General features: G+C 38.8%; 5 protein-coding genes and 2 pseudogenes across 5 annotated transcripts; 2 read left to right on the top strand and 5 right to left on the bottom strand.

Moving 5' to 3' along the window:
- Positions 1 to 2,086: 2,086 nt before the first annotated feature.
- LOC132132846 (SOSS complex subunit C-like) lies at positions 2,087 to 2,920 on the bottom strand. The gene is made up of 4 exons (XM_059545373.1): positions 2,896 to 2,920; positions 2,546 to 2,642; positions 2,322 to 2,409; positions 2,087 to 2,231 (listed from the first exon to the last, which is right to left on the bottom strand). The coding sequence occupies exons 1-4, from the start codon at positions 2,918 to 2,920 to the stop codon at positions 2,136 to 2,138; spliced, it is 306 nt and encodes a 101-aa protein (XP_059401356.1). The 3' UTR covers positions 2,087 to 2,135.
- A 3,666-nt stretch (positions 2,921 to 6,586) lies between these two features.
- LOC132132171 (protein lin-54 homolog) lies at positions 6,587 to 19,155 on the bottom strand. The gene is made up of 14 exons (XM_059544475.1): positions 18,976 to 19,155; positions 16,290 to 17,004; positions 13,532 to 13,649; positions 13,301 to 13,434; positions 13,027 to 13,182; positions 12,128 to 12,329; positions 11,411 to 11,481; positions 11,054 to 11,251; positions 10,881 to 10,972; positions 10,427 to 10,498; positions 8,850 to 8,952; positions 8,533 to 8,670; positions 8,223 to 8,425; positions 6,587 to 7,886 (listed from the first exon to the last, which is right to left on the bottom strand). Exons 2-14 carry the CDS (start codon positions 16,980 to 16,982, stop codon positions 7,688 to 7,690), a joined length of 2,379 nt encoding a protein of 792 aa, XP_059400458.1. The 5' UTR covers positions 16,983 to 17,004; positions 18,976 to 19,155; the 3' UTR covers positions 6,587 to 7,687.
- A 1,224-nt stretch (positions 19,156 to 20,379) lies between these two features.
- Positions 20,380 to 24,006, top strand: LOC132132149 (COP9 signalosome complex subunit 4). Its single transcript, XM_059544444.1, has 10 exons — positions 20,380 to 20,536; positions 21,259 to 21,338; positions 21,436 to 21,587; positions 21,658 to 21,761; positions 21,871 to 22,024; positions 22,739 to 22,889; positions 23,003 to 23,173; positions 23,255 to 23,370; positions 23,598 to 23,682; positions 23,779 to 24,006. Exons 1-10 carry the CDS (start codon positions 20,463 to 20,465, stop codon positions 23,910 to 23,912), a joined length of 1,221 nt encoding a protein of 406 aa, XP_059400427.1. The 5' UTR covers positions 20,380 to 20,462; the 3' UTR covers positions 23,913 to 24,006.
- Positions 24,007 to 53,503: 29,497 nt separating this feature from the next.
- LOC132132911 (placenta-specific gene 8 protein-like) lies at positions 53,504 to 53,957 on the bottom strand (annotated as a pseudogene).
- Positions 53,958 to 55,805: 1,848 nt separating this feature from the next.
- LOC132132728 (placenta-specific gene 8 protein-like) lies at positions 55,806 to 56,920 on the bottom strand. Its single transcript, XM_059545228.1, has 4 exons — positions 56,666 to 56,920; positions 56,372 to 56,459; positions 56,162 to 56,286; positions 55,806 to 56,040 (listed from the first exon to the last, which is right to left on the bottom strand). Exons 1-4 carry the CDS (start codon positions 56,711 to 56,713, stop codon positions 55,930 to 55,932), a joined length of 372 nt encoding a protein of 123 aa, XP_059401211.1. The 5' UTR covers positions 56,714 to 56,920; the 3' UTR covers positions 55,806 to 55,929.
- A 982-nt stretch (positions 56,921 to 57,902) lies between these two features.
- On the bottom strand, positions 57,903 to 60,874 carry LOC132132727 (protein SREK1IP1-like). The gene is made up of 5 exons (XM_059545227.1): positions 60,724 to 60,874; positions 60,332 to 60,379; positions 59,999 to 60,154; positions 58,682 to 58,757; positions 57,903 to 58,290 (listed from the first exon to the last, which is right to left on the bottom strand). Exons 1-5 carry the CDS (start codon positions 60,734 to 60,736, stop codon positions 58,107 to 58,109), a joined length of 477 nt encoding a protein of 158 aa, XP_059401210.1. The 5' UTR covers positions 60,737 to 60,874; the 3' UTR covers positions 57,903 to 58,106.
- A 2,327-nt stretch (positions 60,875 to 63,201) lies between these two features.
- On the top strand, positions 63,202 to 122,629 carry LOC132132329 (spliceosome-associated protein CWC27 homolog; annotated as a pseudogene).
- The last annotated feature ends 1,118 nt before the right edge of the window (positions 122,630 to 123,747 follow it).

Here is a 123,747-nt window from a genome sequence, read left to right as displayed (position 1 = left end):
TTTATGAGACATGTTTGTTATAACTCAAAATCATAGAGAGAATATTATCAGATATTGGTTGTTATTTAGCATTTTGTTGATGACAATCATCAATTATGGAGTTGTTCAGAGTCAAACATCAGACTAAATAGGTGGTTTATAATTAGTTTGGATGTTTACAATAAAAAACATTCAAAGAGCCAGTGGTTCTGTCATAATCAGTCAAACAGGACTTTTGAATTATCTTGTGCTTATACATCTTTCTTCTATGACAGCAATTAGTCACACACAGACATGAATAATCAGAATATGAACCTCAACAATGGTTACGAAAAAAGATGCTGCAATGCATGCTGGGTACTATTGTAGTACAAAACTCATCCATGGCTCCCAGCATGCATTGCAGCAGTACAACCAATTTATAAAATATAAGTACAACCAATTTATAAAATATAAGTACACTCAACCTAAAAAATATATCTGGATTTAGAAAAATTTATTTCGTGCAACCCCTTGACATAATAAAATTAAGTAAAGTCAACATAACATTTTTTCAGTGTATGCATGAAACTACAACTTTGTTTTTTTGTCTGTATTATATTGTACTACATTTGTCTTATGTGCAATGCAAAATGTTCTTTATCCAGTGCAGTATTAAGTCACCCTAGATGCTTATTTTGTGTTATATAATTTTTTTCTGTGTACAACAGTTACGAGTTTGACAATGAAGCTAATATGTCCAGTTATTCCGTATATGTTGTAAACATATGAATGTAATGGAACTAATCCTGCTATCCTTCGTATATATTCCTGTTTTGGAAATGTTCTGTATTAGTGTAGATGTTCTCTTCAATATTAAACACTTATGTAATCAGATACATTACATTGTTAGATGATGTATGTGTTAGATTTATTACAGATATGTGCCTGTTCAACATATGTGCCTCAGTGCCTGATATTATATAATTTATTTTAGAACATAACAAAACAAGGATTAAGGTTACAAAAACAAATGAAATGGTTAAAAAATAAAGTTTAGAAATAAATATACTATCATAAATAAAGCAACCCTGCAATATGAATACAGTCAGATTTTTTCTCAAGGCTAAGTTTTAGAAATTAAAATATTTGTGGCGCACATAATTCTGCTAACACGAATGATATTTTAAACTATTTTACAGCTCCACTGATTATTCCATTCCACAATTAGTTGCAAATATGAACTGTATTACAACCCTATACAATTGTGATGACATTTTTGTGGGCGGAGCCTATCTAGTGGAAGAAAGTGACAGTTTTAAAGTAGCAGTTTATGGAATCATGGAAAAAAGAATTTTACAATTCTGATAAGAAAAATCAACTCGTCGTTCTCTCCTTTCCCCTCAGCTCAGAATCATGATCTCAGATCTCAGAATTGACAAACTCAAAAGTTATTTAGTCTGAACTCTGAGATATAAATGCATTTGTGAGTTGAATTGTGAGATAAAATAGGCAGTGTTATATGTTTAAATAGTAACTGTAAGTCTAATACAATACATTCACTATGAACTGCATATGTGAATATTATGTAGACCTATTGTTTAAATCAAATGTATGCTTTAAAAGTAGAGTAATCATAGCAGGCGTCATCCATAGTCTGTCCATTTAAATGTCTGCGTTTAGCTTCAAATGGCATATTTGACGACAGTATTCTACAAAATTGATTTGCATTCCCATCTAACGACACAACAATACATTTGATCTTATTCCATGGATTTGATGCGTTTCCCTCCACTTGTTATCAGTCTACTCCAAACTGGTCTATTTTGCTGTGTAGTTGAATTTTGCCCTTGGAATTGAGAAACATATTTGTTTATTGTAAACTACTGTGGTCATTAGATGGTACTAACCCTGACTCGTCTTGCCCAACAAAATAATAAAAACAACAGTGTAATTATATTAATATATCAATCACATATATTTGAAAACAATAATTGACAGCACAATAATAGTTAGGTTTTCTCCAGATTATGTAAAATCATGAAAAAAAAAAAGACTAGCAAACAGCAATCTAAAAAACAAAAACCTTTACTTAAGTAATCTAGCATATCAACAATTAGAGCTTGAGTAGCAAGTTTTTACAAAACAGTGAGTGAGTCCTTCTAGCTAATGTTGATTTACTCCGGGTCGAGTCTGGGCAACACAGGCAGTATTAGGTTACCAAAGGAGGAGTCCTGAATGATGAAGAAGCCAGATGAGTGTGCATGTGCATGCTGAAACCAAACCAGAGAAAAATGCACATTTGATGGACATTATCAAGAATAAACAAATACTAAAAACTCCCTATATAAGGCTTATGGCACCTGTAAAGCTGCTTTCTGCTGTGCTGCGATGTGCTGCTGCTCGGCCTGATCCCTGAACTCCTTCACTGCTGGTCGACAGAGGGGGATGCTGGGAAAGAAAGGACAAAACACTGTACTGCATATGATGTGACTTCTTTAAGAGTATGCAAAACGAAAGAGAGAGAGAACCAGTGAAAACCTCAAATCAGATATGTTTCTAGTGATAGGTGTTGATATAACAGTACCTGGCTCCTGGGTTATTCATAGACACACTCTGTATCAGCCGTCTCTTCTCCTTATCCAGCTCAGCTAGAATAGCAACCCTGTTCTTGTTTTGCAAACCTACCGAGGTCAAATTTACAGTTTAAATGATTCAAATGTGAAATTGAAAATGGGCAAATCTAATAGAAACAGAGCGAGAGTAACACAACGACTGATTAAAGCTTCACTCGTCAATGTGTGTGATGGGTATGCTTTGTTATTTTTAGGGATTTAACGTTACTTCGAAAATGATTAAAAAAAAAAGGGCTTTTTTAATTATTATAAAAAATGATAGTCCAGCTGTTTCTGGCATCTGATATGTTACAGTATTTACCTTGTCCGGGCGGATTCGCAGCCATTTGACATACTCTAAATATGAAACAGGAGAAACTACTTTAAAATTTACGCCAAACGGATGAATGTTGTCCTCTCCTCTGATAAATGAAGCAGATCCTCACAGATATTTATTAGTAAACAAGGTGAAAGAAGTATCTTTCAGAATAAATCACAGATATTACCCTGCTAATCATTACTTGATTAAATTTAAAAGGGACATCAATACAAACTGTTCTTTTTGTGAAGACCACCCTGAAAGTGTTTTGTACCTCTTTTGGTATTGCCCACACACCAGAACATTTTGGCAAAACCTCAGCAGATTCATCATTGACCATATTTATAAAGACTTTGCCTTATTGTGGAAGGATGTTATTTTTGCTTTTATAAAAGTCAAAGTAAAGAAAAAACGTACTTCATTATAAATGTATTAATACTTTTGGCAAAATTTCACATACATAAATGTAAATTAAGCTCTAAAAAACCTTGTTTTGTACTTTTTATCCACGAAGTTGAACTTTATATTAATCTGATTTCTGGCTCAAACAACAAAAAGGCTGTTAAAACTATCAACATATGGTCCTCTTTCACTTTGTAATGACTTGTAAGCTTCCCCTGGCTATTTTATTTTTTTGTATGTTATGTTTATTATGGCTAATCACACTTGATTTGTTCCCTTTTTGCAAAAAAAAAAAGGGTGTCTCGAAGCAGCTCTCTCTCGCGCGCACGCGCGCGCCGCCTGGAGAACTGGAGCGAGTCTGAACCTTTGGAACGCTCGCGAGTTCTTCTTTCTTAATGTTCTAATAATTAATTATCTTTATTTTGCTATATATCTTTTCTTTGTTATGCTGCTATTTGGACTTCAAATATCACCATAACATATAAATTTACAAAACATACATTTTATGTTTCAAACGTTAGCAAAAGGCAAATCAATTTTATGTTTGATTATTATTAACATATTTTATTGAAATTAAATTCATTTGAACTTATTTTATTAGAATCACAGGGTTCAGCAGCTTCTATATTATTGGGTAGCATAATCAGCTCTATGCAACATAAATTAAAGATAATTAAAAAAATGTATTCATATGTTTACCTGACATATGGAAATCAATGAAATACTGAAATGAAGAAATAAGTGCTTATTATGAAGTGTTAAATTAATTTTCTTCATCACTCTTTTAATGACTCTGAAAATAAATTTTCATTGTAGCTCAGAGGGATTTTAATTCTGATACATGGTATACATTTAAACAGAAAGAATGGACAAACAGAAAAAAACAAAAGCAATGGACAAACTCAAACACTACTATCATATGAAACTATTTTTACATTAGTGAAAGGTTTCATTTGTGAAAAAACATGACAATTTTCCGAAAGGTACAAAGGAGCACTAATATTCATTTACATTTATACATGATACGATTGACTGGCTAAATACATTGTTCATTATCTTCTTTTTCGACAAAAGAACAACCTGAAAATCATTTGTATGTGTCAGAAATTGAATGGAGGAAAGGGTCTGGAATATGAACAGCGTTTATCACCATAAAATATGAAAAAGTAAATATGAACATGTTGGATGGCACAGAGGAACAGTGCATTATCACGTCTTCTCTATAATAGGCAAAAATACTGCAGGCAGATGCATCATTTGAAAGATGTGGTTATGACAATATTAAAAATAGAAGACAGCTCCAAAACAGCTGATGAAAGACAAGAATGCAATTATGTGAGTCGTCTAGCAGATTGCTTGCAGTCGTGCAGCTAAATAATGCTTGCAGTCGTGCAGCTAAATAATGGGAAGTCGTGGCCTAATGGTTAGAGAGTCGGACTCCCAATCGAAAGGTTGTGAGTTCGAGTCCTGGGCCGGCAGGAATTGTGGGTGGGGGGAGTGCATGTACAGTTCTCTCTCCACCTTCAATACCACGACTTAGGTGCCCTTGAGCAAGGCACTGAACCCCCAACTGCTCCCTGGGCGCCGCAGCATAAATGGCTGCCCACTGCTCCGGGTGTGTGCTCACAGTGTGTGTGTGTGTTCACTGCTCTGTGTGTGTGCACTTTGGATGGGTTAAATGCAGAGCACAAATTCTGAGTATGGGTCACCATACTTGGCTGAATGTCACTTCACTTCACTTTATCTTTACTATCAGTTATGAGGACATTTTCATAAAAAAGCCCTGAGTATAGAGACGGTTATTAAGGCATAACAAGGTGCATAAGCAGTTTATTTCATAAAGGAAATATGAGGAAACATCACCCTATTCCACATTTTTCCTAAACGGTTTGAACACTTAACCAGCTGTTTGATATGAAATATATCATGTGAAATGTAGGGCTGATCAGAAACCTTCAGTTATAAAATGTCAAAAATATAATGACAGTGTGATGGTCTGTTTAGTGGTGAATAAAAGCTGCATTCAACAAGCATGTTTGAGTCTGGGCAAGATAAGAGTATTAAGTTCCTTCAAAGTTTTAGTAACTGTCTGATATATGAAATAAAACGGAATAAAATCATACTATTTTGGCAGATTACATGCAGCAGTTTTTATTTTGAATCAATTGTTAACGTTTAATCTGTGTTTAAGAAAGCAGACTTCCACAGAGCACAGTGAGGAATCGTTTGAGCTGTTATGTGAGAAGGCACTATGTAAAATGAAGTCAGCCGGTCCTCTAGTGCTCTAAAATAATGCTTAAAAGTCCATGTTAAGCACCTGTGCCAACCAAATCATGGCTTCAGCCAAACCTACAGACCACCTCCAGTTGATGAATTTGTTTCTTATAGCACTTCTACCATAGAAACATTTAATATCCCATTTAATATTACTTGCCTTCAAGAAGGAAACACATGCCAGTGAATCACAAACAGAACACGTAATATTTCACCCCAAAACCTCAAAAAAAAAAAAAAGTAATTTAATAAACATAATCCTATTTTCTGTACCAAAAAAATTACCTTTATATATTATTTAATAACAATAAAATCTAATTTTTTAAAGAGTGATCCAAACTGTAATAACATTTTATTTAAACGATCATACGGTTTATTTTTTTCTTGCATTATGCATACTGATCATCTTATTATATTTATAAATTCTATATAAATGTATTTTTTATTCTCATTACTGTAATGTTTTGCAACTAAAAAGAAACCAAAGTTCTTAAAAATCAAAAATTATAAGTACTGTAATGAGAATGACATTTTCCTTGCATTACATGTAATTTGATTACTTTATGCAAGATTATCCTTAATTTATGAAAAACATTTAATATAAAACAAAAACAAAAAAAATCTCATGTAAAAAATCTAACTGCAATACTTATTTTAACCCAATTACAGTAATGAGTTTTCCCCTTTTATCATACACATATTAGATATGGTTTATGAAAATTCTGTATAAACCAAAACTCATTTTGATTCTAATTACTGAAAAATAATTTTATACCACTAAAGTAAAAAACAAACTGTAATCCAGGTCATTTTAAGTAAAAAGAACATTTACAGTAATGATAATGACATTTTTCCTGCATTATGCATAATGATTGCAGTTTCATAATGATAATGGAATTAAGGCAGTTCACCCAAAAATTAACATTTTGTCATTTATCCACCCTCCTGTTGTACAAAGAGAGTTTCGGTTACTATTATCTTTAACATTGAGAGAGACAAAAGAAAACAAACACGGACACATTTCTTAAAATCTCTTCTTTTATATTCACCAGAAGAAGGAAGTCATACAGGTTTGAAACAACACAAGGGTGAGTAAATGACAGAACTTTCATTTTTGGGTAAAATAACTTTTTAATAGCTCCTAAAATAAACTTGTTTTTCTTTAAGCAAAAAAAACAAAAAAAAATGTTGGGATGTAGTATGAACTGGACATTGACAGGTTTCAGGAGACTGACTCAAAGTGTTTTAGTGACTACAGACGTGTAGACTCATCAGACTCGGAGTATGGAAAGGTTTGGTTTAATTCAGCCCTGACAAAGCGGATCAACCAATAACTGCAAAGAAAACCCAAAACAAACGAACTTCGTGAATAGAATCAGTGAGCAGGTTCTCAACTGATGTGTGGACTGAGATGAAGGAGCATAGACTCACTACAGGATTACAAAGCTTATTTAGCTGCTCTTTTCACCAGTAAAGAGTAATCTTATCAGATTTTTGGAGTACAGGAAATCTGTACCGCCGTGCTCTGCTACAATCTCGTGTGACTCTTAGACCGGGTCGGCTGAATGTCTGCATGCTTGAACATGAACTGAACCCGATACTGATTAAGGAGCAAGATCTGCAGTGAGCACTTAAATAGAATGAAGCTACAGCAGAGGCTACTTACTGTATACAAGTCATGATCAGACGACTAATTACATGTGCAGGGAAGTTCCTTCCGCATCCCAACTGTCCCGAGGTTATTAGGAAGAAAAAAAAAAAGTGGAGCTTTCTGACAACGGTGAATGAGAAGACGAAAATCCAGATTTAAAAGACAACCAAATATCATGATTATGCAGATTTAAAAGTGGAAAACTTTGCCAAACAAAACAAAAACTAGCTTAAAATTGCATCCACTGCTATAAAATAAACCCCTTCCTGTAAAGCAACCAGTGTGAGACCATCGCAGGGGCTACAATGAAGTACTGTAGTCCTCCACAACACATCTCACTGGCCAATGGGAAGTTCTGGTTTGTGTCTTTTTATTAGAAGGCCCATGAATCCATATGAGGGCCGGTAAGAGTGCCCTCAGTGGAGCCCGAGTCTAGGTTCAGCAACACCCTGGGTCTGAGTCACGGCTCTAGCAGCTGATGGGACAGTCCGTCTTGGCTTTGCCAGCAAAACTAACGATTCTCCTGAGGCAGCGACCAAACTCCTCCAGAATGAGGCGCTCTGCCACGGCCTGAGGCTGGTTGTTGAGTTCGGCCTGCTCGGCCTGCTCCAGCAGACAGTCACACGTCGCCTCGGCCACTTCCTTTGTTACGAATGTGTATGGCAACCTGGAAAGAGATTTACACTTGAACCATTACAAGAAGATGATTTTCGAAAACTAAAAGGACACAAAGTGTGTAGGTTTTCCATTAGAACACACAGGAAATAACCTAGTAACCACTTTAAATATATATTGCTATGGTATTAGAAGTAGTTTTTACTCATTAATTGCTGTGTGGTTCACCAAGAAGCTGCTAGGTGGTTGCTTGGCAAATTGATAGGAAGTTGTCAAAGTGCTATGGGTTGTTGCTAGGGAGCGGATTATGAGGTTCATGGGTAATTGGTGGATATATTGTGATGTACTGATGATAATGCAGAGCTGATAAAGTGAAGGTGGGACGTACTTTCCGCCTCCGCTGGTGACGGCCGGTGTGGTTCTGGTGAGCAGGTCTGAGATCTGTGAGGACAGTTTGGTTTTGGCTGCGGTTTGCTGCTGAACTCGCACCTCTGCAGCGTCTGCCAGGTGCATCAGCGTCTTCCTCTCCGGACTCTCCTCGAAGTTCTTGCAGCCCATGCATTTGCAGATGGACGAACACATGATCTTTGCCTGAAGTGAAGAGATGATAGAATGATATCTGTTCCCAAACATCAGAGAAGACTGACCAGATCTTCTATAGGACACTTCCACATTCTGTGCAGAGTGCTAACATTCACCTCATAACACTCGCAGTAGTTTTTCAGACAGCCAGACTTCTTACAGTTGCAGCCTTTGCTGTGTCTCCTGTCCGACTCCCCTTGTTTGCCTTTGCCAATCTTGGGCTTGAAAGCCACAGGGTTTCTGTCTAAGCATGACTGGGAGAAAGTACATTACATTCGATGCCTATAGATATTCAAAGCATTACAGCAGAACTGTCCTGTACAGCAAAACAAACGAGATGTCAAGGGCGTTGGCTTGCTATTGCTAGGTGGTTGTTAACTGGCAAATAGAAATAAAGGCACATTTGAAGTATTATGTTTGGCAGGTTCATTACCTTAATGGCCTTCAGTCTTTCACTCTCATGATCAAGGTTGTTAAAGCAATTAACACAGTTGCAGTTATTACAGAACTCCCCGTTGGCAAAGCAATCACAATACCTGTGAGATGAGAGATTAAACTCTTAGTGTAAATGCAAGGTACTATTCATCAAAGAACTGCAGTTGCTGTAAAGGTGATGATACACGAGGCAACGTTTTGAGGAATGTTGCAGAGCAATGTTGCTTGGCCAGTTACCCAATGAGAATGGCCAACAATCTGGACACTTTAGACCGATTGAGGGCCCTGTGTCTCACTTGTTTTCCCGCTGACGGCAACATTGCTCAAAAAGTTGCCCAATGTATCATCTCCTTAAGAGTAACATAAATGTTCAAAAGTGGTAAGATTTTTAATGTTAAAATTTCTTACGCTCACTAAGACTGCGTTCATTTGACCTAAAATACAGAAAGATATTGTACATTATTTTTAATATAATTTAAAATAACTGTTGTGTATTTTAATGTTTTAAATTTTTTTCCTGTGATCAAAGCTGAATTTTCTGTTTACTATTTTCCTAATGGGAAAATTCATTTTCAAGATTGGCTGATGAATATAAATTTCAAAAGAACAGCAGTTATTTGAAAGTAATCTTTTGTATCGTTCTTAAATTCAAAATGCAAAACATTTTGGAATTTTGAAATGATCAAATTTAAATCAATTCAATGCATCCATCTTGAAGTATAAAAAAAAAAAAATCTTACTGACCCCAAACATTTGACTTGAATTACATGTAATGCTTCCGAAGAAAAAAAAAAAAAAACATCCACTGCCATCCTCTGCACAGATCCAACCTTTTGACCCGTCGGTTTACATTCACTTTTAGACACGACTGGTTAACCGATACCATGCACACAGTAGACCCTTGGGTTTTGAATGGCCATGCCCTTAAAAATATTTATATAATTCACGTCAAATGGCCATTATTATTAGCCAGCATGGACAACAGCTGTCATGAATGTTTTGCAGCACAAAATCTGACTGAAAGGATAAATAACTGAAAACAATGGTAATTTTCATTTGTTATTCTATTCTATCTACAGCTCTTTAGAGGTGGAATTCTTTAGTGAAATAAAGTAGCGCGTAGGTTGGATGTCCAGATATCGGATATGTATCCAATTAAAATCCACATTTGGAAGTGGCTCAGATTGGATGCGAAAAAAAGGCCTTTTGGGTTTATATGTGTGCAACAAATTCCAATAAGATGTGAGCAAAAAAAATCCGATTTTTTTGTGCCAGTGTAACTGCAGTAAATGCTTGACAAGGAGTGCTTGTGAGCAATACAATTTGAAATTAAAGTTGTACCTGTGTTAATCTGCTTCCCGTCTGTATGAATTATCTGTTCTTACTGGTGAATTTGACAGTATGTGAACTGAACTGCAGATTGTTAAAAGGAAGGAAATTGTTGTAATATTCTACAACTGGATCTGGAAACTATGAAAGCACTTGCCAAATGCAGCAGCGGGAACAGGTTACACCCTTTATATTATGGGCCATTTTCAACTTTAAAAGAATTGAAACAAATGCTGGGTAACATACAATTTCAGACACTGTGACCGTGTGCAGTTGCAGGGTTTTCTCGGCCTTGAAGTTGCTTCAGACGTTGATAAACTGTAATAAAACACAGGCAGAATGCAACCTTAGGGTTAATTTGTAAATATGTGCCCTGTGCTGGCAAAATGAGTCACAATGAATACATATTAAGGTAATAAAGGTAGTAACCAAATAAAGGTAATTAAACATCTAAAATTATTATTTGCAGCATTGGGATCGCTAGACGAAGGCTTTGTAAAAACATGAGTGACATTTTTCACTTTTTTTGCCTGTAGCTCAAAATCAGCCCATGCACATTCCAACACATTTTGCCAGAATGGGTGCACGCACGCACGCGCGCGCACGCACACACACACACACACACACACACACACACACACACACACACACACACACACACACACACACGTAACAGTGAGGCATGTGGCACTCGGCTCACCCATTGAGTGTAAGCCTGGCTTGAGTCTGTATGGGGGTGGCTGTTGAGAAGGTGGAGCTGCTGGTCAAAGTAACAAACGTAGGCTGAGCGATCTATGGGAACAAGAAAATGGGAGAATCCCTTTAAACAACCAGACAAACTCATACATCCTGCTCCATCGCTGACATACGGACCTGTGTAACGTAAGGGGCCGGTAACACAGCATAGCCCATGTTCCCCGAGCCGTGGGCGGGGGTGAGCACAGTGCCCGGCGGCAGGCTGGTGAGGTTGGGCTGGATTTGTGGTAGATGTGTGGCTGGCATGATGAGACGCTGGGGCGTCTGACTCGTGGTCACCACCTGAGCTGCTGATGTCAAGGGTTTGGGTACCACCTGGGTTCAAGATGTTCAAGCATGTGTGAACTGTTTCTGATGAATAACAGATTATGTACACAAAGCCATACAGCAAAAACACCTAAAGCTGCAAGATCATCCATAACAATGGTGTCACTGTTCAACTGTATGTGATGAACGAGTTGTTTGACTGTGTACCTGTTTGATGCTCTGTGCTGGGACGATGGGTACAGACATCCGTACTGCAGCATTCATCATTACAGGCTTGGCTTTGTAACAACACAACAATAAATACGTTATTGAATTTCCTTAAATGATTACAAGTCAATTCATTTTCAATCCTATCATTAAAGTCATTCTTAAAAACCGAATTCTGCAATGCACCCATTAGAAAAACAATACTGCGTGACAAGAGGGGTGAATATTTATGGACCATTGCCCAAAACAGGAATTATGGGATCTGAAAACCAGTTCCAGGTATACAGAAAAAAAATCTTTAAAGTGTAGTTTGATCGCAAAATAAAAGACTCCTGTGGTTCTTTTGATTTCTTTTTACTCCTCTGGTTCTTTTGACTATATCAGGCACATTCAGGGAAACAATTTAATGCCCGAAAAGTTAACCCTTATGAGCTGATTCACTTGAACCATAAACATACAGCTTACAACTAACTGAGACTGAAATCAGTGTGGTTATTGATACAGTTCATGACAAAGTGTACTACATATGATGGATATATGCACTTTATTTTGCTTCAAAATCTCAAGCCCCATTCACTGCCATTACAAAGCTTGAAAGAAGAAAGTCATATACACCTAGGATTGCTTGAGGGCGAGTAAATCATGGGGTAATTTGAGTTTTTTGGTGAACTATCCCTTTAAAATTCTTCTCACATGGGTTGACTGTGATATACTGACCTTGTTGGATGGAAGGGTTGGTGTTTGTGCTGCCGCCCGACTGTGGCGTGGTGCTGCCAGTGGTGGCCGTTACCAGTCGCACATAATGGAAGCGGCTGCCCGGCACCTGGATCTGCTGCACGTTGTGAGGGGTGGTGAGGGGGATGATGGTCTTAAACTGGGATGTTCCCACTCCTCCCATCGTCTGCACTGGCTTTACAGTCTGTACACAGAAATCAGCATTAAATGTAGTCAACATGTAAAATTACACATTCATAGTTTCCAGACATGTGACTGGCTCAAAGGCCTGGCGGGAAAAACATCCACAGAACTGCAGCACAAGCCCTTCAGTTTTCCATCTGTTTCCTATACACAAATATTTCGATCATCTCTCAAAAGGACAAAAGAAAGATATGTGAACAAAATGCAAGTTTTGGCCATTTGCATTACATTTAAAACACCCGCTGAAATATTTCAGTTAAAAACTGCAAGACATGCTAAAATGTTTCATGTGAAAACACTTAAAAGTACCTTTAAAACAATGATATTACAAGATCAAATTCAATACAAATGTGTGCTTTTTGCAGGCGAGCAGATGAGCTTGGAACATGAACGCAATGCAATAAACGGTTAAGTGTTTTCTTTAAAACTGTTTTCTATGGGAAAACATTTAATGTAAAACTTTATGCATTGCGTTTATATTCTGGGTTCATCTGCTTGCCTGTGCCAAGTCAGCATCATCAAACCGCATAAAAATAACTGGAGGTCAGCACTGGATAGCCTTATTTTGCCCTCCATGTGGGCGTTCCTGTAAGGGTGTGACGTCACGTGAAAGCTCTGAATACAGGCTGTTATTACAGGATGGGGCAGTTTAAAATCTATATTTGACTTCATAGCAAACTGGTTCTAGTTGGGCGTACCTGTGCGGTGGGCTGGCTGGTTCCTGCTTTAGCTGGAGAAGTGGCAGCAGACTGTTGAACTGTGAGGATCTGCTGGCCCAGAGCCACATTAAGCGGCAGCGTCACAGACTTCTGGGGTGAGTTTGGAGACTGACTGGCCACGGAAACTACAGTCAGCTACAGACAGGAGAAACATGAGGAAGAGGGTGACATCAGAAACCATAGTGTGGCCATCATTGAGAAAGAAAAGGCATGTGATTGCGATGCCAGTTTTTAGATTTAAAAGACTCAAGACCTTGCTGGGAGACTTGAGAGGTGAGATGGCGACTTTGCTGTTGCCAGATGTATTCTGTGGTACAGTGCTGACGGTCTCACCAATGGTGACGGTGCGTGGAGGTGTCAATGGAGTACTCTGGGTAACAACTCGCCCTGTGGACAAAAGAAAGGAAGTCAAATTTAGATATCATAGCTGTGCTGTTATATAAAAAATATCACTCTTGCTCATGTTGTATTTTATAAAGAGTACCAGTCACTACAGGAGCCACGGAAGCTGGGCTGGACAGTCCTTTACTGTTCAGGGCTTTTGTGATGATCAGCTTTGTTATCATCGGTCCAGCTGTAGATACTGTCGGCTTCTTAGTGATCTGTGAAGAGAAATGTGATACTTGGCAATTATTTCAGATGCCCTTGATAGACACTGAACAGGAAAGAAGATTGCACTTTAAGCTCTTTAACTAAACTACATTTACCATAATAACGCATGCCATTTTTCCATACAGAAGAATTATGGTGCAGAAACGGCTACAAAATAATTATAATTTTTATTATTATAAACAATAACAACTGAATATAAGTGATTTAAAAATACAGTTAAACATAAATTGTATTTTTTATAAATATGACTAAATATATAATAACAATGATTCTATTTAAATAGTAATTAAATAGTTATTAAAGGGATAGTTCACCCAAAAATGAACATGACCCCATAATTTATTCACCCTCATGCCATCCTAGGTGTACATGACTTTCTTCTTTCAGACAAATCCAATCGGAGCTATTGTTTATTTTGTTATTAAAGTCTTTATTGGATTGTCCGCTGGTTCCCGCCTCCTTCTTCCCGATGATTATGAAGGTTTAATTCGTTACAGTGGTGCCAAAGCCCGGGACGCTCTGCTGAAGATCCCTCGCCGCTGTGGTGAATCCGCGGTGCGGATATATATATATGTATACATGTATATATATATGTATACATATATACATATATATATACATATATATACATATATATATACATATATACATATATATACATATATATATACATATATACATATATATATACATATATATACACATATATATATATATATATATACATATATACATATATATATACATATATATATGTGTGTGTGTAAACCATCCCGACTCTTCCACGATTCATAATGGTCGTGAATGAGTGCTATTTTTTAATATTCCAAAAGGTGTCAAATAAAGTGCCTCCATCCATAATAAAAAGTTTGGGGGGGGGGGGGGGGGTGTAATAAAGACTCCCTGCAGCAGATCAATGTGTTTTTATAAAAAAAATATCCATATTTAAAACTTTATAAACCATTATCTCTAACTTCCGCCAAAGTCCTTTTAGGCAAGTCGTGCCACTCTGCCGCCATCTTGGCAACGCCTCCGGGCAGCTATTTCAGACTAACGAAACCAGGCTCCTATCTAAATAAATGGGCATAGAGTCAGAACTGCACTTTCACTGGTCACCGGGACATAAAAACTGCATGTATAGAAACAGCAGTAAAATATGATAAAAATGTCTGAAAAATGTTGCCCCAAAATAAGGTTTAAAACGCCTTTTTCCCCACAGGTTACACTTTTACTATGTATGCGCAAGGGTTCCTCAACTGTGCGCATACGTCAGTGGAACCAAACTATAGGCTTAAATGTTTACCAGCTTGACTGTTGAAAGCAGATAATTGGCTTTCCAGCGTGAGGGGCGGGACATGTGAATACAACCGCCATCTTTGCCGTTACGGGTTTTCCTTATATAGTTGTATTGAGGATTGAGGAAGTGGCATGTCTCTTATAAATTGTCTCTGCTTCCGCTAACTGTTGTATGTGCATTCATTACAGCGGATGACGTAGGACGATGCGTAAGGTCCAGTGAAAAGTAACGAATGCGGAAGCCCAGCAGAGAGAGCAAAACACTGGTCATGAATTAGAAGTCCAAAATGGCAAAAATGGCAGAGGATTTTGATATAAGCCAAGAGGGGACTGGTTTTCCTTTACAACAGTATGGAAACTTTGCTTCCTTTGCTCCTGTAAACAAATGTTGGTTCTCGCGAGACTAGCATATTCTTGCCGGACCTTACTCTTACGTCCTACATCATCCACTGGAATGAGGTTCTTTTGTGAACGCTGTACAATAGTTTGCAGAAGCTATATATTGATTTTTTTCGTACAAAAACGCATTGATTCACCACAGGAGCCGTGTGGAGCACTTTTTATGATGGATGGATGTGCTTTATTGGACTTCTTTTGGATTATTTAAAAATAACACTCACTAACTACCATTATAAAACTTGAAAGAGCCAGGATGTTTTTAAATTTAACTCCAACTGGATTCGTCTGAAAGAAGAAAGTCACATGCGCCTAGGATGGCTTGAGGGTGAGTAAATCATGGGGTAATTTTCATTTGTGGGTGAATAATCCCTTTAATAAAACTAAAATTATATATTTTAAATGTTACTATAAATATTATATTATTATAAATAAAGATAATAGCTCATTTTAAAAATAAAGCAATTAAGCCTGTTTCCTTTTTTTGAAATTACTATAAAGATCATTAAAATTAATAAATCATTTTAAAATACAATAATAAAAAGGCATTTTCCTTACAAGTAAAAACAATGTTATTTATTACAAATAAATGGCTTTATATAGTTATAATAAATAAAAATACAGTATAAATATATTTTTACTTGCTAAAAAAAACAAATATGAAAGTTTTTCTATTCTTTCCATGCTTGAAAGTGTACAAGTGACTAACAACTTGTCTGCTGCAGCAATTACAAATTCTTACATTAGTTAACCTTGGCAAAAAAAAAACACAAAAAAAAAAGATAAGAAAAAAACACTGGATAATTATGAGAAACTGTGGCCAAGAAAAGACCCTTGCAATTAAAGTGTCTCTTTAGGGTCTTAAAATAAAATGGTAATATATGCTTAATTTCTGCAATGTCTGCATGAGTGTTTAACGAAATGTTGTAAACACCAACCTGGAGTGTCTTGAGCTGATGGGCCTGCAGTGTGGTGGAGCTGCCCATCAGCTGACTGGCTGAGCTCACCGCTATCACAGGCTTCCCTACGGTAGTCAACATTTTGATCTGCGTCGGCTGGGCCTTGGCATCTCCTGTGCCCTGGGTAGTGGCGGGCTTGTTCCAAGTGTGGGGCAGAGCCAACATAATGGGCTGTCCTGTTTTACTGAGGCCAGCAACCAAGAGTTTTTGGCCCTCTGGCTTGAGCACAGCAGTTCCTGGAGACTTGCCATCTGCAGAGGGGGCACTGGCCACTTTGTTGATGATGAGCTGGTGATTGGCTGGGACAGTAACACTGGAGATTTTGGGGAGGTTCTGAGTCACCGCAGGACCGGTGGTTTTGGTTGAGGTGGTGGTGGTCATGGTGGTGCCGGTTATGAGGCCAGAGGGGGCGAGGAGGAGTTGAGTTCCTGAACTGGTGCTGCACTGAGCATCAGTGGAGGTGGAGCTCATCTGCATAGATGTGGTGGCTGGACACAAGCTGACAATTTCAGGCACCTCTGTCTCCATTGGGACCTGCAGCGGCTCAGGTTCAGATTGGGGAGGAGCGGAGAGGTGCTCGGTGGGGAGCTCCTCATCCATCGCGATGGCTTCTGTATCCATAATCTCATCAGGGAGGAGGCTGTTGAGCTCAGGTGAAACCACATCCATCATGTACAAAGTTACTGAAAACACACTGTGGGGAATAAGACACATCTTAAATGAGAAGCTAGAGATGAGAATATATTGCTGAAAAGCAAGAAGAATTCATTATATGCTGATTTGCTGCTGAAGAAAGATTTCATTTTATTATTATTATTAATGTTGAAAATAGTGCTACTTAATGATTTTGTTGAAACAGTGATACATTTTTTTCAGGATTCTTTGATAAATAGAAAGTTTATTTGAGCAGCATTTATTTGAAATACAAATAACAATGTAAACTACTAAAATGTATCTGCAGAGTAAAACCATTCATTTCTTAACTTAACCTAAACTTTTGAGTATTTTACTTTATTTTACGTTTATTTTACGTAGAAGTATTTTACTACTTCAAAAAGGAAAAGGTGAAACAAACAAACACACTCACACACTCACACACACACACATGCATACATGCATACCACGCATATAAACATTATAGAGTAACTTAGTTCTCCAAATATTTCCCATCAAATATTTCCATGATATTAGCCTTGCAGTAATTCTAATGACTTTTCTGGGTAAAGAAAACAAGTTAAATATTTAAATATACTAAAGGGTTTGTGGGCACAATGTTTTCTTTTTCAACATGTATAGACAGCATTTTTGTATATTATATATACTTGACAGTTTGGAGTGAAACTACTAGTCCAACCCCTCATATCAGCACAGCTGCATAATTATGTCACATAATAATCTGCTACAATCATACTGGCGGGCCATTCAAATTCCCATTTTAACTAAACGCTCCACACACTGCGAGCGACGCGATGCGCCCGGACCGCTCCCATTCATTCCGCGTCGCGTACAGCTGTTTAAGCTCAGCTGCTACGCGACTAACTAGCACAGGAGCTAACCAGCAGTTAACACAATTATATTTCAAGCGCAGCTAACACGAACTAGCTGGACAGTTATGTGCGCCACAGAAAAGTGGCTTAAACAACCTTTAATGCACGCATTTAGTATCTTAAACGTAACATGTAACATTTTCACAGCAGTTAAAACAACAGCAGGCCTCTGTGGACGTGCCTGACAATAACAATCCGTGTTTAATCCTTTACCTCAACACTTCACTGAAAGCGATCAAGAGCGTCTGTCAGTTTCACATCAGGCGGAGTCTGTTGATATTCCACGCGCCCGCTCTCCTGACAATTCTGTTGCCATGGAAATAACTCAATTCACAAGCGCACTCATGAGTTACTGCGCGAGGACCAATCCTTCACTGAAACAAAACATGTTGATCTTCAAGAGTTATCATTCACTATCACTGCGCACTACATGATTGGAGACGGATTCTGTCAGCCAGAGAAGAAAATAAAGCCACACACACAGGCTTTGACCAACAAAATAGAAACAACATTTTCACTGCAACTGTCCCTTCACTGATATCATTTCAATTAGGATCAATCAAGTCTATATCTAAAAAACGTAATATTTTTAAATAATGCATGTTAAAGAGTTTGTCCTTCAAACGAAAGCCACATAACTCTCTTTAAAGGTAACTGTCAACGAGATTCGTATTCCATATATATACATAAAACTAGACTAAGTTTATAAAACTGAAATAAAAGGCAGTGAATACTTAATATTTATAATAATTACAATTAGCTGAATCAGTGCATATTGTACATACAACATAACACATCATAAAATGAACAACCTGAGCGAAAAAGTCGAACTTGTACACTGTTTATAACCAAAATACTGCGTAATTAACAAAAACAACAACAGAAGGGGAACACGTCACTCTGCCTCAACATTACGTCTCATATATAAGTTATGTGTATAATAACACCTCACAGGTTCTCCGTGAAACTAATAGCGCAGTGAAGCGAGGATGAAGCAGAGTCAGCTGTGAGGTGTCTGACTGTCAGGATGAGCCTAAGCTAACTCTCACTGTTAGCAGCTCGGCTAGCGTAACGAGCTCGGATCATGAACGCGCTCCCGAGCTCAAAGCTTTTCTTACGCTCGCTCGAGACGCTCTCCTAAAGTCCTCGAGGTTTCCACTCGATCAGTCTCTGTGAAGCCCGACTCGGCGCCGCATCGCGTCGATCATCCGCTCGCAGACTAAGACGATTGTTTAAAATACCGCGCCGAGCGCCATTTCACCTCTAACATCCCATAATCAAACCACGCCTTCATCGGAAACAACAAATGACGTCACGCAGTAACTTCCGTGCAGCAGAAATAGACCAGAGGTTTCTGTTTTATAATAAAGCATCATTCTATTTCCAAAGAAAAAAAATATTGACCAGAGGTTCAATTTTATTATTTCTATTTTATGATTTATATATATATATATATATATATATATATATATATATATATATACAACAGAAATATTGATGTAGCCATTTGGATCATATTTTAAAAATAATGCCAATGACAAATAATCAGAAAGTGAATCACTTTACCTATATTCACTTTATATATTAAAATGTATTCGATTTAATTGATATTAATTATTATTATATCATATTAGTAACTTTATTGTATATAAAAATAGCTAATGTTGAAGTATAATATAGGCTTTTTTATTTTTATTTATTATTATTATTATTTTTTTTTTACTTTGAATTACTTTTGTGTATATGATAAAAAATATATAGTAGCACCTAACTGCAGTACATATTCATACTGTTTATTTACTGGACCATTTATAAATATAACTCATATAGCTTACTGTATATATTATATTTTATTATATTAAAATACAGTAGCACACATTGTTGAAGTAAAATTCAGAATGTTTATTTTTAAGATCTTATTGTCATTTCTTTTAGTTCTTATATCATATTATATTACATTGTTATATTATATTATATTATATAGCACGTTATTGCTGTTTACTTAGGATATTTCATAAATACACTTCATCTAGCTCTAATATTCTATTCTATTCTATTCTATTCTATTCTATTCTATTCTAGTAGCCCAGGAAAAATGCAGGCTGTTTATTTATAGGAGCTTTTATAAATGCACTCCCTTTAGCTGTAAAGTCGCAGGAAACATTAGGTCAATGCATGGATGCACAGGTGTCTGCTACCCTGCACTGCTCTTTGTGTTTGTTGCTATTTATGTAATGTATGACTTATTAATGAAATTATGATTTATCACATATCATTAAGAAACCATATTTTTGATTCTATATTATCCTTGGAATTAATTAGATTGGAATAATTTAATAATTATAGAAATATAGAAATACACTGAATTAATTACTGGGATTTAGAGTTATTATACAGGGGCAGAGAATGTCTAATATATAATATATATATATCCGTAGACGGGCTCTGGCTCTGACAGGGGTCAGTCTGTGAGGGGAATTAGTCTATAAAGGTTGAAAACCGTCTCTCCGCGCTCTCTGGCGGCCGGCGGGTGAAGTGCAGCGGCTCTCGGCTCTCAGCGCCCTCTGGCGGCCTGCGCCTGCTGTTGTTTTGAGCGCGGAGGAAGATGGCGTCGGGCGTGAGGCAGGAGCTCGCACAGCTGATGAACTCTAGCGGGTCTCACAAAGATCTAGCTGGGAAGTATGTCATTTCAAATCATTTGCTAATATTGTTACTTACTTTACGTCTACTGCATGAAGTAACGGTTGTGTAGGTATTTCCATATGAGAGACGTGCTGCTCTGCAGATGAGATGAGTACAGGCTAACAGTAGCTAGTGTGAGATGATCTACCTGTCAACGACGCCTAGATTAGCTTTATAACTATCCGTAGAAGTTACACGTACAAAGATGTTATTAATAATGGTTGACAGCTATGAGAATAATTAATAAATATTCGTACGGTGATGTATTTTGCATTTAATGGTACATGTGCAAGGGCATGAGTAAAGGCGGTAAGTTTAGCTCCTATTTACTGAATTAAAGACCCCATGAAATTAAAACTGGAAGATTTTAGACCATGTCTCTTAGGTTTGAGGTCATTTATATGCTAGTGTGCACCTTAAAGTTGACAAAATGGCCATCAGTTATTTTAGTCTTTTCTGGTAAAAAACAAACAAAAAAAAACATGACCAGAATTACTCTTGCATAATAGCGGCGTATTTAAAATGTTGTCCAATCAAATGTTTTAGAATTAGCATGCCCCGCCCACAACTCCACTTGCTTCTGACTAGCAAGTAACAAATCGAAAAAAATGTTTATTTAGCCAACCAAAATTCTGTATTAAATATGGTTGTGGTTTCTTGCAAACATTTTTTATTATTCTTATTCTTAAGAAATGTGTTTTTGTGTACTGTTTTGACAGATATCGTCAAATATTAGAAAAGGCTCTTCAGTTTACAGATGCAGAACAACTTGAGGCACTGAAAGCATTTGTTGAAGCGAGTAAGTACACTAGTTTGGTGACAGAATCAGCGTAATAAGAAAACAGACACATTCCTCTCATTACATCGTCTGAATGTCTCTCACTTGTCTCACGCAGTGGTCAATGAGAACGTCAGCCTGGTCATATCCAGACAGCTGCTGACAGACTTTTGCACGCACCTTCTAAACCTACCAGACAGCACTGCGAAAGCTGTGTGTCACTTCACCCTGGAGAAGATCCAGCCCAGAGTCATCTCGTTTGAAGAACAGGTACGTGTGGTGAAAAACACTCTCAGATCAATGCTGGAATCATGTGTGAGCCGATCTCATGCTCTTCCAGGTGGCTTCGATCAGACAGCATCTAGCCACGATCTACGAGAAAGAGGAGGACTGGAGGAACGCAGCGCTGGTTCTTGTGGGGATCCCGCTGGAGACGGGTCAGAAGTACGATCACACACAAACTGAAGCTTCTTATTTGCGTCTGCATGTCACCTTAAACCACTGATGATTAGATTATGTAGTTCACATCATCCGTTTTTAATTTATTTTACAGACAGTACAATGTGGACTATAAATTGGACACTTATCTGAAAATCGCCCGTCTGTATTTGGAGGATGATGACCCAGTTCAGGCTGAGGCCTACATTAACCGAGCGTCTTTACTTCAGAATGAATCCACCAATGAACAGCTGCAGATTCACTACAAGGTGCACCATCAGTTTAAACATGTCATTTTATAATATACTACTATTTATAAAAAGCACAGTATCCAGTCGGGCTGGGTGGTGTTTCAAATAAATGATTTGTGATGCGATGATGATTTCGGTGGGATTTTAAAGAATCGTCAGAATTTAATTGAACAATTGTTTTATTTGTCCAAAAAGCTTTCTAATTAACTTTTATTAACTGTCTAATAAGCGGTTTATTAATAAATATTTATTAATAAACAGCTTATAACATTTCTCTTTTTTTTTATATTTATTTCAAATGTTATTGATATACTTAAAAATTAAGTTAATATCTATAATAACATAACAGTTGAAATATGCATGTATGAATGTATTAATATATTAATAATATAAATAATTATATTTGTAATTAAATTAATAAAGTAAAATATATAATAAAAAATATATATATATATATATACGTATATAGTATATATAAAAAAATAACTTTAAATATAAATGCATTATATTTATCCATTTCTGTAGTTACTTCGCAGTAATTGCTATTTGGTTGAAATGGTTGAAAAAAAAAAATATGGGGCAAGTTTTTTATGGTCCAAATATCCCAATATAAACCCAGTCCATCCAAATACTTATGTCTGTTAGATTACTAACTGTAAAGTGTGTGATTTTGTCATGTCTGTCTGCTTTGTGATTATTGTGAACTGTAATATATTCCGTCATGTTTTGCAGGTCTGTTACGCCAGAGTTCTGGACTATCGGAGGAAGTTCATTGAGGCAGCTCAGCGCTACAATGAGCTTTCTTACAAATCCATCGTCCATGAGACTGAGCGCCTGGAGGCCCTGAAGCATGCGCTTCACTGCACTATACTGGCGTCCGCAGGTACTCTTCATCTATTACATCACTAACAGTCAAACTGCTGGAACTGGTTAAACAGTTTCAGCCTCATTTGAAGCTGGTCATGTGATATAATCAGTTCTTAATGTGTCCAAAAGGTCAGCAGCGCTCTCGTATGTTGGCTACGCTCTTCAAGGATGAACGCTGTCAGCAACTCGCCGCTTACGGCATCCTGGAAAAGATGTACCTGGATCGAATCATTCGGGGAAACCAGCTGCAGGAGTTTGCTGCCATGCTGATGCCACATCAGAAAGCCACCACAGCCGACGGTATTACATGTTATGCTTTAGTACTGTCATTCATTCATGTTCTTTGCTAGGAAAGACTAATGACTAACACTTGTCTTTCAGGTTCAAGCATCTTAGACCGAGCAGTCATTGAGCACAACCTGCTGTCTGCTAGCAAACTCTACAATAACATTACGTTTGAAGAGCTAGGCGCTCTTCTGGAGATTCCTCCTGCAAAGGTACAGCTGTGCAGAAAACATCTGCTGTAAATGAGTCTCTTCTGCTCACCAAGGCTGCATTTATTTGATCAAAAATGTTAATATTTAAAATGTTTAAAATCACTTGTTGTAATATATTTTAGAATGTAATTTATTCCTGTGCTTTAAAGCTGGATTTTCAGCAATCTTCAGTGTCACATGATCCTTCAGAAATCCTTTTGTATACGAATATCTTTGTTTTCCCGCAGGCAGAAAAGATAGCGTCACAAATGATCACAGAGGGCCGCATGAATGGATTCATTGACCAGATAGACAGCATTGTCCATTTTGAAAGTAAGTTTGGTTTTTGACTAAATTTGTTGGATAGAAACTTAAAAATTAAATTTAAGAAACTTAAAAAAATATGTTATTTATGTATATTTCCATTAGCACGAGAGCCGTTGCCCACCTGGGACAAGCAGATTCAGTCCCTGTGCTTCCAGGTGAATAACCTCCTGGAGAAGATCAGTCAGACAGCACCGGAGTGGACGGCACAAGCCATCGAGGCCCAGATGACCCAATAAACCCTCTTCATGCTCTTCTGTCATCAACACTTTGCTTTCTCTCTTCTCATTGGTCAAAAAAAGAGAAAAGACTCCCACTGAATTTATGAAATTTAACCCAGCACATATATGTTAATATTCTCTTAAGCCTGACCTTTTTGCGAGTGAGTTTTCATAGTTGTGGTCTGTGTATACGATACGCCTATTAAATGGCGTGAAAAGTTCCTTGTGTCTTGGAAATGTTGTCTCTGATTTGCTTCACTGCTAGAAACAATCATTAATCAAAATGTATCGTTTTAAAGTCCGCGTGAACCGAAAGTTGCGAACGACTTTTCTCCAGTGTTGTGACGTATTTTCAGAGAGAAACGGAATACTAAATAAGGAAAAATAGTGGGCGTGACTTTATTTTCCAACAAGCACATGATTGGATCTAGAAAAGTAGGTGTTTAATGACAAATATCTCTTCTCTCAAACCCCATTTCGTGTTCTGTCCAATTTATTAAGCATTCGCAGGTGAAGTGCTTTGAACACATCCGTGACCTCTTTCTTATCCCTCCTTTCTCGAAATGTAAAAATTCAAGCCATCTGGACCGTAACGAGGGAATTTTAGGGAATGGGAAATGTGTTTCGTGAGTGCTACAACCAAAAATGCACCTCCTAGCCATCTTTCCTTTCATGCGCTGTCAATGCTCACAAACACCATAGACAGTAAAAGAAAACACACAGGCAGCTTGTCAGTTGGAGGGGCGGATTGACTTCCATGGATGAATTGTTGACCACAAAACGATCAATTTAGGCAAACAAAGTAAATATGCTCAATTTTGATTTCAGTTGGACTTTAATGTTTGATTTCAGTGACAAAAAATCGAATCATGGAATAGTGAAGTACTACAAACCTTGTGAACATGGTAGCAATTCATTCCACATAAAAGTCACTTGACACAGGCCTTTTTTTTGTCATTACTTACCCCCACGTCGTTCCAAACCCATAGAAGCTTCGTTTTCAGAACACAATTTAAGATATTTTGGATGAAAACAGGGAGGCTTGAGACTGTCCCATAGACTGCCAAGTAACACTGTCAAGAAAAGTAAGCATTACCAGAATAGTCCATCTGCCATCATGGGTTCAACCGTAATGTTATGAAGCAACGAAAATACTATTTGTGAGAAAAAATAAAAATAATGACATTATTCAACAATTCGTCTCTGTGTCTCTCCACTCCACATTAGCGCCATTTTGGAGAATATCTGCTGAACGCAAGCAGTTTATGCACTTCTGTGTGGCCAACTTCCATTTGAAAAGTTAGAATTGCTTGCCATCCAATACAGGTTTGGACAGCTGTCCCGAATGTGTTAGGTTAAAAAAAATAACAGAAGGAGGCTACTTGTTCGAATTCGCTCGCAGGCCATCTGGATTCAGAGTGTTATTCAAAATTCGGTATGGGACAACGGTGATCATGTTCTCCGCTCCAAAGTACAAACACTGCTTGCAAAAGCGGACGAGGAAACCTTTCCTCTAGTCAGGCTTTACAGCCACAACTTCCTCGTTCCCAATGTAGCAAATAAGCTCTAAAGGGAAATGTATATAAACAATAACATTTAATTATTATTAATTGCAATTATTTATATAAACTGCCAGTAGTAACTGTAGCAGAATTAATAATACAATCAACTAATCTGTTCGTACAGCAAACATTCAGTGTAATTTCATATAAATTCTAAGATTATATTTTCGTGGCCACAAAAAAAAAATATCTTTTTTTTTCTTTACAGTACTAGAGCATTAAAGCATATAACAAGATCAGATTGATAAAGGGACATTATCCACAAGCAGTGAAAGAATCAGAAATGGGGCCTTTTATTTGAGCCACTCCAGCTGGCCAATTTGCTGTGCCTCTGTAACTTAAGACCTTTCTCCTTTTGGCTCTAGCGTTCGGAGTTTAGACCTAATGACTGTAAAGTAGTCCTCAAACCAAGACATGGCTGTGTGCTGAAAGTGCTCTCCAATCCATTTAGAGCACAAGTCATTACCATTCTTGCGTTCCCCATTCAGATGGTGAGTAGGGTCCCAATCCAGTCTGCCTAGTTCTGGGTCTTAGGGTGTGTATTGAGTGCTCTGTCCTGTTTAGGCTCTCAGAGCAGATCTCTGTGTGCTTCGGAAGCCTCTCTAAAGGACTGCAGGTTACAAACCAGAGATCTCACTGGATAGTGGATGCTATACCCTCTGAACAAGTAACTGTAGTTGTCACATAAATCGAATTTCATATTAAGAAATTATTTCAACCCAAAAAGCAAACTATGCTCCTGTAAGGGAAACGGGTCAATTTAGCTCAAAGGGAATGATTTAAGATTTTTAAGGGAATTTGAACAGAATCACTGTTTCACGGCTGAGCACTGAGATGCCCTGCGATTCACTGAATGAGCCGTTTAACATCAAATCTGCACTGGATATTAATATCCAAACTATAGTGAAAACACTATTAATTAGCACAGTAACAAGATTGGCAGTTAAAGACATTAACTTGTAAGCACAAAACACAAGATACTTCTCTTTTCAATATGAATAATGCTTTATTAGATAAATCTAAGACATATAAGCTAATCTAACACATAAGTACATGCACTCACACATTCACAAAGGTTCCAGGAAGATGCTTGTGTGGCTGGTTGAAGTTGAACAGGCACTCAAGGTCAGACTCGGAGACACAGCGTTACAAAACTTAACTCATAACACGAAACGCTCAACGGAAAAGAAAAGAAACTAAAGTAAAAGAACAGAAGTAAAGTTTGACGAGACTAAGTGGTGTTTCTTCTCATCGTGGCTACATTGCAGCAGGCCTGCAGGCCGAAGCACGCTGTAACCACGCTCAGAGAACGTTAAAAGTCATGACTAAAAGCAGCAGCTGAAAAGCAAACGCTAAAAGCAGAATTTGATGGTGTCTTGAGTATTTAAACTGGCCATTTGGCCACACCTCAAATGTTGTCTTGACCGATAAGATATTGTCTTTGCTCGGGGTATCATAAATCATGTTATCTTATCAAGCACGCGGTCCGAATTTTCCCACTCTTGCAGGGTATAATTTTGGTCATGATTTCTATAACAAGAATATGATACATTTGACAAATAACTGATGGTCAGAAACATTTCAAGCAAGCAGATTGAAACGCATACATATTTAACATGATTATGAATCGTTAAAATATTCAATAGTTATTAAAAAGGCATACTCAATAAGTGATTAGAAACATGATAGTCAAATGTGTGGGTTTCATAAATGAGATGGAGTTAAGCAATGGACTGATATTCCTTTAGAAGTCCTTTTGAGTTCACTATAAAAGACAGTTCCTGTTCCATTCTTGACAACATAAGGATGTTCTGTGGAGACCAAAGGTTAAAAGGTCCACTTAGGAATTTCAATCTGGGTCTGCTAGGTGGGGGGTAAGTCAATCCAAGGATCTTGTTTATTACTCTCATGGGTTTACATGTGATGGCCAGCATTGCATCTTGATTACTTGCCCGAAATTTGACAATCTCTTCTCCGAATTGAAATTGTCAATAAATGTTCTAGTGGTGTTAATGTTGAAAGCTGTTCTGTGAAAAAGTTGGTTGGTTGGTTGGTTATCTTGCTTTTGACTTGTGGCACTGGGAATGATTTACAACATCCTGTTGCCTTTCTGAGGAATTCGGCTCATGTTTCAACCATGGTCCTGATCGACTCTTTTAATTTGTCTGGTTCGGGTCTGATACGCTACATCCCCCTTTTCGATCGGCGAGGTGTTTAGCTGAAGACATTGTCAATCGCTGGAGAAACAAAGGCAGAAGAAGCAGACAAACACAGCAAACAACAAGACAACACCTCCATGAAAGTTACTGTACTGGTGCAGGCATCAGGTTATTTAGGTACACATGGTTAAGTTCAATTAGTCAATGTAGTTTAGAACATTGAGGATAGTTTAGATCATTTTGGAAATCGTTGTTTTATTTTGATATGCCAATCAAATTTGTTTGGTACTTCTAGGTTGTCTTAATTTAAACGTTTACAGTTAATTTTTTAGTAACATAATTTACAATGAAATTAATTGACCTATCATGCATGGAGCTCTCTGGCTTCCATTCAGTTTAGAGTGGCTGGCAGATATTAAGTGTGGCGAGTCAATCATAAAATTAGACCTTCGACCCTTGCAGGGTGTCTAGGCGTTTCACCTACTCAGGAAAGAGGGGAAGGAGAAGGATAGATAAAAGAAGAACAAAACAAAACAAAGCTGCTGTGGGTTTTCCTTACATGGCTTACAACTACTGTTGAGCTAGGATGTCATGTGCAGCTAGTGTGTCATGTACCTTAACTTAGTGTCAGGTGTTCTACCTATTGTGAGGATGGCTGCACGTGTCTTCATGGTGGGTATATGTAACTTTGTACCTGTGGGAAGAATATGTTTGTTGAATGTGTTATCAGTAGATGGGACGGGAACAGGATTCCTCAAAAGCATGTACGCTCCACGGTCCGCTCAGAATACTGGGGATGTGCGCCGCTCTTATGGAGATAAAGTGTCAGTCCGCCCACAACAGGAGACTCACTGCCTGTTTCAATAGAGCTCTGGAACGCACGTCGGCCTGGCGATTTATGTACGAGCGAACATTTTGACCGAAAGGCTTGTTGGGCTAAGGGCACCGCTTCCAATTCCATACGTGTTCCCACCTTCTCTGTGACTCCGACCACAGGCCTGAGGCAGGTACGCCCAAGCACACTGCTCCCAAGCCTGAAGTTGATGCGTCCGTCGAGACCACGGTGCACTGTGTCACTATACGCAAAGGAACTCCTGTGTTGAACTTATCCGGGCTGCTCCACGGTCTGAGTGCTGATGCAACTGTGAGTGACCATAATGCGTTTGTGGCCTGAAGACCACGCTCTCGGCGTAACTCGAGTCTTCAGCCAAATCTGCAGCAGCCTTATATGCAGCAGGCCCAGATGGCACACCGAAGAAGCCGCCGCCATCAGTCCCAGAAGCCTCTGAAATTCCCTCAGTGACACCGACCTGCCGTTCTGAAACGGCGCAGGGTCGATGAAATTGCCTCTATGCGCTCTTGAGAGATACGGGCTCGCATCAACATTGAGTCCAAGCATATTCCCAGATATGTTGTAGTCCGACTCGGTATAAACATGCTCTTCTGCATATTCACACACAGTCCCAGCGTATCTAAATGGCAAAGCAGTGTTTCCACGTGACTGATTAGCACATCTCTTGAGTGAGCTAAAATCAGCCAATCGTCCAGATAATTCAAGATGCGCATTCTGCTCGATCTGAAAGGAGAAAGCGCTGCATCCACACACTTTGAAAATTGCACTGAATACTGATAAGCCGTGCCTTCTAAAGCAAACCTCAGGAAGCGCCTGTGGCGCGTCGCTATTTGAATATGGAAGTATGCGTCTTTTAGATCCACTGAGACGAACCAGTCCCTGAGCCGTATCTGGCCAAGATCTGTTTCAGCGTTGTCATTCTGAATGCGCACTTGTGAAGTGCTCGTTTGATGGGTTTCAGGTCCATAAATGGACGGAGTCCACCATCCTTCTTTGGCACCACAAAATAGTGGCTGTAAAACCCGCTTTCCTGCTCGCTCAAGGGACACGCTCTATCGCTCCTTTCTCGAGCAGACGGAGAACTTCCTGTCTCAGAACGGAAAGATTTTGGGGCAAAGTCAGTGACGGGACAACGCCATTGAAGCAGGGAGGTCTGCGTTTGAACTGAAGAGAATATCAGTGCTGAATTATTCCCAGTATCCACTGTGAAATGCCAGGATAGCCCTCCACGCGTCCAGGAAGTGACACAGCGGACTCGTTAACTCTATGGCTGCCGTAGCCACTGACGGCATGTTTTGACTGGAGTCCCGCCCCCGCGAGGCTTGAAGTACTGATGGGAGGGCGGCTCGCGGTGGGCATTGTGTGGTGTTGGCACTCTCGTGCCCTCGAGAGGCTATTATAATCATGGGCTGTGGCTCTGCGCTGCTCTGAGACAGGGCGGGTGACACAGTGTTGGGTGCAAAGGAAGAAAAAGCTCTTTTTGTGAATGGACGCATGTTTTTATTGCGTAACTCACACAAACAGCATTTAAACTCACATGGCAATCGTCGCCTACAGGAACATGGGGGACATGATGCCTTTGAACATGGCGCTTGGGGGCGGGGGCTGTCTGGAAGACGGCTTGGTAGCCGAGGATGGCGTGTTGGGTCTCTCGCGGCGCGGGCTCCTCCTCTGACCCTGACGTTTCCTACGTTTCTGTTATCAAAACACAATTTGGCCACAACTGCGCCCCATCAAGCGCTGCTTACTTAAACCCAGCAAGCGAACACAGAGGTGAGAGATGTCTCCACAAGACTCGGCTAACCCTTTCTTTCGTTGTGCCTACAGAGAGCAGCGTGTGACCGCCAGCCCCAACGCCCACGGGAGAGCACGGACCCACACTGCACCAGCACACCACTACAAGGACGCCGAGCACCAAGCCGCCTCACAGCAACGCCACTTCACCACCCTTCCTTTCAATAAAATCCACCCTTCAGGGAATTTACCTTCATCCTCGAGTCGTGTCCTTCTTCACCCCGCCACAGTACCTATATAGGTAAATGTATGTACACATATATGTACATATATAAAATTGGCAGTTTTCCTATATTATATGTCACATATATTAAAAACCTATATCAAAACCTATATTAAAACATATGTTTATATAGATTATTTCCATGTGGGTTACATGATTAGGAAGTTTGCATTGTAAGAATGTGCAAGGGAGACTTCAGATATAAGGTTGACTTCTTTTAGAGATAATGTTTAACCCTACTGTTTATTCAGTATGCAGTTTACTATGGTGTCTGTCACTGTATGCTTAATTTTAAAATGATAATTAGCAAAATATAAATCTACAAGAAATTTAAATCTGGGTTATCTTACACTAAATGTTCCAGTCTAGTAGTGGTTGGTGTTATGCCCCGTCTAGGGGTAAAGGACGCAAAATTAAACGAGAGACTGGAAGCAAGGGATCACTTTTCTTTTCCCTGCAATTTAATGATATTAATAAAAGGAAAATCCAGTAGACAAATATAGGAATATCTCTTTGGGGACTGACAAGGCAAAAGAACAAACAAAACCACATTTTCAAATACCCTCTTTTCTAAACCTTTACAAAAGAACATGAAAATAAAAATACAATATACTTTTTCACTATGTATACACACTAAAAAATGTTGGGTTAAAAATAACCCAACCTGTAACCCAACTATGGGTTGGTATAGCACCTTCCCATCTGTGGGTTATTTCCAGAGATGGGACCAAGTCACACATGTGCAAGTCTCAAGTAAGTCTCAAGTCTTAACCTTCAAGTCTCAAGTAAGTCCCAAGTATTTTTTTCTTGGGCAAGTCAAGTCACAAGTTATGTCAAGTCAAGTCAAGTCCTGTAGTAAGTCAAGTCAAGTCCAAGTCAAGTCACCTTATTATTGTAATTTTACCTGCAGAATCTGATCTTAATAAAGTTAAAAGACAAGATATAAGTAACAGTAAATTAAAATAATTTGGATTTGCATTGCAAATACTCATGTTCAGTAAAATACATCATGGAATCAAACAAAATTGTAACTTCATAAAATTATTTATTTTTCACTTCTGCCAACAGAAATGTTTTACATTTTCAACATTGAGTCCATAAAACAAATAACAGCTAAACATCCAACAGACTCCTCTCTGAACACCCCCCCCCTCCTCTCTCTCTCTCTCTCTCTCACACACACACAAAGGACGTGACGTGACATGACATGACATTTAGCCAAGTATGGTGACCCATACTCAGAATTCGTGCTCTGCATTTAACCCATCCGAAGTGCACACACACAGTGCAGTGAACACACACACACACTGTGAACACACACCCAGAGCAGTGGGCAGCCATTTATGCTGCGGCGCCCGGGGAGCAGTTGGGGGTTCGATGCCTTGCTCAAGGGCACCTAAGTCATGGTATTGAAGGTGGAGAGAGAACTGTACATACACTCCCCCCACCCACAATTCCTGCCGGCCCGAGACTCGAACTCACAACCCTTCGATTGCAAGTCCGACTCTCTAACCATTAGGCCACAACTTCCCCTCAAACACAGTTTACATTTTTTGTAATGCCAAATTTAGCATTTAGATACAGAATAAAATATGATTACAATAAAATACAATAAAAATAGCAGCAGCAGATAATATTTCTAATATTAATAATAGTAATTATATAGAATTAAGAATATAAAATAAAACAGTTGAATACAATAAATTATCCCTTTCGTATGGTGTGTATGGTGTATAAATATTTAGCAGCTATTGTGACTGCCGTCTCATTCTCTCCAAGTATATAGAGTAGTTTCTGAGTCATTTAGAGACAAGAATGAAGGATTCAAAGCTTCAAACTGTGGGAAGAATGTTTCTCTTGTAGTGCTGTATTTGGGACAGACAAGAAGGAAGTGTTTCTCATCCTCTGTTTGATTCAGCTCACAGTGTTTGCCTCTCTTCTCTCGGTAGCCAGGATCTTTTATGTCTACCAATCTCTATTTCCAAATCATGATCACTGAGTCGATATTTTGAAAGGATTTGTCTTTCTTTTAATTGCTTGAGTGAAAAGTAATTTGCCAGTTTTGTGGTTCTGTTTAGGGCCGAATAACACTGGAGTTTGGTTTGGAGCTCAAATTCATTTTTTTTAATTTTTCATCATAATTATACTTCAGATTTTTGTCAATTAGTTTCTGAATGTTGGGGTTGTGATTGGAGTCAGACTCAGTTTGGGTTTCCTTCATCAGGTGAAGCACGAGTGTGTTTCTCTCTCACTCACTCTCTCTCTCTCTCTCACACACACACACACACTAGTGATGGGATTTATGGCTCTTTGAGGGGATCCGGATCTTCGCGATCCGTTCCTTTCAAAGAGCCGTTCAAAAGAACGGCTCTTTTGGCTCTTTTAAATATTTAGTCAGTTTTAAGAAGCCAGCTTGGAGCCATCTCAGTTTATCCTGGAAATAATCACTGGGAAGAATGATGAGGTGAGATTTGTAGTCAAATAATTAAAACTCAGATATCACACACCAATATCTGAGTTTGAATTATTCTGAAATATTGATTATTACCTCATTTGTCATGTGTGGACTATATTCCATAGGGTTGCACAAATCCCTCTGCTTAGACAGTGACATCACTATTTTGGATTTACCTTTAGTACAAAGTGTGTGTGTGTAAAGCTACGTTGACTTATGTTATTCATACAATACCTACTCGCGAATAAACATCAAAAAGAAAGCCGGCTGCAATGAATTTATGTGCAAAACAGCTTTTACTACAAACACTTCCACACAAGAACATTGTTATCACACAAGAACATTTTGATAGAAAACAAAAAATATTTAAAGTTAGAATAAATAAAATGGAAATGTCTACATACTACATACAATTACTACTGTAAACTTTGCAAACATCAGCCCCTTCAAGTCAATGAACAATAACAAAGTGGGTTGCAATGAATGTCTGTGCAAAACAGCTTTTTTTTTCAACGCTCCTACCCAAATGACAGAGGCACGCAGGATGTGAAGGATGCGTGCACAACTCATAACTAATATCATCACGCTATAAAGGGTTGGCCTGCGCTGGGTGCGCCCCTCCCCCTACAACTGTTCTGTCTCGCGGAGGAGCTCATTTGTGTGCATCTGTGTGAACCACGCATAGGATAAAAGAACGACAGAAAGAACGGCTCCCCTCCAGCCGCGACTCGGCTCCCATCGTTCATGTTTATGAGCCGTTCAAAAGAATCGGTTCGTTCGCGAACGTCACAACTCTAACACACACACAATCTCTCTCTCAGAGTCATTAAAGTCATTACCTCTATTACAAGGTATTGCACTTGCAAAATATAAGATTCGAGAGTTTGTCTGCAAGCCGAGCACGATGTGGCCTATCCCACCATGTATGCGCCACCGGTATGCGCGCTCATAATGGAAGCAACGCGGTCGCGACGCGCACGCGGTGCGACACGCTCGACGCCTCAGGGGCGCAACTGCCCGAGCGCTTTGGAAACGATGAGAAAGCGGCGCGACTAGCGATTTCCACGCGTTTTTAGGCGCGAATTATTGACGACAAAAGCGATGACCCTCAGTACCCCTCAAGCTGAGATGTTGATGTGATATCTGATCTAAGTGGGCGTGGTCTGCGTAAGGTAGAGAGGGCATGACTGATGATGTCATGACAACGCGATTCTCAGCCTGCGCTCCAGCTGAGTAATCAATTTTATTTTTTAAAAATAATTTATATATTTTATATTCAAACTGAAAACATAATGTGATTAACACTCAAGTCATTCAAGTCATCCTGTCTCAAGTCAAGTCAAGTCCCGAGTCTTTAACTTCCAAGTCCGAGTCAAGTCTCAAGTATTTTATTTTTTGTCAAGTCAAGTCACAAGTCATAAAATTAGCGACTCGAGTCCAAGTCACCAAGTCACAAGTCCCCATGTCTGGTTATTTCAACCCAACCCATTGGGTTAAAAGTTACCCAACAGTTGAGTAAATTATTTATATTAATTAACATCAGTATTTTTATTTTAAAAAATTACTTTATACAACCATATTTTGAAACTACTTTGTTGTAAATTACAGATTTTATTTTAATATGCAAATAACACATTTACAAATATATTTTAAAATATTTTATTTAAATGTACAAGAATGTGTAAAAATACAACTGACATTTTCAAGATGTACAAATCTGTCAATTTATATTCATATCAAAACACACAAATGTGCAAATACAGTTCACAGCTGTGGCCTAATGGTTGGACCTGTAACCTGAAGGTCGCAGGAGTTGAAGGTGGAGGGAGTGAATGAACAGTGCTCTCTTCCACCCTCAATACCCATAGCTAAAGTGCCCTTGAGCAAGGCACTGAACCCCCAGTTGCTCCCTGGGCGCTGGATATAGCTGCTCACTGCTCTGGGTGCGTGTTCAAGGTGTGTTCACTTCTCACTGCTGTGAGACCAATTCCGAATATGGGTTACCATACTTGGCAAATGTTACGACTTCCAAATAAAATGAACATAACATATAATAATAATAAAAAAATATACAAGCTGCTGGACCTACTGATGATCAATAAAATAAAAAAAGTTTTTTACTGATTACAAAATACAACGTTTTAAGACTGTGTGCAGAAGAAACTATTAAAGACTGTGTTCCAAAAACTCTCAAATGGGAGCAGAGGGCTTTTGGTAGTAAATGTCATATACAAAGAAATGTTTGAAACACAGATTGACTGCTTGTAGTATCGTCTTCTGTTCCATCGGCTCCCCGTTTAAAATAAAAACTTGCGAGGAGTTTTCCTTCTCACCAAGCACCAGGACATGTGGATTCTGGCTTGTCTCGTGATTCAATTACAGCACTAATTAAAAAATTTGTGGCAATATTTGCAGCTAATGTGAGTAAATTTTACCACCCTTTACCATTTAACTGATTTGGACTTGTAGGGAGGAACAAAAGTACACTGTAAATGAAAGGAAGCTTTGTTGGACGGAATGTGGCATAACACACATTTCACCTCATTTGTCTTTTTTCATAATTTTTGGAAGTCATAGGTCTAAGTAAAATTGAAAACGTATGTATCATTCATTTAAATAGGTTACTTACCTTGAAATGTTTCAATTATCAGGCAGAAATTCAATTCAAAGAATTGCAATTTTTCCTTCACGAAAATGTCAATTGTCTAAAACATAAGTATATAAACATTTAGCAAAACATTTAAAAAACATGTCAATCAATCTAGCTTCATAAGAGAAAATGCTGTAATTATAGGGTATTCTAATAGACGCATAACAATATTCAATATGAATAAACCATTAAAACACTTTTACTGTACAATTAATTAGTGCTGGTGCACTAAGATGAATTTGACTTCTGTTTTACGCTCCTCTCTTAAAGGTTGGTTGTAGGAGTAACGTTATGTAAATTTAGGGCACTGGTATAGATTTTCGCTGAAAGAGCGGATTGCCTCACGACTGCGCGTTTTTCTTTCGTCTGGGTTTTGAACTTTTATAACAGAAAATTGCAGGTTCATTCAAACGATTCTTCACGGAGTGTGTGAGCTCGGCTGGCTAGAGCAGCTTCTTTCACTGGTCCGATCAGATAAATGGTCCGTGCGGCTTTTAGCTTTATTCAAAGGATTTCAGATGCTGGCGAACAAACAGGAATAGCATTCATTTACAATCGATCTGATTCTCTGGGGCAGGGGCGTAGCCATCTTTTCAGAAGTGAGGGGGACAGAAATTACACAGACATATATACACACATTATATATATATATATATATATATTCACACACACACACATAAAAACCTTACGATAAAACATTTCTGTAATCTATAGTCTACTAGTCAACAGTTTTTTTAATAGTAAGATTTTTAAAGAATTCTCTTTTATTTAGCAAGGATTCTTTAAATTGATCAAAAGTGATGATAAAGAAATCATTTTACAAGAGAGTTCTATTTCAGAAAAATGCTGTTCTTCTGAACTGTCTATTCATCAAAGAAACCTGAAAACTTCTACTCATTTTCTTTTTATTTTTTTATTAAGCAGCAAATCATTTCATACAGGCGGTTGGTCTGGGAATGCCCCCGGGAACGCCCCGTCACGTGATGTGAATTTAGCCCGTGGGGGAAAACATTGCGTTGGCGCCAATTGAAATACACGGGACAATCATGCCTAAGAGTTGTGTCGTTTTCTGTACCTCCAATAAACTAACAAATTATGAAATAAAGTTCTACATCCATCCTAATAAACATACAGAACCGGAAAGGATGACAAAATGGCTACAAGCAATAAGTTGTGAGGATGATCAAGGGAAGTTGTGGAAATCCCAAGACTAAGCATGTGTATGTGTGCAGTCGGCATTTCATCACAGGCAGGCTCCGTTAACATTGTGTTCATTATTAACGCTATCAAAACGGTGTAAGGTTGTTTCAGAAAGTGGCATGTATATATAATTAGCCTTATCATTCTACCTTAAAGGTGCCATGTGCAAAAATTGAGGTAAAAATATTTAAAAAATGACCTACACGCATCAAAAGTATGAGAAGAAATAAGGGCGATGATGTCATTAAAAAAAATGTCAAGTTATAGTGCTGCAGAGATATCAACCTTAATTAGCAGTAGCATTACTAGCCCCGGCCCGACAGGTGTCGTAATACCAGTTTCGGCCATGGGAGGCGGTATGCGGGCAACAACCACCAGCCAACCTGCAATACACGAATAACTCTCACGGCTTGTGGGCGTACTTGTACCTGATGTCAATCATGTGGAAAGTACAGCCCACTACTTCAGTTCAGGGAAGAGAGCGGAAGGATGACTTAAGCCCTTGGCAAGAGACCACCACCCGCTACAGGGAAACAACCGCACTCGGAATCACAAATCAAATCCGATAAGAAAAGGAGCCGAACCAGAGTAAACATCGGCACTGCTTTCAATCGCTGGAGACAACTGATGGACCTGAAAGAAATGAGGTTCGACACCGAACTTGCACCATTTATTTTGGATTGGTAAGTTAGATGCTGTTAGTATTTCGCTAGAAGTTTGTTTTATATGTTTGTGTATTTTTTTTCGGGAAGTTATAACATAGAAATGTATCGAAGGCTGTTCTATAAACGTGCTAATGTTAGCGATGGCTATCCGTAGCTGCGTTTGATAATTAGCTAGCTATAACTTACCCATTTTTTTATATCATAAGTAACCTGCTCCGTCTAGTCTGTTGGTCTCCGTGTCCTCTTTGCTTCGTGGTTTTTCTGTACGTGAGAAAATTGATGTGTGGCGTGAAAGCGTGTGAAAAGAGTCAATTGCGTGTGTCTCACGGTGAATGCTTGAGAGTTGGCAGCTCTGGTTACTGTTGGTTGGCGCTAGCTTGGTCAACATCAGCTGTCTGATGTTGACCAATGATGTTGACAGAATGCGGTCTGTTAAATTAATTTAATTCAAATAATGTGTATATACAACTCAATGTAATATGAACAAAACGAATATGAACATATTCACTGGTAAAGGTGAAGGGGAGTAGCTTGAAGATGTCATGTTTCAAAATCACTTGACATCACCCAACGTTCCTCTGGAGGCAAAACGTCCTCTTATAGCAGCGGTTCTCAATTCCAGTCCTCGCGCTCCACTGCTCTGCATATTTTGCACGTTTCTCTTTGTTAACACACCTGATTCAGATAATCAGCTCGTTAGAAATGAACTCCGTTCATGAACTGTTTTTAAAAATGTTCATTGCTCCCTACTCTCGGAGCAGGGGAAATCTGTTGAAGTTTACCTCACATCGAAACATTCGTTCACTGATTTGTGCTGTGCAGCGTCTTTAAACATGGACAGCTGTGACATCATATACCTCTGTAAATCAATACAATTTAAATTCACGTCTTGCACACTTCAATGCACTTTGATTGGAACATATAGCTACGTTCGCTTCGAACTGGAATCATGGCTGAATATCCTGTGATGTCCACTTCGCAGGGCACTTATGTTCGAATAGAACAAATGTCTAAAGCGCTAAGAGAAACGTTCAAAATGTGCAGAGCCGTGGGGCGCGAGGACTGCAATTGAGAACCGCTGTCTTATAGGCTTCAGCTATGCTCTAGGGTTGTTGTGAAGGTAGGGGCGGAGCATAGAGACTATGCCGTTTCTCGTTTGTTACTCTAGAGTAGACCAATTCACTTTGAGGCATACTGCCCCCATCTGGTATGGAATGTGGAGTATGACTTGATTTTTTTGCCAGATATGACAGATGGCACCTTTAAGCAAAACTATGTAACGTTAGCCTAGTGTCGAACATAAACCCGTTTACCCACTTAAAAAAAGCAGGTGGACACGTAACAACTTAGTTTTGTGTCAGAACTTTTACACTTTCATTCATAAATCCCCCCCCGTCTGTGTTTGCGAATCGATTGAATCGCGGAATTCAGTCAAAAATAGAACTTGCTGTATAAAACAGAACGTCACTGAATTTGGCTATTTTTGAATGAATACATCTATATTAGGGCTGTAAAATGAATCAAATATCGATATGGACTTGTGTATATGAATATTAAAGTTAAAAGAGACTAAAATTGTTCTACGCGTCTCTGGGAATGAGCGCTCAATATGTGCATTTTTGTCATTCAGATACACACGATGTTCGCAGTGTTTTCCCCCACGCCGATCCCGCCCTCGCCACGCCCCCAGCTATGACTAGATGCCGACTGTATGTATATCAGAATTATTTCTGAAGGATTGTGTGACTGGAATAATGATGCAAAAAATCTGCTTTGAAATCTCAAATTACAATTTGAAATATATTCAAATAGAAAACAGCTATTTTAAATAGGCTAGTAAAAATTTAAAAATTTCACTGATTTGCAGAACTTGGATCAAATAAATGCAGGCGAGATTTCTTTAAAAACATTAAGCTTACTGTTCAAAAACTTTTGACTGGTAGTGGATACAATAGGCAATTTTATTTTTTATTTTTTCTCCAACTTCTAGCTTTTAATTGGCTTAGAAATCTATAACTGCTGGACAATAACAAATAATAATGATTTGTTATATACTACAAACCCCTTTTATCACATAATAAGGCAGAATAGTTTCTATACTGTAATAAATGCTATGTCAATTAGCACTGCATTGTTCATATACTTTATCACCTGCTGGAGATGTTTTTGGACTTGAAAAAAACAAAACCGAAAACAACTATTTTCTTACAGCGATAGCTGGACGCTGTTGTCCATATTAGGAGTTTCCTGTTATGACTTTCTGCGCGAGAGCGCCCTCCGGCTTCGAGTATGAATGAAACACACACAGGAGTGATTAGCGCTCTGTGATGTTAATTTGGCTTCTTGGTCCGAAACAAACATCAGGTCATGTGCAGACTACCCTGTCTCTTTGAGTTTAAATCTATATTTATTCAAACCAGCTCATGAAAACCTCTATACGAACACACTTGACCGAGAAAGTGGGGGGGACGAAGTTCCGTGATTATAAAAGTGGTCCCCCGCGTCCCCCACGTAATCTACGCCCCTGCTGGGGGAAACAAACGGACTAAAGGGAATACAAACTTTTTTAACGTATAAAAAATTAAAATTAACGTATCAGACAAATTACTTAATGTTATAACAGTTACATACGTCATACGATTATATTAACAGTTAAGTTACTTACCTTTCATAATCATGCAGGCTGCCGCTGATGTCCGCGCGAGTTTCTGACTGGACCGTTAAAATTTGAACCGGAGTGAAGCGGGAAACATATTTAACCCAACAGTTAACTAAAAATAACCCAACAAATTTTAAGATAACCCAACACATTGACCCAATGGGTCTCATTCATGAAACATTCGTAAATATACAAGTAAATATGTGAGTGATTTGCGCGTAAAGAGACCTTCCCGAAAACTCTTCTCCTGATTCACAAATACTTCGTAAACGTCAGATGTGATAGTGAAATGTGTGTGTGTTAATGAATTCCAATCAGTCGTAAATGGGACGCGCGTGCACGCTCATTCTCAATTACCATAAATCCCGCCCATTAAATCCGACTGACAACTATATAGGTATCATATTATGACACCAAACGAAGGATTTCAACATGTCTTCTCAAAAGCGACTGAAAAAGAAAAATTTCTCAGCTGCAGAAATTTAAGTTTTATTATCAGAAGTTAATTCAAAACGCCACATTTTATTTTCAAGAGTACATACCCAGATAGCACAGGTACGTCGCGGAGACGTCTTTGAAAGATCGTAGCATCTGGTGAACATCGCATTCGATCGAATGTTTTTAGCTGTTAATGAGCCGTCTTCTTTACGTCTATACGACGTCTATACGATGAATCTTCAACATTTGAAATTACGTGCTGCCACGCAGCGCCGATCGGAGCAAGCAGATAAATGAGGAAAACTAGAGTTTTTGAAGCACTACCATGTCACACAGACGCGACCGTTGTTGCAAAGAGCTATGCCAGAAATATAACGAGGAATCATTTTCCTGACGGGGATTTGTCAATTCGCCCGCTTGTGTGTAGGCGATATCAGTGATTATCTTATTGCGTTGCATCGCGCCGCTCGCGTCCAACTAGACACATGTATTTATAATCAAATACAAATACAACCATACCTATAAACACACGAACTATCTTTTGCAGCCGATCATGCACAACCTTTGTTTGCTTGATCCCTCCGTAGACAAAAATACATGCAAAAAATGTCAGCCCAGTTTCTTATTTAAAGTGACTCGTTTCAAGCTAACTGTAATTTTACTTGCGATATCATTGGTTAATATTACTTATCTGTCATCTTGTAGAAAGCACAAATTAAACCTTGTAGCCTACCACACTTGACTGCTGTTTAGAATTTCTAGACAGCAGTCAAGTGTATTTTTAACATTACAAGCTTGATAATTTGAGTAACACTTTAATTTATACCATGTCTGTATGAAGGTCAAAGGTTTGTGTGGTTCTTTGATTCCATGCAATACATTGAAATCCAAAGCCATTTTCATATTCTTATTTTCTTCCAAATAATGATGCTCACAATTTCCAATGAGAAAGTTAAAGGTGACAAAGGCAAAGAAAACCCTTGATGTTTAACTGAATGAGGAAGCCTTCGGATGAAAACCCTATACAAATGTTAATTTGATTCATATTGCCTCAGAATTAATGATACTGACAAAAGTCTCATACTTGATTATGACAGGTAATACAACGCTTTATTTTCTAGTGAAAAAAATAAATAAACTGAGCCTGTAATAAACTTTAAAACAATCTTTAAATAATAAAACATTAAGGACACACTTTAATGTATTAACTGCTGAAAGCATCGGGGGGGGGGGGGGTTGACTTTATTCACAACATAACAGAGTACATAATAACATTCTCAAAAAAATAATAGAAAGATCTCTATTAGAATAATCCATAACATTTGCAATGGACAAGGTGTAGACCGTGAACTGGTTATGGACTGCACTTCATGAAACTGTTGCAAGATGGATGTGGGAATGATGGAGGGCTATAGGTAGATCTGTGCTAAGGATGTTGTCCTAGGGTGTCTGGTGGAGAAAAGAAGAGGAAAAAAAATGTTAAAGCATTTTATAAGGAAATAATGTTACTGAAAACTTTGTAAACAATAATACAATACTGGGCAGTGAACATCATGTACAATGCGCACAATACTGTCAGCAACCTCTTTACTAGATACTACACAGCTGTGCCACTGAAATCAGATTCATGAACATGATTGCCACAATATTTATTTGAATAATGTTTTTGGGTGAACCATCCCTTTAAGGTCCATGTTTGATAGTGATAATTGCTCATTTAGCAGTATTGCTGTGAAAGCTGACAGTAATGAATAAAACTGAACAAAGTTCTGACTACCATACATTAAATAGCAAAGAGCAACAAACCCAAAGCTGAACTGAATATGTGTGCCCAAACTGACGATCCTGGCGCTTGCTGGACTTTCTTGGATGCCCTGAATCCTTCTTTACAAGAATTGAACCTCTTTCCTTGAAGGTCTTGATGATCCTATAAATTGTTGATTAAGGTGCAATCTTACTAGCCACAATATCCTTGCCTGTGAAGCCATTTTTATGCAACGCAATGATGGCTGCACGCGTTTCTTTGCAGGTCACCATGGTTAACAATGGAAGAACAATGATTTCAAGCATCACCCTCCTTTTAACATGTCAAGTCTGCCATTCTAACCCAATCAGCCTGACATAATGATCTCCAGCCTTGTGCTCGTCAACATTCTCACCTGAGTGAACAAGACGATTACTGAAATGATCTCAGCAGGTCCTTTAATGACAGCAATGAAATGCAGTGGAAAGGTTTTTTTGGGATTAAGTTAATTTTCATGGCAAAGAAGGACTATGCAATTCATCTGATCACTCTTCATAACATTCTGGAGTATAAGCAAATTGCTATTATAAAAACTTAAGCAGCAACCTTTCCAATTTCCAATATTTATGTAATTCTCAAAACATTTGGCCATGACTGTATGTGATGCAAAATTTTATTTAACTTACAAACAGAGAAATAAAGCATGTGCTTATTATGACATTATTATAATTTAGATGTCCCTATCAGAACACTATTACAATATTTAATTTAATGTAATATTCTTTTTTTATTTTCAAAATGAATAAAAATACTTACACGTGAGAAACTTTTTTGGACTCTGATTTCTGCAACTTCAGCAGGGGCTTGGCTCTTTTTGCAAAAGATTTGCTCATAAGGAGGCAAGTCATAGTTTGTTGTTTTAAGACACACATACCAGTCCCCATCAATCAATAATGTAATTATCCACAGGCTCGCTACAGATAGTCCTTTAATTACTGACATAAAAAAAAACAATGCACTTGTATTTTGTTCCTGTTCCATTGTTGCAGAAAACACTCCTTGTGCTCTTTTCAGTAATGATCACTATAATACAAAGAGAGATGGCAGGTAGACTCATGTAAATTGCGCAGACTTGAGAATTTTCCTTAGGGTCACAAGGACATTCAAAATCCACTTTAAACACAAACTGGAAAATAATCAAAAACAAAAAGGCAACAAATACACTTCCGGCTGTTTCAAAAATCTTCTTCAGGTAATCAGTTGCCAGGTAAGGTGCCATTGTAAGTAAAAATGATCCTTCAATAACACAAAAACACACAAAATCTTTGTGAAGAGCAAGTATCAAGAAAATTCTGAACTCTTTATACCATTCTGAAAGAGCATCAGAGATGAATTGATTTTTTACACATGGTGATTTCTTTCACATGGTGAAGACACCTCCCCTTTCATAGCTGTTTTGGGAGTGAGCTGCTCAACAGTTTATCAGTGACTATATTTTTATTTATTTTCAATAAATGTATAGAAGTTGGACTGAAGGGATAATTGCCATAATGAAAATTTGTTGTTAATGTACTCAAGCCATTTAAGATTTTTTCTTCAGTAGAACAGTTAAGAAGATTTTTAGCTAAAACCGTGGGCCTATAGGTTATTTATAAAATGCAAGTTAGCAGCTACCATCAGACAAAAAAAAAAAGAAAAAGCATATCAGGGAACACAAGATTAATAACTGTGGCTCCCGATGATATATTGAGGTCTTAGGAAGCGAATCGATCAGTCTGTGCAAGAAAACGAACATTAATTTCAGCATTATTACTTACTGTATAATCCAGAGACTTGGGCATGGATTGGTCTGGATTGATGTCTGGTTCATGAAATAATCATTCTTTTGAACTGGTTGTTTTTAGTGAACTGTATACAGTGGCGGATTTAGGCAAGGGTGTCATGGACAACTGCCCAGGGGTGTGTTTTCCATACAATGACTGATCCTATACTCGCTGATTAACCACCATAGTACGATGCATTGTTGTTGTAACTAACTAGCTAGTTACAGCTGTTTCCCAAACTCGGTCACATAACCGTTGTTTGAACCACATTAGTTCAACAACATAGGGCCATTGTTAATGACGTCACACACATGTTGTAGAGGAATAACTTTTGCTATTTAACCAATTAGAAATCTCTATGATGCTACTGTATTGAACATGGCACCTGATGACTAATTTACTATTTTTCCCCCTTTCTTTTTGCTTTATTTGATGTTTGATTCATCACGGGTTCCCTATTATGTCATATTTTCCGAGGCTCTCTTAGGTATCTGTGCACATGCGCACAAACCGTGCTTTTAGAGGACACGAAAACATACATAGTGTCACGGAGCGCGCGCCTGTCACTGAGCGCGCGCCTTCACCTCTCTCCGGTCTCATGCGCTCCTTGTCACCTGAGTTCTAGGACTGCAATTCCCATCCTTCCCTTCTGCTATCATTAGTTTCCAGCCCTGTCTGGTTTTCTCATCAGCATCATCATATCCACCTGTTAATCATTATCCCCCCTTTATCTGGACTGCCTGGTTCTGTGTTTCTCTGTGAAGTGTTGTTTTACCACGCTGCATGTTGCTTCGTGCTACCTTAGTGTTTTATGCTCTGTGCATCCTTGGTTTGATACCTGCTTCAATAAAGTCCTGCAGATGGATCCGACTGCCTCTACTTCGTCATTACAGAACACTTCACCACCACAGGATCCAGCAGACTTCCTGAGTCTTGCTTCCGAGGTTCATTCCCAGGCATCTGTGTTACTCACACACCAACAGCAGCTGACCAAGTTAACGAATCTCACCGAAGAACTTGTGAGGTCTGTTCATACTCTCACTCTGCAGAGCGCGGTCGCTAATTCAGCTCAAGCTCCCGCTGCACCTGTGCCCGTCACATCAAGCGTGAGTACGGCTGCATGCAATCCCAAATTATCTCTACCAGAGAAGTTTAATGGCTCACCAGCTGCCTGTAGAGGATTTCTGTTGCAGTGTGAATTATTCGTCAGCCAGCAACCCCAGCTGTATCCCAATGACGCGTCCCGCGTTTCATTCATCTGCTCACTACTCACCGGGAGGGCGTTGGAGTGGGCGACTGCTCTCTGGTCTGGGGGTCATCATACCTTTCCCTCCTTTAATGTGTTTATGTCTCAATTCAGAGAGGTATTTGAACATCCCGCTGGCGGCAAGGAACCAGGGGAACAACTCCTCACATTAAGTCAAGGGAATTCCACCGCGGCGGATTACACGCTTTCCTTCCGCACCCTGGCAGCGCAGACGGGGTGGACAGAGTCACCGCTTAAACTGCTGTATCGTAGGGGGCTGCAAACGCATCTGCAAGGGGAATTGGCGTGTCGCGATGATGGGATGTCCCTCGGAGAACTTATGGAGCTTGCCATTCGCCTCGACAATCTCATCCGCTCTCGACGCACGCCTCTCACATCCAGCTTTTTCACTCCTCCCCCTTCCGGCACGGATTACGAGCCTATGCAGGTCGGCTTCACACATCTCACCACAGAGGAACGTGAGAGAAGGATGCGGAGTAAATTATGCCTGTACTGTGGCCAAGCCGGTCATCAGAGAGTTTCATGTCCTGTAAGACCCAGATCCAGTGATACCTCTGCGGTGAGTCCTTTGATTAATTCTCCACGTTCTCTCACCCTCGAAGTTTCATTGTATTTTAATGGGAGTAGTTGTGAAACAAGAGCTTTAATTGACTCTGGTGCCGCTGGTAATTTTGTCGATTTGGAGTTTGCCTTGTCTAAAAATATCTCTCTCATTCCTTGTGAGTCTCATGTGGCTGTGGCCGCTCTGGATGGACGCCCCCTGGGGACAGGGGAGGTACAATACATCTCGCAGCCTCTGACGCTCAACTTCGGGTCTCGTCACACGTAGAGAATTCAGTTGTACTCAATAAACTCACCCCTTCATCCTGTGATTCTGCGATTGCCATGGCTGGAGAGACACAACCCTCTCATTTCCTGGGTCGACAGGAGAATCAATCAATGGTCCCCTTTCTGTCACGCCCACTGCTTGCCTGCTCTCCATGGTCCTGAATCTAGCCACAGTTCCCCCGAGAGAGTGAATCTGCAAGGAGTTCCTGCTGTATATCATGATCTGGCTCAGGCTTTCAGCGAGAGAGAGGCTTCACTTTTACCCCCGCACCGGTCCAGTGACTGCGCCATTGAACTTCTACCTGGAGCCGTTCCCATCCCCGGCGTCCGCGGGGTTTTTCTTCATCAAGAAGAAGGACGGGAGTCTTCGGCCCTGCATCGATTTCCGTGGTCTCAATGAGGTAACTGTGAAATATCGATACCCTCTGCCTTTAGTCCCTGCAGCACTGGAGATGCTTCGCTCAGCCCGGTACTTCACCAAATTGGATTTGAGGAACGCTTACCACCTCATTCGCATACGGAGAGGTGACGAGTGGAAGACGGCCTTTTCTAAGACTACTGGCCACTATGAATATCGGGTAATGCCCTTCGGGCTGTCCAATAGTCCTTCTGTGTTCCAGTCTTTCGTTAATGAGGTCTTCCGGGACATGCTGAATCAGAGGGTTATTGTTTATATTGATGATATCTTGATTTTTTCAGAGACTCTCGAAGCTCATGTACGGGACGTGCGTGCAGTTCTCAAACGTTTGATTAAGAATCAGCTCTACGCCAAAACTCAGAAGTGCGAGTTTCATCAGACGCGCATCACCTTCCTGGGATATGTCATCAGCGCTGAGGGGGTTCTCATGGATGACAGCAAGGTCAAGGCCGTGGTGGACTGGCCTCAACCTTCTTCTGTGAAGGAGTTACAGCGATTTCTGGGGTTCGCCAACTTTTATCGTAGGTTCATTCGTAACAGTCTCATTGTGGCTCCTCTCACATCTCTTCTCCAGAGCGGGAAGCGCTCCCGATGGTCTTCTGAGTGTACTGCAGCGTTTAATCAGCTGAAAGAGAGATTCACTGCCGCACCCATCCTCCATCATCCAGACCCGGAGAGGGAGTTCGTCGTGGAGGTTGACGCCTCGAACACTGGAGTGGGTGCGATCCTGTCCCAACGTCACGGTAACCCTGCAAGAATGTTTCCCTGTGCCTTTTACTCCCGCAAGTTAAGCTCGGCAGAGCGCAATTATGATGTGGGTGACCGGGAGCTTCTAGCCATGAAGGCTGCCCTGGAGGAATGGAGGCACTGGCTGGAGGGGGCACGTCAACCTTTCACCGTCCTCACAGACCACCGAAACCTTGAATACATCAGGTCTGCCAAGCGTTTGAATGCTCGCCAGGCTCGCTGGTCACTGTTTTTCTCCCGTTTCAATTTCAGGATCACGTACAGACCTGGGTCCAAGAACGGGAAGGCTGATGCTCTGTCTCGTCAGTTCGAGGATTTCAACGAAATCACCAAGCCAGAACCCATCCTACCTCCCACTCTGATCATGGCACCTGTGCAGTGGGATATTATCTCTGAGGTCACTGAGGCTCAACAAGCTCTTCCTGTACCGGCCGAGTGTCCTGTGGACCGCCTTTTCGTGCCTCTCGAGCTCCGTGAGTGGGTGCTTCAATGGGTTCACTGCACACCCAGCGCGGGACACCCAGGTATCACTGCTACTGTACAGTTAGTCTCCAACCGCTTCTGGTGGTCCACACTCCGGGCTGATGTTATCAAATTCATCCATCAATGTTCCACCTGTAACACTGTCAAATCTTCCCACCTTAAACCTGCCGGTCTCTTACAGCCACTTCCAGTTCCTCAGCGCCCGTGGTCCCACATCGCTGTGGATTTCGTAACGGATTTACCTCCGTCTCAGGGATTCACCACAGTGCTGTCAGTCGTGGATCGCTTCTCCAAGTCCTGTCGTTTCATTCCCCTTAAGGGTCTACCCACTGCCATGCAGACTGCGGAGGAACTTCTCAATCACGTATTTCGTCTGTTTGGTCTCCCCGAGGACATTGTCTCCGACCGTGGCCCTCAGTTCACTTCCCTTGTATGGAGGGGACTTTGCTCCAAACTCAATATCAACATCAGCCTCACCTCTGGATACCACCCGCAGTCTAACGGTCAGGCTGAACGGGCGAACCAGGACCTCATTCGGTTTCTACGGACATACTGTTATAAGAACCAACAGGACTGGAGCCGATTCTTGGTTTGGGCGGAGTACGCCCAAAATTCCCTGATAAAGCCTGCCACTGGTCTAACGCCCTTCCAATGTGTCTTAGGTTTCCAACCCCCTCTCTTCCCGTGGTCAGGAGAGCCGTCAGACCTCCCTGCAGTGGATACGTGGTTGCAACGCAGCGAGGCCACTTGGAATACCGCTCATGTCCATCTGCGACGTGCCATCCCCCACTTTCAACTTCATGCGGATTGTAGGCGACGTGAGGGTCCGCGGTATAGGCCTGGACAGTGGGTGTGGCTCTCCACCCGTGATCTGCGTTTAAGGCTCCCAAGCAAGAAGTTGTCCCCTCGCTTCATTGGGCCCTTCAAGATTCTTCGACAGATCACTCCGGTCTCATTTCGTTTGGCTCTCCCAGCACATTATAGAATCTCACCCACCTTTCATATGTGTCTTTTCAGACCCGCTGCCGCTCCCAGGAGAGAGGAGGCTCAGGAGGGGATCGGTTCCGTGCAGGCTCCCCCAATGGAGCTCGTTTTTTATGTGTTGTTAACTGTGGTGTCAGTGACAAGTGATGTCAAAGAGCGGAGGGGTTCATGCAGTCTCAGAAACTTAGAAATGCTTAGATAAAGTTAGATAAATGTAAAAAAAAAACAAACAAAAAAACATCAAAAACCACAACAGTAAATCAACTTCATTTTAATTATTATTATTTTATTTTTTTGAAATGCTAAAAAAAGTTCCTTAATATATTTATAGTTTTGGTTTAAAGGGGTCATATGACATTGCTATAGGAACATTATTTTGTGTATTTGGTGTAATGAAAAGTGTTTATGTAGTTTAAGTAAAAAAAACCCACATTGCGGCCTTCTTTCTTTGTGTGAACTTGTGGGCGGTGTTATGCAAATCTTCCCACATCTTGATGTAGACAAGTGGGGGCATGTTATAATGAGCCATTTTAGGGGGGGCGGGGGGTGCCTTAACTTTTATAAAAAATATCTCTTTGGATTTGAGATTTTAATCTTTGCAACATTATATACCTTTAATGGATCAAGAGCTTGTAACACTTCAAAGAGATAGGAACAATTTAAAGAAAACATTTAAATTGCATCATATGATCCTTTTAAGCAGAACTGCAGACCTGCTCAATACTAGTGGTTACACAGCCATCTTGGTAATTATAGATCACTTTTCTAAGTCCTGCAGAGTGGGTCATTAAAGGGTCTGCCCACAGCTATGGAAACCTCTCTAGAACTCTTTCATGTATTCAGAGTTTATAGAATTCCAGAGGACGTAGTGTCTAACTGTGGCCCTCAGTTTACCCACAAAGTATGGGAGGCTTTCTGCAAACAACCTGACATCAACGTAAGTCTCACTTCTGGGTATCATCATGAGTTTTATTGCAAAGTGAAGAGACTAAACCAAGAAATCGGGCTGAATATGCTCAAAACTCCCTCACCCATCTGTCTACTGGTCTTACCCTGTTCCAGTGTGTTCTGCGATACCAGCCTCCCACATTTCCTTGGTCAGGTGAACCCTCCACAGTGCAGCCGGTGGATGACTGGATCAGATGTGTGGGACAGTGCTCATGTGAGGTTTCAGAGAGCTGCTGCGGACTGACTGGAGTGACTGGAGCTGGAGGACTGAACTTACAGAGAAATGCAACATGGAGAACATTGTCCTGGGCCTTGTGCTGAAGGGGTAGCAATTATGTTACAAAAAGGATTCAGAACTGTAATTTAAAATGTTTTGAATTATAATTGTATTTTTCCCCCCAGCACGGAGAAACATGGAGCTCATGTTAAATCATACACACTGAAAAAGTCACTTGTAGGATTTACTTTATAAATTCTTCGTAGCAATTTGCACGGACACATTTTAAGTTTTACTGCTACTGCTCCCTGCAATTTAACTGGTAATTGTTATGTAAATATAATTATATTTAATTTCACATACTGATTAAGCAAAATCTTAATTCATCTTAATTCTTTCCCCGGGCTATGTATAGCTAGCTGCCCACTTCTCCGGGTGTGTGTTCACGGTTTGTTCACTTCTCACTGCTGTGTGTGTGCACTTGGATGGGTTAAATGCAGAGCACCAATTCTGAGTATGGGTAACCACACTTGGCAAATGTCACGACTTTCACTTTCACTTTCAAATCTACTTAACTAAGTTAAGAAAATACATAACTTTAGCTTAAGTAAATTTTTACTTAAAGTTTACTTGGCAATACTTTGATTTTATTCAATATAGCCTTTATTTTCATTGCATCGATATACAACAAATGTCAGAAACCCCTCAGGTAAAATAAAATGCAATTTAAAAGTTTTAGCCAGTTATAGCACAGTCCACAGTGAAGTATCATATAATAAATAATAGAGTGAATAATTCAAATGAATAATTGTATTTGTTTTAAAGATTTAATGGCACACTCACATATATTCTCATATAATTTTCACATCTATAGTTTCCGATAACTATTTTGAAAATTTATAGTTTTTAAAATTATTTTGTCACACCAAAATAATTCTTCACCAAAATAACTGCAAAAAACAAACAAAAAACAACAACCTAAAATAAATTTTACAGCACCTGCCACACCTACAGCATACTCGATACATACTTTTTTTTTTTTTATAAAAAAATGTCAATTTGCAGTAAAACAGTGCCACCTTCTGTGGACTTTTAGATTCGAGATTAGATACCTGAACTTTGCAATATGGAAAATATTATCCCGGGCCAATGTTTTAGGATGGAGAAATGGAGCTCATGCTAAATCATACGTCTTCAGAAAGACAAGAGGCAATTTCTTTCTTTATTTCTGTATTTTATTTGTTGCATTGGAAGGCTTTATGACACACCTTGAGGAACTTTATTATAAGGCTTTCACAGATCCTGTTGTCTAATGTATGACAATAACATCATACATATTTAAAATGAAATGCTTTTTCTTATAATTTAGTGTCTACAAAAAATGTATGTAGATGTAACTAGAATAAGAATATACATTACAGCAAATCTAACTGTATTAAAAGAACATGTTGCAAATGATACAGATTAATAATAAAATAAAAAATTTAACTATATTCTCCTAAAGATGGACTCTTAACTTAAAGGCACAAATAGTTTCACAACACAACCAACATGCATAATCTGACAATATAATCAGAGCGATTTCATCTCTGTTGGACCTCTATAATAAAATTAATCTGGAAGCATGACATTAAGCAACACTCGTTTTGAGTAACACGATGGCTGTGGTACAAACTCTGTTATCAATCCAGTGCTCATAACAGCCTGCACTTTCATGAAGTCATGAAGTTGATTAGTATTTGCGTATATAACTATATAATTAAATATATTTTACAGGTTTCCAAATGGCAATAATTATTTGTCTAGATGGTAGTTTACTGTAGATTGGCCTTTAAAAACACACAGAATAATTACAACCCGAATTCCGGAAAAGTTGGGACGTTTTTTAAATTTTAATAAAATGAAAACTAAAAGACTTTCAAATAACATGAGCCAATATTTTATTCACAATAGAACATAGATAACATAGCAAATGTTTAAACTGAGAAAGTTTACAATTTTATGCACAAAATGAGCTCATTTCAATTTTGATTTCTGCTACAGGTCTCAAAATAGTTGGGACGGGGCATGTTTACCATGGTGTAGCATCTCCTTTTCTTTTCAAAACAGTTTGAAGACGTCTGGGCATTGAGGCTATGAGTTGCTGGAGTTTTGCTGTTGGAATTTGGTCCCATTCTTGCCTTATATAGATTTCCAGCTGCTGAAAAGTTCGTGGTCGTCTTTGACGTATTTTTCGTTTAATGATGCGCCAAATGTTCTCTATAGGTGAAAGATCTGGACTGCAGGCAGGCCAGGTTAGCACCCGGACTCTTCTACGACGAAGCCATGCTGTTGTTATAGCTGCAGTATGTGGTTTTGCATTGTCCTGCTGAAATAAACAAGGCCTTCCCTGAAATAGACGTTGTTTGGAGGGAAGCATATGTTGCTCTAAAACCTTTATATACCTTTCAGCATTCACAGAGCCTTCCAAAACATGCAAGCTGCCCATACCGTATGCACTTATGCACCCCCATACCATCAGAGATGCTGGCTTTTGAACTGAACGCTGATAACATGCTGGAAGGTTTCCCTCCTCTTTAGCCCGGAGGACACGGCGTCCGTGATTTCCAACAAGAATGTCAAATTTGGACTCGTCTGACCATAAAACACTATTCCACTTTGAAATAGTCCATTTTAAATGAGCCTTGGCCCACAGGACACGACGGCGCTTCTGGACCATGTTCACATATGGCTTCCTTTTTGCATGATAGAGCTTTAGTTGGCATCTGCTGATGGCACGGCGGATTGTGTTTACCGACAGTGGTTTCTGAAAGTATTCCTGGGCCCATTTAGTAATGTCATTGACACAATCATGCCGATGAGTGATGCAGTGTCGTCTGAGAGCCCGAAGACCACGGGCATCCAATAAAGGTCTCCGGCCTTGTCCCTTACGCACAGAGATTTCTCCAGTTTCTCTGAATCTTTTGATGATGTTATGCACTGTAGATGATGAGATTTGCAAAGCCTTTGCAATTTGACGTTGAGGAACATTGTTTTTAAAGTTTTCCACAATTTTTTTACGCAGTCTTTCACAGATTGGAGAGCCTCTGCCCATCTTTACTTCTGAGAGACTCTGCTTCTCTAAGACAAAGCTTTTATAGCTAATCATGTTACAGACCTGATATCAATTAACTTAATTAATCACTAGATGTTCTCCCAGCTGAATCTTTTCAAAACTGCTTGCTTTTTTAGCCATTTGTTGCCCCCGTGCCAACTTTTTTGAGACCTGTAGCAGGCATTAAATTTTAAATTAGCTAATTAAGTGGATAAAAGTGTAAAATTTCTCAGTTTAAACATTTGCTACGTTATCTATGTTCTATTGTGAATAAAATATTGGCTCATGTGATTTGAAATTCCTTTAGTTTTCATTTTATTAAAATTTAAAAAACGTCCCAACTTTTCCGGAATTCGGGTTGTATGTTCAGGGCTTTTGTTCCTGCAGATAGCTTTTCTTCAGAATTCTCCAGTACGCTTTCTGATGTCAATGTCTCTCTTCAATTGGCAGGCCGCACAAGGCATGCAGAAGTAACTGGCCAAGAAGTCTTACAAAGGGATCCCTGCAGAAATAAGACAAAATAGATAGATAGATACTGACTGGTGTATTTAGTTCTGTAAACACTTCGGATCGGCATGCCTAAACCGCAGCAGCAGCACTCATTCATGTCACTAGCAATGGAACAGCCCAAACAAGCGAGGCAGAAACAGCCATAACAACCTAATAGAAATATATGACTGATGTTAAAGTCACGTTATGACTACTTCGACTTTATAGATTACAATGTAGTAACAATGTATTTGTTTAGTGCCATTGGAATCACTTACATATGCTTGTGTCTTAACAGCAGCTCATCAAGCCCGTGTGAAAGTCTCTGGGTGCAAACGCAGCCGGCTGAGATGTGACCTCCATGATCTGGAAGTAAAGAAATGTGAGGCGTCAGGAATATTTATCCTGAAACACCTTTTTTTTTAATTGCAAAAGTTTTTAAAAACAAGTTTAGTTTGTGTGAAATTTAAGCAGAGGATAGATTACAAAAACAAGTTCCTAAAAAAATGTGTATATTTAAATGTACGTACCTTTGCCTGAGTCAAATAATTCCTCTACCCACTGAAACTGGCACAGCATGTGTTTATATAGAGTTTGGAAGACACATATTCAGACACACCCTTCAAATCTAGAGTAAATGTCATAAAAACCTCATATTGACAGTTGTATTGTGGAAATATATATTGCACTTCCTTTAGATCCAAAGTTCGAAATGGTTAAAAGCCACATATTATGTTTTCTGTCACACCTGTAATGAAATGTGCTGCCACGTCAGTCATCATTGTGAACCATTGCTTTTTCAAAGACAATGACACAACATATCATTATAGCTGAACATGCTGTAAAATATTATTAGAATATAAAATAACTGTGTTCTATTTGAATATATTTGAAAATGTAATTTATCCCTGCGGTGAATATTAAACATCATCACTCCAGTCTTCAGTGCCACACACACAGTCACGTTTGATCAATTTAATATGTCCTTGTTGTATAAAAGTATTAATTTCTTCCTCCTTCTTTAAAAAAAAAAAAGAAGAACAATCCAACTATATTCAAAGGTGAATTTTAAATTAGACCTAAAGCAAAATGTTGTTGAAAAACAAATGAGGGATTTTAAGAAAGAGTCTTTAATGATGGAGGACAATCAATGACAATCAAATTCAGTTCAATTCAATTTTAAAGTAGGGTTTTGGAAAATTAGCTTACATTCAAATAATTTCTTGGCATAACTTATAATTATCATTGAATATGATATCAGCAATAAGGAAAAACACATTTGATTACACAATAATGGAAATATCCAGTATACACGTCACTGTCAGACATCCCCTGTGATGCCTGATTACTGGATTCAACTCGGCTCAGACTTTACTGAGCAATAAACGTTTATAGCTTTACTGACTTACGGACAAATGAAGGCACAACAGACCAATTACAACACAGCTTCAGGATTATTCTGTCTAAAGTTAATATGTATGCATATGAATTTTTCTAAATATTTAATACAAAAAATAATTGTATAGCATATTTAAGAAAATTGTCAAACCTGCTTGCGGACTGATACAGAATATTCAGGCTTGAAGATCAGTTAAGTAGTATTTAATAATATAAAAAAATAAAAATAAAATAAACTCCAGTAAACAAATGAAAACAAGCCAACATTAAGACAAGACACTGAACAGAACAAAATACAGGGCTTAAATACCCAGGGCAAACAAAATAATCTAATGGCATGTGAATGGGGTCAGTCAATCAAACTCATTGGGAAAGCAGGTCAAACATGCAAAGAGCAACAGAACATAACCCTGTCATTACTCCCTCCTCCAGGAAGATGCGACCTCATGCCACAAAACAGGGAGGATGTAACGGGCAGGTGACCAGGATGGTGCGGAAATAGATATAAAGAAAATCAATATCACTGCAACTTTACCAAGAATTCACTTAACAGTAATTGTAACTGTAATAAACGAACACTGTTACAAATAGTAGAATTTCGTCTACTGTAGTATTGCATTGAAGTTCCACATATATCCATAATTATGCTTCTCTTTAACTGCATACACATGAACAAATATGTTTCACAACACTACCAACAGGCCACACATAATCAGTAATGTGTTGACTACACAGCTGAAGCTACATTACTGGATAACATGAATGTGGAAGGATGAGTATTTTGCCTATTTGGGGTGAAATAAACCCTTTTTTCTAATTAAACTTCTGATAGCAAAGACATTTTTATACATTTCAAATTATTAACCGCAACTTTCTTTAATATTTAATTTCTGAGAACAATAGGTAAGGACTTGCTCTAGTGTAGATATATCACTTCTCATGGTTTCAGTGTTCCATTACTCTTCCTTATGTTGATGTCTCTCTTCATCTGGCAGGCTGCACAACCCAAGCAGCAGTATGCAACCATCCAGTCATTACACATAGATCCCTGCAGACGTAATTACACAAAACTGTCAATAAATTGGCTCTATTTATGTATTTATAGATAGATAGATAGATAGATAGATAGATAGATAGATAGATAGATAGATAGATAGATAGATACTGACTGGTATGTTGTATTTAGTTCTGTAAACACTTCGGATCGGCATGCCTAAACCGCAGCAGCAGCACTCATTCATGTCACTAGCAATGGAACAGCCCAAACAAGCGAGACAGAAGAAGCCACAACAGCCTAAAAATATATATATTTAAATATATTTCAAAGTAAATCACATCAGCAGGATAGATTTACTTGCAATAGGTCAAGTATCACTTACATACACCCATGTCATCACAGCAGCTCATCAAGCCTGTGTGAAAGTCTCGGGGTTCAAATGCAGCAGGTTGAGATGTGACCTCCATGATCTATGACAGGTAAAGACATTTATGGCATCAAGAATATTTATGCTGTTAGTTGGAAAAGTTTTTTCCTCCAAAGCATTTTTCTAACCTATAACCACCCATAGAAGCTTAAAGATTTTGTTAGTTAACTCGACTTTTAAATGTAGTGCTTACTTATACAGAAAACGTACCATAAAATAAGGTAATATTTCATTGCAGCTTGATTTTACCTGTTCTTTCTCAGTTGAGTCAGGATATTCCACTGTGCACTGAAACATATGCACAATGTGCCAAGAATATATAGGGTTCGAAACGTCACATGTTTAGACACACCCTTGGAAATAAATAGTAAAATGTAATTACGAACTTGTTTTATTGTCAAAATATTTATTGCTCTTCATATAGGTTAAAAGTCCAGGTACACTATCTATAGCTAATGATTATACATTGCCACAAATGACTTTATCTTTGCAGCTGGTTTGCTATTTGCTTTCACACCTCTCATGTCTGCCAAACTATTTGACAAAAAAACAAAATATATTTTATTATTATAGACAAAAATTCCTAATAAGACTGGCAGATAAGGCAATGAAACATGGATACCGACATTTCTCAAAAAAAAAAAAAAAAGGAATAAAAAAAAGAACAGTGGGCTTATGCTGTATGTGACATCTAACATTGTGTTTGCTCAATAGTTTGAAGATCAAAATTGTTTTATTACTAGCTAAGTTAAACACTGTTGTTTTGAATATAGTAACTACCTTCAGTTTAAATGACTTTAAAGATTCAGAATACATATAACCATACAGGACACACTGTTATTGGGTGCCTATGTATACCTGACTGCAGTGATGACATTAAAGACAATAATGTAAACGATTCAAATTATATAAATAATAAATTAAAACGGACCTTATATGTGATCTATTTATATACACAAACACACATGTGACTTATAAAACATAATATATGCTCTATAATTTCAGAAATCCATATGTGAACAAATTTTCTCTAGTCCTCTATAAAATCAGCAAACTCATTCCAGAAATGAATGAGTCTGTATAGGAAAGATCTTTGTCATGCGTGTGTGGGTCATTTCTTTCCTCTCTCTGTTAAAGTCTAAGTGACTGGACTCCACCCTCAGAGTCAGGACAATAAAACATTTAAACGTAAAAGAAAATAAGAATTTGAGCAATCTAGATGACTTTAGCATCTCTGCCCTTCTACTGTTAGGCATACATCACTTTAAGATAAGAGCAGAAAAACTTAAATCACATACTGTAAGATAACCAGAGGAAAATATGAGATTGCATTTTATTATTCATTGGTTTTTGTCCCATTGTATAATGATTGCTAAATAAAGCTGCCAGGTCACCGCTCACGGAGGTATGAGTAATTTGGCCATGACCCTTTTTTTTTTTATTAGTTCTAGTAAAACGTTATAAAAACACAAACTTTGTTAAAAGGTTGTTTTCATTTCATTTATATACAAAATACAGTTTCAATAGAAACATCACAAAATAACCATCACTCCAACTCCCAGAGATAACTATAAAAGAAAAGACGTATTTCTAAAGTATAAAGGTGTCTTATGTACAAATGGCTCTGGCAGAAGGTATTTTAAAGCTATTTTCCAGTGGTTTTTCTCTTTGCTGTTATTCTGTCAAATCTTCAGTCTGTGTCGGATGTTCCAGTAGAGCTGTCAGATGAAGAGGATTCAGTCTCATTCTTTTTATGTTTTTTCTTGTGTTTCTTCTCTTTCTCCCTTTTTTCTTTTTTCCCTTTCTTCTTGTGACTCTTGTGCTTTTTCTTCTTCTTGCTTACTTCCTCCTCATCATCACTTGATGAATAAGACCTGAGAGTATAAAACCATTAAGAATATTATTATCAAACAACAGTCAAGACATATAATCTACAAACATCTCATATCAATATTCTAAAGGTGCACATGGCAAGATTTTTGTTATTTATTAAAATAGTGTATTAGTTTAAATAAATTATGTAGGTGCATATTTATGAAAGACAAGGAGTCACCATCTATCCAATAATCTCTTTAATAGATTTTTATTCATCAAATAAAATATGCACAGATGTCAAGCCCATAATTATCAATTTAAGAAAATAGATATTAAAAATGTAATTTTTAAATGCAACATTAAAACATGTTTTTATAAAGCATTTACACATTGCTCTTTTTAATACTTATGTTAAGCAAATTAAAGTGCTATCATTTATCTAACGTGTACCTCTTTTTGGTCTTAGGATGGGATCTGTCCTTGCTTTTCTTTTTACTTTTTTCTTTTCGGGAATCTTCATGAGAGCCTGTGAACAAAGCATGTATTTATATATAAAAAAAAAAAGTTCCCAATCACAAAAACCATTCAGTAACAAATGATCATTACTAACAATAATCTGAGTATTCAGATAAATGTATCAGTGAAATGTCTAATGTACAGGTGCATCTCAATAAATTAGAATGTCATTGAAAAGTTAACTTATTTCAGTAATTCAACTCAAATTGTGAAACTCGTGTATTAAATTAATTCAATGCACACAGACTGAAGTAGTTTAAGTCTTTGGTTCTTTTAATTGTGATGATTTTGGCTCACATTTAACAAAACCCCACCAGTTCACTATCTCAACAAATTAAAACACTTCATAAGACCAATAAAACAAAAACATTTTTAGTGAATTGTTGGCCTTCTGGAAAGTATGTTCAGTCACTGCACATGTACTCAATACTTGGTAAGGGCTCCTTTTGCTTTAATTACTGGCTCAATTCGGCGTGGCATGGAGGTGATCAGTTTGTGGCACTGCTGAGGTGGTATGGAAGCCCAGGTTTCTTTGACAGTGGCCTTCAGCTCATCTGCATTGTTTGGTCTCTTGTTTCTCATTTTCCTCTTGACAATAACACATAGATTCTCTATTGGGTTCAGGTCTGGTGAGATTGCTGGCCAGTCAAGCACACTAACACCATGGTCATTTAACCAACTTTTGGTGTTTTTGGCAGTGTGGGCAGGTGCCAAATCTTCTTCCACAGTTTTTCCCTTCCGCTCAACTTTCAGTTAACATGCTTGGATACAGCACTCTGTGAACAGCCAGCTTCTTTGGCAATGAATGTTTGTGGCTTACCCTCCTTGTGAAGTTTGTCAATGATTGTCTTCTGGACAACTGTCAGATCAGCAGTCTTCCCCATGATTGTGTATCCTAGTGAACCAAACTGAGGGACCGTTTTGAAGACTCAGGAAACCTTTGCAGGTGTTTTCAGTTGATTAGCTGATTGGCATGTCACCATATTCTAATTTTTTTAGATAGTGAATCAGTGGGTTTTTATTAAATGGGAGCCAAAATCATCACAATTAAAATAACCAAAGACTTAAACTACTTCAGTGTGTGTGCATTGAATTTATTTAATACACGAATTTAACAATTTGAGTTGAATTACTGAAATAAATAAACTTTTCCACAACATTCTAATTTATCTCAATAAGATCTCAAGCACCTGCAGGAAGACCTGAGACAGAAGTGGAAACATAAAACATTGTGTGAAACAGTGAAATGACCTTTTGAATGACTACTGTCGCAGTTTTTCTCTTTACTGACAGCTTCCTGCTCCTCTTCTTCACTCTCCTCACTGCTGGTGCTGCTCACATCCAAAACGATGTCCTTCCTCGGATCCACGCGAACAAAATTACGACATTCAAAAGTCAAATGACCAGCTGAAGAAAAAGAGAAGAACCATTATCATATGGATGAACAGCATTAATAGCCAGATATATAGAAATAAGTCAGACACACAGACATATAGATATACAGAGAAACATGGTTAGGCAGATAGAAAAAAACCTGACAGACAAACAGAAAGATATAGAGACAGAGAGAATCGTCACACTCACGATATCCACATCGTTTGCAGCCTGCTCTGTTGTTGTCTTTGTTTGGGCCTGTCAGCAAAACAAGTTCACATTAGGACGTGAATTCATCACCACGCATTACAAAACCAACAACGAACTGGAAGAAACCCTGTTTTAGTAGGACATTTCAACTAAATCTACAAAGATTTCAGAATTTACCTCACTATAAAACATCGAACAGCTTGCATTATACCAAACATTGTTTTGACAGAATATCTTACACCAGTTAAGTTACCCCCACCTAAGATTCTAATATGAAGTCTGAAGTGAAGATATTAATGAAGTGAAGGACACTTTCTAGAACATTCCAGAAGCGGCATATCAACAACATTCAGCGAAACTAACGGACGATCTCTGCAGACGCATAACGTTACCTGGGACAGCCATGATATACTCGAGTGTTTACCGAACTTAATTATAAAACAGCAAAACAACTCGTCAGTCTTTACTCCGCCGCTTTTCAAAACGTGAAATATATCCGTTTGGAAAAAAACTCCGACTGGAAACGTCGACTAACGTTACACTGTGGTTCCACTTAACGTCACAGACCTCCCCAAGCAGAGAGATGACAACTAAGATCATGATTTTGTAATGAGGACAGAGTTGTAAGTGCACTTTATAACTGATATATAAATGAAAACCTGCCCTGATTATTATTTTATATAAACTTATTAACTTTAACCCTGTAATCAACACTATAATCATAAGCGTCTGTGATTGGTCCATCTTCACCAGCGCGGAGAAAAGTAACTTATACCACCTGACAACACAATCAACGGAGAGGCTTAATTACACATGTATATCGAACTTTTATATATTTAAAATTGCATATCGAAGAAAGGTCAGCGTTAACTATCGGAGAGGTTTGGCTGCTATGGCAAACGCAGGACCTCTTGATAATGGGAGCCAGTTCCTCTTTACTCTTGGACAGGGGATGAACTCAACAACAAACACACAATTTTTGCAAACGTGAAAATGTTCAAGGTTTATGACCTATTTAAGAGAGTAGTTTCCCTCCAAATTTTTTATAGTTTTTTTTTCTGCAAGGATGCATTAAACTGACCGATTTGAGTACATTAAATTAAGTTGCATTACATTTATTAAATTGAGTGACAGTAAAGAGATTTATAATGTTACAAAATATTTCTATTTTAAATGAATGCTCTTCAATTTTTTTGTTCATCAAAAAATCCTGGAAAATAAAATGCATCACAGTTTTCAGAAATAAATAAAAGCAGCACGACTGTTTTCAATGCTAATAATATTAATGATAATAATTATCTGAAGTGAATGATTTATCATGTGACCCTGGAGACTGGAGTAATGATGCTGAAAATTAACAGAAATAAATTAAATTTTACAGTATATTACAATAGAAAACCATTCTTTTATATTTTAATTATATTTCACAATATTGCTGTATGTTTGTTCAAATACTTGCAGCTTTGGTGAACACGAGACTTTTTTTGACTAAATTTGGGTGAACTGTTCCTATAAGTCTTACTCTTTTATCCAGTGATGTTTATGAATATATGTTACTGATTTGATTGAATAATGAAGTGAATTTAGCCTCAATTTATTTTATGAATCCAGAAGTTTCAAGAACTGTATTTCCTTCAATAAAAAGAATATAATTATTGAGATGGAAAAAAGAAAAGTGCTTCTTAAAATCAATATTACATTCAGTGTTTTATTATTATTTTTAGACTATTGTAGTATGTATTAAAATGATAAATTTGCTTTAATTTAAAATTTAGTTTTAGCAATTTTAGTACTTCGATTTATTTTATATCAGTTAGTTGCTAAGGTGACATTTCTCATTTTCTTTTTAAGTTTAAGATTATATTTTTGTCTAAAATTAAAATTTTGTTTCAGCTATATTTCAGTTAATAAAAGCAATTTTGATAGTTTAAATGTTAGTTTTAGTTAACAGTAACAATGATTAATTTAGGTTAGTTAATGAGTTAGGTTATTTTGATATATTTTGCCATATTATTACTTTTAAATCATCCTGAGGTCCCGTTTGAGAACTGCTGATGTATTCTTTGTTGTAATCATAGACTTTATAAAAACAAAGACGCAGTGTCCGTGACGTCACCCGAAGGTTTCTGAAGAGGATTTTTAAAGACTAAAGTGGGTGGAGCCATCCGTCGCCATCTTGGCAGAGCGTCACTCTCGGATCATCGAAAATGGGCAAAGAGGCTGGAGCTGGCTGCTGAAGCCACGCCCACTTAGCACAACAGCAGTGTCGACCTCGGCGATCCACCTGTCACTCAAGTGGCCACGCCCTTAATTATGCAGATCTTTAAGGCTTAATATAATTTAAAATAATGAGTTATCTAAAAAATTCACCCCCTCACAGTTTTAAAAATTCGCTACATAGACCAAAACCACTTTTTTGTACCAGACTGTAAAAAAAAAAGTCTTCTGTAAAGTTGGGCATTTTAACATTGGGAGTCTATGGGACTGACTCCTTTTTGGAGGCGGCCAGTCGATGATTTACATCTTTAGTCACTTCCTTGTTGGTTTCACAAGAGAGAATGAAAGGTTTCCGGTTGGTTGTAACTAAAAATATTGATATTTGATTTTTTGTTTCTTAAATGTTTAATTTTGTATTTTGATGCTGTACAATGTTTCCATAATGTAATGTTAACCAAGATAATTTTACTATAGGAATTTCAGTTTGTTGTCGTTTGGAGAGGAGGCCGAGGAAGATGAGGAGATGGTGAGTCAAGTCAGCCAGGTAGCTTTTTGTCCAATGAGAAGACTCCTCCATGGCAGTGATTATTCATTTGTGTGAAGATGAGCAGTAGGTGCTTGCAACGTCCTTTATTCATCCGTTCCTGCAGACAATGAAAGGGAAAAGCAAAAGCAGTCATGACCTGCTGAAGGATGATCCCAAGCTGAGCTCTGTTCCAGTCGTTGACAGGTCAGGAGAAAGACCTTTCCCTGAATAATTCCTCTTTCTATTGTAGTGTCTTTGTTACATAAATGCAGATGTTATGTCAAATCTATTTTTGGTTTCTGCATTTTAAAGAACCAATGAGATGGTTTTGAGGGGCATTCTCTTTGATTTATGTTCAGTTCAGTGATTTCTGAGGATATCATACTGTGATGTACAGTAAGTATGTGTCTGTTATCTGCTGCAGGACTACATCGATCGTGAATCAGAGAGAGAGAGAGGATCTGAGAGAACATCTCACAGAAACTAAAGAGAGACAAGACGGATGAGAAGAAGACCAGTCGAGAGCAGGTATTGGCACTGAGTTCCTATGATGATGTAATTTCCTCTTATTGCAGAATTGACATTCAGTATTGAAAAATTCTAAGTCCACTCAATTGGAATCCTTCATTTTCCGTGAGAGTTGGCAAGTTGGGTTGACATGAATGATTGCACATTATCTATAACAGGGGTTTTCAAACTGTGGGTCGCGACCCACTTGTGGGTCACAGAATGGAACAAGGTGGGTCACACAAAGTCACTTGGCTGCAGCTAAATTTGCGTTTCAATAAAAACACACACACACACTCACACAGTTCAGTCTAGGGCTGCACGAATGTGACGAGTGGGGCGGGGCCGAGAGCCGTGGAGTGATTGGGAAATGAGCGACACCTGCAACACTCACCGGTCTCGAGAACCCCGGAGGAGATAGGAAGTATACAAAAGAGGAGCGACGACAGTGAAGGACGAGAGAGGCCACTGGGTGGCGTCTGTACTTCCCGGTCAGAGAGCACCTGTCCATCAAAAGCTCACTATCCAATCAGAGTAGATCACTGTTAACACCACCCCCATGAGATGTTTGTGTCAAAACACCAAACGAAAAACTGCGAAACGTAAGCGAAATCTGTAGCAATGAATTCAGAATCCACGATTAGCGAAAACGAATCTTTGAAAAACATTAACAAAGAATGAAGCATATTTGAAGAGCCTGTTAAATTTGTGCGACTGAGTTAATTTTTTTTCATTTTCATAGTGTTTTTCTTCTTTTGTAATGGCATATTTTTGATAGTTTCTGAAAAAGTTACGTTCAGTTTTATAAAGTTTCGTTCATTATTATTGAAACAAATGTAATTCCATAAGCAGGGCACAAATGCAGGATTAATTGTAACACTACAAGATTTAAACATTTCCACGTAACAAAATGTACAAAAGTTTGCAATATTTCCTTGATGTATCATCTCTGTTTAGAAAAAAATTTGCCAAAGTTCAGAAGTCTTTTGAAGATATTGCTGAACATTTATTTAACCATCACAAAAATAAATATATTTTTTTTATTATTATTTAAAATGAGACACATCTGTTTATTATAATTTTTTACCAATTTCACAATTATTTTAATCTCAAAACTGTGTTAGATAGCTCTGCTTTGCTTCTCATGCTTTTCTAAATAAGTGTTGGATTGTGCTCCGTTCTCGCCGACACAAACGGAAGATCATGAATGTATTTTCTGCAACAAAACACAGCAGCGCAGATTACAGTTCACTAGAGTGAGCCTGCTTCACGTTTTTATGGACACTACATATTTTAACGTCTGTAAACAAAAATTAAAACTGAAATATTAGTAGTGAAAATTTTTTATTTTTATTAAATACTTAATTTCTGTCATCAAACTTTTAAGATTAGGCTTAAAGTAATGTCAATCGTTTTCTTATTTTTTTTTATATATATATATTTTGGTGGGTCGTGAAATAGATTACACTTGTCTAGGTGGGTCGTAGAATGGAAAAGTTTGGGAACCACTGATCTATAACATGTCGTTGTGGGAGTTAAAGTGGTGTCCAGCAGGAAGCACTGTTGCTCTGTAAAGTTCAGACACACTTTCTCTTCAGGGATGGGGATGAGTTCCTTTGGCAATAGTGTCACAAACTGTTTTATGTGTTCTTTGTGTTTTCCTGAAGTGTGCTCCAACCTTATATTTTTTTCCTGTTCCAGGTTAATATGACAGCTTTAAGTAATCTAGCACTTTTTGTTATCTCTGCTTTTTTAATGACTTAAATTCATATTGATATTTTATAAGGTTATTGTTTCTATATGGCCAGTTAATAAGAACCTGATTGATTGATACAATGCGGTCCTTTAAAACACTCATTTTCAATCCATGCTCTGAAATTATCTTTTTCTGGTCAGCTTTGTGTCTTGCAACCTGAAGGAGAGACATCTGCTGTAATTAATTGTGAATTAATTGAGAAAAAAATAGACAGTTTGATACTTTAGTGATATTATGAATGATCCCAGTGGTGTGTTTTTCTAGATACAGATTTTCACACTTTTTTTTTTTGTACCAAATGTACTTCATTTATAAAAAAAATGTATACTTTATTTTTTACTAAACTAGTCCATAATCCCTAACCCAAAAGTCCATAATCCATAATTTTGCTTCCTCCAGTGAAAAGGTTGTCTCATCTCAATCAGGAGAGAAATATGCACAGACCAAGCACTGTTTAGAAAGCCTTATTATAGATTTTGTCCATACTAAGTGGTTTAATGTTAAAGACCATTTTTAAGGTTATGTATCTTTGACTTGACACAACTCCAAGCACTGAATAAAAAGACATGAGCAGTGCTGTAAAAGTTGACCTTGAACTTCAAAAAACAATGCAAACTATTACAATCAGCTTGCTTAGTTGACTCACCAACTGACAGCTTCAAAGCTTTTGTTCTTCTAACGAGTAACAAGCAGTCTGTTGAACTTTAGAAATATTGTCTGTTGCAATGCAAGGAGCTACAAACCTCATTCTTTCACTTTTACGAATGATTTGCCTCTTAAAACTAGAAAGACAAATATATGAAATCCAGCAGTTTCAGTGAGATGCACATATACCTCAACACACAAATAACAAAGAGGGTGATGATCAACAAATTTTAATTCAGTAAATTTATGAACTCTGAAAATATGAAAACTATAATCATTCTCTCATCATTTGTTTTAGTAAATAGAACACAGAAGTTGCTTTATTGTTTTAAAGAAAATGAATTAAAAGATGAAACTTCTTGTAGCAGGTTTAATCTGTGTAAATGGACTAGTACTGACATTTCCATGGTAAATCATGGCTTAAAAACCAAGGGGAACATGCCGAGGAAAAAGGCCACAATAACAGTAAAACAGACAGTTTCTGATCTCTGCGGGTTGTCTGGTGGACCTGACCTCTGGTTGCTGATGTTGCTAAAGAGCAGTGGCAGCTTCAGTCAAGCAGAACTGTGGCACAGTTGCTCCTCATCCTCACTGGAGCCGCTTCAGTGGACACAGCCAGCTCCCTCAAGGTGAAGCACATATCTGGCTCACAAATCAAATTACTCTGCCACGGCAGGGGAAACAGCTCCCTCCTGCCAACCTGGCAACCCCAGCACTACTCCTCCTGAGACACGAGACCGTAGCATTTTCTGTCTTACATCAGAGAAATTAATTGTCAACATGCTTCTGGAATATTTTCTAATCTGAAAACTGACTGTCTCTGACACTGCAGCATTTCTTAGAGAGCCGTTGTTGACTTTACTCTGTGCCCAAATATGCTTAATGTCCTTGCATTTATTTTGTTAATTACAAAAACAGAGATGCTGCTCAAGGTTGCTTGGAAAATTTTGAAACCAACGGGTTTGATGAATCCCTGAAAAATAACAGCATAGTGTTATGTGCCAGAACAATGACTTAAGGGTATAAGCTCTTTAATTCAGTCAAGAGTCAGTTCTGTTTAGATTTAATAGAACAAATAATTTTTTTATGGTAAAAGTAAAACTGACTGAGGTATATTTGTAATGTTTGCCTTTTCTTAACTTCCACAGTCATGGTGTTGTGAATAGTCGTTTGCTATTGTTAGTGTTTTTAGTTAACTTAAGTGAACATTAGATAATGATAAGCATAATCGAAATTTAAAAATAAGTATGACCGTTCAAAAGTTCAGGGTCTGTAAGATTTATTTGTATTTTTATTTTAAATGAAATAAAAATTTTTATTAAGTAAGGATGCCTTAAATTGATAAAGAAATGTACAGTGTAGGCATTTATAATGTTACAAAATGGGTCACACTTTATTTGAAGGTCCATTTTTCAACAAACCATTAAATATGATTTTTGCTTCAATAAATTCCTAATTTGCTACTTATTAATAGTTAGTAAGGTAATTGTTAAATTTAGGTTTTGGGTAGGATTAGGGATGTAGAATAAAGCACATATTTTTCATGACCGTATAAGTACTAATAAACAGCCAATAAGTTAATAATAGGCATGCTAATAAGCAACTACTTAATAGTGAAAATTGGTCTCTATACTAAAGTTTTACCAAAAAAATTTCATTTTTGAGTATGAAAATATGAAGCAGCACAACTGTTTTCAACATTGACAATAATAAGAAATGTTTCTTGAGCAGTAAATCAGTATATCATAATGATTTCTGAAGGATCATGTGACACTGAAGACTGGAGTAATGATGCTGAAAAATCAGCTTCACATCACTGGAATAAATTAGATTTTAGATAATGTTCAAATAGAAATTAGTTATTTTAAACTGCCATAATATTTCACAATGTTTGTTCACAGTAATTGCTTTTACTGTGTTTTTGATCAAATGAATGCAAATAAATAAAAAATTAAAAATCACCCCCAAACTTTTGATCGTTAATGTACAATTTCATGTTTCATAATAATATCTAACACTAATAAATAATAAAAAATAAATAAATAAATAAATGTGATATTAGCCACTAACCAATATGGTACTGATATGTTGAATATCTTATTGTTATATAGTTATGTGAAAAAGCTTAATAAGTTTAGTAAAATAAAAGACTTTTGAAAAGGAGTAAACTCTTCCCAAATCTTTTGTTGTTGACAACGAAGGCACATTCGAAACTGACCATAATTTGGTGCTTTTCACTTAGTAATACAGCTAATGCTAAAACAATGTTTGTCCCTGCTAAATAATGTGTCAGTATCAAAGTCACATGCCAAAATGTACTACTTTAGATAAAGGGTTTGTTTAAATCCCTCACCGTGACCAAATCGTAAAGTATCAATGCCACTCAAACTCTCTGAAATGGCTTATTTTTATGGGAAATGATAGATTTACAAGCTTTTGTGAATAAAGCAAAAACTAAACAAAACTGCTTGAGCAAAGATTGTATTGTCTCATCTGTAAAACCCATTTTTCAAACCCTCTCTCACATCAGACTAATTGTCACAGTCACACCTCTTTCTCTTTCATGTGTTCCTTGAAATCAGCATGTGACCTTTGAAAACGGGGGGATTAATAAAGGATTCATAACCTCACCACTGACTGAGGCGCTAAAGGAGGAGAACTCCTCCCCGCAAACCCCCTTCTCTGGAAGAACACCTGCCTTATCTCACCATCGGCCGTTATGTGTCTGGATAATTTTCTGATCATAATAAACATGCCCTTTTCTTTTTCTATATAATGAAGTTATGGCCAAACCCACCGAGTCTTACCGCTTTGATTGACAGGAAGCCAAATGCAAAACGACTGTAGTATATTAAACACAAGCATGGTGTTTGGCTACAAGAACTGTAACCCAACACAGTGGTTTGTCTTGGCTCACAATCAAAGAGTCGGCTGGTAGGTAAAGTGTTGGTGCAAGACAAAGAGAGCATTGTTGCAGCCCAGATCTGTTTCTCACTCAGGCTTACAGGAGTTTGAAGGTGAAGGGAGAAGCTTTGGTTTCCAGTCACCTGGAAGGAAGCACAGCCTGTAGGATGGATCTGATGTTGCTTGGAATATGTCTACGAGGCTCGAGCTGAAATCTAGCTCTTCTGGATCCATGTCTCCTGCTTAAGATTGTATTTCATATACTGGTTGGATTTCTGAGCTTTTCCGTTAAGTTCAGTGGGGTTTAAGTATTCCAGTATTCTTGTTTTTGAACGTGTTTTTGGAGGTGCTACAATCAAACTGTATTCTTTATAAGAAAATGTATCTGTCATCTTTGTTGTTGTCATCTTTGTTGATGTCCGTATCATTAGCTTAGAGGTGGTATTAATGAATAAAACAGCATGCTAAAGGAAGTCTCGGCATCACCACACAAACCTGACAGGGCATAACTAAGAATACAAAGTGCTTCCATATGGCTTTTGGATATAACCATACGCTCTTAATATTTTCATTTAAACCTGAGTGATTTACCACAGCCACAAAACTATAAATCCTTGGGCAAAAGAATAGGCTAACAGGTACCTGACACTTTAACGTTATCTAGATGACATGTAATAAAGTAATACTTGCATATATTTCCATAAAAACAGTATTATTATTATTTTTACTTAAATGTTTAATAAAAAAATGAATTGCATATAATTCAATAAACGTAACTATAATTTTTTATTTATAATAATAATTAAATGTTTAATAAAATATAAATGACATTTATTTGAATAAATGTCTCTTTCTGTCTCTTTAATATGCAGTTAAATATATTTGTACTGTGTAACAACAGTATGTAAAAAATAAAATATATACCAACAATGATTATATGAATAAAATTAAAATATCAAAATAAATGTATGAAATTTAAAAAATATATTAAAATTTTTTTACACTTTAGATTAGGGAACACATATTCACTATTAACAAAGAATTTTCTCTAAATAAAATATTGCTGCTTATTAATAGTTAGTAAGATACAGTAGTTGTTAAGATTAGGTATGGGGTGGATTAAAGGATCTAAAATATGATCATACAGAATAAGGCATTAATATGTGCTTTATAAGTACTAATAAACAGCCAACATTCAAGTAATATGCATGATAATAAGCATCTAGCTAATAGTGAGAATAGATCCAAATAAAGTGTTACCAAATGAAATGAAAAAATATAATATGTAGTAAATATTCATAATATTTATAAAATGTATAATAAAATATAATCTATGCTTTATTAAACACACACACACACACACACACACACACACACACACACACACACACACACACACACATAGAGTTGATTTTTTTAATAGTTACGTCAAGTGACCTATATTTCTACAGTTCTTTATACAATACAGGTTTACAGTGTTAAAGGAAAATAATTTTTCAATAATGCAAACACAATTCTGCTGTAAAAAAAAAATGCTAGTTTTTATATATTGTGTAATGCCAAGCATGTAAAAAAAGTATATTAATAATTATAAGTTATGTTAAATAATTGTTGTATTTTATATAAAGAATATATTGTATTTTATGTTTTATGGTTGTATTCTACTATACATTTTATTTTGACATAAATGTTCTTCAGGTGACTACCTCTTGAAGCTCATCAAGAGAATGCCAAGAGTGTGCAAAGCAGTAATCAAAGCAAAAGGTGGCTACTTTGAGGAACCTACAATATGACATATTTTCAGTTGTTTCACACTTTTTTGTTATGTATATAATTCCATATATAATTCCACATGTGTTAATTCATAGTTTTGATGCCTTCAGTGTGAATCTACAATTTTCATACTCATGAAAATAAAGAAAACTCTTTGAATGAGAAGGTGTGTCCAAACTTTTGGTCTGTACTATATATATATATATATATATATATATATATATATATATATATATATATATATATATATATATATATATATATATATATATATATATTTATATATACAGGTCCTTCTCAAAAAATTAGCATATTGTGATAAAGTTCATTATTTTCCATAATGTAATGATAAAAATTAAACTTTCATATATTTTAGATTCATTGCACACCAACTGAAATATTTCAGGTCTTTTATTTAGGGCTGCAACTAACGATTATTTTGATAATCGATTAATCTGTCGATTATTTTTACGATTAATCGATTTATGTACTTATATTTTAGTTTTGCCCATTTTTCCCCCAAGTAAATTATTAATAAAGGGTCTTTATCATTCAGCATAGATTTTTAAGAGATTTTAATAATTTTGCATTGTCATATCCTCATCACAAATATACCTGGAGTTGTTTTATTGTGTTAGTAATCCTTTGTCGAACTCTTCTGCAATCAGAACACTGACCCATACTCTAGCAAATTTCACAAGGAGATTTCAAATAATGTTTTCACCGTGGCAGTCCTTAGAGCTCCTAAAGTAGTTTAACATCCCAAACAAAGCTTAAGGAATCTTTCAGAACATATTTTCACGAAGAAGAAGGATGAAACAGAATAAAATTGCAGTACATTGCATTTTATTATTTACTGGGAAACAGCTTTATAGCTTTTGCTGTGAAATTCTATACAATCCTTCGAATAAAGTGCCAATGGCATGAAACCTGAATGGAACTCACAATTTAAAGTAAAATCCATCAGAAGGTTGTCCAGAAAAAAAAATTGGACACACAAAAAACTGCTGTGTGAAAAAGAGAAGTGCATTTCAAATATCTTTAAACATTTACCTCTCTCATTCAGTCATAATTAGGCTGCAAGAATTATGAACTGATAATAAAGCCACAGGGTCTAATAACCTTAACAAATGAACTTTAAAAGTACAATAAAAAAAAAAAGAAAAACTAAATATTGCACAACAAGCTTTGCTTTTTTTATATAATAATTTAAAATGAATACGTTTTAAAATAAATAACACTTTTGTGCCAAAATAAAAACTTTATATCAAAGAGGATAACTATTCCCCAAATAATTTTAAACCATTTAAATAAAAATAAATGAAAAATTAAGAGATACTAAAGCTACGGAGCCTTATAACAATAACAAATTACCTTTAAAATCACAACAACAACAAAAATATTGCACAACAAGCTAGTCTTTTTCTAAATAAATAAAAATAAATAAGCTTTAAAATAAATAACACACTGTGGCTATATTTTTAGGACTTGCTTTAAGGCATGTTTGCATTAAAAAAAAAAAACAAGCTCCCTGACCTTGGATGGGCTGAGTCTGTTTCTTCTATCTGAGATAATCTGCCCAGTTTTAGAAAAAATTCTTTCAGATGGCACAGATGTGGCCACAATGCAAAGTCTTGTCTTTGTGACTTCAGAAAGGCTTTTGTATACTGGTGAGCATCTCCTCCACCAGGCCAGAGGGTCTGATGTGCGGGGTAAGAGTGGCTCTGCAAGGTAGGCCTGCACCTTTTTTTTCCCTTCTCCCAAAACAGCTTATACTACTTTTCCAGCTATTAAAAATAGTTAAATTTGTTATGTAATGGCAAAGTGATTATATTTTGTTTAACTTTATTAAGTTAATTTTGAAAAACGTTAGGAGCATTTATTATTAAAATGTGTGCACTTTGCAGGATATTGAGGCCCAGCGCAATCACTTGCATTTTTTTCAGTGAATATGGCGTAATTTTTGCTCATAAAGGTAAGAGTAATACATCATTCGTAACTGTAAAGGGTCTACTTTTATTTGTGTGCACTCACAATATCATCAAAATGTTTTGCTTTTATAAAATAAAGAAAACAACTGTCTCATTTAAACCGGCGCGCTTTACAAAAATGAACCGAAACTCAGCAAATAGATGCCTCACAGATATGATAAATATATCTATAGAAAGCTTTAAATTACTACTTAACATAATAAAGATGCACTTCTTTAAAGGCGTGTCTAACCAAGAGGTGTCGAGTGGGATTGCAACTTCATCCTTGCGACGCCATCTCAGAAAACACTATTTATTAGTAAATAATTCAAATATCAACTTCCTCCTTTCCCCTGACACATTTACGGTAATTACTTTTGCCGATGCTTTGTTGCAAGCCTATTGCATGCATTTGAATGCAGGACTGCACTGAACGGCACACTCTATGCTGCGGGACAATGAACACCTTCGAGCCACTCTTGACAGTTGTGGTAGCACGGTCTCGCCTTGTTTCCACCAGCACAGCATTTTTCATCACTAATTAATGGCTGTCTAAAATATAAAAATAAGGAGAAAACTAAAACAGATCCGAGCCCCGGCCCGCGTCTGAACTATGACGTGAAAAACCCGTTGGGCCCAGGCTAAAATGCAGGGCTCTAATCTCGATATCCTAATGAAATTATCTGAAATAAAATTTATTTAAACTAAGCTGGAAAACAATGAATTCTGGACAACATATGAATATATCAACACATGACCGTACACATTTGCACATCAGTTACTTCAGAAACTTGCCATTGTTTCTGAGCACCAGAAGAACTAAGAAATAATGTGCTGAAAAGTTTGCCAGATATCATGCACCGACCGCTATGCATTTATTTTTAAAGAGTCCAAATGAATCTGCCAGTTTTCTGATCATTTCAGTCTGATCTCACCACTTTGGATGCCACATTTCAGAATTATTTTATGAATTTGTCACATTATAATGTAGGTTTTGCAAAGAAGAAATTTTTTTGTAAGTCTTTTTTATGATTAAATCAGTTGTGAGATGCAGTTAAAATGGCACGTTTTATTCAAACAAGAAATTGCTGTTGTTACGGCCTAAGCCTTCTGAGTGTTGTATCTGTATTTGTTTGTGATCTAATTAGTCTCTTCTCTTCTGAGTGTTGAGCTCCGCCCCTGCACACCTGTGTCCTGTGGCTCTGATGGCTCAACATGAGTATATAAGAGAAGTGTGAACCAGAATGAGGGCATGCAGCAGTGAATTCCATGCAGCAGTGAATTCTGTGCGCATCATGATGTCCAGCCAGCCTTTGAAGAAAGCTGTGTTCTTTTTGATGTTTATTTGGTTTGATCTATTTGTCAGTGTCTGTTAAGTATATTCTTTGTCTTTGGTATAGTTTAATTGTTATTGTTACATGTGGAGAGTTGAGATGAATGAAAGATGTGAGATTGAGTAATCATTTATTGGTCCAATAATAAATGGTTAAATTGCTGTTGGCCTCACGTCTCCTTTTATGTTGTGGACCCCTTTCTCAACGAGCATCTTATAACAGGGGTTCGTAACATAAATGGGGGCTCGTCCTGGATCTTGTCCTGATTTTTCTTTTAAGGTTGATTTGATCCTGAATTGGATTCTGTGGAGCAGATTGGGGGTGATCCTATGTATTCTCTGGTTAGAAAGAGTGAGCCAGCAGGGCTGTGTCTAGCGCCAGTCCTGATGACGGTTTGCCGTTTATTGTTTTCTTTATTATTTTAGTTTGTTCATCAAGGTGGATGCTGCACACTGGTGGTGGATGAGGAGATACACCCAGACTATGTAAAGCGCTTTGAATGCCTAGAAAAGCGCTATATAAATGTAATGAATTATTATTATGTGACGAGTGGGGCGGGGCCGAGGGACATGGGAGCGAGGCCGGGGGAGTGATTGGAGATGAACTACACCTGTTCGTCCCACCGGTCTCGAGGCCCATGGAGGAGATGGAAGGATATAAAACTGGAGCGACGACAGTGAAGGACGAGAGAGGACCAGGCCTGGGCTTTTAGTTGTGTTTTGGTTTTTATTTTATGCGCACCAGTCGTCCGTGAGGGGCTGGTGCGCTGTTTTGTGTTTATTTTGTTATTAAAATGTTTTTGATTGTCCGCCGGTTCCCGCCTCCTTCTTCCGGATGAATATGAAGGTTGATATCGTTACAGTGGTGCCGAAGCCCGGGAGAAGGAGGGACGCGCTGCTGAAGATCCCTCGCCGCTGTGGTGAATCCGCGGTGCCATCGAGCTGGCGAGGAGTGTGCCGCCATGGACGCTCGAGGCGGTGGACTGGAGCGAGTTGCCGGGGACGGGCGAGCTCGCTACCGGCCGCCCACGATGTGGAGAGACGGCTGCCGTCCGTGAGGGAGCGGAGGAGTCGGCGCCGTTCGCCAGGTGGCCGGAGCCTGCTGCCTCCGCCGGAACGGGGAGGAGCAGGGAACGGGGGACTCCTGCCGGCTGCCCAAAACCGGAGGAGCCGCCGCCGTCCACCGGGCGGCGGAGGAGTGTCGTGCCGTCCGCCGAGGGCCGTCCAGTGCCACCGCCAGGCACCGCGGAGGAGATCACCCAGCTGGTGGAGGGCCGAGCAGCGGTGCGTCTGGGAACCGGAATTTTTTTTTTTTTTTTTTTCCTCTCTCCCCTCTCTCGTCTCTGTCGCTCCTCCTTCCATCTCCTTTTCTCTCGCCTCGCCTGTCCTACCCCCAGGTTCCCGCAGGTCCCCGGGAGCGGCCCCCCCGGAGGGAGGGGGGGGGGGGAGTAGAGCGCAGTCTCGGGAGTACCCCCCGGCCTGCGAGGGGCGATGGGGGTATGTGACGAGTGGGGCGGGGCCGAGGGACATGGGAGCGAGGCCGGGGGAGTGATTGGAGATGAACTACACCTGTTCGTCCCACCGGTCTCGAGGCCCATGGAGGAGATGGAAGGATATAAAACTGGAGCGACGACAGTGAAGGACGAGAGAGGACCAGGCCTGGGCTTTTAGTTGTGTTTTGGTTTTTATTTTATGCGCACCAGTCGTCCGTGAGGGGCTGGTGCGCTGTTTTGTGTTTATTTTGTTATTAAAATGTTTTTGATTGTCCGCCGGTTCCCGCCTCCTTCTTCCGGATGAATATGAAGGTTGATATCGTTACATATTATTATTATTATTATTGTCGTTTTTGGAGGTATTCCGGGGGAGAGAGTAATCTCTCAATTGGTACCCTCTGAAGACTAGTTAGGTTATAGTTAGCTTGATGGTTAGGTAAGTAGGACCCGAGTGCGTTGGTTTATTCCTTATTGCTAATATGTTGGGTTTTCTTTTGTCTTTTCTCGTAAAGATGGCAACGTTTGAGTTAAGTCAATTTATAGATCAACCTAGTGTTGAAGTATTAGAGACATGTCGGAAAAATGATTTGTTTCTCATTGCTCAACATTATGAGATTTCTATCTCTAGAACACTGCGTAAAGAAGCGTTAAAAGCTTGTTTAGTGGCTGGTTTGACTAATAAGGGGGTATTTCCTTCTATGGAAGCTGTTCCTGTTGCAGCAGCGGAGTTGGCGGCAACGGCTGCAGGAAGTCCTCCCTTACGTGTGTTGACTGGTGATCCAGTCACTCCACTGATTTAATTCGAGTATTAATTCTGTCTCGACTGATAATGCATCGGAATCTGTAGTAGCGCCGTTTTCAACACATTTTGATGTTGTTAAAAATATCTCTATTGTTCCACCCTTCCGTGAGAAGGAAGTTGAAGCGTATTTTCAAGCTTTTGAACGAGTTGCTATTGCTTTAAGATGGCCAGAAGAAGTTTGGGCACTAATGTTACAATGTAAACCATTGGGTAAGGCGCAAGAGGTGTGTGCATCTCTCTCGTTAGAGGAAAGTGTGCAGTACGATGCTGTGAAAACTGCAATTCTACGGGCATATGAATTGGTGCCTGGGCATTATCGACAGCGATTTCGTACCACAAAGAAGGCCGTGTCTCAAACTTATGGCGAGTTTGTTCGTGAAAAGGGCATTTTATTTGATCGGTGGATCAAAGCGTGCAAGGTAACTGACTATAATTCTCTGAAGAATTTAAAAACTGCGTTCCAGAACGTACTGCGTTGTACTTAAATGAACAAAAAGTCTGCACCGTACAACAGGCTGCTGTGTTAGCTGACGAGTACGCATTAATGCACAAAACTGTGTTGTTTTTTTAAGCGTTCGTCTGATTCTGGGGGTCCCTCACCAAAAGAAAATGAAAATCTTTCTGATTCAAGAAATCGATGGGTTCCTACCAGTCCGAAGTCTAATAGAGAGTGCGGTTATTGTCACAAAATGGGACTCATGATAGCCGAGTGTCGTATCTTAAAATGGAAACAAGAGCGACAAGATTTATGTTCGATGGCTTTGTGTCGTTAACTGATAAGGTCGAAAGTCAAAAACCTGTAAGAATCCTCCGGGATACAGGAGGGTCTCAGTCCTTTATATTATCAGATATTTTGGATTTTTGTGCTGACTCTGCATGTAATATCAGCGCGATTGTGCAGGGTATTGAAATGGGTTTGGTGCCCATTCCTCTTCATTGCGTATACGTCTCTTCTGATTTGGCATCTGGGTGTTTTGAGGTTGCAGTTCGTCCGTCTTTACCTGTGAAAGGTGTTGATTTTATCATGGGCAACGACATAGCTGGAGGTAAGGTAATGCCGGTAGTGCAAGTGACTGTTCCGTGTAATGATTCGCAGGCTGATGTACTTGCTAAAAAATTGCCAGATGTGTTTAGTGCTGTTGTGACGCGAGCACAAGTGAAGCAAGATTTTCAAGAAGTTAATATTCTATGCGATTCTGTCTTAAAGATTTTGAGAGACGATATTATTTCTGAGTCTTCAGATGCGTCTAAAATGACTTTGAATTCATCCTTCTGCTTTGGTCTGGCTACTGATTTGCCTGACTCGTGGGAAACTCTGATTGAAGCTCAGAGAAATGATTCCTTATTAAACAAATGTCGTGCGAGTGTTGAAAATGAGACCATGGCGTTGCTTAACCAACAGTTTTACTGGAACGATAATGTGCTCATGCGTAAATGCAGTCCTGGGATAACTAAGACCTATAACCGGGTGCTCCAACATTATTCTGGCCAGGGTTGAAATCTGATGTTGCAAAGCACTGTAAGACATGCCATATGTGTCAGGTCAATGGAAAACCTAATCAGGTAGTACCGCTTGCTCCTCTTCATCCTATTCCTGCAGTCGGCGAACCATTCGAGCGGGTTTTAGTGGATTGTGTGGGCCCACTTCCTCGTGCGAAGTCTGGTTGTCAATATTTATTGACAATCATGTGCGTAGCTACACGTTTTCCAGAACCCATTCCGTTACGGAACATAACGGCTAAGACTGTAACTAAAGCTTTAACGAAGTTTTTTACAACTTTTGGGTTGCCTAAAACCGTTCAAACTGATCAGGGTTCAAATTTCGTGTCTCGCGTGTTTCGTAACTCGTTAAAAGCTCTTGGAGTGTCTCACGTCGTGTCGAGTGCCTATCACCCTGAGTCGCAAGGGGCTTTGGAGAGATGGCTTCAAACATTAAAATCGGCACAAAAGAAAATGAAGAAATGTTTTGATCGAAAGGCAGTTGTGCATAACTTTCTGCCAGGAGAGAAATTTTTAGTGCTGTTCCCCATTCCTGGGTCCACACTCTCTGCGTGTTTTTCTGGCCCCTATGTGATCAAAAGTAAGTTGAGTGAAACTGATTACATCTTATACACTCCAGAGAGGAGGCGAAAAAAATTGCTTATGTCACGTCAATATGTTGAAACCATATTTATGTCGTGTTGAACCAAAAGAGAGCACCGCTGAGGGTTTGGCATGTGAACCGGTGACTGAGTTAACCACTGAGCATGTTTCATTGCTAACCTATACCTTGCCTACCGACACTGAGGACGATGGGTTGAATGTACCTATGGAAGTTTTAAAAGGAGGATGTTTTGACAACTCAGAAGTTCTATCTTTGCTTTCCTCTCAGCTCTCCTATTTAACGATCGAACAGCGAGGAGACATAATGAAGCTGATTGACAGATTTCCGAGTTTATTCAATGATGTTCCTCCTGGTACTAATATCATCCAGCATGACATTGAGGTCGGTAGTGCATTACCACTCAAGCAACATGCTTATCATTGTCCAATAGGTAAGCGAGAAGCGATTAAGAATGAGTGAGATATTTATTGCAGAATGGTTTTGCTGTTCCGAGCCATAGTCCATGGAGCTCGCCGTGCGTTCTGGTACCAAAGGCTGATGGGTCTTTTCGCTTTTGTACTGACTTTAGGAAGGTCAATTCGGTCACTGTGGCTGATGCTTTTCCGTTACCGCATATTGATGATTGTATTGACAATCTTGGGGGCGCAAAATATATCACAAAGTTAGACCTGCTGAAAGGCTATTTGCACCTCTCACTAAACGCGCTTCTGAGGTCTCCGCGTTTGTCACCCCTGACGCTTTCCTGCAATATACGCGAATGGCATTCGGCCTGCGAAACGCACCAGCAACGTTTCAGCGTTTGATGTCAACTGTCTTAGGTTGGGTTCCTAATTGCAATATTTATTTGGATGATGTAGTCATTTATTCATCTACATGGGATGAACACCTGTTGACCTTATATGACGTGTTTCGGCGTTTAGCAGCTGCTTCCTTAACGTTAAACCTCAAGAAATGTGAATTTGTTAAAGGGTTAGTTCACCCAGATAGCAAAATTATGTAATTAATAACTTACCCTCATGTTTTTTCAAACCCGTAAGACCTCCGTTTATCTTTGTAACACAGTTTAAGATATTTTAGATTTAGTCCGAGAGCTCTCAGTCCCTCCATTGAAGCTGTGTGTACGGTCTACTGTCCATGTCCAGAAAGGTAAGAAAAACATCATCTAAGTAGTCCATGTGACATCAGAGGGTCAGTTAGAATTTTTTGAAGCATCGAAAATACATTTTGGTCCAAAAATAGCAAAAATGACGACTTTATTCTGCATTGTCTTCTCTTCCGTGTCTGTTGTGTGAGAGAGTTCAAAACAAAGCAGTTTGGATATCCGGTTCGCGAACGAATCATTCAGTTCACCAAATCGAACTAAATCATTTTAAATGGTTCGCATCTCTAATACGCATTAATCCACAAATGACTTAAGCTGTTAACCTTTTCTAATGTGGCTGACACTCCCTCTGAGTTCAAACAAACCAATATCCCGGAGTAATGCATGCACTCAAACAGTACACTGACTGAACTGCTGTGAAGAGAGAACTGAAGATGAACACCGAGCCGAGCCAGATAACGAACAACAGACTGACTCATTCACGAGTCAAGAACCGGTTGCATCGGTTTTCGGATCACCAGTAGTTTTTTCGGACAGTTCGATTCAATAAACCGGTTGAAGAAAACGGTTCACCGGTTCTTTTGTGCTCGACGTAATGGCGTCATTTGTGATGATTGCCCTTGATTCAAGCCTTCGGTTTACCCGCGCTCATAACATTAGCACAGAATCAGTTCAGAATCAATCACCAAAAGAATCAGTTCGGTTCATGCGCTCTGTGTGTTAGTCTGCTTCACGCTGAATCACACATGCACAGTATCATCAGCTCCCTGGTTCTTCTTATCTGGCTCGGCTCGGTGTTCATCTTCAGTTCTCTCTTCACAGCAGTTCAGTCAATGTACTGTTTTAGTGCATGCATTTCTCCGGGATATTGGTTTGTTTGAACCCAGAGGGAGTGTCAGCCACATTAAAAAAAGTTAACAGCTCAAGTCATTTGTGGATTAATGCGTATTAGAGATGCGAACCGTTTAAAACGATTCAGTTCGATTTGGTGAACTGAATGATTCGTTCGCGAACCGGATATCCAGACTGCTTTGTTTTGAACTCTCTCACACAACAGACACGGAAGAAAAGACAATGCTGAATAAAGTCGTCGTTTTTGCTATTTTTGGACCAAAATGTATTTTCGATGCTTCAAAAAATTCTAACTGACCCTTTGATGTCACATGGACTACTTTGATGTTTTTCTTACCTTTCTGGACATGGACAGTATACTGTACACACAGCTTCAATGGAGGGACTGAGAACTCTCGGACTAAATCTAAAATATCTTAAACTGTGTTACAAAGATAAACGGAGGTCTTACGGGTTTGAAAAAACATGAGGGTAAGTTATTAATTACATAATTTTGCTATCTCGGTGAACTTACCATTTAAGGCTTCTGTCACCCATTTAGGGAAGCAGGTGGGGAATGGTCAGGTCCGGCCATTGGATGGAAAAGTGGCCGCTGTCCTTCGTTATCCAGTAACTACTACGAGGAGAGAGTTGCGTAGATTCCTGGGGATGGTTGGATACTACCGGTGTTTTTGCAAAAATTTCTCAAGTGTCGTTGCCCCCTTAACGCAACTGTGTAGTCCTAAAGTTTGTTTCAGTAGGACTGATGAGTGCCAGCAGGCCTTTCTCTCTGCGAAATCTCTTCTTGGCAGTGCACCTGTGCTGTCTGCCACAGATATGACTCGTCTGTTCCAGCTTGAGGTGGACTCTAGTGCGGTTGGAATAGGAGCCCTCCTGCTACAGGAGGGTGCTGATGGAATCAGCCACCCAGTGTCATACTTTTCATCTAAGTTTAATCGTCATCAGTTGAATTACTCAACCATTGAAAAGGAAACTTTAGCTATGTTGTTGGCATTGCAACATTTGGACATTTATGTGGGGTCCAGCTCTTGTCCAGTCGTTGTTTATACGGATCATAATCCATTGGTATTTGAGTAAAATGTATAACCATAACCAACGACTGATGCATTGGGCTTTGGTAGTTCAGCCGTATAATTTAGAGATCCATCACAAACGAGGATCTGACAACGTGGTGGCAGACGCTTTGTCTCGTGGATTGGTTTAGGTTTTGGTATGGTTTTATTCAGAATCAGTTTTTCCTTGTCCTTTTAAGGAAGGAAAGGGGAAAAAAAGTCTGATTCTTCCTTTAGGGGGAGAAGTGTTACGGCCTAAGCCTTCTGAGTGTTGTATCTGTATTTGTTTGTGATCTAATTAGTCTCTTCTCTTCTGAGTGTTAGGCTCCGCCCCTGCACACCTGTGTCCTGTTGCTCTGATGGCTCAACATGAGTATATAAGAGAAGTGTGAACCAGAATGAGGGCATGCAGCAGTGAATTCCATGCAGCGGTGAATTCTGTGCGCATCATGATGTCCAGCCAGCCTTTGAAGAAAGCTGTGTTCTTTTTTATGTTTATTTGGTTTGATCAGTGTCTGTTAAGTATATTCTTTGTCTTTGGTATAGTTTAATTGTTATTGTTACATGTGGAGAGTTGAGATGAATGAGATGTGAGATTGAGTAATCATTTATTGGTCCAATAATAAATGGTTAAATTGCTGTTGGCCTCACGTCTCCTTTTATGTTGTGGACCCCTTTCTCAACAAGCATCTTATAACAGGGGTTCGTAACACTGTACTTAAGTAATTTTCTGATCATCTGCAGAAAGAATTTAGCACCTTCAAAAATACACCTAATGGAATTTAGAGACATTTTTTTAGTCTGGAGCCTAAGTAATCATTAATGTATTATAGTTCACTCCTCAAAAGGTATGCAATTGCCTTGTAGGAGATTATAGAGTTCACTAACAAAAATACTAAACCGTCTTTTCTCTCGTATTATTAACAAAACGATCCGTTTATGCAGCATTGTGAGTTTTATTCTAATTAAGTGTGTTTTGGCTTCTCAGGTGTCTACTAATGAACCGTAATTTCTCTTCCAGCAAGTACTCAACCTGTTTGCTAACTTGTGATTATGCGCACATTCTTGGGGTTTGGAGCTTTAGTTGTGATAAAATTTGTTCATTTGTGAGCAAGCGAGTGGTTGAAGGATTGCAGTTATGTGTGTTATACTCTTGTGTTATGGTTACAATTTCTGCGCTCTGCCGCTTATGTCGTGTTTGGCCTCCATCATTAATATTTATTACTGAACTCTCAATTATTTAAATATTCGGTCTCCTTAATATAGGTAGACTTTGCATTTGAGTCAGAAGGAGACCTGGAAAAATAATATTCTTAACCATCCTCCTTGAAATATGATATCGTATGATTATTATACACTGACTTAAAGCCCCCTGTCTGAGCCCCCTGGCTGATGAGGCCGCAAGACAGTGGGCACTCTTTGGCTCCTCTTCAAAGCGCTCACTCATTAATAAACTCTCATCCCCTCCTCCTTTTATCACAAGGACACTTTATCACACTGTTCTTTTCTTTTCGAGTTAACAAATGCCTTTTTATCTGCCGCTGCTGTCTATCAGGGGGATATGTCACAGCTCTGCTATTTTAAACAGCCCATCACACTTCAGCACGGTGCTGCTGTTTATTAATAGCTTTGCTATTTCAGACAAATTGCCATGTCAGGATCAAAATTACTTTAATCTGTTTATAGAATTTTAGTTTCTACAGATGGTTTGGCTGCCGTTTTGTGTATTTTAGGGTGCTTTCACACTTGGTTCACTTGCCTGGTCTGAACCAGAGTTCGATTGCTCCTCCCTCCCCCTGCCCCGCTGGACTGCGTTATTGCATATGATTTTATTTGGGTCCAAACCACGGTTTCTTTGCGTCATCAAGCCAGCAGATTTTTACCCCGTTGCTTAGTAATAGTGGCACAGGAGAAGGTGGCAAATGCATAACATTGCTTTCTTCACTTTTATATATTTACGTTTTTGAACCGTTCGTTTACAAATGTTCGGTACATAACGGCACTTACGTCTGTCTCACAAATGTACTGCAAATGATCTAAAGAATGCTGAAGGCGAAATTAGTTGTACTGCTCTCTGTTTGCAGCACATCAGTCACGCTCATCAGGAAAGTGAGTGAAACACACGATAATAATACGTCATTAAGCACGGTTCACTTCCGTTCACAGCAGCAGCGAACTGTACTCCAGACAACCATTTTTAAGCGGACTCGGGTACGGTTCACTGTTGCGTACCCGAGTCCAGAAGACAGCATTCACGTCATCCAAACAAACCAAACTTTGATGTCAACCGAACCCGGGTGAACACCAAAAGTCCTAGTGTGAAAGCACCCTTACTCGATTCTGTACTTTGGGACTAGATTTTTTATTTTTTTTTACCAGTAGGTTGAAGACCGTTTGTTAATGCACAAATAAAATATTTTCGGTATCCCTGGTAGTTTCCTTGACCATTAATTCAGGTTACTGACTTAGACCTGAAAGATACTTACACAAGTATGTGAACTTAAGCGTAAGCTCATTTTTTTTACCATGGCAGAACAACAGTTTTAAAGGCTATAGTTCACCCAGAAATGAAAATTATGTAATTAATTATTCACTCATGTTGTTCCAAACAAAAATTGTTGAATAAAGTTTTTATTTTTGTTTTATTTGAACACAAAGTATTCCTGTATCCTTATAAAATTCAGGATGAACCACTGATGTCATATGGACTATTTTAGATTGGTAAAATTAAAGTATAAATAATACAAACATAAAACCTGGCCGAGAAGTGCAAAACAAATCACAATTACAAAAACAAAATAACAAATCCAAAAACACAACGACAATTCAGAAAACAAAATAACAAATCCAAAAACACAACGACAATTCAGAAAACAAAATAACAATTCAAAAAACACAACGACAATTCAGAAAACAAAATAACAATTCAAAAAACACAACGACAATTCAGAAAACAAAATGAACCGTAATTTCTCTTCCAGCAAGTACTCAACCTGTTTGCTAACTTGTGATTATGCGCACATTCTTGGGGTTTGGAGCTTTAGTTGTGATAAAATTTGTTCATTTGTGAGCAAGCGAGTGGTTGAAGGATTGCAGTTATGTGTGTTATACTCTTGTGTTATGGTTACAATTTCTGCGCTCTGCCGCTTATGTCGTGTTTGGCCTCCATCATTAATATTTATTACTGAACTCTCAATTATTTAAATATTCGGTCTCCTTAATATAGGTAGACTTTGCATTTGAGTCAGAAGGAGACCTGGAAAAATAATATTCTTAACCATCCTCCTTGAAATATGATATCGTATGATTATTATACACTGACTTAAAGCCCCCTGTCTGAGCCCCCTGGCTGATGAGGCCGCAAGACAGTGGGCACTCTTTGGCTCCTCTTCAAAGCGCTCACTCATTAATAAACTCTCATCCCCTCCTCCTTTTATCACAAGGACACTTTATCACACTGTTCTTTTCTTTTCGAGTTAACAAATGCCTTTTTATCTGCCGCTGCTGTCTATCAGGGGGATATGTCACAGCTCTGCTATTTTAAACAGCCCATCACACTTCAGCACGGTGCTGCTGTTTATTAATAGCTTTGCTATTTCAGACAAATTGCCATGTCAGGATCAAAATTACTTTGATCTGTTTATAGAATTTTAGTTTCTACAGATGGTTTGGCTGCCGTTTTGTGTATTTTAGGGTGCTTTCACACTTGGTTCACTTGCCTGGTCTGAACCAGAGTTCGATTGCTCCTCCCTCCCCCTGCCCCGCTGGACTGCGTTATTGCATATGATTTTATTTGGGTCCAAACCACGGTTTCTTTGCGTCATCAAGCCAGCAGATTTTTACCCCGTTGCTTAGTAATAGTGGCACAGGAGAAGGTGGCAAATGCATAACATTGCTTTCTTCACTTTTATATATTTACGTTTTTGAACCGTTCGTTTACAAATGTTCGGTACATAACGGCACTTACGTCTGTCTCACAAATGTACTGCAAATGATCTAAAGAATGCTGAAGGCGAAATTAGTTGTACTGCTCTCTGTTTGCAGCACATCAGTCACGCTCATCAGGAAAGTGAGTGAAACACACGATAATAATACGTCATTAAGCACGGTTCACTTCCGTTCACAGCAGCAGCGAACTGTACTCCAGACAACCATTTTTAAGCGGACTCGGGTACGGTTCACTGTTGCGTACCCGAGTCCAGAAGACAGCATTCACGTCATCCAAACAAACCAAACTTTGATGTCAACCGAACCCGGGTGAACACCAAAAGTCCTAGTGTGAAAGCACCCTTACTCGATTCTGTACTTTGGGACTAGATTTTTTATTTTTTCTTACCAGTAGGTTGAAGACCGTTTGTTAATGCACAAATAAAATATTTTCGGTATCCCTGGTAGTTTCCTTGACCATTAATTCAGGTTACTGACTTAGACCTGAAAGATACTTACACAAGTATGTGAACTTAAGCGTAAGCTCATTTTTTTTTACCATGGCAGAACAACAGTTTTAAAGGCTATAGTTCACCCAGAAATGAAAATTATGTAATTAATTATTCACTCATGTTGTTCCAAACAAAAATTGTTGAATAAAGTTTTTATTTTTGTTTTATTTGAACACAAAGTATTCCTGTATCCTTATAAAATTCAGGATGAACCACTGATGTCATATGGACTATTTTAGATTGGTAAAATTAAAGTATAAATAATACAAACATAAAACCTGGCCGAGAAGTGCAAAACAAATCACAATTACAAAAACAAAATAACAAATCCAAAAACACAACGACAATTCAGAAAACAAAATAACAAATCCAAAAACACAACGACAATTCAGAAAACAAAATAACAATTCAAAAAACACAACGACAATTCAGAAAACAAAATAACAATTCAAAAAACACAACGACAATTCAGAAAACAAAATAACAATTCAGAAAACACAACGACAATTCAGAAAACACAACGACAATTCATACAAAACGGAAAAGGTAGGTATATTTTGAGAACGACATACTTATCGCTGATTGGATGAGACACCTGTCAATCAAGCCAGAACCAGAATCACGCGATACTGGAAGCGTCATAGAGCGTAGACTGGAAAGCACGAGGGTAGAACAGCTTTATTCGGGTTTTTTCTTAATGTGTGAACATGTAGGCCTATTGTCCTTACTGCCAGCATGTCCACAATCACGGCATATGAATGTCCTTCTTCAAAGTAGCGTTTTATGTGTTCCATTTTAGCAAAATTCAACATTAGATTTCAACAAAGTTGATCACAATTTATTTTTGATTGACAGGTGTCTCATCCAATCAGCGATAAGTATGTCGTTCTCAAAATATACCTACCTTTTCCGTTTTGTATGAATTGTTGTTGTGTTTTCTGAATTGTCGTTGTGTTTTCTGAATTATTTTGTTTTCTGAATTGTCGTTGTGTTTTTTGAATTGTTATTGTTTTCTGAATTGTCGTTGTGTTTTTGGATTTGTTATTTTGTTTTTGTAATTGTGATTTGTTTTGCACTTCTCGGCCACCGTACAGAACCCCTCATAAGTACACTTTGAAACCAAAACTGAATGTTTAAAGTCTGTATCTTGAAAGTATAGTGGGATGATAATGAAACATATCGTCACAAACATGGTTTATGACACATTAAGTGAATGTGGTGGAGAATGGACTTCTCCTGAAGAACAAAAGGATACTCTGAGGAATTTGTTGAACCTTGAGAAGTAAATTAGCAGTTGAGATGGTCCTCTTTCTTTGCATTTTTCTCAGCTTTCTCCACTCTTACTGACACTCTGGCTGAGGGCCCCATTGTGTTTCTGTTGTCTAGGATATGCTTCTCTTCTTTGGTAAATGGTAGCATGCCCAGGCAAGCAAAATTATCACTTAGTTGTAGGTGTTTCCCCATATGACCTGCTCATTTCCGACCAAGGGTCAATGTAGGCCTCTAATATATAACTCTTCATGCTTGTGGAATTGTCACGTATTCTCTTGTTTCTTGCTGAAATGTTTATTTGCTTATTTCAATACAATGCATCTTAAAGTAATAGATAACACTAAAATAATTTTTTCTCTCTCTCTGTACAATTAAAATGCATTTGAACAGCATGGCTTGCAAATATACAAATTGCAAACTAGCTGTCTAGCTGAAGCTTAGTCAATACAGACTTCACACATTGTGGTAAATCTAATCGACTAGTCGTGCTAGTTAACAGGGACTGTCAGGTTAAAAAGGACAGAACCCCACCATAAAAACACCTTAACAGTGATCCATAATGGAGATGTGCCCTGTGTTCCAAATCTTGTGAAGAGCTTTGTGTGAGAAACAAACCAAAATCAAAGTTGCCCTCCACCCTAGCCAGGTTTGAGACCAGTAAGCACCTCAAACCAGCCGAGATGACCTGACCCTAACTCTGTCTAACCTTAATGGTCTTTCTATAAACCAACAAGCCATGTGCAGGAAATGAGATTGTCAGCTTTAACTAAGACAGAAGGTGCTGTAATTATGTATCTACCAAGATCCCCGCAGTGAAATTCTGTTGAGTTGTTTCGCTGAAGGTGATGCACTCTTTTCAGGACTTGAGACCCATAAAGGAGAACAAAAAATACCAGTTTCAATCTAGTGCCCCATTAGTGCTCAAACAGTGTGGATTCCAAGAAGAGGTCCTCTGCAAGGTCAGACTTTAAATCATCCACGATGCCCTTCTTTCGCCCCCTGAGAACCTGAAAACTAGGAAACTAGAGGTTGGGGATCCAAGGTTCAACAGGAGTAACAGAAGAGAGCTGCCTGAGAGAATGTGTGTCAGCTGAGAGGAGCAGATGGATGAAACAAAGGCAGTCTATGTTTTACGGGTTTGAATGGCTCACGTGTTTCTGGGCTGGAGGCTCAGACTCTGCAGCTTACCTGTGTTTTGTAGCTATGTAAGAACCTGGCATCAAAACCTAGCTGTCAAGTCCTATGAAAATATTATTATATGTGGGTGGGGGCACATGGAAGCAGCTTCCTCTCATGGACTCTCTTGACAGTTTATCTACGAGGACCTCACACCTTGGAAGTGTGTGTCTGCTTGGGCCTGTCCTTATCAGCTGTCCTGTGACATCTGCTTTTATTGTCTGAACAAGAGCACTGACTGTAACATCCAGTTTTGTGGGGTTTAGATTAGGTCTGATGTAAGACCAGTTAAACAGATTTGATTGTCACTTGCGTAGCTCGACAGCAGTGATGGTACCTTTTCTACAAGCCAGCATGGAGCAGGAGCCAGAAGGATGATCTTATGATTCAAACCAACAATCAAGGAGCAGCTTGAGGTAAAATGCCTTGCTCAATGGCAAAATGGTAGTTCATTGGTCGTTCCCCCATGTGATTTAAACATGCAAATTTTTATTTATCTACTGATGTCTTTTAAAAGCAATCGTTTACTCAGCCTCATGACATTTCAGACACGTATGAAGTTCTTTCATGCAACATAAAAGGAGATGTTTAGCAGAATGTTAATGCTGTGATATGCAGGAATATTGCAAAGGTTAGTTTAAACCCTAGTTTGATTCTAGCACCTTCACATGTAGGGGCCAAATTCATTAGATATTCTTAAGACTAAATTCTATATTCTTCTTAACTCCAATTTTGTCTTATTTTCTAATTTAAAAACAATGTTAAGGATATTTTTGTATTCCCAAAAGCATATCTTAAAGGGATACTCCACCCCAAAATGAAACTTTTGTCATTAATCACTTACCCCCATGTCATTCCAAACCCGTAAAAGCTTTGTTCGTCTTCGGAACACAATTTAAGATGTTTCGGCTTATGAAGGTCCAGAAATGTATGAAAAGCATTGTCAGAATAGTCCATCTGCCATCAGTGTTTCTACCTTAACGTTATAAAGCGACAAGAATACTTTTTGTAAGCGAAGAAAACAAAAGTAATGACTTTATTCAACAATTCCTTGTCAACAGTCTCCTCGGTGTCTCTCCACATCACTCAAACTGCCTTCACTCTTCTGTGTCAGCCACATCACAAGGTTACGCTGTTTCTACATGTATTTATGCTTTGATTTGAAAGAAAACAGCGCATCCTTGTGTTTGCAAGCATCAGTACAGTGTAGATTGTTGGACATATGGACAAACAGAGAATCATAGCTAAAACAGAAAATTAATAAATACAGTAATATTCCCTCTTCCCTTCGGAAACTATGGGCTTTCACACAGGCCAGTGCACATTAACACATCGCCCACATTTCTTTGACAGTGGGAAGAGCAACACAACGCCAGCACTGGTCACTCATACTTTATCAAATAAACAACAAACGGTTAATTTTGCTGTAATACGTAATTCATTGGACAGTTTTGACGCTCTATTATTGATTGTTTATGTTTGGTAAGGGTTTTGCGCAGTGATACACAGAACCGTTGGATGAAGAGGATATAGCAATGCTTTATCGCGAATAAAACACAGTTGCTGGCCTATCAGAATCAAGGAATGGAACTGTTTTATTAGAATTGATATTCACCAGTTTTGAAGTGGACTTGTGTGTCGTATTTTATTGAAGTAGATGTCTGTTTCCAGTTTGATCAGGTCCACAGCCATGCTCAAGATCATAATAAGACCTCACTGTTGGAGCTCAGTGGGGTTGAGTTGTATCGGGTCAGCCACAACATCCCTTCTTGAGGTGCCAGAACCCTGAGACGTCTGTGACCGTTGAAGTGGAGTTGCTTGGCTTGTAGTCATTGATGACTTGGATGCCCTGCCACATGCTCCTGTTGGCCACACTTTGATGGTCCTCACTGATGGCTTCACACGGTTGATGAGGGTTGAATACTTAGGGGTGAGAAACAAAGAAAGGTGATCAGACAGTCCCAGGTGGGGGAGGAGGGCCGCGATATAAGCTCCATCAATGTTTGTGTAAATATGATCCAGAGTTTTGTCTCTTCTAGTGTGTCAGGAAACATGTTGCTGGAATTTGGGGAGCACTGTCTTTAAGATGGAGTGATTAAAATCACCTGCAACAATAAAAGAAGCTTCCGGGTAAGCAGTCTGTTGTTTACTAATGCAGTTCGTTCAAAGCAAGCTTGGCATTAGCATCCGGTTGAATATATATAATATCCGGTGGCATTAGCATTCGATGGAATAAGATGGAGTGATTAAAATTATCCGCAACAAATAAAGAAGCCTCCGGGTGAGCAGTCTGTTGTTTACTAATGCAGTTCGTTCATAGCAAGCTTGCCATTAGCATTCGGTGGAATATGCAGTTATAATGGTGGAAGTGAACTCCCATGGCAGATAAAAGGTCTACACTAAACCATGAGAAACTCAAGGATAGCTGAGCAGTGTCTCCGAACAATGACAGAGTTCGTACACCAAGCTTTGTTAACATAAATGCACAATCCACTGCCTTTGGTCTTGCCAGAGTCAACTGCTGTCCTATCTGCCTGGAGCGTGTAGCATCCGGCTAGCTCAATATTGGGTACATCGCTGTGAAGCCTATTTTTTGTGAAAACCATTACATTACAAAACAAAAGTCTCTTACTGTGGGTGATGCAAAGTTGTAACTCGTCCATTTGTTCACCAATGACTGCACATTAGCGAGGAAAATGCTGGGTAAAGAGAGCCGGAATAGTGTTAGCTTTAGCTTAGCTCTTAGACCACTGTCTTTATTTACAATCTTAACGCCGCCAGCGAGCACTTCCGCCCAGCCGGGTGCACACCAATATCCAAAAGCTCCTGTCGGGTGTAAGATTTTTAGGCAAAGCTGTTCAGTAGGAAAAGACCCGAGATGAGCAGGAAAAATACTTGCAAAATTGCAAAAACTGGAGAGACGCTGAGCCTTGGAATGTGTACGCACCGCCATCTTGATCTTGGTAATATTGGTTTAATATAACTCTGATTGAATTCAACTAAAAGAAGGAAGTCATATACACATAGGATGCCTTGAGGGTGAGTAATTCATGGACTAAGTTTCATTTTTGGGTGAACTAACCATTTAAAACATTTCTAATTCTAATTTGATGAATACTTTCAGTCTTTTGAGTATATTTAATATTTGGTAATTTTCCATCCATGTCACTTTAACTTGTTAAAAATGTTTTATTCATTACTTGAATGATTTATCTCTGATAGCAGTAAAATATCTTCAATTTGGTTTGTGTAAAAAGTGTGCTACATGTTTTTCCTTCCATAACATGTTTTTCCCTTCTACATTTTGCAAGACTTGTTGAGAAATTGATCCTTCCAAGCCTGGAAATTAATTCCAGCTCTCGGTTGAATGTCTTTTCACAGTGATGAATTGAGAAAAGAGGCTTGCCAGCTGAAGAAATTACTTGCAATCAAGCAGCGAAAAGAAGATGGTGTGAAGAAAGAAGAGGATGTCAGTGAGGGTGAGTGTCTGTGCCACAAAATCACAGCTATTTGTCATTTTATTGACAGAATTTGAAAAAGCTCTGTAAAATTACTAGTATTCTTTGAAATGTCATGTTTTGTACTATTTTAACAGTGAAGGCATCATTTATTTCTCACACATGGTGAAATGAAAGTATTTCAACCTTTCCCAAAATCAAGTCAACATGTACTGAGATCCTCCAAACAACTGAATTGTTCTCTTTTTTTTTTGGAGTTTTGTTTTTCTACATCAGCCCTTGCTTTTTATGTCAAAAATATCTGAAGCTGCTTTGTGTGTATGCATGTTTTGAAATCCTGAATGTTGGCTGTGAGTGAGCGTGCAAATAACATTAAACGTTTGGCATTGGGATAGCTGTTATTTTGTTGATTCTTTTAGACATGCCTCGTTAGTTGCTTACCTTTTGTGAACATTTTGAAGAGCAGTGAAACTTATTCGGTCTTTATTCAGTAATCATTTACTCAACCCCGTGTCATTCCAAACCTGTGGAATCTTGGGTATACAAAAGGAAAAATTTAGCTGGATGTCCTAAAATAGGCCTATTTTCTTTTTTTCATTTGTCATTTCATATGTTGATTGAACTTCTGTTCATTTGGAATTGCACACTTTGCCAGAGTGTTTCCGCTATTTGATCAGTAAAATGCATTAAATTAGATAATTTTTCATTACCCCCAGTGAAAACAGCAGTTACCAGAGTCTGTCAGTCTCTAAAATTGGCAGAAGCCCAATAAAATGGTCCATATGACATTATATGTCTGCTTCTCTTTTGAAGCCATACAATACCTTTGTCTAAGGAACAGACAAGATTTAAGTTGTTATCCATTAAAATTGGATGAGTTTGCATTTTATTTCTTATTTTAAAACCCATTTTTTTTCCCAAAATCGGACAAAGAACATATCTGTGTCTTAATTTCTCCTTGAAAAAAATTTTATTATATTTCCGATGTGCAGCGTTTGGCTGCTGGAAAATAATTATCCTACATAAAAAAAAAAATTGATTGATAACACTTTCGAGTCCATGAGTTCACCTACCAATGGTAAGAGAGGAGAAGCTTTCACTCTCAACCAACCTAACATTCAGTGTTGTAATGTAACGAAGTAAAAATACATTTTGTATTTACTTGTACTTTTACTTTCAATACTTATAAGTACGTTTAAGATTTAAAAAATACTTTTCGTACTTAAGTACAATAAATATCACATACTTTAAGTAGTATTCCAAAGGGTGACTTCTATCAAAGAAATGTTTTGGTAATATATCTGTTCTTTTCATTGAGTATGACTTTCAGGTACTTTATACACCACTGCTAACATTACTAGCCAATCAGAATGTTTTGCTCTTATAAACATGAGACGCGCATAGTGTCCAATTGCAGAGTCGCAGCCCTGATGAATGGATAAGCATGACAAAAAGCTGCGAGGCGATGTTGTCAGAGATGTCCATCTAGTGCATATTTACAAAGAAAAGCTAATTATAAAGTAGTGGAGCTTTGTAAACAGCTCAGGGTAATCACGCCATCCCCATAAGAACGATATGTTTGCCAGAAGAAATTTACCGGGATTTTTGTTAATGGTGTTCCTGTGGCTCAGTGGTAGAGCATTGTGTCAGCAGTGCTAAAGGTTGTGGGCTCAATTCTCAGGCAAACATACTGACAATAATAAAAAACATTTATAGCCTGAATGCACTTTAAATTTCTTTTGATAAAAGCGTCTTCCAAATGCTTAAATATAATGGTAATTTACCGGTAATATACCAGTAAAGACTATGTGTGAAAGGGGCTAAACTCTTTCTCTGTAAATGCTGTGAATTTGAATTAATGTTCATCTGGAAAAACAGTCTGCATTATCTCACTAGATTTGTAATGTAAATCATTTATAAACCTTTGCCAACAGCGAAGAATACATCAACCTATGTGTAAATATGCCATATATTGTACATCACTATTTCAAAACAGTTTCTGCATGTGGCCAAATATTAAAATGTAATGGATTTAAACATTGTTTAATCACTCTGTAAAGTGAAACGTCACCAGGCCGTTGGCGTCCTCTGCAGGTATTTGTTTTAATACATAATGTGCTTAGTTTGGTTGTGTTCATATTATGTGGTTTTGGTTGTGTTTTTTTTATATTTTATTTGAACCAATTGTTATTACTTCATCGTTAGTTTATATATAAATAGTCATACTAAAGCCTGGTTTTCACTTAGGTCTGTTTGTATTACTAAAATTATCAGATTACTCAGTTGTCAAAATAATCAGTAGATTACTTAATTACCAAAATAAGCATTAGTTACAGCTCTAGATTGGTTAAAATATATCTAAATACAACTGCATTGTTTTACTTTTTGTAATTAAAAGACAAATATTTTGTCATTGACAATTTCTTAAAAATAATATTAAAATATTGTCTTGTAGTGAACCAAGTATCTATATTTTGTCTCATCTAGTGAGCTAAGTGTATTTTCACACCTGTAGTGTCGATAAGCAGTGATATAGCTCATAATTTTCCAAGTTTATGATATAGCTTTCATTCTTCAGGTCAACCATATATTAATGAAAAAGAAAATCAGTTTGAATAATGAAAGCAATAACTTTGCCATAGTATCCTTTCAAATGTTACCGTTTCCATAGTCATTGCATGCTTTGCATGGGCTGCTTTAACCCCTGATTTTTGTATGTCTTTAATTTAAAGTGATTACAGATATTAATAGATAATCAGAATACACAAATGTATTGCTATGACAAAGTATAAACTGTTGGGTTGTGGTAGAGAATATGAAATGAATTATTTGTGGTAATGAAACTTTGGGGAGAAGTATACTTATATAAATATACCATTACAATGAAAAAATGAATGGAAATGTATTTTGATCATACGAAATCTAGTTGGTTAGTTGTGAGGCAGTCGGGTGTAAAATGATTAGCACAAACATATAGGACTTTTTGGGGGGGGGGGGGGGGGGGTTCCCTACGATGTCATCAGTGTAGGTAGGGAGAAATCCTCAACCACTCGCTTGGAGAGACTGCTTATGATTTATTGGGATTTTTACCATTATAGGCTGATTGTTTTCAACCTCTTACCTTATAAAAGTGATTTTTGCATAAAAGGTCACCTTTAATTATGAAACCAATCCACCAGTAGGTGGCGGCAAGTCACTGTTTTAATAAGTGAGTCATTGATTCAACTGATTTGTTCCAACAGCTGATTCATTCAATATATTTATGAATGGCTTACTGAATCATTGACTCTGTGCTGAATTATTCAGTAGAGAAACACTGTTGTGTGTTGCTCAGAGATAAGTGACTGTTCTGCTGTTGCTTTGCTTAGAACTATTTTATTTATTTTTTGTGATTTGGGAGCAAATATGGTCAATATGCAATGTCACATTTGCAATCGTGCTGATAGACGGGAAAACGACACTTTTGGTCATGTGCTTACCTATATAATATATATTTTATAGAATATCTCTGCAGTATGCTTGTTCATGCTGTTGGACTTATTAGTTCTGATATCTCCATGAGTTAGACAGGCTGCGCTGCTACCTTGATTCTGTCAGTACATCATCCGTTATCAGTAACCATTTACACTGAAAGTAATAAAATCAGAATCATTCTCACCAAAGTTTTTACTTTACTTCCTGTGAGGATTTCTGCATGCTTGAGATTTGCAGAGACAAACCTTTGACCTCTTCAGTGCTTTCCAGTGGCCCTGTTGTATATCACTCTTCACATTGTGGGCGGGAGGGCGGTAATAAAATCTAGTGCGATATGGGACCAGGGTCTCGAAGGGACCGGCAGCGGTTGAAGTAACCCATCAGGGGGTCGATTGGAAGTCTTACCAGTGGCGCAAACCGAGCAAGCCAAAACAAGACTGTGAATGTCGCGAGCCATAAGTGGCCACCAGAATCGTTGCTTGACCAAAAATTTAGTATGGTTAACTCCTGGATGACAAGCCACATTAGAGCAATGCCCCAACTGAATGATGTTGGACCGTAATCCCTCCGGCACAAATAATCGATTCGGTGGGCACCCGGGCGGAGGCGTTACCCCTTCTAAGGCTGTCTTGACCTTCGATTCGACCTCCCATGTGAGTGCGGAGACCACTAATGTCTCAGGTAAAATACACTCGGGAGTAGACGGGCATTCGGAACGGTCAAAAATGCGCGACAAAGAATCGGGTTTGATGTTCTTGGAACCCAGGCGGTACGAGAGAGTAAAATCAAAACATCCGAAAAAAAGTGCCCACTGAGCCTGCCTGGAGTTCAACCTTTTGGCAGTACTAATGTATTCTAAATTATTGTGGTCGGTCCATACTATAAAAGGAACCCCCGAGCCTTCTAACCAGTGTCGCCATTCCTCCAATGCCATCTTGACTGCCAACAATTCTCGGTTACCAATATCATAATTGCGTTCGGCAAGGGATAATTGATATGAAAAAAACGCGCACGGGTGCATCTTGTCATCTGAGGGAGAACGTTGGGATAACACCGCACCGACCCCCACTTCCGACGCGTCGACCTCTACCACAAACTGACGTGATGGATCAGGGGTGATTAGGATAGGGGCTGAAACGAAGCAGCTCTTCAGTTTGACAATCACAGCCTCAGCTGTGTCTGAGCACCTGAACGTAGTTTTGGGGGAGGTCAAGGCGGTCAGAGGTGCGGCTAGTTGACTGAAGTTGCGAATAAAACACCGGTAGAAGTTGGCGAACCCCAGAAATCTCTGTAGGGCCTTACGGGAATCTGGACTTGGCCACTCTACCACAGCCTTAACCTTCTCGGGATCCATGCATATTCCCTCAGTCGACACAATATACCCAAGAAACGGAACAGACTGTGCATGAAAAGCGCATTTCTCCGCCTTGACAAAAAGCCCATTCTCTAGCAACCTCTGAAGCACTCGTCGAACGTGCTGCACGTGTTCCTGGAGAGAAGAGGAAAAAATCAATATGTCGTCCAGGTAGACATATATGAATTGATCGATCATATCTCGCAGCATGTCGTTGACGAATGCCTGGAAGACCGCTGGGGAGTTGGACAGCCCCAAGGGCATGACCAAGTATTCAAAGTGCCCCCTGGGGGTGTTAAAAGCGGTCTTCCATTCATCCCCCTCCCTGATACGGACCAAATGATAAGCATTATGTAAGTCCAATTTCGTGAAGATCGACGCTCCCTGCGACCTCTCGAAGGCTGAAGACATCAACGGCAAAGGGTAAGTATTCTTTACCGTGATGTTGTTCAGTCCCTGGTAATCAATACAAGGTCGCAGCGATCCGTCCTTCTTCCCCACAAAAATGAACCCCGCCCCCGCTGGAGAAGAGGAAGGGCGGATGAACTTCGAAGCTAGAGGATCAGGAATATATTTCTCCATAGCCTCCCTTTCTAGGACAGAATGTGAATATAATTTGCCTTTAGGTGGAGACTTACCTGACAGTAAATCTATGGCACAGTCATAGGGACGATGTGGAGGGAGAGAATCAGCACGAGACTTACTGAACACTTCCTTCAGGTGGAGGTACTCCACGGGCACGTTAGACAAATCCATTGCTTCCTCCTGAAACACAGACATAGAAACAGATGGAAAGACACTAGACAAGACTCATGACACTTGTTACTCCAGGCCAGGATGGAATGCAATTGCCAGTCTATTTTGGGGTTGTGACGGAGGAGCCAGGGATGACCAAGTACTATGGGTGCAAGCGGAGAGTCAAGGATGTAGAATGAGATGATTTCTGAGTGGTTGCCTGATGTGATGAGGGTAATGTTTTCATCTCACACTTTGCTCATCAGTGTGAGATGACCGGCAGTCTCTGTCCATTGAGGTCATGAACCGTGATCTGGTGAGTAAGGGGTCTGACGGGAATTTGAAGTCTGCGTGCGAGTGCATAGTCCATGAAATTACCTTCAGCCCTGGAGTCCAGAAGTGCTTGACAGTCGTGAAGTTGTGCTGACCATCTTAGTCTTACCGGGAGGAGCGTAGATGATGATGAGGTCTTCTCGGGGGAGATCCCACCCGATAGTAGCCTCATACTTACTACCGGGCTTGGCCTTTTACCGGACAGATGTAGGTGTGATGACCGGTCCCCCAGCAGTAGAGGCACAGACCCAGGGACCTCCGCCTCTCCTTCTCCTCCCGGGAAAGCCGAGATCGCCCTACCTGCATAGGCTCGTGAAACTGATCTCTCTCCTTGACGTAATTCGGCTAGCTTTCTAGCCGCCTCTCTCCCGGTGATGGTTCGATCAAAGACCCGCTTCATCTCAGCGGAGAGTGTCTGGAACGAGGCGCAGCATAGATCTTGATTCTCCCACACCACCATTCCACATAATGCCGCCCTCCCAGTGAGCAGTGTCAACACGAACGCCACCTCGGCTTGTTCGTTGGAGAAGGTCCTGGGTTGAAGAGAGAAGTGCATATTGCATCGTGTTAAGAAAGCTCTACAGAAATTCGGCTTACCCTAGTAGGTTTCTGGAATAGGAAGGCGTGGTTCCGGCTGGGAGGGGGTCTCCGATGGTGTGGGAGGAACGGGCGGTGTGAGCGGCGCAGTGGTGGCTTGCAGAAGCTGTAATTGCTGGGTGAGCTCGGACACCTGCACCACCAAAACCTGAACAGCGCGACCATTGTCGTTAAGATTCCGTTCCTGGGAGTCCATCCTTCGAGCACTGGCGCTGAGGAACTCTTCCAATGGCGGTGATGGGTTACTCGCTGCTTCCATGGGTGGTCAGATCGTTCTGTCACATTCGAATTAAGGACAGGAAGCAGTTGCAAGTAAATGATGTTTATTAGAGAAGTATTGCCAGCCTGGGTTGATGGTGGGTGACGCAGGGACCTCGATGGCAGCACAGACTGGTGAGGAGGTGATTGAATGCGCAGGTGGGTGATGGTGAGGGATCGGTATGATGACTGGTAATTCCAATAGCGACCGAACAGGAACAAGACACAAACGTAGCTGAGCAGATGGAACACAAACAAGAATCACGGAGGACCTCAAACAACGATCTGACAAACAAGAGACGAAAGACAGGGCATTAAGTAGTCTGGTGGAATGAGCTGCGGTAACGCCCACATGAAACAATCAACATGACGTAACATGAGACGAGCAGGAAACGGTGCATTCATGAACCGTGACAGTCAGTCAAACATGTTGAAGTGCAAGAGAAATTGTGAGAGTGTAATCTTATGAACAAAGACAAAATAGCAATTTATTTCTTATCAGAGTATTTAGTGCATTTGTGTACTTGCAGTAAATTTGCCACCAATAAATATCAACATAATATTTTTCATTTTTTAAAGTGAAACTCTTAGTTGGTAGCTGTGAATTTGATAAGTTCACTAAAATACAATAAAGCAGTAATACTGTTAAATATTACAATTTTAAATAACTGTTTTCTATTAGAACATATTTTAAAATCTAATGTATTCCTCTGATCAAAGCTGTATTTCCAGCATCATTACTCCAGTCTTCAGTGTCACATGATCTTCAGAAATCATTCTATCATTTTGATTTGCTGCTCATTTATTATCAAGTATCATTGGTGCACAGTTATAAATAATGATTTTTATTATTAATTAATGTTGAAAATCCTTTTTGTTGCATAATATTTTGTAGAAATTGTTTTTCAGGATTCTTTGCTGTATGTAAGATGCAAAATAACAGAATTTATTTGAAATAGAAATGTTTTGTAACATTTCTTTACTGTAACTTTTGATCCATTTAATGCATTCTTGTTGAATAAAAGTATTAACTGAAATGTTAAAGATCTTTCATTAGACGTATGAATGGTAGTTTATCAAAGCAAATCAATATATTAGAATGATTTCTGAAGGATCATGTGACACTGAAGACTGGAGGAATGATGCTGAAAATACAGCACTTTGAAATCTATTAAAATAGACATCAGTTCTTTTCAAATATTACACTATTTCACAATATTACTTTTTTTTACTGTATTTTTGATCAAATAAATGCAGCCTTAGTGAGAATAAGATACTTATTTCAAAGAAAAAATATATATTCTATAATACCCTGTATGTAAACAATTTATTCTATTATACAGTACAGACCAAAAGGTTGGAAACATTACTATTTTTAATGTTTTTAAAAGAAGTTTCTTCTGTTCATCAAGCCTGCATTTATTTGATCAAAAATACAGAAAAAACAGTAATATTGTGAAATATTATTACAACTTAAAATAATAGTTTTCTATTTGAATATACTTAAAAAAAATAATTTATTCCTGTGATGCAAAGCTGAATTTTCAGCATCATTACTCCAGCCTTCAGTGTCACATATAACATCCAGTCTATCACATGATCAATTAAAAAAAATTACTGACCCCAAATTACTGACCAGTAGTGTATATTGTTATTACAAAATATTTATATTTTAAAAACATAGCTTCCTTTTTTTTTTACTTTTTATTCATCAAAGTACCCTAAAAAAGTATCACATGTTCTGAAAAAATATTAAGCAGCAGAACTGTTTCCAACTTTGATAATGAATCATCATATTAGAATAATTTCTAAAGGATCATGTGATAATGATCCTAAAAATTCAGCTTTGCATCACAGAAATAAATGATAATTTAAAGTATAATAAATTTAAAAACAATTATTTTAATTGGAATAATTTATCACAATATTAATTTTTTTCTTTATTTTTGATCAAATGAATGCAGGCTTGATGAGCAGAAGAAACTTCTTTCAAAAACATTAAAAATAGTAATGTTTCCAAACTTTTGGTCTGTACTGTATGTATGATATTTTGGGTTCAGTTCTAGTTAAGCTCGGTCAACAAAATTTAGGGCATAATGCTGTTTTGTGACAACATTAATATCCAGTTATCTCTATTTTTCTTAAAAAAAATTTTTTTTAATAAAAAATAAAAAAGGTAACACTTTATTTTAAGGACAAATTCTTAGTACACAACAACTACCTTACTATTTATAAGAAACAAATTAGGAGTTTGTTCAGGGAAAACTTAATAGTGAATATGTCTTCCATATTCTAAATTATTACAAATTCAAAATAAACTTTAAATAATGAATACCTGACCTTAATAGACAAGGAAAACACTATTTCTTAAAGATCAGCTAGAGAGCAAAGCACACCCTAACTTACACACAAAACAAACCAACAAAAACATGAGGGAAATGAGCACAATAAATAGGAAGGACACAAACACAAGATGAGAACAATCCATTGTAAGGGAAACAGGTCAATTTAGCTCAAAGGGAATCATTTAAGATTTTAAAGGGAATTTGAACAGAATCACTGTTTCACGGCTGATCACTGAGATGCCCTGCGATTCAGTGAACGAGCCGTTTAACATCAAATCTGCGCCGGATATTAATATCCAAACTATAGTGAAAACACTATCAATTAGCACAGTAACAAGCGGCAGTTTAAGACATTAACTTGTAAGCACAAAACACAAGATACTTCTCTTTTCAATATGAAAAGGGCTTTATTAGATAAATCTAAGACATATAAACTAATCTAACACACAAACGCACGCACGCACACATTCACACAAGTTGCAGGAAGATCGAAAGTTAGGGAAAGATGAGTTTAAGAGAATGGAGATGTGGAATCCCAAGTTTACAGCAATACGTTAAATTGCATAGACATGAACAGCCATCAATCACTTAATTAACCCTCGCATTGAGTTCCTCAATGAGGTTAAAATTATATTAGATACACCAGCACAAATGCCTGAAGGTACATTGCCTGTGTAAAGTTGCCGCTGATTGGCTGGAAGTTCAGTAGTCGTTGAAGTGACGTCTTGGGAAGGCCCATGGTGGGGCGTTGGCTGAAGATGGAGTTGTGTGGCTGGTTGAAGTTGAACGGGCACCCGAGGTCAGGCGTCGGAGACTCGACGTTACAAAACTTAACTCAGAACATGAAACTCTCAAACGGAAAAGAAAAGAAGTAAAGTTTGACGAGACTATAGGTGGTGTTTCTTCTCATCGTGGCTAAGTAGCAGCAGGCATGCAGGCTAAAGCACGCTGGAACCGCGCTCAAAGAACAATGATGACAAACAGCATGGCTAAAAGCTAAAGCTAAGAAGCAAAGCTAAAAGCTGGCATGACTAATAGCAGAAGCATAGCTAGAAACTAAAAGCAGACATGACTAATAGCAGAAGCATAGCTAGAGACTAAAAGCTGACATGACTGATAGCAGAAGCATACCTAGAGACTAAAAGCCGACATGACTAATAGCAGAAGCAAAGCTAGAGACTAAAAGCAGGATTTTATGGTGTCCTGAGTATTTAAACTGGCCTGTTGGCCACACCTCAAATGTTGTCTTGACCCATCAGATATTGTCTTGGCTCGGGGGTATCATAAATCATATGTTTATCTTACCAAGCATGTGGTCCGAATTTTCCCATTCTTGTAGGGTATAATTTTGGACATGATTCCTATAACACGAATATGATACATTTGACCAATATTTGATTGTCAGGACTATTTCAAGCAAGCAGTTTCCATCACAAACATACCAAACATGATTATGAATCCTTAAGGTATCCCATAGTTATTAAAATACATACACAATAAGTGATTATGACATGATAGTCAAATGTGTGGGTTACATATAAATGAATATAGAGTTAAGCGATGGACTGATATTCATTCAGAAGTCATTTTGGAGTTCATTTTGGTCCATATACATGTAGAAAAGACAGGTTCTTTGCCATTCTCTTGGCAAAGATTTCTGTGGAGACCAGAGGATCAAAGCCCCTTCCCCCTTAGGAATTTCAGTCTGTGTCTGCTAGGTGGGGGAAGTCAATGGAAGTGTTTAACTCTCATGGGTTTACATGTGATGTCCAGCGTTGCATTTCCATTACGAACAACAAATTTGACACCAAATTTCTCTCCTTCGAATTGAAATTGTAAATAATTGTTCTAGTGGTGTTAATGTTGAAAGCTGTTGTGTGAACAAGTTGGTTGCTCATCTTGCTTGGGACTTGTGGCACAGAATGTTTTATGACTTCCTGAGGAATTCGGCTCGTGTTTCAAACACAACCCTGATCGACTCTTTAATTTGTCTGGTTCGAGTCATTTCTGCTACACCATTAATGAGCACCAAACAAGGACTAAACGAGGAGGCGTGGTAATGTGAAACAAGGGGGCAGGACGAAAGGAGCACATGGCCAACATAAACAAAGACAAAGCCATGTGGTCATACACAGAACAAACAGAGAAACACTAAACAAAGACAAAATAGACACAGCTGCCAGGGCAGAACCCTGACAGTATTGAGAGCCACAATTTCTAATGCCAAAAAAAGCACCTCTGTTATTTCATCAAAAGTAAATAGGCCTTTGTAGAAAGGCCTTTAAATATTTACTTCGCCATAATCTTACTTTGGATATACAAAGTTTGAGAACCACTGCCTTCATGTGTAATTTCTTTTGGTAGCCTTCATTTTTAGGGCGATAGCAGTCCTACACATAAGTTATGGTGGTGTCTTGAACACCGGATTATTAACTGTGTTCCTTCTGTTTAAGCTTAGATCTTTGACATTTAATTACACAGTTTAACACACAGCAGAAGCTTGGGTCTTTCTGTGCTGAAGACGTCAGCGCTAACTCATAGATCACAGTTACTGTTGCTTCAAGAAGCCTTGAATTCATCCCCTCGATCTTGACCAGCAAATGGAAAATAATCCACCTCCCAAATGACGTTTGGTGTTTGTCGTCCCCATCACCCTTCCTGTTGCTGATTGCTTGATTTGTAGCTCTTTTTCTCGGGAGTGACAGGAGAGGGATGGAATGTTGTTAGAATAGCTGTCAAACTTAAAGACAGTACTTAGCAACACCAGCTGGAGTCGATGGAGTGTGCTGCTGTTGTAGGCCCTAAGGGTGCCATCATTCAGCAGGCCTGCGAGTCACGGTCTGCAGCTTGGCCTGAGCGCGAGTGCTGAGCAAGCAGAGTGGAAGGCATCACTTTTTGCTCACATAAATCACAAAGAAAATGGTTGTTACTAGTGCTGACCTTTCAGAAAGGTGATTTCAGTCACATCTCCTAGTTTGTGGTATTCATGCGTTGAATACCTCTGTAAATAAGTAATTGCATGGTTTGAGTAGCTAATGATAGCCATTCTCTTCAAATAACCTGTTTCACTCAAACTTTAGTTACTCAATTATGTTCCACTCGAACTGAACATTACTTCTCAGGTGAGTCTGGCCCAGAAATGCTTTCAGCTAAAGGACGAGATGTTTGATTCTCAGACATATTAATGACATCCAGTTCAACATGTGTCTAATGGTTTTATAAGGTTCTTATGATAAAGTAATGAAAACGATCTTACTGACCCCAAACTTTTGAGTGGTGGTGTTATAATATAATATAATATAATATAATATAATATAATATAATATAATATAATATAATATAATATAATATAATATAATATAATATAATAGTCCTTTAAAGAAACGTTCAACCTGTTGCAGCAATATACATTTTTTATTTATTGCCATTTATGCACAGCATTTACAAACTACTTAAAGAATGTAGAAGTTCTTCCGGATTCGTCATTCCTCACCACCATCTTGGACTGTGCATTCCTCCCAGCGTTATTTGTGTCTCAGTTTTGTATTGTCTCATTGTCTTCATTAAATCTCATTAATCTCGCACTTGCTTCCTGCCACTCCTTCACCCAGTCATTACAGAACGCTCTCACCAACCATGGAAACAGCGAGCACCACTTCACTGTCTGAATTCATTCACCACAGCGTCAACAGCATGGATCAGCAGCAGGAGAGCATCGTGAACACCGGACGCGCGATCCAATCGCTGGTGACACAGGTGTCCGAGCTCACCCAGCAGATTCATCAACTCACCTCTCCCACTGCACCCACCGCACCGCATGCGCCGCCCGTCCCCCGGGAGACTTCCGGCCAGAGCCGCGACTTCCGGCGCCAGAGAGTTACTCCGGTGAGCCAAACTTTTGCAAGACTTTCCTTAACAAATGTTCCATGCATTTTGCATTGCAGCCCCGCACCTTCGCGAGTCCAAGGTTGCGTTTGCTCTTACCCTACTCTCTGGCAGGGCCGCATTATGGGGGGCGGCGGTGTGGGAGAATCAACATCCGTGTTGCGCCTCGTTCCACTCCCTCTCTGAAGAGATGAAACGGGTCTTCGATCGAGCCACGGCCGGCAGGGAGGCCGCTCACCAGCTCTCGGACCTGAAACAAGGAAATTCATCAGTGGCGGACTATTCCATTCAGTTCCGCACCCTGGCGGCCGAGTGCCAGTGGAACGAGGCGGCGCAGTGGGATCGATTCCTGCATGGGCTGGAAGCCCTACACGCCATTACCTCTCTGCGGAAAGGGGCCACTCGAGTCGAGAGAACATGGTCGGTCCCATCTACGATCATGAACCCATGCAGGTGGGTAGAGCTCGGCTTTCCCGGAGGGAGAGAGAGCGGCGGAGGTCCCAAGGACTGTGTTTATATTGCAGTGGCTCGGAGCATTCCATCCATTCATGCCCGGTAAAAGAGCCAGCCCGGTAGTAAGTTTGAGGCTACTATCGGGTGGGATCTCCGCCGGGAAGTCCTCAACCACATCATCGACTCTCCTTCCGGTGAAACTACGACTGTCACGCCCTTCTGGACTCTGGGGCCGAAGGTAATTTCATTGACTCTCTCCTTGCACATCACTTGAACCTTCCTGTGTCTCATCCCATCCATGTCACCGCACTCAATGGCCAGGAACTGCCACACGTCACCCACTACACTGAACCCATTACTCTGCTCACCTCAGGCAACCACAGTGAAACCATATCCTTTTACCTCATGGACTCCCCTGTACCTCCCATTGTTTTAGGTCACCCCTGGTTAATCAAACATAATCCACGAGTGGATTGGGGTTCCAACACTGTCACCTTGTGGAGTGAAAGTTGTCATGAGTCTTGTCTGGTTTCTGCTTGTCCTGTTGTGCCTGTTTCTGTCTTTCAGAAAGAGACCATGGTGTTATCAAACGTGCCCGCAGAGTACTTGGACCTGAAGGAGGTGTTCAGTAAGTCTCGTGCTGCCTCTCTTCCTCCGCATTGTCCCTACGACTGTGCTATAGATTTAGTGCCAGGTAAGTCTCCGCCTAAAGGCAAACTTTACTCTCTTTCTATTCCGGAGAGGGAGGGCATGGAGAAATACATTTCTGATTCCTTGGCATTGAGGTTCATCCGCCCTTCCTCTTCTCCAGCAGGGGGCAGGATTCTTTTTTGTGGGTAAGAAGGATGGTTCTTGTATTGACTATCGAGAGCTGAACAACATCACAATAAAGAACACCTATCCGTTGCCGTTGATGTCTTCAGCTTTCGAGAGGTTACAGGGAGCATCCGTATTCACAAAATTGGATTTACGTAACGCTTATCATTTGGTCCGCATCAGGAAGGGGGATGAATGGAAAACCGCCTTTAACACCCCTAGAGGGCACTTTGAATATTTGGTGATGCCGTTCGGGCTCTCCAACTCACCAGGGGTTTTCCAAGCACTCGTTAATGACGTGTTGAGAGACATGGTAGATCAGTTTATTTATGTTTACCTGGATGACATACTGATTTTTTCTCCATCTCTCCAGGAACATGTTCAACACGTCAGACGAGTGCTCCAGAGATTACTCGAGAATGGGCTTTTTGTCAAGGCGGAGAAATGCGTATTCCATGCACAGTCTGTTCCCTTCCTAGGGTATATCGTCTCGTCCGAGGGAATACGTATGGATCCTGACAAAGTTAAGGCTGTGATAGATTGGCCATCTCCAGATTCCCGTAAGGCCCTACAGCGGTTTCTGGTGTTGCATGCAGCCGAAAGTGCATTTACCAACCTCAAGAGCCGCTTCGTTTCGGCTCCCATCCTTGTAGCCCCTGATCCCACATGGCAGTTCGTGGTGGAGGTCGACGCATCAGAGGTGGGGGTAGGAGCAGGGTCGCGTCCGAAATCGCATACTTCCATACTATATAGTAGGCGAAAAACAGTATGCGAAGCCAGTAGTATGTCCGAATTCTTAGTATTCGAAAAACAGTAGGCGAAATGTACCCGGATGGCCTACTACTTCCGCCCGAATTCCGTAGTATGCATAGGATGGGCACTACTCTATCCCATGAGGCCACGGGAGAGGACTCGTCATACTCATATTCGAAAATAACGGAAAATCGTGACGCCGCTGTTTTGAAGTGTAAGTACCTTATGGATAAACGCTGTTCATTGTGGTTAAAGTGTAACGTTACTTGTTTAACATAATCCAAGTAAACGACTGACTTGTTAAAGTTTTACACATTGTAAACTGATGAGACTATTTTGTAAATTGAGTTTAAAAACATGTTTAATAATCATTATCGATCAGAGGCTGTGCCTCAGCTTGTTAAGGCTGCTTTCTACAGACGGCTCGTTAAGTAATTTAATGAGATAAAGTTAAAAAAATTTAACGAGTTAATTTACATTTTACTAGTGTTGATAAAAATTGTTGGATACCTTAACTTAACTTAATAGGTGCCTCAGTTTGATCATAAATCATCAGTAATGTGTAAATCCTGTTCTGATGTTACAGAGACTGATGAAACCCTACTCACTAGAAAGCATAATTCAGTAAGTATATAAATTAAATTTAATCTTAACTACACACACTCTTTACATGTATTTATGTTAGGATCATCAATGATTTATGCTGTTTTTTTATTATAATATGAATTTCCAGGTATTTCCAGTTGTTATTTTGTCAGTTGCAAAGTGCTTAATAGCAAATATCTTTTGTAGCAGTTGTGTGCACACTGATTTTGCAGCAGTTTCCAGTTGTTTTTTAAACAAGCAACATCTTAACATCTGAAGAATGTTGTCTTGAGAATGGGTGCCACACTTTAGAGAAATACCCATACACCAAGTCACATTTAAAATTATTCTCTCTATTTATTTATTTATTTTTCATTTCTACATGGATAAGAGCACAAAGCTTCAGACAAAACCACATTAACATTTTCATAAAGTAGTATAATAGAGCTTAAAGCAACACCAAAAGGGAATTTCTTAAGACGTTTCTATAATAATGTCAGCAAAATAAACTTCAGCAGCTTCAGTTCAGTAACTGTATGTGTACAAGATGAGGACTTTAAATTTGGGTATCAAAAATGAGGGAAAAACAGTGGAAATCTAAAATTTACCCCAGGGATACAGTAATACATTTGTAAAATTAAACTTGTAAATATGTTGGTATGATATGTTATGTGATATGTTTTGCTAGATTTTCAAATAACTGTAATATTAATTCCCAGTTATGAGTGTAATATATTTATGTGTATATATAAATACACACACGTTTAAATTTAACTATTTACATGTGTATTTATACATATTTATGTGATTTTATAGTATATATATATATATATATATATATATATATATATATATATATATATATATATATATATATATTTCTTAAATAACTAATATATGTATATCTCGATTTGACAGTCTTAAAATTACCTTTATAACTTACAGAAGCTTAAACAATAGCACTATGAGAACGTGAACTGATTTGCAGAGTCTTAACCTGTTCAACTGTCCTACAGGTAATCCTGCTCTTGAAGAGCTGCACACGGTCATCTGGTGTGACACAGCTGTGCTCGGATTGTCCCACACATGCTCTCCTGTGCTGGCTTCTGTGTATTGAGGTTCCAGTGTATCATCGTCATGATCCTCTACAATTTGTGGATCCGCAATGTCCTCATTCAGAAGACGGAGGTTGTGGAGCACTACACAGCATGCAACAACATCTGGCACAAACACAGGACTCACTTCCAGGGCCTTGAAGAAGAAGAAGATGGAGCACAGCTTGTCTTCATCATCCTGAAGGCTCTCTCAACAATGTTCTGTGCACGAGCATCATTGGTGTTGAATCAAACCTGTGCAGGATTCTGTTCAGGCTCTCTGTATGGAGTGATGAGGCAGATGTGTGCACTCAAACAAGGATACCCACCATCTCCCAGGATGTGTTTTCCTGCAGGTGGATACAGGCCTTCAGTAAATAGAGCTGTTCTGCAGCACCCTGGCATCATACACAGACCCGGGACACTCAACAAACATATCAAGTTACTTCCCCTGGTGGTGACCTGCAACTGAACAGAATGAAACCGCTTCCTGTTGAAATAACATTGGGCTTCACTTGCTGGAGGTTCAATTTGTATGTGACAGCCATCTATTGTGCCAGCTACCAGAAGAAAAGCTGCTTCCACTGCCTGTCATCTGTGGTGGAGAAGGCAATCAGCCTCTTCAAAATCCCCATGACTGACTTGCTCATTCTGTGCACAATGTTATGCAGCTCTTGGATGTCGAAGGCCATTGACAGCAGCCTGTATGATGCTGTTCGCAGTCTGTAAATATGTAGTTTTTGTTTTTTAGAATATAATTTCAATAGGTTACACATTTTTGCTGATATATCTATATCTATATATATATGTGTGTGTATATTGTCTATAATGTATATATTATGTATGTATTTATGTATATATTGTCATGTGTGTATATATGTGTGTGTGTGTGTGTTTCTGTGTATATTTCTATAATGTATTTATGTGTATATATGTGTGTGTGTGTGTGTATTTGTCTAAGCATTCTTTCAAGTTTATTAATTAATTTATGTTCCTTTTGTTTCTTTTGTGTAATTTTATTTGTATTTATTTATTACAATAAATTACTTTATATCCTTACATAAAATCAGGCTGTCATTCTGTTCACAGATGTAGCTGCTGTTATTCTGAGGTAGAAAATTAAAAGCTAAATTTATATTTAGTAAAGGATTTACAAGCTGTCAACGAAGGCATGATCTGAATTGTTAATTCAAACGACGTAAAAACGCAGACGAAAGCGGTAAGAATAACGAAAAACATCACCGATTTTATATCATGTTCGCTCAGTAGATTGGGCTCTTTAAATTTACGCGCTGTTGTGACGACATATGTCACGTGACAATGTCAACATGGCGGATGTAGTACGTCCGAATTCCATTCATACTACCCACAATCATACTATATAGAACGTACTTTTCTAACGGTCGAGTAGTACGTTCAAATTCAAATGTAGTTCCCAGTACGCAGTATGCGATTTCGGACGCAGCGCAGTTCTTTCCCAACGTGCTGCCTCGGACGATAAGATGCATCCCTGCACATTTTTCTCTCATTGGTTATCTCCTGCTGAACGCAATTATGACATTGGTAACAGAGAATTGTTGGCCGTCAAATTAGCTTTAGAGGAGTGGCGTCACTGGTTGGAAGGTTCAGGGGAACCTTTCATTGTTTGGACCGATCACAAGAATTTAGAGTACATTAGAACTGCCAAAAGACTCAATTCCAGGCAGGCTCGGTAGGCACTTTTTTTCGGTCGTTTTGATTTCACTCTGTCGTACCTTCCGGGTTCCAAAAATGTCAAACCCGATTCTTTGTCACATCTTTTTGATCCCCCGCCCGCCCGGTGACTCCTAAATGTATTTTACCTGAGAAAATAGTCGTCTCAGCAATCATATAGGAGGTCGAATCGAAAGTCAAGACGGCCTTAGAAGGGGTAACGCCTCCGCCCGGTTGCCCACCGAATCGTTTATTTTTGCCGGAAGAGTTACGGTCCGAAGTTATTCAGTGGGGTCACTGCTCTAACGTTGCTTGTCATCCAGGGATAAGCCGAACCAAGAGGTTAGTTAAACAACGATTCTGGTGGCCACTTATGGCTCATGACATCCACGATTTTGTTTTGGCTTGCTCAGTTTGCGCCAGTGGTAAGTCGTCTAACCGGCCTCCGTGGTTTCTGACAGGGGATCCCAATTCATATCCAAATTTTGGAAAGAATTTTGTAAGTTGCTAGGAGCGATGGTTAACCTGTCTTCGGGTTATCATCCCCAGAGTAACGGGCAGTCTGAGCGAGCCAACCAAGATTTAGAGAGAACTTTGCGACGTTTGGTCTCCAAGAATCCTTCTTCCTAGAGCCAACAACTATCTATGGTGGAGTACGCTCACAATTCGTTACCAGTGTCAGCCACGGGCCTCTCTCCGTTTCATTGCAGCATAGGTTACCAGCCACCAGCTTTTCCTAGTCTGAAATCTGAAGTCGCGGTCCCCTCCACTCACGCATTTGTCCAGAGGTTCCACCGCACCTGGACCAGAGCCCGCGAGACTCCGCATGAGGGAGCGCACTAAGGCCAAGACCGATCGCCACCGGTCAAAGCCTCCCGTTTACGTCGTGGGTCAAAAGGTGTGGCTTTCTATGAACAATATTCCTCTCCGTTCCGTTTCTAACAAATTAGCTCCCAAATTCATTGGCCCGTTTACTATCACCAAGATCATTAGTCCGGTGACAGTCCACCTCAAACTACCTCCAGCGTACAGGAGGATACATCCCGCCTTCCATGTGTCCAAAATGAAACCCGTGTTTTATTCACATATTAATCCGGTTCCCTGCCGCCGCATCTCGTAGATGGGGAACCGACCTATTCAGTTAATCGTATTCTGGACTCGAGACGGAGGGGATGAGGATTCCAGTACTTGGTGTACTGGGAAGGTTACGGTCCGGAGGAAAGGAGTTGGGTACCTGCTAGGGACATACTGGATCACTCCCTTATTGATTACAATCAGCAGGTAGGCCCTTCTGTGAACTCCAGGAGGCATTCTTGGGGGGGGGCTTAATTGTCATCAGCAACAGCTGTCACTCATTACTCATCCCTTTATATTGGCTTGTCTAGCGTCTTGTGTTCGTGAGAGCGTTGTTTCATGTTTGTAACCTATGCCTTGCTTTCTTGTGTGTTTCTGCATTGGATGTCCGTGTCTCCCCGGAACCCCGTCCACTCTACGCAACCCACCACAAAGCAACACCACTTACCTTCGGCTCGCTTCCCCGCAGTTCCTGTGTCACCCTCTCCTGCTGCCAACTCACCTCCGCCTTCCGGATTCGTCATTCCTCACCACCATCTTGGACTGTGCATTCCTCCCAACGTTATTTGTTTCTCAGTTTTGTATTGTCTCATTGTCTTCATTAAATCTCATTAATCTCGCACTTGCTTCTTGCCACTCCTTCACCCAGTCGTTACAGATTTAGAGTGTTCAGTTTTCACTGAATGTTTCACTCAGTGTGTTTTAATAGTCTTTGTCTCATTACTTTCAGTGTCTGTCAGTGGCTCTCAGACGAAAAGCATGCTCTCGGTTGCTGAAAAACTTATTTCCAGTCTCTCTCCAATGCGGCTTTCAATGCACCATAAATACGAAGAATAAACAAGTATTCGATTTGTGAGGGGAAAAAGATTTTATTTTAGGGTCCAATTCTCACTATTAACTAACCATTAACTATGACTTTTGCCTCAATTAACTCCTTATTTGCTGCTTATTAATAGTTTATAGGGTAGTTGTTACGTTTAGGGTATTGGGTAGGATTATGGATGTCATGCATTATATGTACTTTATAAGCACTAATAAACAGCCAATATGTTAATAATTGACATGCTAATAAGCAACTAGTTATTAGTGTGAATTGGAACCTATACTAAAGTGTTACCAAGATTTTTAAACCACCCAAATGCTGGAGGAAGTTTGTTCCCCTTGAGCTTGTGGTGGAGAAGCATTCAGTCATAGTTGCCAATAGGGCAGGTGCAGTCGAAAGAGTCTTTGTACCCGCCGGGCGATCTTTGACATCTGAGATGGGGAATTTGCAGTGGCACATCAATGCCTGTAGACACCAGTGTCAACAGTCCAGCCTTGATGTTATTGACTTTTCCAATTCCTGCAATTCTAGCATGGGATTTGTAGAAAACACTAAAATTTTTAGGCACCTTTCAGATTGTTGTGAATGATTAGGAGGGAGATTTATATGACCATTGTATCCTCTTGCAGGATTCAGGGTTTTTTAATTCAAGCATTTGTAGAAGGAAACTCATTTCATTGGATAATGCTATGTTTTAGCATTGTCTGTACATCATATGATGAGCTGTTGTCCAAGGTTTGTTGTTATTTCTTTAAACATTGTAAAAAACCATTCATATATTTAGCTACAAATTTAAAAGAATAAAATAAAAAGAAAAAATATTTAGCCAAGCATTTTATGTTGATTAATAAACTGGCAGTTTGCTAACATGTAGTTTTACACCTGGATAATTTTGCTTTGACCTAATATAAAATGGAATAAACATCTAATAAAACATTGCATTAAAATGCACTTACAGGAAAATTTATATGATTGGCCTTTTCTGAATATTTATCATTGAATATTTATTGAATATTCACCCTAGCACATCTTTTCCCACTCTCTTCACTATAAATGAACTAGCTTTACATACATTACTCTGCAAAAATAATGGGTTCAAATATGCAAAAGAAGCTTATTTTGTTAAAATTATTCACATTTTCACAGATTCTGCAAGGGGTTCCCAAACGTTTGCATAAAACTGTATGGGCATATAAATAATAGACAGATTGATCCCTAAACGGAAGTTGTCTTATATAGATTGTAATTGCTCTTCTTTCTCTCAAAGGTGACAGTAAGCCGATCAGTGAGGCGGTGAGCGAGAACCTGGAGAGCAGGAAGAAGTATGAAGACAAAGGAAGCAGAAACTGAAGAAAGGCTCTGGCCGAGAGGCTCAGGTAATTCGTAGCTTCTAGGGACTAAGATTTCCTTATGAACTTATAATGGTAAAGATAATGTAGACCAATGCATTTTCTGTAAATCTGCTTTGAAACAATGCATTGTGAAAAGCGCTATACAAATAAATTTGAATTGAATTTAACTAAATGACAAGTTTACCCAAGAATGAGAATGTTGCCATCATTTACTCAAATTCAAACCTTTCTGACTTACTTTCTTCTGTGAAACACTGGTGAATTTATGAAGACTGTTGTGGCCTCTAGTGTGTTTTATTGCAACTTCAAAATCTAAAGTCATACTTTGTTTGACAATTACATTTTATTAGTTATATATTGATAATGCAATATTAATACTAAATTACTTCAAATGCAGTTTAACAAAGCATAAAGCACATGACTTTGTATTAGGTTATATTAGGTAATGTAAATACTGAAATTACAAGGGTAAAGTGTCAAGAATTCAGACCTTCGACAAATCATAAATATTGCAATGAACACAAAGAAAAAATGTGTAACAGATCCTTTGTGCAGATGCAAACACTCATAAATAATGTGTTTTTTTGTGTTTTTGGTCAAGTGACGTTAACTTTGGCTGCATGTACATTCCTTGACTTGTTTTCACTATTAAATACAAAAATTTGTCATAATGAATAACAATTGCTATTTAAACCATTCCCTTTTCTAAAAGCATCCACCATACTGTATACTACTATTCCTTTCCTTTGTCTAAATGTTAAGAGTTTTGCTTATGGGCTATCATTCAAAATTTGCAAGTTATTTGTTCATGCAGTCTACCACAGAATCTGACCAAAGGCTGTTAGTCGATTATCTGTAGCAAAGTCAATTGAATTATTCTTAGTAAAGATTTGACTCAAGAATAAATCAAATGGCACTACTTGAATGTGCTGGAGGGCCAATATGTTCAGTGAATGAGGGACTGTTACAGCTGTTTTTGTCCATACAGTGAATTTTAGTGGAGTCCCAAACAACACTGGACCCCATTGACTTTCAGTGCTTGGAAAACTGAATTTCCTTCCACAGAACCCAATACAAAATATAGTACCTCACACATTAATCATGTGTTGGTGCATAGTTCAAAAGTCCAATATAAACTAGAAAAATATAAATCCTGCACACTACTCAAACTTACATTATGTCACTCTGTCTAGTCCCTGTTTCCCTGGGTGTCCACTAGTGGGCTCACTTCCCCTTAGGCACTTCACCATAGGCACTAGTATTCCACCAGAGGTGGGTAGAGTACCCAAAAACTGTACTCAAGTAAAAGTAAAAGTACTTCTAGAAATATTTACTCAAGTAAAAGTAAAAGTACTAGTCTTGAATAGTTACTTGAGTAAGAGTAAAAGAGTATCGGATAAAAAATCTACTCAAGTAGTTAGTTACTAGTTACTTTGGGTCATATATACTGAGCCTATTTTTATTTAGATATATAGATAAAATGTATGTAATGTATGTGTGCGTGTATAAATGTATATATTTCATCAGCCTTTACTCCAATTTATGTAATTTATTATAAAACCCTGTCTGTTTACTTAAGTAACAGATATAGGTGTCATGCCATAACATATTTTTAATACGACTGACTTTATATTAAATGTGAATTTAACATTGAAAGTTAATGTGATATAAATATTACTACTAATCTTTCATTGTTCAGAAAGAGAGCAAATAACATTTACATTATTAAAGATCATTTTCACTGACAGTCTAGATTTCAATCACTCTCAGAAACTCCCATTAAAATCACTGAAACTGTTAACACTGTGAAATCAATATCTTAATTAAAGATTCGTACACACATTTGCACTTTGTTGTTCCTGCGAGAGAATTCGCCAGAAAGAGGTATTCAGTCAGTGAGCGAGTGAAGGAAGCACCGGCATTTCAGCGATTGACTCATCTGAACGCCTCTGATTGGCCAATGCTTTAATAAGCTCAATAGAATCATGTGTGATTTGTTATAATGCGCAGCGCTGTATAAACGCATCTATCTCTGGCTCAGCGCCAGCAAGCAATCACAGATCTGAATTTAGCAGCTGATAATATGACTCGCTGAACGTACTTGCACCAGTGTGATTGTATTACAATTAATAAAATCTTAATCGGCTATTTTTTGTCTTTTGGAAGCTGCATTCAACTTGACTCCCCTCTGTTATAAGCCACACATGTACAACAAACTAATGTCACAGTGCTATCGTGTACTGTAATCGAATGTAGCCCAAGTTATTACCTGTTAAACAGTAGACAGCACACGCGGTGTTCATCTAATAAGGATCTCCATCGCTAGCAAATAATAGCCTTTGCAGATTTCAATTCAGTGCAGTTCCAGCCACGTTTTCAACGCTCTTTCTGTTCTTAAACGTTACAACTCCGAGTGAACCACTTCAGACGCTCAGCGCGTGCGGCAGGGAACTGAACGACTCATTCAAACTGATTCATGAACCAATTCACTCGTTTGCCAATTGGTTTGATCAAGCCTTTGAACAGAATTGACTCAAAAGAATGAATCATTCGCGAATGGGCATCGCTCATTGCCCAGAGAAAAGTAGACGGCGCGTTTGGAATAAACTGAAGCATTTATAACATTTATTGCATTAAGATAAAGTAACGAGAGGAGCGTCGCCCACAGTAACGAAGTAAAAGTACAGATTTTTCCCCAAAAATTTACTCAAGTAAGAGTATAAAGTACCCATCTTTAAATATACTCCGAAAAGTATTCGTTACCCCAAAAAAATTACTCAAGTAAATGTAACGAAGTAAATGTAACTCGTTACTACCCACCTCTGTATTCCACTAGTCTTGTCCTGTCATCACAGTAATTGCACTCCTGCTAATTGCACCAGGTGCATTCACTTAATTGTCATTAGCCTCCCTATAAATACCTGTCTTTCCATGTTGTCTGTATGGAGTCCTTACCCTTCGTGTTATCAGCCTTCTCGTCCTCCGAGATTCTCCTTTGTCTTCTCGTCCTCCGAGATCCCTCGTTTTCCGAGTTCCCTTTCCTTTGTTTGTTTTGGACTGCTGAGTTGGTTTTGACCTTGGATTGTTTTCGACCACGCTTTTGGATTACCCTTTAACAATAGACATCTGCAATTGTATCTACTCTCTCCTGTGTCTCACTGAACACGATCGTCACACATTATCACAAAAAGATTTATGTCGGTCACTGAACCTTCCCATTGAATAGAAGAATGGAAGTGATACAGGTTTGGAATGAAATGAGGGTGATGACAGGATTTCTACATGAACTGTCCCTTTGAATAAGCACAGAGCCTTTTTTTTAATTCCCCCCAAAATACCCCAAGCCAAAATAACACCCTTTCTTTTGCATTTAAAGACACTCGCTCTTTTGGAACGCTTTAAATCCAAACTATCATCTGCGATTTCAGACTCTCCTAGCGTTCCAATGGAAGACGTCGAGGATCTTGGCAAGGAAGATGATAAGGGCTGGTCATTTGCTTTTACTCGCTTCTCCATTCCTACTGAGGTTTAATGCACTAATGGACTTGCAGTTGTCTGTGCTCAAATGCATTTTCAAAAACCTGTGCCTCATTGGTTGTCCCAGTGCACAGCTACTGTTTCGCATTATGGAAGCAGAGCTATTTATTTGGACTGACATAGCGAAATGTTCATAACCTCTCTCCACATCAGGCACAGCTGCTTGCCTTAAGTGTGCCTGAGCCACCTCGCTCTCCAGCCAAGTAATGCGCTTGGCTCTGCAGCGCGCTGACACCATTAGAACAGTGTGCAGTGTTTGTTTTTGCTGCGCTGCAATAGCCACTTGTGGAGAAGTAGTTTTCTCAGCTGACTTAACTGAGTAAATAACTGCTCCAGCAGACGGAGTGCCCAGATGGAACGTGTCACACCCACCGTACGCCAGACAGGGCACGTCAACCTGCAGTCATACACGTGCTGTATTTTTAACAGACGCTCATTACAAGTGTCAGCAGAACCAGTGCCGGGTGATAAACCATTTTCCATAAACCAGCATATGTTTTGGATATAGGTACGCTGGTGTACATACCAGGCTTTTTAATCAGCATAACTAGCGAGCTGGTCAACTTGCTTTACTTTGAAGACCAGGCTTTGGCCTGTCAAGTTGTGATGGTCAATATAATGTTGCTAGACCAATACCAAACCAGCACTAACCACCTGCATCAATACCGGTCGACCATGTTTCCTCAGATAGCTAAATTTTAAAATAAATGCGTTCTGTCTATTCTGTCAGACACATCCAAGTTTGACTTGCAGAGTGGGGTGTGTTCCACCCCTTAATACAGAAAACATCATACATTTTTTTTACATGAAAGATCCCATCATATCCAGCTGCTTGTGACATGTAAGCTAAAATGTATTTTGTCATTGCATTGCATTTCCTTGGCCCAAAATATATATGATGTGTGAATGTTCAGTGCTTGAATCATGTAATATTTTTAGTCATTAATTATTAAAACATTTTTCCTAAATGGTACCTGTCCCAGTGACTACAATTTTTTTTAACACTGCATTAAAATATTGAGAATATTAAACTTTTTTTTTCTGGAAAGTTTATGAAAATGCAAATAATGTGCAGAAATATAGTACTTGAGAATGGTTTTGTTTGTTATTGCAGTTTTTCTTATCTATGTTCATATTTTTATTTGGACTGTAAATCATTTACGTACTTTTCCCTAATGCTTCAGCTTATCCGTTTACATGGTTACCCCTAACATGGGGCAAGTTGTACCACTTTTTATTGAGAAGTCATATTTTTATAGCTCAGATATCAACACTTTTAATTTCAGTTGATAAATACAATCAGGTATTAGTAAAAAGCGGCACATCTTACCCCACTCTTCCATACTGATTTTTTTCGCAACATCACTCACTACTAGGCATTGTGTCAGATGTTGTTGTATGTCATGAGCTGTAACAACTGCCTCATCTGTCTGTATGTCACTGGAGACATTCCAATCCAACAGTGTTCTACAAGATTATGAAGACAGAAATTAAATAATTACCATGTCACAGCGGTGCTAGATCACTAAATCACACACACCACTCACTGTGCAAATATTAAGTCTTTTCAGTTTTATTTTTGCACTCTGTTAAATATGAAGACTAAACACAGCTTAGATTTTCTTTTTGGCATCCTCTAGATGTTTTTTTTTTTCGGTCCTGATCTGTTGGAACCATTTCCATTTCGGTCTGAGGGTGTTATTGACAGCTGAGTTCTTTGGCCAGGATAACATTTATGATGCTGCAAAATTAATCAGACTCCAGGGAGCATCAATCTTAATGCGCTATGAGAGGCACAAAGTTGTGGCCCTGATTGTGTGCTTAAGTACACAAATAGAATATCAATTAGAAATGTTCCGGTTAGATTCTGTTTTCTCCATAATCTTCCTAGCACATGTGATGAAGATGCATGCGTTTGTAAGTACGACCTCTGAGATGGCGGTAGGTACTTAAAAACTGATTTTGCTCATCCACATTTATGGCTTCCAGTTTGAAAGATGTGTTTTTCTATTTAATGAACGCTGATTGGACATTACTGTGATTCATAGGTACGCTTCATTTCTAAAGCCTCGCCATGACCAATGCGTCACACAGCACTTCTAGTTTTTCCGAGGATTACGGGAAGCAGACTGGTAAATCATTCTGGTTTTTTTTTGGTCTCAGTTAAAACGTATAGCTTCAGTGGTTTGCTTTTTTGGGTCACACACTAACGTATAACCTATCCATTGATACAGTTCATTGAAAACCTAGGGTAGTTTTCCTTTGGAAGCGTTTGAAGTGACTGTGAGGGTTGGATGCAGCAGAAACTTCACTTTAGTAGATGTTCGGTAGACATACGCTGCAGTCATTTTGCGCTTTCGCAGGAAAACCGTAAATCACAATCAAATGTAAAGAATGCGGTCGGGCGCATGCCTCTGTGGAGAGTAATGTCTTTCCACTTGATTAATTATCAGTATTAATGGTGTGTGTGTCTGTGCTGCAGCGGTGATGTGCTGAGGATAAAGTGAAGATCTGTCAGACAGTCGTCCTCCCTTTTCACGCTGCAAACCACCACAGGGAAATGAATGGACACTGTGTGTTTTTCTCTCGTATTCACATTTCATCAAAGACCTTGAGTCTTTATCTAAATATATGCACTCAAATACTCCAACAAATACCATATGTGAGCACAAAAGGGGTGGGGGGTGCTGTCTGAGCCCGGGTTCCTACATGTTTCCTATCAGTTACTTCGTTTTTAGGATGGACTGTCATTACTGTCTAAGGACCCGCATGATGCTGGGGCATTTTAGGTCTGACTCCGGAGAGAAGGAGGGACGGGAGGCCCCCAGTGCTAGAAAAACAGCAGTGGGAAGTCTGTACCACTTTCTGAACGCCTGTTGCACCCCACAAATGTAATATGGGTTACAACAGGTCAGACACTGGAAGTCAAGTCTGGGCCAGATTGTAAACTTTTCCATCTGTGTCTGCGTCTACAAAACCCCATTTCGCCCAGGCCTCTGCTCCCACTTCCCCCTCTTTCGCAAAAGCGAAAGAAAAATAAATTCAGGAAGAGGTTTCCGAGGGCCTCTGCATTGTGGCGGGAGCCCCTCCCTGATTAGAGCCCCAATCAAATGGTGGGATTTTTGCTTGAGCCATAACTCTAGGCGAGGACTCCAAGCAGGCTGTCATCACCAAGAATGCTAGACAAATTATCAGAGCCGGCTGATTTACATGACGGGAGTCCTGCCAGTATGACATTCTAGATGAGCTGTCACATCTCCTTCGGACTTCAAACAATGGACGCAAGCATGCACACACACACACACATTCAGCCAAACACTTAAAATTGGGCTTGCACGCACTCGCAGACTCTTTATGCGTCTCTTTGGCTGAATCCAGGGGTTCTGCGATGGCTCAAAAATTGCAGCGTGGCAGACTGCTTACCAACGAGAACACTCATAATATTAGAGAGCAGACTCTCTGTTCTCGGTTCCTTTATGCATTTATCTTGACTCGGACAACTGGCTCAATTTAAAAATCTGCCTTTATCTCCTACAGGTCCTTCCTGACACACTTGTGCGAAACCACCAAAACTTGCACCATATTGAATGACAGCTGGGAGTCCCGTCACGTCTTGTTCTTTTAAACCACCCCTGGGCTTTGGAGGTGAATGCGTTTAGTATGAGACCGCAGATTTGGATTTGTGAAGGATAGAGTCGTTCCAAAAAAAATTCTGACCTTCACCAGAATAGCTCCAACAGGTGTGGAATGACAGTTCCTTTAGCATCTTTCTTTGGTTTAGATGCGACCCCAGAGAGCCATCCAGCCGTGTATGTGATGATAACAATGACCTGTTCCACCCTTCCTGATGTTTCTTTGAGGTTCTCTCCATGTCTTGATTCAGACAGTTCCTCTGTAGCCATCATCTCAGAATGAAATGTAGGTCAGCTAAGCAGAGGTGAGATGTGTGGATATGACCTAACTATGACCTCAGACAGAATGAAAATCCATTCATTATTTACTCTCATCATTCTAAACTTGTATGACTGACTTTTTTCTGTAGAACACAAAAGAAGATATTTTGAAGAATGATTCAGGACTGTGATTGTTAATACAAAGAAGATGAAAAACATTGATGGGTTTGGAACACCATTGGAGCAATTTGTTTTCAAATATCTTTGTGTGGTCTTCTGAAATCATAGAAGCCGTTAGTAGAACTAATCAGAACTGTAGTTCTGTGTCCTGTTGGCGTAGTGTAATGTCTTTCTTGGATTGGGCTGCAGTCTTCTGGAATCCTCAGTAAGCAACTTTAGCCAGCTGTGAGCTCTTCTTTCTGATGCTGGCACTCAGGAATGCTCCGTGGAATGTTATTTTGCCTGCCAATCACCTCCAGCCCTGCAGTAAGGAGAGAGAGAAGGAGCATTACTGAAGAAATGCAATGTAGATGAGCATCTGGGCTGTATTTTTGAGACCACCTCCATGGGGCATCACTGTACAGGCTGAAGCTGTAGATCAGTCCCTCAGTTAACTTTACGCTAGTCGCATACATACAGAAATTGAAAGTACCAATCTGACTGGTTTGCTGCTGTGCTGAATAGTGTGCTCAAATTATGTAATGAGATATTAAGTCAGTTAATTTAATGAAAGGAAATTGCATGTCTGTGCCAATTTTGTACTTTTTTTTATTCTTTTGCCAAATCAATTAAATGACAAATCAGTCATTGGTCAGCTCAATCACACAGTCACCTGTCAAGAAAAGTTCACACTTTAGAAATGTTATGCGTGAATCCGATAGTGACAAAAGATGTGCCGCCAATGCTATATTAGAGTTAAAGGGATAGTTAACCCAGAAATTAAAATTCTGTCATCATTTACTCACCCTAATGTTGTTCCAAACCCATTATAATAATAATAATTGTTATTGTACAAACTATAATAAAATAAGTATATCAACAACAATACTACTACAACTATTGCTAATAAGTTATTATATATATTATATTATTTATTAATTTATCTTATTGTTAAAATATTATTAACTTTTTTATTAATATTTTATATATCTAATTTTAGTTTAGTTTAGCTTAGTTTAGTTTAGTATAGGCACCACTCACAGTGGGAGGAAATGACACATTTTTCATTTTTGGTTTGAGTTATTTCTTTAAAAATGCTTTAAAAACAGATTGTTCGCAGACTCATCCGAGTCGGAAGTCTGCTCTGATCTGATCTGTTCCACCGGGAAATTCCCACCACTTGTAACACTGATTTTGATGATTTAGTGGCCCATGAGCTGTGCTTTACTGTACTTTTGAACTGAGCTCTGTTTCCCCTTGTGATTTAGGATGGCCCATGTGCTGCACTTTGATGAACAAACCAGAAAGGTAAAAGATGCCAATATGCAGGACGAAGACACGTTTGAGATCTATGATCCACACAACCCCGTCAACAAGAAGAGATGAGAGGAGAGCAAAAATCTGATGAAAGAGAAGAAGGCCAGGAGGTGAGAGAGCTGCCCATCTGGAGTGACTCTTGCCAATGAAAAAGAGGGGAAAAACATTTCTAGCTGAGAAAAATCATATTCACTGTGTGTGGGGAGATATCTGCAAACTCTTTATTGAAAAGACATTCATTTCTGTCTACTAATAATGAAGATGGCAAGCGTTTATTGTTTTTAACCCATAGAGGGAAGGGAACGCCATCTTCTTTATTCCTCAGTGAATTTTTTTCATCTTTACGCAAAACAAACCTCTTCATGAACATGTTTAACCATCCTCTCAAAATGACAGTGTAAGTTTTCATCAAGTTAATAACATTCATTATTTCTGATGTTTAAGCATTGTTGATCACTTTGTGACCTAACTGATAAATTGATTAAATTCACAGTCAAATTGCACAGGCCAACTAATCTTAAAACTGACATCAGTCATAGTAACATAACTGAAGCCAATATAGACAGAAGGTAAAGAGGCCATAAGTTTATATTAAAGCATGTAAAAACATGCATTGACTCAATGATATAAACAAATTTATTGCATCTATAACATAATTGAATAACTGATCATGATTAAAAAATGAGTCATAATGACTGATAATATATTGTCATATATGTTGCGGAAGCCACGCATGCTCTCAGACACAGAATGTGCAAGATTGAGGAAATGCACTCTTTAAATGTTGAGTTGGTATTTTCAAGTTCATTATTATTAATTTGTTTTTGTGATTTATTATGCATATTCTGGAATTTTTTGAGAATATACTCTTTGTTTTTTAATATACTTAAAAATGCACTTTAATGGGCTTTGACTTGATTCTGTTTTATTATGTGTTATATGCCATTAATAATTTAATAGCTAATAGTTTCCACCCCTTCTAAATGACAGACATTTATATTTAAATATTGTTTCGATATTTTTTCCGTCACATGATATGGAAATAATTTGCATATATACATTAACATTTGTTTTTATTATTTGCTGACATTTAAAAAAAACTTAATACAATTGGTTAAATAATTTCCTGTGGCAGCCATAATCGTAATCTTGTTAACTGTGTAATCTGTTAAACTCTACTTCATATCATTGGCCATGATTACCATTTAAAAAAAGCAAAAGCCATAATGCAAGACACACATGTCTGTCGTGAAATACAATAAAAAAAAAATACAGTCTGAATCATATTTTGTGCAGTCATTTTTGATTCTCCAACCAAAAATGTCCCATTTGTTTAAAACTGTGGCAAGATAATTAACAATGCCGTTGTTTTTCCTATCATTCTCAATTTTTTTTGCCAATGAGCCGAGTCCATTGGGACTCCTGATGATGCCGGCTGACTGTGGTTTGGTCTAAATGATCCACCACGAGTGTACGCGACCAGCAGCTCAGTTTGGCCAGCGTGCA

Source organism: Carassius carassius, chromosome 49, assembly GCF_963082965.1.
Source record: "Carassius carassius chromosome 49, fCarCar2.1, whole genome shotgun sequence".
NCBI classification, from domain to species: domain Eukaryota; kingdom Metazoa; phylum Chordata; class Actinopteri; order Cypriniformes; family Cyprinidae; genus Carassius; species Carassius carassius.
Note: the sequence above shows the minus strand (reverse complement) of the source record. Positions and strands in the feature narration are given on the sequence as shown.

What these genes read in the sequence shown, in the direction of transcription:
- LOC132132846 (XM_059545373.1), bottom strand. Translation starts at nt 2,920, where the DNA reads ATGGCTGCGAATCCGCCCGGACAAG. An exon ending in TGCGAATCCGCCCGGACAAG is followed by an intron (nt 2,643 to 2,895) that starts GTAAATACTGTA and finishes TGACCTCGGTAG; the next exon opens with GTTTGCAAAACAAGAACAGG. An exon ending in ATGAATAACCCAGGAGCCAG is followed by an intron (nt 2,410 to 2,545) that starts GTACTGTTATAT and finishes TTTCTTTCCCAG; the next exon opens with CATCCCCCTCTGTCGACCAG.
- LOC132132171 (XM_059544475.1), bottom strand. Translation starts at nt 16,982, where the DNA reads ATGATGGATGTGGTTTCACCTGAGCTCAACAGCCTCCTCCCTGATGAG. An exon ending in ATCAGCTCAAGACACTCCAG is followed by an intron (nt 13,650 to 16,289) that starts GTTGGTGTTTAC and finishes TTCTCTTCACAG; the next exon opens with ATCACTAAGAAGCCGACAGT. An exon ending in CGGTCACAGTGTCTGAAATT is followed by an intron (nt 8,953 to 10,426) that starts GTATGTTACCCA and finishes CTCATCTCACAG; the next exon opens with GTATTGTGATTGCTTTGCCA.
- LOC132132149 (XM_059544444.1), top strand. Translation starts at nt 20,463, where the DNA reads ATGGCGTCGGGCGTGAGGCAGGAGCTCGCACAGCTGATGAACTCTAGC. An exon ending in CCGCTGGAGACGGGTCAGAA is followed by an intron (nt 21,762 to 21,870) that starts GTACGATCACAC and finishes TTTATTTTACAG; the next exon opens with ACAGTACAATGTGGACTATA. An exon ending in TGGAGATTCCTCCTGCAAAG is followed by an intron (nt 23,371 to 23,597) that starts GTACAGCTGTGC and finishes GTTTTCCCGCAG; the next exon opens with GCAGAAAAGATAGCGTCACA.
- LOC132132728 (XM_059545228.1), bottom strand. Translation starts at nt 56,713, where the DNA reads ATGTTTCAGTGCACAGTGGAATATCCTGACTCAACTGAGAAAGAACAG. An exon ending in ACTCAACTGAGAAAGAACAG is followed by an intron (nt 56,460 to 56,665) that starts GTAAAATCAAGC and finishes TACCTGTCATAG; the next exon opens with ATCATGGAGGTCACATCTCA. An exon ending in GAACTAAATACAACATACCA is followed by an intron (nt 56,041 to 56,161) that starts GTCAGTATCTAT and finishes TTACGTCTGCAG; the next exon opens with GGATCTATGTGTAATGACTG.
- LOC132132727 (XM_059545227.1), bottom strand. An exon ending in CTGCAAACGATGTGGATATC is followed by an intron (nt 60,155 to 60,331) that starts GTGAGTGTGACG and finishes CTTTTTCTTCAG; the next exon opens with CTGGTCATTTGACTTTTGAA. An exon ending in CATCCTAAGACCAAAAAGAG is followed by an intron (nt 58,291 to 58,681) that starts GTACACGTTAGA and finishes TTATACTCTCAG; the next exon opens with GTCTTATTCATCAAGTGATG.